Source organism: Bos indicus x Bos taurus, chromosome 18, assembly GCF_003369695.1.
Source record: "Bos indicus x Bos taurus breed Angus x Brahman F1 hybrid chromosome 18, Bos_hybrid_MaternalHap_v2.0, whole genome shotgun sequence".
NCBI classification, from domain to species: Eukaryota; Metazoa; Chordata; class Mammalia; order Artiodactyla; family Bovidae; genus Bos; species Bos indicus x Bos taurus.
The window spans coordinates 15393804-15534274 of NC_040093.1; the positions used below are offsets into that span (position 1 = coordinate 15393804).

Genomic DNA, 140471 nt, shown 5'->3' on the forward strand with positions numbered 1-140471 from the left:
TTGGAGATAGAAATATTTATGGATGAAATAATATGATGGATGACGTGGGTTTCAAAATCATTTGTCAAAGGAGAGAAAGTGGATACGGGTAGAAATACAGTGAAACTGACCACGACTTGATGTTCGCTGGAGCTGGATGGTAGAGACACAGCAGTTAAATGTGAGATTCTCTGCTTTTGTGTATGTCCCATGCCTGGGCTGTGCTCAGTCGCGTCTGACTCTTTGCGACCCCGTGGACTGTAGCCCGCCAGACTCTTCTGTCCATGGAATTTTCCAGGCAAGACTACTGGAGTGGGTTGGTGTATGTCCGAGACTTTCTGCAATAAAAAGTTATTCTTAGCTTAACCACTATCTCCACTGGGAAGCCTCTGTGACCCTTTCCCCAACATCCAGGGTTAGAGAGTAGCTCAGGGTCACCTGGAGGGCTTGTTAAATGTGGCTTGCTGTCTCCCAGCCATCCCCATCCCCCAGTTTCTGATTCAGTGCATCTGGGGTGGGGCCTGAGAACTTGCATCTCCCACAAGTTCCCAGGCGATGCTGCTGCCGCTACTCCAGGAACCCCACGTGGAGAGCAGTTGAGTTGAGTAACGGAATCACACACTGCGAATCAGAGGATCTCAGCACCCCAGCAGAGCTGGACCAGAAATGATAGATTTTACTGGACAGTGGTTCTTCCCCTTTTGTGAATCTAACACCTTTTTGAGAAGCTGAAAGCCAGGAACCTTTTCCCCCCAGAATATGTCTATACATACACACATATCTGGGCTTCCCTGGTAGCTTATCGATAAGGAATCCGCCTGCAATGCAGGAGCTACAGGAAACAAAGGTTTGATCTTTGAGTCGGGAAGATCCTTAAGAGGAGGAAATGGCAACCCGTTCTACTATTCTTGCCTGGAGAATCCCATGGACAGAGGAGCCTGGCAGACTACAGTCCAGGGGGTCACAGAAGAGTCAGACATGACTTAGCAACTAAACCACAACAACACACATCTGTGTGCATGGTTTAGAGAGCTCAGAACCCTCCCTGAGCCTGTCCATGGACTTCCTGATGTCTCCTCGGCCCTTAACAATAGCTTATTTGATCTAACGTTCCCTGCATCTTTGTACAGATGAAGGAACTGAGGCCTAACCAGACTGAGGAGGGACCAGGCTGAGCTCACAGGAATCTGTTTCCTGACTTCCTTCTTGAGGTCCTGTGGCTCTTGGAAAGGCCTTGTCTTGCCCTGGGAGAGCCTGTGGCATCGCCTCCTCACGCTCTGCTTGAGCTGACATGGTTGGGCTGGGCAAATGAAGTCAGAGACCTCTGGCCCTGAGCTCTACCACCTACAGCCTACATTTGAACAGACAACATCCCCCTTTCTCTAAGGCTCAGTTTATTCCTCCTTCAAATGGGAATAATAGAATAAGACCTGCCTTGGAACTTCCCTGGTGGTCCAATGGCTAAGACTCCACACACCCAATGCAGGGGGCCTGGGTTCGATCTCTGGTCAGGGAACTAAGATCTTCATATGGCAACCAAAGAATTCACCTGTTGCTGCAAAGACCTGGCACAGCCAAATACATATTAAAAAAAAAAAAAAAAAGACCTGCCTTGTAGGAAATTCTGTATTGATTTTTAAATAGGAAAATACATGTACATGGACCAAACCTAGAAAGGATATTCAAAGACTCTCCAGTTCTGACCCTTCAGTCCCCCTCCAAACAGACTTTTATTATATTCGTGCAGGCTTTTCTCTAGTTGCAGTGTGTGGGTTTCTCACTGCAGTGGCTTCTCTTGTTGCAGAGCACAGGCTCTAGAGTGCAGGGACTACAGTAGTTGCAGCACATGGGCTCTAGAGCACAGGCTCAATAGTTGTGGCACAAGGGTTTACTTACTCCACAGCACATGGGGTCTTCCCAGACAAGGGATCAAACCCCTGTCTCCTTCATTGCAAGGCAGATTCTTTACCACTGAGCCACCAGGGAAGCCCGAGGACTGACTTTTGCATCTGAGCCTGGGACAGAGATCATGAGTACATGGCAGTCGTCTTACCCACCACCACTCTCTGATGTGCTTCTGAAAAATGTAACATTGACCAGTTAATTTATACAGCCAACACTTGTATACACTTGTATACAGCCAACACACGGCAGGTGCTGGGGACTGTTATGGGCAGTGGGGACACCTTTAGGGACAAAATAGACAAAAAGTCCTGTCCTCAGAGGAAGACAGGAAATGAACAGATGAACAAATCAATCTCTAATAAAAGAGCAGGTGGCAGTAAGTTCTAAGAAGGAATATAAATCCAAGGAAGAGGAAAGAAAGAAATCGTTGTGATGATTTGTTTTTCCTAGTCTGATTTAAACTTTTTATTATGGAAACATTTAAATGTATAACCAAGATGGTAAAATGAACCCCCATACACTCTCATCTAGATCAACAGGCATTAAGATTTGCCCCCTTTCATTTGCAGACATTTTTATATTTCCTTGCAGAACTGAAATGCCGTTATTACGCTAAATGGAATTAACTATCCTTTTTTTTTTTTTTTCCGCTGTGCCTCATGGCATGTGAGATCGTTCCTGACCAGGGATCGAACCCATGCCCCCTACATTGGAAGCACAGGGTCTTTACCAATGGACTGCCCAGAAAGTCCCTAGGAATTAACAATTTTTTAGATTGGTGTTTTGGATAGAATCATCCAGGAAGGTCTCTGAGGCAATGACGTCATTTGTTTAACTGATATTTATTGAGCACCTACTGCATGCCAGGCAGTGTTGTAGGAGGGAAGACTCCCCAAAGTGAAGGATGTTTGAGCACATGTATAAATGGAGTGAAGAAAGAGAGCCAGAGAGGGTATCTGTGGGAATAGCAAGCCAGGCAGAAGGAACAGCACGTGCAAAGGTCCTGGACTGGGACTCAGGAACAGCAAGGATGCTAAAGTGGCCAGAGGACAGTGAGAGAGGGGGAGTGGGGAGGGAGTTGAGATCAGCTAGATCTGGTGGCTCCTTGAGCTTGTGGCGAGGACTTGGGCATTGGGCTTGTTCAGAGCAGAGGGGCAACATGATAGTCTCTAGTATGTGGCCCCAGAAGGTAGGGATTTGTCTGTTTCATTTGTACTGAGTCCGCAGTAGACCCCAGCCCAACACGCAGTAGTTGAGTAAACATTTGTTGGACACTTAGAACATATCAGTACACATGGACCTGCACTGTGCTGTTTATGTCGCAGTGTATAGATGTAGTGTGATCTGTGTAGCTGTCCCCTGTGGACAGTCATTTGGCTTCTTTAGGCTTGGTTTTTTTTTTTTTTGGCTGCACTGTGCAGCATGCAACGTGGAACTTCCTTGCCCAGGGATCGAATCCATGCACCCTACAGTGGAAGCTTGGAGTCTTTTTTTGTTTGCTTGTTTTTTGTTGTATTGAAGCTTGGAGTCTTAACTACTGGATGCCTCCTGGGAACTCCTCATTTGGTGCCTTACAGGTGTGTTTTGAGCGCTGCCTGAGATAACGCTTATGAGGATGCTCTTAGTGCAGTGCTGGACTAGAGGAAGTGCTTTATCAGTGTAAGCGATGATCACTACTATTACTGCTGTTACTACCACAGAGGGTGCAAGGGAGACCAAGTTGGATACCATGCTGGAGGGCAACCAGGGTGAAACACACACACTCCAGGGGAGGAGGGGCAGCCTTCTGCTCTCCTGACAGTGTTTTTCCCTCCCGCCTGCAGCTCCACAGAAAAGAACTGCTGTGTTCGTCAGCTCTACATTGACTTCCGGAAGGACCTGGGCTGGAAGTGGATTCATGAACCCAAGGGGTACCACGCCAATTTCTGCCTGGGGCCCTGCCCTTACATCTGGAGCCTGGATACACAGTACAGCAAGGTGCGTCTGGAGCCCGACACCCCCTGCTCCCCAGCTGGGGGGTGGGATGGGGGTAGCAGAAACCGAGTGAGGAGAGGGAGAAAGAGAAGTCAAATCAGATGAATTGGCAAGATGGTAGTCAGAAATACAGGGGAGAGGAAGGTTGGAGGGGAGGTGATAATGGGATGGGAGAAAAGCTCGAGGCAGGGTCTGCAAAGTTAGAGACTCAAGGGAGTGGGAGACAGAGATATGGGGAGACCTAGTGGTAAAGAACCCACCTCCCAGTGCAGGAGACATAAGAGACAGATGTGGGTTCAATCCCTGGGTCAGGAAGATCCCCTGGAGAAGGAAATGGCGGCCCACTCCAGTATTTTTGCCTGGGAAACCCCATGGACAGAGGAGTCTGGCAGGCTACAGTCCATGGGGTCACAGAGTCGGACACGGCTAAAATGACTTAATCCCAACTTGGGCGAGGGAAGAGGTGGGGAGATGGAAGGAGAAAGAAAAGGAGACAGAATGAGAGAGAAAAAGGTAGGAGGGTAGAGAATTTGGAAGATGGAAGGAGAAAGACAGTGAGATACAAGCCAAGAGTGGAACATGGGGAGAGGCAGAGAACCAGAAAGACACGGAATGAGATAAGAGAGAGGCAGATGGGGAGAGAGGCTGGCAGGGTGGCGGCATCCTCCCCACGACCCCCGACCCTGACCCCGCGCACCCGCCCCGCAGGTCCTGGCCCTGTACAACCAGCACAACCCGGGCGCTTCGGCGGCGCCGTGCTGCGTGCCTCAGGCGCTGGAGCCCCTGCCCATCGTGTACTACGTGGGCCGCAAGCCCAAGGTGGAGCAGTTGTCCAACATGATCGTGCGCTCCTGCAAGTGCAGCTGAGGCCCCGTCCCACCCCAACAGCCCCCGCCCCGTAGGCCCCGCCCACCCGGCAGGCCCGGCCCCGCCCCCGCCCGCCTCACCAGGACTGTATTTAAGGACACAGCACCACCCCCCCCCCCCCACTCCCATCAAGCCCACCTGGGGTCCATTAAAGGTGGCGAGAGGATTGGGTCTCTGTGTCGTTGGGCGCGTCACGGCGTTCTCCCTTCTGACTTCTCTTACCCCCCTCCCTCCCCTCCATCTGCCGCCTCCTGTCTTTGTCCACCATTCATTTGCCCCTCTTCACGCACAAACTTCCTTTGCGCTTGTTATGTTCCTTACTCCTAATGAACATTTAGATTTATTTATTGTTAGGTTTCTTGATTGAGCACCTTGGACCCTATTTTAAGTGTCTTATAGTAATTAACTTTTTAAACCACCATAACAAAGCTCTGAGATAAAGAGATTGATAATACCCACTTTAAGAAAACCGAAGCCCAGAGAGGTTAAGGAATTGTTCCTGCCCACCAACAACCTACTTTCTGGGGAGGAGACAGACATAGTAGCGTTGTGCAAAAATAGGAAAGCAGGATGGGCTAGAGATGGCTTTGGGGAGGAGGGAAGGCTTCTTGGAGGAGGTGGCATTTGGGACTTAAAGGAAGCCAAAATGGCAGTTTGGGGGAGGATGGGGGAGGGTGTTCTTGGTAGGACAAAAGCAAAGGCCTGGAAGTGAAGATGAACTTGGGGTGAGCTACACAGGAAAGAGGCCAGTGCGGTTAGAAGGGAGGGGCATAGGGAAGGGTGTTAAGATCTGAGTCAGAAAGCAACACTCACAGGCCAGAGAGTAATAAAAACAATTCTCCACGCTAGGTATGGAGCTTCTAGCTCAGGGCATTCTCCCCACAGCTCAAGAAAGCAGGGGTTGGCAAACTATCTCCGGAGGCAAATTCTGACGGGCTGCCTATTTCTGTAAATAGAGTTTTACTGGACCACAGCCATGGTCGTTCCCTACTGTACTGTCTGTGGCTGTTTTAGTGCTACAAGGGCACAGATGAGTAACAACTGTGCAAAGTCAAAAACCTTTACTATCTGACCCTTGATAGGAAAAGCCTGACAACTCCTGCTACAGGGACCCTTTGCTCCCCATTCCACAGATGGGAATACTGAGGCACAGAGAGGTTAAGTGACTTGTTAAGGTCACACAGCTAGCAAATGGCAAAGCTGGGATTCGAATCCAGGCAGCTGGAGTTGAGGGTTTATGCACACGACTTCTGCACTGGTCCCACCTTCCAGACCCCAATCAAGGAACCTGTGAGAACCTGTTCTCTGAGGGAGGCAGGCACCATGACAGGGTTTTGAACAGAAGAGGGATGTGATTTGACCTGCTCAGAGGTTTCCTTCTGGCTGATGGGTGAGAGCAGACTGAAGGGGGATGAGGGTGAGTGCAGGGAGACTGATTGTCCAGGAGAGAAATGACAGCACCTTGAGCTGGGGTGGGTTTCCCTTTGCTCTGTTTGTTCCCATCTGCTGGGGTCTTGCTGGTGAACTCTCCCCTGCTTCCTCTTTCTCTGGCCTCTGTTTCCCCTCTTCCTCCCTGGTTTCAGTTCCTGTCTCTCCCTTGCCCGTCTCCTTAACCTGTTTGGCTCAGTGACCCCCCCTGGGGGAGGATGGTGTGAGTGCTGAGCTTCCTTTGTTGGGGGCGGGGGCGGGGGCGGGGGACAGCGGCTCTAGGTCAGGATGTATGAGTCCCAGCATCTGCCTCCTCCAGCCCAGACCAGCGGTAGACATGTGGTCACTCCTCTTGCCCCAGGTCTGGGAGCCATAAAGGGCCGGGCGTGAGATGGGGGACCAGAGGAGGTCTCTGTTCAAGGAAGTGTCACCATTGTTAGCAGCCTCTGGTGTGGAGGTGCCGGCAAGGACGCGAGGATAGAAGAGTAGTCACTGCAGCCCCACGAGGATGTAGCATATGTATGCACACATTCACATTCACACAGAGGTTCAGATACGGGTAAAGGTCCCACAGCGTCCCAGTCGCCTGAGGGCCACAATGGACACGCACACAAACACCTGCGGGACCCACGAGGCATTGGCTGGGAGACCTGGTGCCAGTGTGACACACTGCCCCATTCCATGCACACAGTCCAGGCTTGGAGTTCCGCTGGGACACACCGTAAGCAGAGACTTCAACGGGGACACGGCAAGACGCAGTGACCCAAGTTTTTCCTGTGGGGTCCTGGTCACAACCACCGCACAGCAGACAGAGAGGAAGAGGAGTGTCACGCACACACTCCTCGCAGCATCCGAGCAGGTCAGGAAATGAAACGAGACTCCGGTTGCGACCCACCAGCAGTTACACAAACATCCTCCAAGGGGTCACCGTCACCCACAGGCACAGCGTGCACGCACACGGCCTGACACGTCACGGCCCCACCCAGGCGCGTCCCACACACGGAGACCTGACACGTCAGGACCGCGCAGACTGCCGGCCGGGCGGGCGGTCGCGCCGCTGCTCGGCCTGACAGCTGCCGCTCCACACGCTCAGCCCGGGGAGTCCCCCCACGGCCCTCCGATGGCGGCCGCCCCGTCATACCCAGACGCGCTGTCACACCCCGGGGCCCAGACGGAGAGTCCCCCACACCCAGACACACCCCCGGGGCCGCGGCCCTCACACGCCCGGCTCGCGCCTGGGCCCGGGACAAGTCCCGGCCGCGCACCGGGCCGCGCGCTCCCGCGGCCTCCGAGCCCCGGCCCCGCCCCCGGGCCACACCCCGCCCACCTGCCCGGGCGCCGGGGGCAGGGAAAGCCGCGGGCTCAGCACCTTCCGGGCCGCGGGGGCGGCCCCCGGGCGGCCGCTCCCGCACCGGGCCCCCGCGGGGAGGCCGGGCTCTGTCAGGACCTCGCAGGACCGGCCCCCAGCCAGCCGCAGAGGCGAACCCGGGGGTTCGGGGGGGCCCGCCGCTCCCCTCCCCCGCCTCCGCGGGCAGCCGGGGCGGGGAGGGAAGTCGTGGGGGGAGCCTGGGTTCCGGCTGGAGCCCCAGCTTCCCGTCCGGCCCCCACGGGGCAGGAAGCAGGGCCGAGGGAGGCCAGCCCAGGCCTTCCTGCCCCCTCCCCCAGACGTGCCTGGGACCTGGGACGGGGTCAGCGAGAGAGGGAGAAAGGGAGGGGGGCGGTGAGGCAGAGGGAAAGCAAATCCCCTTCTGCCTCGATCTCTGGACATCCAGTGTGTTGGTGTCTTTCGTGTTTTTAATGTGAATTTGTGTGTGTGTGTGTGACTGTGCTGCATTCGTGGCGTTTGCACCTGCTTTGTGTTTCTGCTGTACAAGCCGGTGTGCACTCTGGTTTCTGTGTCCTGACACCATGTGACTCGGTTTGTGTGTGTAAATTTGTTGTGTCCCTGGGGTGTGTTATTTCTCTGGATTCTTTTCTCAACACCCTTGCTCTTCTCTAGGTGTAAATTTATACATTCTTAGCTTAAGTTTGAGTAGAAGTGTGTTTATGGTCTGTGAGAAAAGTGTGTTTCCAGGAGGTATAGTGTGTGTGTGGTGTTTCCTACTCAGGCTGTTTTCAGTATGTGTGTGTAACAGTTCCCAGTGTGTCTGTGGGCCAGCGGCTTCTGGGTTACATTGTTTCGTGATCAGTGTGTGTTGCTGGTATTCTGAGCATGTTTGTGTCTGTGGGGTGTGTCTGCCACATGCTTGCTGTCCTCGCGGTGTGTGTGCGTGTCCGTCTCCGGGACCGGTGTTCTCAGCCTCTGTGGTGTCTGTGAGCAGGTGGTGTCTGCATTGTGTCCCCACATGTGGGCTGATGACTTCAGTGTGTGAGCAGCTGCGTGGGTCTCTCTCTATTTTGTGCTGTCGCTTTGGAGTTTTCAGTGGAGTGTGTGCTCACGTTCACGGGCAGCTGCCTGTGCGGGGCTGCATTTGTGCTCTGGTGTCTCCAGGGCAGGGGGGCATCCTGTGTCCCCAGTGAAGCCGCTGGCGTCCCAAGCGACACGCCTGGCGGCCTCCGTGCCGAGTGGAGGCTGGCTGTGTCTGCGGCCGCGTCCCCTTGCAGGCTGGTGCCACGTTGGCTCGGGGCTGGCTGTGGCGGGCAGGGCAGGGCAGGGGCTGTGGTGGGCACTGGACCCACGCCCAGACCTCGGTATAAATATCTTGAGTTGCCGGCGGCTGTGTTTACTCGGCCCCAGCCCGGGGGCGGTAGCAGCCCGGCAGGTCCTTGGGGGCGGGGGGTGACCAGGCCACAGCAGAGTCACTTCCTTCTGGCCAGACAGGCCACAGCCTCGCTGCCCCTTCCCGCCCCCTTTCTGGGTGGGGGCGAGGTGGTGACCCCTCATCCTGGGCTCCCAGGGGCCACCAGTGAAGCCCTGACCCGCACATTCCCGTTGGGCTTCCCAGGATCTGGGAGAGAGACCAACAGTGGGGACGAGGGGGGTGAGCCAGGAGACAGCAGAGGGGTAGGAAAAAATGAGGGTGAAGCCAAGGGGAGCAGCTGGGGCGGGGAGCTGCGACAGAAAGGTATGGGGAAGCAGAGACAGAGGGAGGGAAAAACAAGGAGAGAAAGGTGGAGGGCAAAGCGGCGGAAAGAGAAGGGGTTGAGAGAGGGGAGATGAAAAGTGGCAGGGAGATGCTGACAGAGCTGCAGAGACAGCCCCCCAGAGAGAAGACGGAGCAAGGGGAGGAGCAGAGGAAGGAGGGGACAGTGAGGAGAGGGGCTGGGACAGGTTTGGCTCTGGCGGGACACACAGAGGTGTCAGATGTGTGTGTGTGAGGGGAGCTGGCTGCCAGCAGAGCCCGAACGGGAGGACAGACCAGAGACACGGGGGTGGGGGCCGGATGCCCTCAGAGGGGCTGTCCCCTCCCTGACTCAGCCTTTCCGCCCACCCCAACCCCAGGAGCGGGAGCAGAGGGGTAGGCGCCTCTCTGGGCACCTCCGTGTCTCAGCGGCTCTGACGGGGGTGTGTCTCCGGGCTCCACCTCTGTCTCTCGGGTACAGACGCTCCTGCTCCGCCATCTGACTAACCCTAATTCTGACTCAAAATGCTGTCTCTCATCACTTAAAAAATTATGTAACAAATTTATGTATGGCACAGTATATCACAAATTTAATGATCAAATGAAAAACGCACAGGTCATCCAGGGCTGATATTTGTGGTATGAAAGACCCCTCACAACTCGAGGGCATGAACACAAGCACCTGAGACAAACATCCCCTCCTCTTCATCTTTGCAAGCTGTGGGTCTGGCTGACAGAAGGGCCTTGCGCCTCCTCCGAGATGCAATGTCAGTGCTGAGAGTATGTACTGCACAGGATCTCTGTGATGGTTCAGTGATTCAGGTACTGACTAAACACTAGAAGATTCCACGCGTCTGTGGAGAGGAAGGGCAGTGCCTAGCATAGCAGGAGGGCCCCAAAGGTGTTATCCACTGTTAACGGCGTCAGCAGCTGACTCTCCTTCAGTCAGTACCCCTGAGAAATGGGTGTGTCCGTCCATGCCACATGGCCCTGAGAGTGGACAGGCAGGCCAGGCACGGTGGTCTTGGCCTTGAATATGTGACATCTCCTTTCTGGGCCACCCATGGCCCACACATGAAATGGGACGGAGCCCCTGCTTCCTGGGGCTGTCTGGAGGTTCAGTGCAGCATCAGGCACCTGGCTAGGGCCTGGCACAGGACCGAACTGCTCAGGAACTGGAAGCTTTCTTATTCAATAATCTATCTGAACCATACCGAGCACCCCCCCAACTCCAGCCTCCATCCAGCTTTCAATTTCTGTGTCTGGCTCTAATTCCAGTTGACCCAGAGGGCAGAGCCAAGCCCTGGGGGTTAAGTGCTGTGGCCCCAGGAGTCCTTGGGATCTCCCTTCACCCTGGGCCGCATGCTGGAGGCAGTTTTGAGAGGGCTTTCAGGCCAGGCCATGGCCTGGCTCACAGGAGGGGTCCCCACACCCCTCTTCTCCAACGCATGGCCTGTGTCCTCCCCCCGTTAGCAGCCAGCCTCTTCTGTGTATGTCTGCTGGGGGAGCATGAGCTGAGTGCGGGGCCATGGGAAGGCAGGACGCCTGGGTTCCCACAGGCCGGCTGCTGAGTCACCAGGCGGCCATCTGGCTCCCATTAGCCCAGGGCGGCAGGGGGCTCCGCGGGGCCGGCTCTGTGGCTGGCTGGGGGCAGGGAGGCTGGGGCCGACTGTGTGTGTATGTGGGATGACTCAGGACCCATGATAACAGCCTGTGCGTATTCGGGGAGTGTAAACAGGAGAGGGAGAGGGAAGTGGAGGAAGTGAAGGAAGGAAGGAAGGAAGGGAAAATTGTGGCTGGGAGAGGGATGCTGGGAGGGGAGAGTCCCCCCTACCCAACCTGGCAGGCCCGTGGTCCCACGTTGCTCCTGCCCACCATTCCCAAACCTGAGCCCTGAGGGAGAGGTGAGGGCAGGAGGCCACTCCCAGGGTCTCCCCGCTGTCCACAGCGAGGCTGGGTTACTCAGCAGCCAGGACGGGGGATGCTGACGGCCTGGGGAGGGGGCAGGGATCCTGAAACCCAGAGATAAAGGCAGAGAGGGACAGAACCAGCACAAAGGCTAAAAGAGATGGGAATGTGTGGCCATGGATCCCGAGAGCTGAATCGACAGGAGACAGTAGGTAACAGGCAAGGAGGTGCACCTGTGAGCCTGAGACCCCATTGCAGAGTGCAGGAGAGTCAGGGCAGGGTTGGCGGGGGCAGAGTGGTGGAGCACTGCTCTGAGGTCAACCTGGCCAGTTCCAGCCACAGAGGGCCCCCTGGCCTAGGTCCAGGGGAGGATGTTCATCTCAGGCCGTTGTGGGGACAGGAGCCAAGGCACAGAAGGAGGGGAAGAAAGAGAAAGGCAGAAAGGAGAAATAGGGAGGTGGGGAGAGAGAGACAGAGACAGCAGGAGCTAGAAAGGCAGAGAGAAAGGGGGTGGGAGGATGCCCAGGCAAAGTTGGGGTGAGGGCATGGAGACCACCGCCAGGCTTGATGGTACTGGGCAACCGCCCTGCTTCTGCTTAGAGAAAGTCCCTGAGCTGGCCTGTCATCAGCGGCCTCATGCGGGCGGGAGGTGGCCGCAGCCATCAGTCCCCGTCCAGCTCTGGGCTGGGCGCGTCCTCGGGCTCCTCCTCGTCGAAGTACCTCTCCTCCTCGTCCCGGGCCACGATGTCCAGGTTGTCGAAGTCGGGGTTGTCATCCACGGTGCTGCAGGGGGAGGGGCTGTCAGGGATAGGCTCTGCCTGCACTCGGGCCTTCCCGATTCTCACCCGGTGGAGGAGCTGGGGCCCGGGGTGCCCCCCGAAATGAAAGGCCATGTGCTGGCAGCTCTAAGTTGGAGCTAACTTACAGTTGGGTTAGGCTGGGTCTCTGAGGGCTTCACACAAAAAGTAACACTTGCCAAAGAAAGATCTTACAAGACAACTTCTGGTTTCTCTTAAAAAGCTGGAAGATGTGGTGACACATGGGCCCACATTCCCCAGAGGCAGCGCTTCCCAACCAGGAAGATTCTGCCCCCCACCCCCACCTCAGGGAACATTCGTTGTAACTGGGGACATTTTGGTTGTTACAACTTGGAGAGGGGCTGCTGCTGGTGTTCAGGAGGTAGAGGCCAGGCAGGCTGTTCAATGCCCATTGCACAAAGGACAGTCTGCACAAAGGATTATCTGGACCAAAAGGTCCACAGTGCTGACAGGGAGAAACCTTGTCCTCAGGCGGCCAGGGGTCCAGCTGTGAGGAGGACCCTCCCAGGCCTGCTCACACTCTCCAGTGCAGGAAGCCTTATCTGGTCCAGCCCCCTCCCCTCTGATGAGACGCTTGCCTCCCTCCTCACCCCTCACCCACCCTGCTGGGAATGCTCTTCCCCCAGGTTTTCGCATTGCCTACTCATCCCCTGCTGCAGGTCTCTGCTCAAATGTCACCTGCTCAGCCTCTCCTGGCCACCTCATCACCCACCCCGCTGCTTTTTCTCCCTGGCTCCCTCACTAGATCGTTTTTTTGCCTTCCTCACTGGAGTGGGATGCCCTTGGACAGAGAACCCTTCCACTGGTTTTGTTTGCTGCTTGATCCCCAGAGTCTGGACACGGCTGCGCTGAGAACCTAGTGGTGAATGCAGGCCAGCAGCTCCCCCACCCCCCGAGATGGGACAGGCTTCGGCCCACACCACTCCCCATGCTGGGTCTGACTTCCTCATGGGGACCTGGCTTTATGATGGCAGTGGTGTCCTTACCGAGTGCCCAGGTACTCTACTCACTGCTTTGTGTGGAACCCTGAGAGTGATAAATGTCGAAGTGGATCAGCCAGAATTGCCTCTGGAGCTGGGGATCCCAGACTGGACCAGAGATGCTCTGGTACCAGGGGCTGGCGTGGCCAAGGCAATGAGGACTGCCAATCTACTGATGAGACCCGAGGGGCTGCTTGTTCACGTGTTGTGGGGGGTGGGCCCTCTGCTGCCACACCTGATGTTTCGGACCACAAGGCGAGGCTGCCACAGTTGACAAAAGCATCTATCTTTTCACTCTGATACTTCACTCGCCTGTGTCCTTTTCCTTGATGCAAAATCTCTTTTCACCCAGGTGGCCTGGGAATCTTATCCCTGGGGTTGTACTGGAGAAATGAACAAGCAGCACGGCACGGGCGCCCGGCACAGGCCCCTCCACACCAGGCATCACCCTGCCAGTGATGACTTCCTGCAGCATGAGGAGGTCTGCAGTCCTGGGGACACTTCGTATCAGGCCGCCATACCATCTACCTGGACAGGAATGTTTCGGTGGTCTATCAACGTGGAGCTGAATGTCAGCCTTGCTCAAATCCCTCTTTCGGGGGAAGGGACAGACGCTCAGAGATGGACAAAGCTACTCCAGGGTCACCCACTGACCTCTGATCACCCCTGAGCTGGGTGAACCCAGGGCCCCTGCCCTGTGGGGTGCCAGGCTGGGGGACCAGGGGCGAGGGCAGGGGAGCACCTGTAGTCAAAGTCCCCATCCTTGCCATCCAGGAAGCGCTGGTGCATGCGGCTGGTGAACTCTTCCCGCAGGATCAGCCTCTCCTCCGAGTCAGGGACCCAGGCCTCCGAGTCTTTGCCAGGTCTCTGGTCTGTAGGGGAGACGCCCAGGGTGGGGGTGTGTGAGGGGTGCACAGAGAGCTGCGTCCCTCATGCTGGGTGGCCCTGGGAACAGGGCAGTGACTGCGATGGCCCCGTCCCTACCTTCCCAGGGCATACATCAAACCCATGACAACTCGGTGTTTCGGAGGCCGCAGAACAGGGTGGACCTGACACCTGAAGGAGGGCGGTCAAGGGAGGGCCCTCCAGGCGGAGGGAACAGCATGAGCAAAGGCCTGGAGGTGAGGGATGTCCTTCAAGGAGGGGGACAGGGATGCTGGAGAGGACGGAAGGGCTGGGGTGCTCAGGGCAGCAGGGGAGGATGTGCTGTCTGTTCCTGCAGGCGCTGCCGCCAAGGAGCCAAGGCACACAGGCTGGGGCTGGGTGTGCCGACGCTGGGGCCCCCTGGCCTCTGGCCTCACCTTCCTCATCTTCATCTTCCTCCTCGTCCTCCTCCTCCAGGCAGGCCTCCTCCTCCTCCTGCTGCTGGAGCAGCCGCTGCTGCAGCTCCCGCTCCTGGTAGGACTGGAGCAGCAGGTCAGAGAGCGGGCAGGTGGGCGTGCCAGGGGGGCCAGGCTTGGGTGGCCGGTGGGCCGGGGTGCGGGCGCTGAGCTCCTCCTGGGTCAGGTACTGCCCAATGTACTGCTCATACAGGAGTGGGGCGCGGAAGCGCATCTGCTCATCGCTGAAGTACTCGCCCCCTGCACGGAGGAGACAGGGTGGGCGGGGGTCAGGGTCGGCGGGTGAGGCAAGGGGCTGGGTAGGGGTGAGCATCTGGGCAGACCTGTGTCTACCCAGGCGTGGAACCATGCTGACCGGAAGCTGTAGACACACAAGTGTGTGACTGTCCAATTCAGGAATGCAGTAAAACATGCACAGATGTCTGAGGTCGTGACCATGAGAACTCACGAACGTGTGTGAGCACGTGAACGTGACCAGGCCTGTATCTACGTGTGGACTCACGTGTCCCAAGTTTGTCGGGTGCAGTCAGGTTGCTGGACATTCTGGACCGAGGCCCTGCTGGCCTAGGGCCCCTGTGCAGCTGTACTGGCAAGAATTTGCACCCCATGTGTGCGTGCACACATCAGCACACTCCTTGGGCCCCTGTGTCTCAGAGCTGGTGAGCAGGGCATTGTGAGCAGGATGCACAGGGGAGCCAGTGTGTAGATCATGCATGCCTGTCTGCTGAGCGTCCTTCTGGCTGTTGCCTGGACACGCCTGCCCTGCTGGACACGTTAAGAATACATCTGCATGGAGTGGGCGTGCGTGTGCACTGGATCAGGTCTCGCAGGGTACCTGCCCAGGCATGGGCATCCCTGTTGGTCTTCCAAACCCCACACCTCACCCCTCAGGTGGGCCGGGTTTCCCTGCCCCTCAGTCTCAGGGCCTTTGCACCTCCCCTGGCTGTCTGCCCCTGTAGAGGCGGCTCTGTCCCTTAGATAACGGTTCAGCCTGCTCAGCTCCGCCCTCAAGAGCCCTGTCTTGGGCTCTGTCTTGTCCCCCCTCTTACCCCTATGTCTCTGTTTCCGGTGTTTCCCACCACAGTCAGTTTCTCTCTCTCCTTATCTCTCACCAGCACACACTCTCTCTCTGGGTCTCGGTTTCTCCCTCCCCTCCTCTGCCCCTGTCTGCCCCAGTCTCTCTCTCTCTCTCCCGCTTCTTCAGTTTCTACCGTCTCACCCCACTTGCTTCATTCACTCACTCTCCCTCAGCTCTTCATCCCTGCTCCTCATCTGTCACTGTGTCCCTCCCCAGTTCCCCTTCTCTATTGCCTGTGCCTTCTCTCTGACTAGAATCTTAACTCACCCTCTCCTTCATTTGCTCTCATCTTTTAACATCTTTTAGTTCTGGTGTCTTCGGTCACAAAGCTGCTTGTAATTACATCATGGTCAAAAAGGTACCAATGTTACACAAACATTTTTTAAAAATTTAAAAATTAAAGAAAAGAGAAAAAGGTACTGATATTTTCTTTCCTGTTTTGTTTAAAAGATTTTTTGAGGTGGACCATTTTTAAAGTCTTAATTGAATCTTGTGACAATACTGCTTCTGTTTTGTATTTCGGGTTATTGGTCCTGAGGCATGTGGGATCTTAGCTGCCTGACCAGGGGATGAACCCGTACCCCCTGGACTGGAAGGCGAAGTCTTAACCACTGGACACCAGGGAAGTCCCACTGATGTTTTTCTCCATGCTTTTCACATGTGTGTGTGTTTCAAGAGGCCTTTCCTGAACATATTCCTCTAGGTTTCTGGCAATGCCTCTTTGTACAGTACGAGGTAGGGACCTAGTTTTCGTGAGGGATGACCGGTTATCACAGTGCTGGACACTGTGTCCTTGACCCACTGGTCTGAAATGGCACTTCTGTCATCTGCAAGATTCCAGCCCTTCTCACTGCCTGTGCCATTCTCTCCCCGAGTCCCTGCTTGTCTCTCCCTATCGCGCCCTGTCACTTCACATTTCTGTCTCCGTCTCGCCAGGATCTCCGTCTGTTTCTGCTCTCGCACCCTTGTTTCTACTTCCTCTGCCGCAGACCCCTCCCCCTCAGCCCGTGTGCCCCCACACCTTGGATGAGCTCACGCAGGGCAGCGTAGCGGCGGTTACGCAGGCGGGTGCGCAGCGTGCGGGGTCGGGTTGTGCCTTGCCGGGCCACCTCGGCACAGTAGAAGTCTGCGCGGTGGTCACCGCGCAAGTGTCCAAAGCAGGGCAGATGCTCCTCCCGGAGGCCCGTGCGGAAGCGCTCCAGGAACACCAACGGCTTCTCGTGGTACAGCTGGCCCAGGATGGCCACCTTTTCCGGCTCCGTCAGGTCGGGCTCACCCTGCTGCTGGCTGCACACGGGCAGGCGGCTGGCAGCCACCGCGTGCAGCATGGCACTCACCGCCGGGTCCTCCACCTCAGGGGGGTCAGCATCTAAGGCCCTTGGCGTTCCCTCTGCTGCTTCCGCCTTGTCCTGGGGTCTGGGCAGGACCGGCGTCCAGCTCAGCTCCCCCCAATGCCCAGGACTGGGCTCTGTGTGGCCTGTGGGGAGAGGGGAGATCAGTCACTCCAGGGATGGGAGAGGGGATAGAGAGTGGGTGGCAGGGAATGAGTGCTCACTCACTCACTTGTTTCACATTTAGTGAGCACCTGCTATATTCTTGGCACTGTTCTAGACCTAGAGAGACCACCCGAAGCAAGAGATTGACAGTTCAGTGGGGAAAGCAGACAAATGGAAACATAATTAGTAAAAATAAGAGGGTTAGGTGGTTCCAAGAGCTGTGCAGGAAAATTAAGAGGGAAGGAGGAGGGTATGGGGATCAGGCTGCAGTTTTAAGTGGACAGTCAGTGAAGGTCTTGCCAAAAAAGTGACATTTCAGTAGAAACCTGAGGTCATCAGGGACTGAGCCATGAGATTTCTGTGGGAAGTGGCAGAGGAAAGAGCCAGTGCAAAGGCCCCGAGAGAGAAGTTTGCCTGGTGTGTTTCCTTAGTCCTTGACCACTTCATTCACTGATTCACTCAATTTTGCCTTTTCCCTTGTTCATGAAATCATCAATACATTCACTAACTCGTTCACTCATTCATTCATCCTTCTCTCCTAGTCACACACATCCATCTAACCACTTTTCAGCAATTGTAAATCTATGCTGGGCCCCGAGCTGGGCAATGCTGAGGATCCACTGAGGGATCCAAATCAGCTCCCAGGGAGCACCTGATCTGATGGGAGAAGACAGACAAGGTCAAAGCCAGTACAGGCACTGGAAACAGAAAAGCTGAGGGCTGGGCAAGCCTTGGTGAGAGCTGTTTCTCAAAAGTGGCGGGAACTGGAGCAAGGCTACTGCAAGCAGGAAATAAGTGAAGAGGGGAAGTAGAGACAACTCCTTTAGGTAGCTTGACTTGGATGGGGAAGAGAAAGAGGGTGGTGATTATTAGGTGCAATGGGCTTCAGGGAGTGTTTTAATCACTGAGGCAAGAGAAGACTGGGCTGGACCATGTAAGGGGCTGTGGAAGAGAGGACAGATTAAAAAGATGCTTGAGAGGCTGACTAGGACAAGTCATGGGATTGAAGGGCTGGAAGGTGAGGAAGGCATTCAGTTAAGGTCCAGGCCTCTGGCCAGTAAACTGGTCAAACTGTCCCTGACACACAGGCATGGATGAGGAGCACGTTTGGGGGAAGATGTTGAGACCAATTTGGGACATGGATGGTATGACAGGCCCAGGAGACACCCAAGGGAAGGCATTTATGAGACTGCTGGTACCGGAGGCTGGAGACTTCTCAGGAGAGAAGTGTTGCTCTGGGGACAGTTACAGAAGTCATCAGAGACAAGGAAAGCAGTGGAGCTGAAGGAAATAAGTCACGGGGAGGGTACAGGAGATTGTGTGAGGGATGAAAAGAGAGGAGGGACTAAGAAAGAGCCCTGACTGGATGGGAAGGAGGCTGTGAGAGGCTAAAAATGGCCCCCCAATATAGCCACATCTTAATTCCTGGAACCCATGAATGTTAACCTTACATGGCCAAAAAAACCCCACAAAACTCAGAAAGTCTTTGCAGATGTGATTAAGGTATGGACCTTGAAACAGGGGGATTCTCTTGGATTATCCTGGTGGGCCCTAAATGCCATTACAAGTGTCCTGTCAAAGGGGGATTTGATGTACCCAGAGAAGAAGGCAAGGTGAAGACAGCAGCAGAGATTGGAGTGATGTGGGAACAAACCAAGGAATGCAAGCAGCCACCAGAAGCTAGGAGAGGTGAGGAATGTGTTCTCCCTTAGAGCCTCCTCGGCCCTGCTGACACTTTGATGTCAACTCAGTGATACTGATTTCAGACTCCTGGCCTCCAGAACCGTGAGAGAAGAAATTTCTGTTGTTTTAAGCCACCCAGTTTGTGGTCATTTGCTACAGCAGCCATGGGAAACTAACGCTGGCTGAGCAGAAGGAGCCTGAGAGATAGGAAGGAAATCAGAAAGAATGGTGTCACAGAAACCAAAGAAAAACATTCAGTAAAGACAGAGGGGTCAATGGCATCAAATTCTGCAAGTAGTTTAAAAAAGAAAAAAAACCTGAACTTGGCCATGTGGTTTAACTACAGAGTAGGGCTTCCTTGGTGGTACAATGGTTGAGAATCCACCTTGCAATGCAAGGGACACTGGTTTGATCCCTGGTCCGGGAAGATCCCACATGCCTTGGAGCAAATAAACCGGTAGGTCAGGACTACTGAGCCTGTGCTCTGCAACAAGAGAAGCCACCACAGTGAGAAGCCCACGCATCGCAACAAAGAGTAGCCCCTGGCTCTCTACAACTAGAGAAAGCCTGCATGCAGCAACAAAGAGCCACCCCAGCCATAAATAATTAATACATAAATCTTTCTTAAAAAGTAAAAACAAAAACAAACTACACTGGGAGGTCACTGGGGACCCTAATCAGTGCAGTTTCTGAAGGTAAAAGCCAGACAGCAGTGGGTGGGAAGAGGAGGCAAATGTAAATGACTCTTTGGAGAAGATTAAATGGTATCTGGAAGGCAGCATGCAATCAAGGGATAGCTTTTTAGGTTAAAACTTTTTTATTATTATTATGGAATATTTCAAACATACACAGAAGTAGTACAATGACACCCCCCCTCCCCCCAATATACCCATTATCCAGCTTCAACAATGGCCAATTCTTGGCCTGTGATGTTTCAACCAACCTCCTAACCGCACCTCACCCCACATACCCTGAAGCACTAGGACAGAATTTGGATGAGCAAAACAAAAGCATTTTAGGTACTGATGGGAGAGGCATCAGGAGAAATAAAGAGACTGAAAAACAAAAGAGAGCACAGAAATGGATTAACGACCCTGAGTAAGCACATGGGACTGTGGACTTTCGGGGAAAGGGAATTAGAGTGAAATGCGGGGAGGCATTAGCAAATAAGAGTTTGCGTGGGAGGGGAGGAGTCAAGGGAAGGAGATAACATGAGAAAGCAAGGTTGGCTGAAATAATGGGAGAGTTAGCCCGAGACAGGAACAGGTTTGCTAGTCTGAGTCAGCCTGGTAAGGAAACCGGTTATCCCGGGCCACGGAAAGAGCTGGAAGAGATTAATTTCGGGTGAGGCGATGGGATAAAAGAGGTCAGCCTGAAGCGGCCAGGTAAGGCCGAACACAGGTGCCCTCTTTTATAGAGTCCCTTCTTCACCTTCAAGGGGAAACATTTCACAGTGACACTGCAGCCCCACCCTCCTGCCGCCTCCGCGCTGCCAGGACCTCACCTTCACCAGGTTCCCTCGCCGCGGTCGCTACGGCCTCCATCCCGATTGTCTACGACTTTTTACCCGCCGTGGCGAGCTCCTAACACCAATTCCGGACGCAGGTCCTTAGGGGCAACTTCCGGCTGAGTACGTTCCTGGGACCGGGTGCTCCACGGCATTAGGAACCAAAGTTCCGGGACGAAGGCGGCCCTATCTATGCGCACGCGTGCTGCTGTCCGGCCCCGCCCACTCGAGCCGGGCAGGAAAAGGGAGTCAGGGCCGGATAGGCTCTTCCGGGCCACCCCCGCCAACCTGAACCGCTTCGAAATTGTGGGGTATCAGGAGGGAAGCACTGTTCAACCTGTGCGCTACTGACCCCAGAGACCAGCATGCTTAATTTGGGAATGGATGAATCACCACCCTTCATAACCTCTGAGTGCTTGGGCTCTGGTTTAGACCTATCCTCTTCACTACCTCAAACAATATTTGCTAAGTCTTGTAGCATGCCTGTCATCACACCCAGTCCCTGGTTAGCATGATTGGTGGTGAGATCAGAGACTGAACGTCCCACTCTGTTTCCAGGACCTGAAGAATCTGCAAGTGTGGAGAGAAAACCTTGGTTTTGATTTGCCCTAGGTGATAGGTAAGGGCTGGCATTCACGTGCTACCAGTAACCAAATGGGCAGGGCTGATGGACCCACAGGTTTAGCCAAGGGAGCTGTCTGTCCCAGCCTGGAGGGCCCAGGGAAGGTTTCTTTCTGGGAGTAAAGGATACCCTGAGACCTGAAAGATGAGCAGGAATTAAGGTAAGAGGGAGGAAGAGAAGGGTCTTATGTAGGAAGGGGGCAAGGCAAAGCCCTGGAAGGGAAGGCGGGTATCCATGGTTCTGTTTGCTTCAAGGACTTCAGTATGGTCAAGGAGTGAAGTGAAAAGTAAAGTCGCTCAGTCATGTCCAACTCTTTGTGACCCCATGGACTGAGGAGCCTACATGGAATTTTCCAGGCAAGAGTGCTGGAGTGGGTTGCTATTTCCTTCTCCAGGGAATCTTCCCAACCCAGGGATTGAACCTGGGTCTCCCGCATTGCAGGCAGACGCTTTACCATCTGAGCCACCAGGAGTAGGAAAGTTCTAACTTGGCCCTGACCAGACTGCAAGGATCAGAGAATCTCATGAATCTATGCAAAGTTCCAAATACACATGCATTTCCAAGGCAGAATTTCATGGCATTTAGAGCCTAAAAGGGATTTGTGACTCTCCCTGAACACCCTAGTGATCTGAAGTTTGAAAGGGGAGTGGCAAAAGATAAAGCTAGTGAGGTCACCAGGCCCAAGCATGTGCGCCACATAAGCTGAATTAAGTAGCTTGAGCTCCTTTATCCTGTGGAGAGCTAAAAGAGGGTGAGGGCATCAGGGTAAGGGACTGGAGGACAGCGAGATCTGTGAGGAGGCTGATGCAGTAACCCTGATATTATGGCTGAAAGTGAGAGGGTAACAGGCAGGAAGGCCAGGGGTCTCCAAATAGAGGAAATAGCCTGCAAGTGTTAGACATTTTTATCTCTCTTAAGCGGCAGGAGGAAACAAACTAGCAATATTTTTTCCTTCTCTATACAAATTTAAAGGGAGGTTTCTCTTAAAATACTGTGTTGCCATAATGACACCCGTTTCGCCTGAAGTTAGCTATTCTCGAGCCTAGAGATAACCAATGCCTTTTTCTTATGGAAATATGTCTTAAGCTATGCTAATGTACTATGCCTTTACCCCAAACTCTGTCTCCAAGTCGGTTCCGCCTCTTGGCCCAGAACCTACTTGACAAACCAGTATGGATATTGTTCCCCTAATCTATGAAAATGAAACTATTTGTATGGTGGTCTGCCCTTCTTCAAGATTCAAGTTAATCATTTTATGGCCCAGGATAAACCATTTGGTGCCAAGATTATCCCAAAATGCATCTTATGGGTGAGGGGCCTGGTGCCATTCTGAATTTTAAGACATTCCTTTCTTTCATTAACAGACTGCTAGTGACTATATAACATCCAGCCAAAGACTAGCAGGGGGGTACTCTTTCTGCCCCCTTCTGATGCCTATATCAGAAGCTTTCTCTATCTCCTTTATACTTCAATAAAACTTTATTACACAAAAGCTCTGAGCGATCAAGCCTCGTCTCTGGCCCCGGATTGAATTCTTCTCCTCCGGGGGCCAAGAATCCTGGTGTATTCGCGTGATTCAACAACCTTTCAAAAGCAGGAGGAACTTCCTATTTGCACTCCCGGGATAAGGGATCTGGAGCAAAGTGGCTGAGTTGCTGCTTGGAATAGATGGGAACTGACCACACTTAGATGTTGCCAAGGCCAGCAGAGGGCACTATTGCCCAACACATGGACCTGCAGCAGGGGGACTTACCAGCCTAGAGGGCTTGCGGCCCTCTCAGCAGGGACGCCACTCTAGGATCACTTGTAGCCCAGTTAGGCATCAACCTTGGCTCCATCTCATGTCAGATGCCTCACATTTGCCTCAAAGGTAGTCAACCTTCCTCCTCCCTTTTTTGTAGCCCATGTCCCCTTCAGAAGGCTCTGAGATAGTTCTGTGATAGAGGAGGTGGGGCTGAACTGGCTCCTCCTGTGTCCCAGCCTTGTCCCTCACAAGGGGCCAGAAGCACAGCATGCCCAGAGGGAATGAAGAAATGACTCAAGTTGCCAGAGAAGGAGGACAGGCTGTGGGGATGCAATCTTTTATCCCAGGTCATTCCCACTTAAAAAAAATGTTCCCCTTCTTCAGGAAGCCCTCACCACACCCTGCACCCATCCCACGCTCTCACAGCTGATCTTGATGCTGTCACCATTCCACGAGAGGTCTGTGTCACTTCTGGACTAGGAGCCCCTTGAGGGCAGGGTCCAAGACCACCTTGGTCATGCTGTGTCCTTAACACTGTCCAGAGTGGGTGGATAAGAACAAAGCAAAAACTGACACTTACTAGCTGGATACATTAGTTCCTGGAACCCCACTAGCCTGGATCCAGGAGCAGTCAGGAACCATCTTAAGTCTAGCACCCAGACCAGACCTAATGTAGATGGGCAGTCACACCCAGGGGTGACCCCAACAGTCCAGCCCTCGTTTCCAAACACCGGCCCTACCTTGCTCTCTGCTGAGGGACCTGTTACATCCTATTCACAAATTCTGGGAGAGAATGGGGGCTGTGGGTGGACTGAAAGGGGCAGAAACCAGAGAACCACTTTAAAAGTGAACTAGTGGATTTTAAACTGAGGGCCCCAGGTTTAAGGGGGCACACCCAGCACCAAAAATGGGGAAAGGCACACAAATCCCACCAGTCCATCCTAAAGGAGATCAGTCCTGGGTGTTCACTGGAAGGACTGATGTTGAAGCTGAAACTCCCAATACTTTGGCCACCTGATGCGAAGAGCTGACTCATTTGAAAAGACCCTGATGCTGGGAAAGATTGAGGGCCGGAGAAGGGGACAACACAGGATGAGATGGTTGGATGGCATCACCCACACAGTAGATGTGGGTTTGGGTGGACTCTGGAGTTGGTGATGGACAGGGAGGCCTGGCGTGCTGCGGCTCATGGGGTCGCAGAGAGTCAGATACGACTGAGCGACTGAACTGAACATAAATCCCACAGTAAGTATTTAATGAATGAGTAAATAATGTCCCCTTGTAAAGGCCCCCACCCCAAGTCAAGGCCAACTGCAGTAACACTTCAGTGTTGAAACCCTGCTTCCTTCCTGCTAGGAGGTGCCATGTCATTTATTGAAAACAAAACAAAAACAAAACAGGGCAAACACATTTCTTAATAAGTGCAGTTTGTTAAAAGTTCTGTTAAAACATATGGGTCAAGGGGAAGTAAAAATAATCAGAGGATCACTGTAGGAAAAACCTTTAGGTCTGGCACTGGGAGACCTCTGGAGAGGAGCAGTGGGAGAAACTTCATGTTCTGAAGGGTAGGAGTCCCCCAACTCCCTTCTTCCCTCTCACCCGCTTAATCCCACCAGAAACTACCAAGACGCCCGGAATAAAAGGTTTCAAGTTCAATAGTCACACTCTCTCCAAATACAAAAAGCAGGTACAATTCAACTCAACACAGAAGCTTGTGTGCAAAGTTACGGGAAACTGAGACATTGTATAAAAAGTTAGGTTAAAGATGATTCTGTGGTTTTGTTTTGTTTGTGTTTTGAGGGTGTGGTTCTTCCTCTGTCACCTGAACTCAGCAAAGAAATGGTTATCCTGATGAAATATCAACAGCCGACCCACAGTAAAAACGGACAAGTTCTAAAAATTAAAAAAAAAAAAAGCATAATTACCAAAAAAATATGTCACTGCTTCCTCCCTCTGCATTTTGCTTTTTAAAACTTGTGTTTTTTTAAGTTTTTGATTTTTTTTTTTTTTTAAATCCTGAAAAGTAGACAGTAAAACAGCTCCTGGAAGAATTTACAACCAACTGCATGAGAGTCTGGGAAGCTGAGGGGCTAGAGCAGGGCTGGGAGGAGAGGACAGGAAGGGGCCCTCCCCTCAGCCCTGTAGCCTCACTGTAGGACCAAGGCAAGGGATGGGGGTCTTTAGTCAAAAAGGAGGAAGGGAGGAAGGGAGGAAGAGGAGGGTAGGGGGGCGAACAGAAAATAAAAGGTCATTGTTGCCTGTTTGAATCCAGAGGAAATGCCTGGCCCTGTGTGGGGGAAGAGCCCCTCAGAGGGGAGGCAGCCCTGGGAGGACCCATCCCCCAGCACCACGGGACCCGGTAGGGATGGATGAGGAGGGCTGAGGTGGGCGCTGGTGGAGGAAGCCGGCAGGGGCCTCCAGGACACATGGCTACTGTGTGCTTGTGCCCCCCTGTGTGTTCCCGGAGTAGCTCCCGTAGTCATAGTTCCCGTAGTATGGCGGCCACTGGCCCTGGTTCTGATAGTACTGGTTCCACTGCTGGGCGTACTGGGGAGAGAGAAACCAAGAACACGACATGTTCACCCAGACCCACATCTGGCTCCTCCCCGATCACCCCCCACCATGGTACAGTGACGTTAGTCAACAATAGGTCTCTTGACAGAGAAACCAAGGTACCTTGGGAGGACAAGTGAATGACCTGATGTAGCATGGGTGGGCAGTTAGAGACTGAAGCCCAGGTCTCCTGGCTTGCCAACCTACTGCCCTTTCAAGTATAGCTAGATGTGTCTTTGTTACACCACAATCAAAATACTCAAAAATAGGTACGGTGGCCTAGCACCAACCAATCAGAATGGACACTGGCCATGGTGCTGAAGCAGGGTTTGCGGCCCCTTTGCTTGCTGCGCTGGGGAGAGGAACTAGAATGGCAGCTCCTACGCTTAGCAGCCAGTGTGGCAGTGGTCACCAAATGGAATGGCTATACTAGATGGACACCAAAAGACTGCCCATCTTTTTAGGGATAAGCAGGGACATGAGTCTGGAAATACACATCCACGTGGGGCCCCATTCTACCTTCCCTGCTTCTGGGACTTACCTGTTGATACTGGTTATAGCTGGGCTGAGGGTAGGTCTGTGCCGCTGGGGGCGGTGGTGGGGTGTAAGGGGCTGGATTGTAGCCGCCATAGCTCCCATAGTTGTAGGCAGGTGGTGGCGGAGGTGGAGGTGGCGGGGCTGTGTAGCCCTGGCTGTACCCTCCCTGGTTGTAGGGAGGTGGCTGGCTGTAACTCGGCTGGAAAGTGGAAGGGAAAAGAAAACCAGGTCTCTGTGAAACAGCCAGCTCAGCTGGGATGGAGGAAGGGCCTTTGTAAGCAGTGGGCCCACAAAGGCATGTCCCCTTTGGGGAGGCTGTTCGAGGGCTAAGAAGGGGGTGGGTCAGCTCTGTGACCTGGCAGGACAGGGAAGGATGCAGAGCTCTATCCTGGACTCTAATCCCAGGCCTGAGACTCTCGGGAGCAAGGCACACAGCATCTCTTGAAAACCTAGGCGTTTCCCCACCCCCTGCCCCTGTAAAATGAGAATTACAACACGACTACCCCTTTGGACTGCCTTGTGTATTCAGTAAGCTTATGTGCACACTCCATTGAACACAATAAATGGTGGTATTTGTTACAGGAAGACCAGCTAAGGAAAACAGCAGTGGCAATTCCTAAGTGCTCCCCATGTCCAGGTATCCTTAACTCATCTGACCCCCGATCAACTCTCTGAAGTAGGGTCCATTGGCTTTGTTTTATAGAGAAAGAAGGGGAGGCCAGGGAGGTGAAAATCAACAGGGCCCAAGTCACACGGGCAAAAAGTCGTGACTTGCCTCCAGGTCCGCCTATTTCCAGAGCCTCACCTGCAAAGCTGTAACGTTATCTTTCCCTCACAGCAAACCTTGGAAGTGAGTTCTACTAACAACTCTAGGTCTTTATGAGGAAAACAAGGTTCTGAGAGGTAAAGCTGTTTGTCCAAGGTCACAAAACCAGAAGGTTGTGAGGGTGGGGCTTGAATTTGCATCTACCCAACTCCTGTTCTAGGAAATATTCTGGTTAGACTGGGACTAGACCATACACCTGTATCCCCTGGCCGCTGCCTCCAGGCGTGGCGAGTGGAAGGTGCACAGTAAATGGGGACTGCTGGTTACAGGGCCCGTGCACACCAGAGCCGAGAACTGGCTCTCTGAGAACTTGAACTGAGCTGGAGCTGCTTAGCAGTGAAGCTCTCAGGGCAGAGGTCAAGTCCTCACCAACTTCAGGGTCTGTCTCCACATCCTAAAGACAAAGGGTCACCCCTTCTAGCCTGGGCAAGAGGTAACGACAATGCAGTGCTCTCTTGGGAATTCAGTGAGGCCAATGACAATACAGCCAAGAGAAATGCACTTGCTCGTGACAACACAGTCGGCCCCAAGGGTGACAGAACAGGCAGGTTCCCAATTTACTCTGAGTCTGGAAAGATCTGGGAATATCTAGGGTCTGTTCCAGCTGAAAGCACTGGCAACAAAGGAAGAAAGGGCAGGGCTGGAGCTAAGAGTGAGGACCCATGGCCCCACCTCCTCTCACCTGTATACACACACACGCACGTGCATGCGTTCATCCTCTCACCTGTACCACACACACGCTCCTCCTCTCACCTGTGGAGGGCTGTAGCTGCTGACAGGAGGGGTGCTGGTATTGGCGCTTGAACCGGGGATGTTGCTGTTCTTGTTGTAGCCGCTGGCCCCTGGGGGGTTCCTAGCAGGGCTGTAGGTGGGTGGCGGTGGAGGCTGCTGTGGTGGCGGCTGTGGTGGCGGTGGCTGCTGTGGCGGAGGCTGTTGCTGGGGGGCCCGGTTGTAGCTGCCTCGGTTGTTGGAGTTGTTGTTGTCCCGGTTGTTGTTACCCCAGCGGTTCTGGTTGTAGCCACCACCTCCACTGCGGTTGAAACCTGCATTGGAGAAGCAAGTAAGAGGCCCCACTGTTTTGACTGGTTGAGACCCTCAGGCGTCGGGCTGTCTTGGGGACTGCTGTGGCTCCAGCATGACCATGCACAGAGCAGGTCCAGTGAACAAGTCAAGCACCCGCTCTGGCCTTCCCCAGAGCCCTGGGAGCACCCAGTCATCAAGGCCTGCTGACAAGTTTGTCCTGCCCATTGGACTGTGGGCCCGGAACCAGGGCCATCTTGGTTTCTACTGTGTCTCCAACATCCAAGTGCTTGGCCAAATGAGCCAGCCTCTCCCCGAGTCTTTGGCCCGGAACCCTTTCCCCAGCCCCCTCCTGGTGGCTTCAGAACCTTAGCTTAGGCATTAGCACTTCTGGGGGCCTTTCCTGAGCCCTGCTCCTTTGCAGGCTGAATCACTGGAGCTCACTGTACCCCTGGGGTTTCCCATTCAGCCCAGCATCCTTCTGGACTGTCACCAAAGGGTGACAGTGTCTGGGTCATGGCTCTGTCCCCTAAACCATCCAACACAAGACTGAAACACAACAGGGCATGCTTATTAAAATCATGACCATACACTTCAGACATAGCATAACTTAGTGACTAAGAACTTGGGTTTTCGATCCATCACTTGATACCAACCATGGATTCACCTGGGTGAATTGAGCAAATTAATCTCTCCAAGCCTGTTTCTCCATTTGTTTTAGAAGCAAAAACAGTCCTAATATTTGCCTTGTGCCAGGTCCTGAGGTGGGACCCAGGATTGGCCCTTCTTCTCAAAAAGCTCATAGTCAGATGAGGGGTGGGAAAGACTCACAAAAATAATAGCAATGTGACACACAAATGGGCAAGGCCTTCAGGGGTAATGTTGGTGGGGGGTGGGGTGGGGAGGGAAGAGATGACAATGGGAGTTTCTCTGAGGCCCCAGACTTTGATTTATCTCAGTTCTCTACCAGGGCTCAGCCAACAGCTGGTGCCAAGGAAATGTCATCTGCTGACTGAGGAAGCAGTCAACCCTGACCCCGGAACCACAGGCAGGAGAGTTCAGTGTGAGATGTCTCACCTCCTCGGTAGTTGCCTCCTCCACCGCTGCCTCCTCCTCGATTTTGGAAGCCTCCTCGGTTGCCCCCTGGGGGACCTCGGTTGTCATAGCGCTGGAAACCACCGCCACCCCCGCGGCCCCGGAAGCCACCCCCGCCTCGGTTGTCAAAGCGCTTTTCAGGCGGCGGTCCAGCCCTGCGGCCCTCCTCGTTGTACTGCCTCACCAGCTTGTCTGCTTCCTCTCGCTGCAGCTCAATGAACAGCACCTCGTCCAGGAAGTCCCCAACATCGGGCAACGTGAAGTTGGCTAGGAGGAAGGGAGGGTGCCAGAGGGAGAGGAAAGGCGGTCAGCACCTTCCAAGGGTTAGTCTCCTTCACCCCAGGACACTGGTCTGCCAGAAGGGAGGAGGAATAGGGGACCGCAGTGTGAGCAACAGAGGAGACAGAGTCCCAAGCTCTGCCTCCCTGACAACAATCAGGGGCTAACAATGACCCTCTTCTCCTTTTTCTGAAAAGGTGACTAAACTCCACCAAACCACTGTTTGATATCCCAGGAACAAGCCAGTCAAGGGGAATCACCATCCTTGTTTATTATGGAGAAGCCTCACTGAGGCTTGCTCAGCCAGCCCACCCAGTGGGTGCCAGAGGCAGAAGACCATGCAGGTCTCCAGCATCTGTTCGCACACACCCTCTCCCACATCCTGCCTCAGCCCCACCTAATCTGAAAAGCCTGCCCCCACAGGAATATGGGCGGCTCTTTCAGTCACAGCTGTACTACACAGGCAAGGGACAAAGCAGAAGCAAAGAAAGAACAAATTCAAAAAAAGAATACTCAAGGAGCTGGGGCGGGAAAAACGGGATAAGACACTTTTCCCCTTAAGGGCCTTGCTGCGATGTCCCCCTGGGAACCGCTTCTCTCCTACCTTTCATTTCTAAGACCGCGTGATCTGGGACATCCTTCCCTTCTTCGTCAGTTCGCTTTATTGTTCGGTCTTTCAGGTCCTCATCAGTGGGACAAATTACAATAGCTTTGCGCTGGAAGCCTTCAAATGGTCTCATTTTTCGTCTCTGGGCTGACCCATAAACATTTGTCTAGGGGTAGGTATCAGAAAAGGCAAAAGGTGGCACATTACAAGTTGGTTTTTCCTCTGCAGGGTATTATGTGGCCAGGGAGTGAGAAAAGGATACCAGTTCTCCTAAGCAGATAAACTCAGGAAACTGCTCCTTCTTCACTTCTAAGATTCTTGAATCTACCCTCAGAAAATGAAGTGACTTGGGAAAGTGGCTGCTGACAGTCAGAGGACAGGAGATTCCTAATTTCTGGGCTTTGCTTTTTAATCCTATTTGTCCTTGGTATTGTACATTACAGCTCTATTGGCCCCTATTCAAAAGTAGCATATGCTTACTGTAAAAAAATTCAGAGTACAAGGTGTAAAGTGTAGAGTAAGAAGCCTTTTATCCACCTACTGCTGCTATTCCTACTTCCCAGAGATAACCTGTATTGAATTTCTTATGTATTTTTATAAGTATCTGTGATTCTTAAAACCAATGGAATCAAAAAACACACACTCTTCGGAAGCCTTTTTTTCACTCAACATTTATCTTTTTCTGTGCTGTTGCTCTCCCTTTTTTTGGCCATGCTGTGCAGCTTGCATGATCTTAGTTCTCCAACCAGGGATTGAACCCCTGCCCTAGGAAGCAAAAGCGCCAAGTCCTAACCACTGACTGCCAGGGAATTCCCTGGTGTTCTCCTTTATTATTTGTAGAACAGATGCCATAATTAACCAGCCCCTTTGACAGCTGTGTAGATCATTTTCATCAACACTGTTTCTTTTATCCCCTTAGTCCTGCTCTGAAACACCAGCTGCACCCACAGGCTTCTAAATTAGGGTGCTTGGCAAGCCAATAGCTTGAGCTGTTCGCAAGTGCAGTTTTGCTAGTAACTTTCTCTTTGCTTCTTCTAGGTGACGGTCAGGTGCATCCTGGGCTGGTGCTGGCAGAGAGTGATACTCTAGGACACACCTGATTGAGAGCACAACAGCTTCCATTCACTGCATACCTCCCACATGCTGGGCCCTTTGGGGCTGGGGCCCACATCTATCAGACCCCAGCGGTCCAAGGACTCAGCCTATGTACCTGAATCACTTGGACACTACTGAAAAAGACAACAACTGGAACCCCCCTATAGGGGTCTTCCTGAACCCCCGTCTCTGGAAGTGGGGCCCAGACACACATACGGGTGTCCTTTTCACATCCTGACACACAACAGAACTGGAGTGATAAGGAATACTGCATTTAAACAACTTTCAGTGGCCCTGAAAGGTAATCAGGGGAGAAGCCACAGAGGGGAACAAATCTGTCAAGAGGCCTGCATGCACAGACAAACAGACAAAGATGCAGCCTAGCGGAGTGGAAAAAGCCCGGCATCGAGTTCCAGTGTGGCTACTACTGACCACGGCCAGTCTGTGTTGTTGCTTCATCCATGAAATGCGGGAGAAAAGCCTCTCTCCTGGACTTGGTGAAGACTGACCGGAAAAAAAGACCACAAAGCAACTGACCATGTGTGAGGGATCCCTGGAGTAGGGGCTCCGTTGTGGCCTCCAGGATGGAAGCTGCCCAGACAGAGGCCAGTGGTGCAGGGCAGAGGCTTGGCACACCCCAGATCTAAGGTGACCTGGTCAAGTCACACCACAGGGCCCTGAGTGAGTGACTTCCTCTCAGAGCCTCAGTCCATCTACTAAGTCTCAAATCCTGAAAGGGGGAAATAAGAGGAAAATCATATGATCACTACTAAGACTGAAGGAGCTCAGGAAAGTAAAGCCCTTGCGTAATCCAGGGTCTGGCTCACAGCCGACACTCAACAATGGAGGTCATGGTTGGTGTGATGGCTGATGGTTAGTGGCCATCACTGGGTGGGCTACACTGGCTCTTCTCACAACCCGGACCAGGCGAAAGTCAAGCTACGGTGATTTCCCATCAGAAGGACAGGAACGGTGAGTCAGGGTAGAAATCTAGGCTCTGGGGAAGAGGCTCGAGGTTGAAATCACAGCTGTGCCCTCTATTTGTGAGGATGTAGACAAGCCACCTAATTAGTCTGAGTCTCAAATTTCTGCATCTGAAAGATGGAGATCCTATCACCCTCCCCCTGGCTCTGGTGGGAATTTGCAGATGTGGAAATGTTTGGCAGGGAAAGCAGTCTGAAATTGGGGCCAGCAGGACTGATGCTGTCCTGGGAGAGGCTTCCCAATAGGGAGCATCAAGGAAAGTTAAGTTTGAGGAGAAGATGAAACACGAGAGAGTCTATTCCAAAAACACGAGGAACAGAAGCTGGGATGTGGGTTAGCCAGAGGCCAGGGACCGCAGTGCACACCTGTTGGGAGATCTGGTCGGTGGGTGTAGCTGTTCTCTAAACCAACCCGACCCTGTGGCTCTGACACACACAGCATTTAGAGGGTCTTCCTTGTTCCCCAGGGAAAATGTCTCAACCTTCATTGGGGTGGAAGTGAAGGCATACACATGCAGTCATCTGTGCCCTGAGCCGCATAAATGGTGTAAAAAGCACACTGGTTACAAAGGAAAAGTCAAGTCCTTCTCCTCGCTGCTCTTCCTAGGCTCCATTCCTAAAAGCGAATCAGGTGGCGTCTGGTCATAGGAAGATAGAATTTGACTTCCAGCTAAATAATGAAGCTTCCTCCTGGCACACAACCCAGATGGGCAGGTGCCAGGGGTGAGTGTGGCCCCAGACATTCTGTGGACAACTGATGGACAGTGGACAACTGATTCCACTGTTTGCTTGCCCATAATAAATGATCAGTGATCCTATTCTGATTCCTCTGAACCTCAAGGACGTGGATAAATGCCTCTTGGAGGTTTTCTATGAAGCAGACCCGCCCTGTCCATGCCCTGATGAGGAGACAGAGAAGAGAAGCATTGCTGTCCATAGGGGCCAGTCCCCACAGCTTGTTGATGGGAGGTACTGGGAAGAGCAGACGGGACTCCTCAACAACTGGCCTCTGTCCTGGAAAGTGGCTAGACAGCGAGGGATGGCTCCTCAGACACTTCAGAGCTGAGGTGCTGAGAACCCTTGTGGTGACAGTTTGAAGACTGTATCTCCCTCCCCTCACTCCTTGGCTTGGGGAAAGGAAGAAGAGCATCTAAGCCACACCAGCAAAAATGCAAATACTTGGCTTTCCTAGAGGGAAGGGAGTTAGCTGTTGGTGGCTGTTGCCACAGCAAACACAGTGAGGTCAGAGCCCCCGGGCTGGCCCAGCACTGCTGTGGTCACTGGGGGCTGCTGGTGGCTGTTGCTAGGAGACCAACACAACAGCTAGGTCAGCTTTTCCAGCTGTGTGGGCTCCTGCTGCCTCATTCCTGCTTCTCTCAGTCCCACCCTGCTTGAAGATGCTGACTTGAAGGAGGTCTGGGGCTGTCTGTGTTCCCTGCCTCCTGGCTACTCCCCTTCCTCTGTGATGTGGGCCAAAGGACAGGGGTTGGGTTTCTCCGAGCAGCTGCCTGGGTAGTTGTGGTGTGTGGCAGTCTGGGGCAGGAAGGAGGGGACACAGCAGGCTGCTTACAGCCTGAAATCTCTAAGAGACACTGTCTCCTGTCAACTGTCCCCCTTCCATAACTCAACAAGGTCAGGCTGGCAGCAGGAGAAACATGTGTGAATCCCACAGAAGCAAGCTTAAAGCTGTTGACCGGAGTTCACTCTGGGCCCGGCGTGAGGTAAACCCAGTAGAATGAACCACATGTGCAGACACAGAACTGGCGAGAGTGTCAACAATGGAATGGGCTGAGGTTCTGGGGTTGGAGAGGATAGAAGAAACACCTTCTTCTCCAATGCCTGTCCACAAGAGGTAGTTTACTCTGGGTCCCCACAGTAGCCCTGGATCTCTGTTTCAGGAAAAGGCATGGCACCTGCCCATGGGGATGCCCAGCAGGAGTACAACCACCTCGAGCTGAGGCAAGGTTAATGATGCTGTCATACCGTAGACTCTGGTCATTTGCCTGGCCTGGCTCTGGGCTGCTGGATTCCTAAGAGAACTCCTAGCCTCAGACCTCAACTCTGGGAGTGGCCTGGGCCCTCACTTATGGCCCTGAGGGGCCTTCTGAGAAGCCTCCAGGAGGGCAGGTCTGCTGCCTCACTGAGGCCAGCTCCTGCTCTGCATCTGGTAGGCCAGGGACAGGCCAGGCGGTCTCCCATTCCAGAGGATTCCCACTGGCAACAGAGGACCTAAAAGAGCCACTTGAAGCAATGTGGCCTACTGCTGCTTTTTCTCCTCAGCTGTTCCACAGCTCTGACACCCACAGGATCTGAAGAGGACACTCAGGTCACCACGGAACCGAGGCAAAAGACACCCCCACCTCGAAACCTGGCCTTTCCTGGCTTCTGCAGGCACACTCCCCTCTCAAGAAGGGGCATTTCTGGGGTCAGACTAGGTAACAGGAAACCCAGAAAAGCCAAACGTGGGGAGGTCAGACCACTCAGGGAAAACCAGAGAAGGAAAAAGACAGTGCTGGGCTGAGATCCAGGGGCTGCACGGACTCTTCCTGCAGTCCCAATTCTGGCTCTGGGAACCCCATCTAACTGAGGAGTCAGCTGCACATCGACCTACCCTTCACTGCTCAGGCTGGTGGGGGAGGAAATGGCAGGGTCTGGCCTGGGGCCCGCTCTGAATCTTCTACACACACATCTACCCATACAGGCTTTTCTGGTACACCCTTTTTGATGTTTAAGCCAAAACAGGTCAAACCACTGGCTTCAGACCTCTTTCCAGGCCTCAGTAACCTCTGGTTTGGGGCCCCAAGTCAATCCTCCAATCTGTGGTTAGCCAGAGAACCCTCCTCCCCACCCCGCCCCACCTTCAGAGTTTGCGTTCTGTTGCCTTGCTGTTGGCCTGGAGCACTTGGCCTGACATGTTCCTTCACCAGGCCAGCAGCCCTGGAGACCACAATGGCACCTGGAAAAGCCCTGGACCCTGTCCTGAGAGAGTCGACACAAGCTGAGAGGGCCAACAGTGAGTCTTTACAGTGCTCAGCAGTTCTGTGCCTGGCTAAGGGGCTGGGGGCCTGACCTTTAGAGAAAGCCCGTTTTGCAATGTTGGACGGAGATGTTAAGACAATTTACCCTAGGATTATAAATTCTCCACCAGGCCCTATATGTGAAATGGGTTTCACAGCTGATTTAACTAGCAAACTGAGAAAAAGGGAGGCAGGGAATACTTGTGGTATCCAAAAAAATAATTCTCAAGGTATGGACTACAATTCCAAAATGCCCTGACAAGAAATGAGGCAAGGTGAGGCCAGGGTTAATTTAAACAAAGTCTTCAAAGGGGAAGAAGACTGGCTGTACACATTATTGATGAGGCTGAACTGGGGCAGCAACGCTGAGTGGCTCTTGGACTACCCTGTGCCCAACCACCCCTCCCCCATAAATGCAGTCTAAACATCAGCCCAATTAGTTGTTTTATCAAAATTTAGTATTATAGGATCATATCTGTCTTCACAAATGTCAGTCTTTAGGGCTTAATCCCAGGGTTGTAGCATCGGTCACTAGACAAAAGTACACCTTTCCAGGGAACTCCTTGGTGGTCTAGTGGTTGAGACTCCACATTTCCACTGTGTGTGTGTGTGTGGGGGGGGGGGGGTGTGGGGGGTGTGTGTGTATGTGTGTGTGTGTGGGGTGTGTGTGTATGTGTTCCCCTGCTTGGGGAACTAAGACACCCCCGCCTCCTGCTGCACAGTGTGGCCAAAAAAGAACTAAAGAAAATAAAAAACACCCACCTTACAAAAAAATTAAAAGTACGCCTTTTCCATGTCCACCTCCCAGAAAAGCAGAGCCCGGTGTAAATCCTGTACCCCTCCACAACAGAAGAGTGGCAGCAGCCCTGCAGTCTGGCCGACTTTCAGTTTCCTAGCGTAACTGTTTCATCAGCAAACCAGATTTCCACTCTCAGTATCTAACTGGCAACTGTTTATCTGTCATGAAGAACCATCACCAACTAGTAGTCTTTTATTTTTGTCTTCAGTTCTGTGTATTCCTTTCAAAGGTTGATATTAAGGAATCAATTTTTCAAGTCTGAACACTAGATTACCAGTGTATTATAAAAGGATATAATGCAGGAACAACCTGATGGAACAGACGCAAAGGGCAGGCTATGTGGAACTTGCCACCCTCCCCAAATCTCCACTATTCACCAACCCAGCAGCTCTGGCTTGTTTTCTGTAAGATGCTCTCTCCTATGCAAAAGTACCTTGATCCCTTGGAGTTTCGAACCACCTTTCTTTTCTTTCTAAAAGGTTGTGAGTTAGTTGGATGAATAATGGATCCATCTATCTATCGCTGCTCCACATGGCTTGTGAGATCTTAGTTCCTTTACCAGGAATTGAACCCAGGGGCCTCCTACAGTGGGAATGTGGAGTCCTAATCACTGGACCACCAGGAATTCTTTTCACCCACTCTTTGATCAGTCAATCACTAAAGCCAGCTCCAACCTCAGCAGGAGCCCTTTAAACTCATGAGAACCAAGCACCCAGGGCCACACTCATGGAAGGCACTCTAGATGAGGCTGCCAGCTCAGCAGTGCTACTTAGTTTATGTATTTGCACACTTATACAAAACCTGCTACTTGAGACAGCCTTCAGGACAAAGGTCAAGGATGATGCCTCGCGTAGTACTAACAAGGAACTTTAATCGTTTGGGCCGGTCATACTTTTAATGTGAAGAACCCTGCTCTTCACTGAAATGCAGGTAGAAAATACATGACATACACATGTACCTGACACTCATAAAAGCATACTGAGAGACGCTGGGACAGATCCACTCTGTAGATTAACAACAATCTCCAGCTACCACATGCCAGTCTCCATGTTAGGTGTGTGGGCACCATTTTGAGCTCTGTTTTCCAGATCAGGAGACTCAACAGTCAAAGGATAAAGGCCGCTGCCCACAGGCATGCAGCTAGTGAGTGGCAGAGCTGGATTCAAGCCCAGGACTGTTTGGCTCAGAAATCTAAGCCTTTCCATTTCACACAACTGCTCTCACCTGACGTTCTTTTGGGCTGCTGCGGGCTTGAGCCAGGTCTGAATTGCTGTCCCCCTACGCCCCAGCAGACTGGACTCAGAAAGTTGTGTTAAGAGTCTGGGACTGTGCCACCATGTATAGCTGACCTCTGACCAATACTGTAGGCCAAGAGCATTATGGGGGAAAAAAAAGAACCAGAGGACTTCCCAGGTACCCAAAAGGCCCATTCCCTCTCCTGGGGGTTGATGGTCACCAGGAAGTACCTGATCTAGGATATAGTTGCGCTTCTTGCGGGCAGCAATCTGGATGAGACGGTTGAGGCACTGAGTGGCCTGCTGGATCAGGACGTCCCAGCGGCCGGCGTAGTTTCGCTGACGGCGTAGGCCCATTACCTGTGGGCAGGGAGTGGTAAGGGGCGGCTGGGGGTCCTGTTTGCTAGGCAGCAGGCGGGGGGTGGGGTGGATAAAGAGGGGCTGCGCTTACCCGCATCTTATCCATGATGGCATTGGTACCCAGGATGTTGTACTTCTTGGAGGGGTTGGAGGCTGCATGTTTGATGGCCCACGTGGTTTTGCCAGCAGCGGGCAGGCCCACCATCATTAGAATCTACGAGAACAGGACCAAGAGGGGCGCTGTGAACAGTATGTACCATGGCAGCCTGGCATCACCCCTCGCTGGGGACTGTGAGGGTGACTCTAAACCTCACAGCCACCTCTGGGAAATGGAAACAGTAACAGTGTCTATGCTATGCTATGCTATGCTAAGTCACTTCAGTCGTGTCCGACTCTGTGTGACCCCATAGACGGCAGCCTACCAGGCTCCCCTGTCCCTGGGATTCTCTAGGCAAGAACACTGGAGTGGGTTGCCATTTTCTTCTGCAATGCATGAAAGTGAAAAGTGAAAGTGAAGTTGCTCAGTCGTGTCCGACTCTTAGCGACCCCATGGACTACAGCCTACCAGGCTCCTCCGTCCATGGGATTTTCCAGGCAAGAGTACTGGAGTGGGGTGCCATTGCCTTCTCCAGTAACAGTGTCTACTTCACAGTATTGCTGTTGGGAGTGAAAGACATGAGGGTTGTGAGACTTTCAGCAGAGGGCCTGCTGTTATCATGAATATTAACATTTCTGTTTAGGCAGGATTCAGGGGTGTCTGACAGGAAAAGGCCCATGGAATAGGCACAAGGAGTGGTACAACATTCCTGGAGTCTAAGATGCGGACAGACTGTATGTGCAAGGACAAGACCTAATACAGAAAAAAGCATTTACGATAAACTTCAAAACTCTTAAAAGGAAACATTTGTAGATGGTGTAATTACGGGAAACTCTCCTTTATACTTCTTAATTTTCTAAAATAAACGCAAAAATCACATACACCAGAAAAAAAAATTATTTGAGAATTAAGACCAGGAGTATGGCTTTTGCAGCCAAATCAGCTCCAAGCCCAGGTGCCATTTTTGTTCTCAGACAGGCTTGGGCAGGAGTGTGGAGCCACAAAACCTCCTCCAAGAACCTGCTCACCAGAAAGTGCCCTTCACACCCCTTTTCTGCTAGGCCTCCTTTCTCAAGATTCTGACCTCACTCAAGGAACAGTGTGGCAACTTCTGGGATCTTTCTGGTATTTAGTTATAATAGTCCAGCCCTCTTTGGCCTAAGCCACGCCCACACCCCTCACTCTCCCCGAATCTAGGACGCTCCTCCACACTCAGCTGCAAGCAGGCCTCCTGTCTAGGCAGCAGCGTGGCTCTGCAGAGGTGGCCACCCAGGCAGGCTTCCAGGTTCCTCACCTCACACTCTGCCTTGCTCTTTGGTCCGACGGTGCCCCGGATGCGCTCACTCAGGGGAAGGTGCTGGATGAAGGTGAAGCCTGGGAGGACGGAACAGTAAGGCTCTGCCCGCTGCCCAAAGTTGAACTCCACCGCACAGTTCTTCACCAGGACGTGAGGGTAGAGGGCCTGACCCCCTAAGGCTTCCTTCTGGATTCGGAAGGCAATGCCCATCCACTTCCCATTTTTGGTGAAGGAAAGTTCCACGTCATTTCCACATTCAAAGTCCTAGGGGAAAAAAGCCAAAGAAAGGTAAGTTCCAATGCTCCAATGCATAAGGTACCAGGAACCATGAGTCAGGGAGCAGATGTAAGGGGTGGAAACAGCTTGCGCCCCAGATTCAAGTGCAGCCCTCCTCAACATATAAATGTGTCCGCCAGCCCCAAGGAATGGCTCAGACCATATGCAGCCCAAGGCCCTCTTTGGCCATAACCCAGAAGTGAATGTGAAGTGTGTAACGTTAGGAAGTTCTAAGTATTTGAATCTTGTGCCTAGCCTGAGATGGACTGGAAGCTGTCCTGTCCATTCTCAACTCCCACAAGATAATGGATGGAAAGAAATTCACAGCAGGGCCTGTTAAGTCAAGCCTGGCTCCACAAGTGCATCCATTTATATGTTCAACACGTGCTCCCTGAGTTCCCGCTCTTCTTGATGCACATTCTAGTCATCTGAGCCTGACAAGCGTTCAGAGCCTAGTGGGGAACCAGACAAGGACATTATCCTAATTCAGTGAGAACACCCATGCAGGATCAAGATTCTCTGAGGAGGAACCTGTAAGCCAAGTCCTGAACAATAAATGGGAATGAGCCAAGTTTGGGGTGAGAGAAGATAAGTCCTAAAGAGAAGTTCTTACGTACAAATCTGGCAGTGAGAGGACACAGGGTCAGACTGGCTGAAACATAAAGAACTGGGAGGTGGTGACTTCAGGTACAGCCGGACAGCTGGAAGGGACCATATTCATTAATTCAACAATTCACTGAGTCCTGAGTGATCAGCTGAGGTTTAGTGTCAAGATCCTGTTTTGGAAGGCAGACGGCTTTAGTTCTACCATTTACTACATCTTCAGTTTCCTTTTCAAAAAAGTTTCCACAATACAGCAGAATTGTGCTAAGGACTAAACAGGTTAATGTATTTCCTACAGTGAGAGCACGAGTGGGTGGTCTCACTCCCAGATGCCAGACACTGCTCTAGACTGGAGCGTGGGGGCGGGGAAGTTTAGATTCCTGCTGATGGCAGCAGAGTAGAGCCCCTGACTTGTTCCTAAGAGCAGAGTTGCCTGGTCAAAACTGTGTTTCACAAAGATCACTCAGCTGCAGAGCAAAGGTTAATAACTAACCTTTGGGGTCATAAGCAGATGGCAGCAAAGGCTGAGTGGTATTCCTTCCCCTCCTGCATGCAGAGACCACCTTGGGACTTGCCTTTGAGCAGCTGTGAAAGCCCCCTTCCCCCAAGGAGCCTCCTCGCCACCCTCCTCAGTGGTCACAGGGCATAGTTCTACATGGTCCTGTGTGTCTGTAAGCGCCCATACAGGTAAAGATCACGCAGGGCAGACACACAGACTTCTGCTGGACTAAATCCTGCCTCAATCCCTGCAGGATGGTCCCTCCCGTATCTTCTCACCTGAGCAAGAATCGCCCAGGTCACTTTTGCTCTGTTGTGAAAATGAACATGGCAGGGGCTAACCTTTCTTATGTCCACCAGCTTCACTACAGGAACTTACCTCCCTGTACGGAAACCAGCAACCTCAACTGACAAATCCAGCACAACAGGGCCAACAGTCAAGGAGGCAAGCGTAATTGTGTCACCTCTGCTAAAATGTCCCTGGGTGCCACTCTAGGGCCTAAGGACCCAAAGTCCTAGCCTGGTGCTGTTCAAAGTGTGTGTTTTCACAGCCTCGCCTCTCACACCTCTCTGTGCTGTCCCCAAGGCGCCGAATATTTTACTCCTTACGGTTTGCTGAAGTGAGCTATCCTGTCCTCTCTACCTGGAAGGTCATCTGGCCCTGCTTTGTGAGTGCTGAGAACTCAAGCTCTGACACCAGTGTCCTCCCCACTAGTTCCCCTTCAGGTCACTAATCTTTCACACCCCTTCTTAACCCTTCCCTCTGAATCTTTTAAAGTGATGCCATCACTTCATGGCAAATAGATGGGGAAACAGTGGAAACAGTGTCAGACTTTATTTTTGGGGGCTCCAAAATCACTGAAGATGGTGACTGCAGCCGTGAAATTAAAAGACGCTTGCTCCTTGGAAGGAAAGTTATGACCAACCTAGACAGCATATTCAAAAGCAGAGACATTACTTTGCCAACAAAGGTCCATCTAGTCAAGGCTATGGTTTTTCCAGTAGTCATGTACAGATGTGAGAGCTGGACTATAAAGAAAGCTGAGGGCTGAAGAACTGATGCAAAATTTTGAACTGTGGTGTTGGAGAAGACTCTTGAGAGTCCCTTGGACTGCAACTGGAGACCCAACCAGTCCATTCTAAAGGAAATCAGTCCTGAATATTCATTCGAAGGACTGATGCTGAAGCTGAAATTCCAATACTTTGGCCACCTGATGTGAAGAACTGACTCATTTGAGTAAACTCCGGGAGTTGGCGACGGACAGGGAGGCCTGGTGTGCTGCAACCCATGGGGTCGCAGAGTTGGACGTGACTGAGCAACTAAACTGAACTGATCCTTTAAACAAAGGAAACTGAACACAGATTAAAAAACAGAAGTAAAGATGAACTGGTTGAAGCAAGAGTCAAGGCCCAAAGTTTCCAAGTGCTACACACTCAGAATGTCACGCCCGAATAAGAGAGCTTGGGGAACACACTCACATGCTGATGACACATTAAACTGCTACAACCTCTCTGGAGTTGGAGTACAGTCTCGACAGTAGCTATCAAAAATTAAAACTATACCTCTGACTCAGAATTTATGCTTTCAGTAGTATATATTCTACAACTGTATGCCCACAAGAACGCTGGTGTTCACTCCAGCACCACTAAATGTGCTCCAGTGGGGAAGTGGGAGACTAAATCACACAGGACGTCCATGAATGGGAACATGAAAAGCCCTCCAAGATACTCTGGTCAGTGGGAAATGATAAGCTATCACTGTAGCATCAACTGTTCCAAGAAATAACTTTTAGGTCCACCAGGGGAAACTGACACCTACATTAGAATACTAGGAAGCCACTAAGTAAAATGATGAGAAATTAACCAAGTGTCTATTAAGACAGAACTGATTATATAAACATGGTAGATCAACACAATAACTGCAGACTATATAAAAGAACAAAGAAGTCCTCTAGGTAATGATATTAAAAAAACCTCTAAGATATATAGTTAAACAAAGACAGATACAGAATAACATGTGTAATATGCTACCTTTTGTGTAGAAAAGAAAAATAACCACCACCTTTCCTGTATTCTGATAAAGAAATGTTGAGTACCAGCGGCCTCATGTGTAGGGGAGGGCATATGTGAACCATGGGTGGAGGGGAAGGGTCTGAAGAAGACTTTATACTGTATACCTTTCTGTATGTCTGGATATTTTTGAAATCCATAAAAATTTATTAACTATCCAACAGTGTTTTAAATTGAGCTAGATTTATACTTTCTGTGCAGACAAAGGAAAGATAGCTGAGATTTACTGTTAAATTGAAAAAAATGCGAGGTTTGGAACAGTGTGCAGAATATAAACATGGTTAATTTTTATTCAAGAAAACATGTGTGTATGAGTGTGTGAAGTCGCTCAGTCATGTCCGACTCTTTGTGACCCCGTGGACTGTAGCCCATCAGGCTCCTGTAGCCCGTCAGGCTCCTCTGTCCATGGGATTCTCTAGGCAAGAATACTGGAGTGGGTTGCCATTTCCTTCTCCAGGGGATCTTCCCAACTCAGGGATCGAACCCGGGTCTTGTGCATTGCAGGCAGACGCTTTATCCTCTGAGCCACTAGGGAAGCAAGAAAACATGCTTTTTATTAAAAAGATAATGAGGTCATGACTGACAAAAGAAGACTGAGAAATTGTTTTAGACTAAAAAGACATGACAAGAAAATGCAATCAGTGATCCTGGACTGGATCCTGAACTACAAACCAAACTTCTCTAAAGGATATTGTTGGGACAGCTGACAAAACTTAACCATGGACTGTGGAGTAGATAATAGCATTAAATCAACATTAAATTTGATTACTGTGGTTAAGAGAATAGCTTTATTCTTAAGAAATGCATACTAAAATATTAAGGAATAAAGACAAAGTAGGCATCTTACTCTCAAATAGGTCAGATAAAAATCATATACGTACACATACATATATTTGAGAAAAATGGTAAAGCAAACATTAGAATCTGGACAAGGTTCTATGAGAATTCTATGGCTTTTCTTTAAATTGGAAATTCTTTCAAAGAGGGGAAAAAAAAAAAGACAGAAAGAAAGAAAAAAGAATACCATGTATATAAATATGAGGGAGAGAAGGAAGAAGGGAGCGGGAAGAAGGCCAAGAGGAAGCATCCACCTGGTTAACCACTTTCCCTGGGGCTTCATGGCATATTTTTACAAACATTTAACTTCCAATGATCATAGTGTTAAAGAGTATTTCCTGAGCATTCATTCTCTGCCAGACACTGCTATAAGTGCTTCTAATGGTCTACCTTAATGACACCACATGAAATTCTGAGGTAGGTGTGAGAATTCTCACTGAGAGGAAACTGAAACACAGGGAGGGCAGGCTGTCCAGGGCTGTGAGTTGAAAAGCAGGGTCTGTGCCTAGGAATTCTGGCCCCAGAACCATCAGTCACACTCTATACCTCTGTGAGTGCTGGTTACTGCTCTTGGGAACTAAAGTTCAGCAGCAGTTCAGGTTTCTTCTACCTTGTTCTGTTTTGCAGCCACCCCAAGAAGGCAATGGCACCCCACTCCAGTACTCTTGCCTGGAAAATCCCATGGATGAAGGAGCCTGGTAGGCTGCAGTCCATGGGGTCACTAAGAGTTGGACACGACTGAGCGACTTCACTTTCATTTGTCACTTTCATGCACTGGAGAAGGAAATGGCAATCCACTCCAGTGTTCTTGCCTGGAGAATCCCAGGGACGGGGGAGCCTGGTGAGCTGCCATCTATGGGGTCGCAGAGTTGGACACGACTGAAGCGACTTAGCAGCAGCGGCAGCATCCTCCTCCTAAAAGGCAATGCACTACTGGAAGCCTGGCTAAACCAATGAGGTGAAGGAAAGGAGAAGTTCTGGGATGAGATGATGCTAAAGTGGGGGCAAGAGCCAACACCACTGCGCTTGAGAACAGATAGGCTATTTCATGGGCTTCCCAGGCGGTGCTGGTGATGAAGAATCCGACTGTCAATGCAGGAGACACAAGAGACAAGGGTTTGATCCCTGGATCAGGAAGATCCACTGGAGAAGGAAATGGCAATCTGCTCCAGTATGCTTGGAGAAAATTCCATGGATAGAGGAGCCTGGCAGGCTACAGTCCACGGGCTTGAAAAGATTGGGACACAATTGAGCACTTGCGCATGCAGACTATTCCACAGCAAAGGGAGGTAATTCCTTAGTTTGCTTAGGAAATGTTACTCTGGTATCTAGAAGTTGTGCACGTCTAACATCCCCAAACATCTTCAGGATGCCATCCAAAAACTTTGCACAAAAGACCAGAGGGGGAAGAATGGCAGAATTTTGCACAAAATGACCACAAACATTTCAGTGTGTCAAAGAGAAACAGAGGTATGGTGAGAGCGGCTGGACAAAGGGCAGACGATGGACAGAGATATTCTGAAAGAGATGTTGCAGGTTGACCTCACAGGACCAACATTTGGTTCTGCTAACTCCCATGGGCTGCCAGCACTCACCGCAAAGCAGCCAATTACATCATTCTCTGCAAACTTGTCTCCATAGTTTTCAAAGCGGCTATTGGTGGACTTCTTCCCAGTGCCTCCGTAGCCATAGGAGAAAGGCTCTTCGCCTGAGGGAAGAAACAGGCAAAGGCAGGTTAGACCTGTGATGGTCACAATGGCCTTTATGGCTGTTACAAAGTTTTAAATTAAAACAAATTAAAGAAACATTTTCTTTGCCTGTTTTACTAATCAGGTGCTTTTGGGGGAAGAGGTAAGAAAGCTTCCATTGAAAGGAAGCCCTTCATCATGCAGAGTTTCTGAGGGTTTGATGGCTTTAGGTGTTAAGTCCGAGAGTTGGAACTGACCTGAACTGCTTTGAACAGGAAGGGAGAACTGGGGAAAAAAGGGAGGAGGAAAGAGAGAAGCTGGGATGGAGAAAGGCTGTACACTAAGGCACATTTCTTCCTTGTGACATTCAACATTCAGTTAAGTCTCCTAACAGTGTCTGTTTTTGGTGTCAATGAGTTTTGGTCAGAAATCAGTAAAGGGGTTTTGCTTCTGCAGACCACGAGGTCTAACCCATAGGAAAGGTACAGATTTCCTCAGGCTACACAACTGGGTTCTGAAGCAAGATCACTGAGACCCCAAGGGCCCTGGCTGACATCTGAGTTACAGAGATATCAGGCCAGAAACCTAAGTTCTGCCAGTAAAGCAGGTGCCAACAAGCATGAACTCCAGGCCCAGCTCTAGCCTGAATCAGCTGTGTAACCTGGACATCTGCTTGACTGTTCTGGGCTTTGCATCTTTATCTGTATCAACTGTTCTCCATTTACATCTCAAAACTGAAACAAAGATAAAAGGAGATGACATATGAATCTTAAATAAAACTGCTAATACACATCAAAATGAAAACTGTACACTACTTTTAACCTACCATTTCTGCTTTTAAGGCTCAGACTAATTACATACAAGGAGAGCTCAAGTGTTTTACTGTAAAAATTTATAATCAACGTAAATGACCCACAAAACATTTATAAATAGGTAATACAATTATAAAATGAAAAATTATGCAGTGGTCAAAAAATCTATACTTATTTACAAAATATAACCACCAACATCAAGTGGGAAAAAGCAGTCAGGCTACAGAAAAGTTCTATAACGTATCCCATTCGAGATACACAAAGGACAAAGACATTGTCTCGAAGAATGCAGATGAAAATGTTGGCACTAGTCATTATCCCATAGGTTTAGAAGGATTTTCATTTCCCCTTCTCTGTAACGGCCTGAATTTTCACATGGAGCAGACATTATTTTCACAATCAGAATGTTTACATGATCAAGAAAGAAAGTCTCACCATCGGTCACTGAAACCAGTCACCTGGGGCCAGAAGGTCATTAGAGCCTCGGGAATCTGTGAAAATTCAAAACCTCTCAAGACAGCCCCTCCCTGCCTCTTTCCACCAGCCAGCCCTGGCCCCACTGGTCTTTTTCTCTTTTACTCTGGGTTAGGCTCTGGACAGAAGATTCCAGACAGAACTCAATGAAACTTGAGGACCTTATTACTTTCACCACGGTTTGAGAACAGGAGACAACCGGTCATTTTTTTTTTTTTTTTTTTAAAGGGAACAGTTTTCTGAAGAGAACTTTGGACCCTGTTCTTAAAGATGAAAGATAAATTTTTTGTAGAAAAGTTGCTATATGACTGTGGTCCTTCCAGTTGAATCCTGTAAGTCTGAAGCTAGGCAGCCCCACAAACCTAATCCCTGTGTCTATTCCACCCCAGGGCAATTCTGTTCTGGGTCCAATGCGGGAGAGAGAAGCTGAGGAAGCCTGAGAATCCAGGGATCAAGGCACCTGCACTACTCTCTGGATTGCTTGGCTGACCTCCCTTACCTAGCTGAGTGCTGCAAGAGTCCAGGGACCAACCAATGCGGACCACGTGTGGGTCGGGCTCTGTAGACGGAAGGTGCTTCACAGAGATTTCTTCATTGATCTGGGACAGAGAAAAAGAAGGCTCAGAATTGATTCTCTGGAGGCTGACAGTTTAGGAGGCAATACAGGTGGGAAATGCAGAGATGTTAAAAAAACAGGAATGGCTTCTGTGGCTGGGGAACACGTATCTGAGCTGTCTCAAGGGCCAGCTATACCGAAACCAGGGCCTCCAGAGGGCTCAGGAGAGTTCAGGGCCACAGAGATGGGAATTTTAAAAATAGTTATTTTTTAGCTGTAATACTTGGACTGCAAGGAGATCCAACCAGTCCATTCTGAAGGAGATCAGCCCTGGGATTTCTTTGGAAGGAATGATGCTAAAGCTGAAACTCCAATACTTTGGCCACCTGAATGGAAGAGTTGACTCATTGGATAAGACTCTGATGCTGGGAGGGATTGGGGGCAGGAGGAGAAGGGGATGACAGAGGATGAGATAGCTGGATGGCATCACTGACTCAATGGACTTCAGTCTGAGTGAACTCCGAGAGTTGGTGATGGACAGGGAGGCCTGGCGTGCTGCGATTCATGGGGTTGCAAAGAGTCGGACACGACTGAGAGACTGAACTGACTGACAAGGCAAACAGGGACTCTCACAACATTTGGTGTGAACCCACAAATTGATGTAATGTCTTTAGAGGGCAATTTAACAGTCTTATTATTAAAAGCAAATGCACATGCTCTATAACCAACCAATTCAACTTTCAGTCTATCCTAGGGACATATACACACACAAAAAATGCAGTGTGGTGGTCTTTATGTTGAAAAGGAAGGAAGAGAGGGGAAGAGGAAGGAAGAAAAAACCACCTGCAAAATACCAGTCACATTAAGGCACATCCATGCCACAGAATGATACAGCGGTTAAAATGAATGAAGCAGGACTAATACACTGGTACGGAAAAACATTCAAGATACATAGTATTAAGTAACAGGAGCAAAAAAAATAAAAGGCACCTTCTGACTTAACTTTTAATTAGCAGTTAACTATCTAATAACCAATATTTATCTTATTAGTTTGTGGCTTTTAGAAAGTTACTCTAGTAATTGACTTTTGGACACACGATTTTCACATTTTAACATCTCCAGAGTCAGTATATGTCTTACAGCTGACGTCTGAAAGCACTATGTTAGTGTAACTGGCGGTTTCTCTATGCACACAAAACAACGTGCGACTGAGAATCAAGTGTCTTAGTCAAATACGATAACCCTTGGTCTTAGTTTCCACCTCTGAAAAATGGGGGACAACAGTACATATTTTATGATGAGACTGTAAAGATTAATGGATATGCATGGAAAGAACTTGGCACTGTACCTAGCACATGCAAGGTATTCTATAGATATTAGCTATCATAAATAAGTTTGGATACACAAAGGATACACAAGAAACTGTTAACACATAAAGTATCTCTAGAGGGTAGGATGGGGCTGGGAGGATGTGAGTATAACTCTGGTTTTTACTCTTCTGTGCTCTCTGCCCTTTTACTAAACATGACCAGATATTATTTTCATAAATACACTTTGACATGGAACTGTGGAGAGATAATAGTAGAGGATATCCGGATAGCAGAACCCTACTTTGCCCTACTCTCACCTGGCCTCCCTTTAACTGGCCAGGGCCAATTCTTTCCAGTTCACTGTTTTTCCAAATAACTCCTCTCCCTAGCTCTACAAACATGTCACCCTCGCATGGCTGGCTATACAGCACCTAGGTCAAACCCCATCAAGGAAAAAATCCGCTTAATGAAGGAACATATGGTCGCCTTGCTTTCCCCATATAATATTTAGCAATGACAGTTCTCTTGAATTAATTTTACTTTTTTCTTTGGCCTGAACATAAAATTCATGTTCAATCAAATTTCTTTTGCAATCATGGCTCTGATCAAGGATGGACCTGCTTTCTGTCCCCATCCCTCTGCTGCTCCCACTTACCTTCATCTCAAAGCACACACGGCCCCTTCTGACCCCGTAGCTGGCACGGGCTCCTGACCACAGGTATGCAAAGCCTTCAATCGTGAGCGGGTAGCCACTACTCCGGTCTCGGGCCACCTTGAAGTGGAGGTCGCAGTTGTCTGTGGAGGAAACAGCCTGTAGTTGGCTGATGTTTTAATGGTCCCCAGAGGGACAGGCCGGAGAAGGCAATGGCACCTTACTCGAGTACTCTTGCCTGGAGAATCCCAGGGATGGGGGGAGCCTGGTGGGCTGCCATCTATGGGGTCGTACAGAGTTGGACACAACTGAAGTGACTTAGCAGCAGCAGCAGCAGAGGGACAGGCAGAGGTAAGTTTCCTAAGAGTGTTAACCAAAACTACACAAGCTGACACGGTGTGGGGACAGGTTCACGAGAAGCCAGCCATACCACCTAACCATTCTCTCTTTTAGCACAAAGGCCCTGCAATACGGCTAACTGGACTGCACAGGATGAAAGCTGCCACGCCGCAGAGGAACTAGGGTTCTTCACCTGGCCAGGGTCCAAGGATGGCTGTCACGGGGGCTCCTGCAAGTAATACACACATGCCTCTCTAATGGGGCTAGTGGTAAAGAACCCTCCTGCCAGTGCAGGAGACATAAGAGAGGTGGGTTTGATCTCTGGGTCTGGAAGATCCCCTGGGGGAGGGCACAGCAATCCACTCCAGTATTCTAGCCTGGAGAATCCCATGGACAGAGGAGCCTGGTGGGCTACAGTCCATAGGGTCACAAAAAGTTGGGACACAACTGAAGTGACAGCATGCACACTTGCTAGGGAGAGGGTCAATATCCTTTCAAGTGATTCTAGAATTTAAAAGGTTAGAGTCTCAAATGATTTTAGAATTTAGAAAAGATTACCTCCCAACACCATAAACTTCAACCACCTCCCATGCTAACTCTATCAGTGTGGGATATCAGTCAGGCTCCTGCTGCCAAGAGCGGCACCAACAGCTGACCCTGATCCACACCCGCCACCCAGGACCACGGTCAGGTGCGCCACAGGCTCCCAGCTCCTTGCGTGGGCCCAGGACTCTGCTGCTCAGACTCTCCCCACTCTGCCAGGAGCCCGCATGTCTCCGGGAAAGTCTTTCCTGTATGTCTCGTCCAGTAGGCTCTCTCCTTTCTCTAAAGGCTGAGTGCCATGGTCTGTACATTTGGTATTTAATCAGATGCTGCTTCATGAACCACTGCCACACAATACTTAAAAAATTAACACTCCGTTTCACTCTGAATCCTTAAGATCCTGTGATAAAAGGGACTGTATACGAGATATCTTTACCTCTTTTAAAGCATGTAGCCATTGGTTTATAAACACGAGCTATGTAAACAAGTACACGAATGAACTGCTGTTAATTTTCTGCTCTGTTGAAAAGTGCAGTCCTCAGACTTGACTGGGCTTCTGGGTGTGTTCAAAAATTCATATTCATAGGCCCTACCACTTAAGAGTTTATCTGAGGAGGCCTGAGGAGGGACAGGACCTCTACATTCGTTCCCCCAAGTATTTAGATGCACGGTCAAGGGGGAAGTCACTTATCTAGAGGAAACAAAACCGAACTGGGGGACAGAGAGCAGGGCAGGCCAGGTTAATGCCTGAGGAGACAAGGCAGCATTGGTTTCACCAGGAACGTGAGCAGCAAATGGAAACTGGGGAAATGGCCGTCAAAGAGTTAAGTTTCCCCAGCAGCACTCAGGTTCCCTTCTTGATTAGATGACAACTTTACAGGGTGTTCAGGGTTTTTCAACTTGCTCTCTGATGAATGTCACTGAAAGTCCCCTGAGGTATAAGAGCAGGATTCTTCCTCTCTGAAGAGAAGCTTGGAGAAGTAGAATGACTTGACCGAATCTCACAGATAGAGCTGTTGTCTCCAAACCAACACCCTGACTCCAGGGCTCTGCTAGTTCTCATGTCTGAACTAACTGCTCTGGACGGTGCCGGGTGGGGATTTTGTGAAGGTAAAGGCAGTTTCCTTACACCGACTGAAGACAGTATCAAACAGGCACTCCAAAGACTCACATGTGTCAATGGCCACAAGGGTGTCATCAAAGTCATCTTCATCCTCTTCAGCCGGAGGCTGAGGAGATCGCCCCCTGTGTCATAAAGAGGTATCAGTCACAGGAGAACAGAAGAACAAGGGAAGAAGGGACCTCAAGTTTCTGCTGGAATTTACAAGTGGCCTCCAAGCTGCTTCCTGGATTTCAAGTTCCTCCCACAGAGGTTAGCAAAAGAACTCTGGAACCCTACATCCTTGCAATGAGAGCAATGACTATTAACTACCAGGGCGGGGTCAAAGACTGGAAAGGGTGTGCTCTGCTGAAGAGGGCCATGAGAATCATTTAGAGAACTTTTTGAAAAATACCACTCTCTCACACCCTCAGATTCTGATCCACCCCTCTACATGCTGAGCACTGCCTTCACACTGAACTCTGCTACTGATGGGAGGTTACAGTAGCCCAGAGAGTACTGGGCCAGGAAGGGCAATCTGTAAGAATTTGGATAAACCTGTTATTATAATCTGTCCTTATTCCAGGCTTCCTAAAACTCCACATCTGAAAGGATTTGAAATGACCCATTTTTGTCTTCTCTTTTAAAAGTGTCCTAAATTATGAACGAAATTTATTCCAACCAAAATACTAAAAGGGACTATGTGAAAATACTGGTGGTTTCCAACATATGGGAATAAGGTAGAAGTGTGGAGTCTAATGCGTAGGGTCCTCCTTGGGACAGTCTGGATGACCTTAGTCTACCATATGCTCAGGTCAGGTCATATGCAGGGCAGTGGGGCAAAGGACTAAAAAGGCAGGCTGGCATCTCACATGCGAATGGCAACGTGTCTGAACTTCACCCTTCAAGTAATGGGAAGGGAGAAAGTGAGGGAAGGATCAGAAGTTAAGCAAAGTTGAATCTGTAGTGGGTATAGGAAGAACTGGGGGAGAGTGAGAGGGCAGGAGACCTCAGCTCTGCCCTCTTGGCTAGTAAAAAGACCCCGGTGGGCACTGGGTTACAGACATTGAGACCTATTGGAAAAAGGATGACCACTGCCTCACAGACCCACCTCCTATCCTCTCGGTGCTCAAAGTACCCCCGTCCCCGGTTTTCTTCATAAGGCCTCTTGCGACTCTGGAATTGCTGTCTGTCTGGTTTGTGTTGAGATGCTTCGGGTGGGAGGAAGCTGGTGGGTGCTTCTTGCTTCATCTCTGTCTTCACTTCTACAGTCAGGACAAATCCAGATGGTTAAGACACTCAGAAACTCTTCAGTTATCACTTTTCTGGTCCCCTCTACTTCAGGAGATAATGGCAGGATCCTGACTATGGTGATGAAGGTCTGGGCACAGGCTCTTGCTAGGTTCAGTGGAAGCCTGCTGAGGGAACTGAAAAGGCTGTACTGGAGGACAGGGCTAGAATAAAGCGAGGCTGGGGATGACCATCCAGGCCCAGTAGCATCAGCAGTTGATAGGGTGAGAGATGTCAGTCAGATAATTCTCAGGCTTCGTGCGGAGGAGAGGGGACTTCAGCACTAAACAAGGAGAAGCTCTCTAAGGCCCTACTCAAAGGCGAATGACTGCCTGGGCTACCTTGCCAAAGGCAAAGTAAAGTTGGGAAAATTGGGAGCTACCATCGCATGCACCAAGTAGGAAAGAGCCCTAAAAGCCTTCTACCATTTCACAATTCTGCATTCTATAATTTCTTCTCCCAGAGAATCTCTTCACTTCAATTCTTACAGAGCTTCTTCAGTCTAGCAATGGAGGGGAAAGTCAGTTCAGCAGTGCTGTGGTCCCCCACCTAACTCCATGGGCTTTAATCACTATTACAAAGCCCAGAAGCGCTCCAGAAGGGCGGGTCTGCATGTAAGCCAGCCCACAGGTGGGATGGCCTTATTAAATCACCCCACAAACAGGAAGTCAGGATGGGATAACACGCTGTGGACCACAGGAATGCCCCAGGCTCAGGCAGATTCCAAGAATCCGTGCCTGCTGAGAGCAAACTGTGGGTTCAGACTCACCTCATCTATGGATGCTGTGGGTCACTCACATCACATCTACACACTTCAGCATTCAACTCAACACCACCTTGGAGCACTCCCTGGCTCTGGCACACAGACAAAATCTCAGAGAAGGCTCCTCGTTCACTAGGGCAGAGATGGTGCTCACTCACACGGACAGAGCTTCCTTGGTTCCCATCACAGCACTGGGCTCAAGGGAGGCCCTGATAAATGTCTGCACAGAAAACAGTCTCCTTGGGCCAAATGATCCCACAAGTCTCACAGAGCCTGACACAAATCTACAGTTTGTAACCTACATTCATTAAAATCCTGAGCCACTCTCAAGAAATGTCTGGGGATTTTACTTTGTGGGTGAACCAGAATGGAATCAGACAGAACCAACTAGACTGACTACAAAAAGGCACTGGGACCACAGCACAGTGAAAGGAGCACAAGACTGGGAGTCAGTCCTGGCTCTGTCGTTACTCAACAGTAGGACCCCACTTCCCAAATACTAGGTAAGGAATGCTGCGTATCAACCAAGAGCAGTGGCCCAGAAGCCAATTTAATTTCCGGGATCCAACCCTAGCCCTCAACCTCCCTCATCTGTAAAATGGGGAGAGATCTACATTATAATTGTGCTTTCCAAGCTTGTACTGTAGAAAACTTTGTTCTACAAAGACACATTTACATATTTGGGAAATGCTGGGTTTAAACAATGTGACAGAGTTTTTCCCAATCCAGGACTTCTGAGCATTTTTAATGAGCACAGTGACTCCCCCAGAGGTGGCAAGGTATATGCCGCATTTTTCAGATGCATTTGGCCAAGGTACTCTTCTCTGAGAAGTCCTTAGCAGTATCTCCTGGAAAAATATTTTTCAGAACATGGCAAATACTAGACTAGATTTCGAAGGTCCCTTCTAGCTTCAACATTCTAAGATTCTAAGTAGGACTCAGATATTGGCCTCCAGGTCTAAGCTCTCCAAGATGTTGTTACTAACATCTGATGACAGATACCTTGAAGACTCCCCTATCCTAATACTTGCGAGTGAGAGAGACTAAATTCTTCCCTTCAAAAAGATCTTGCCAGAGTGACCAAGCCCAAAGATTGCCTAAAAGGAAGATACAAAGTTTCTGGGAAGACAGGCAGTAGGCAGAAGGTAAAGGCCACCCGCACATAGATTACACCTCCTTCAAAAGAGATGTATCACATGCGCTTTCCTACCTGGGCGATAGGCCTGCTGCTGCTGGTCGATTTCCAGTGGTCTCCTCTCGTAGCCTGACTCGTTCTCTTGCTTGATGACCTGCGTCTCATAGAATTGGTTCTGCATGGTAATATTGTCCATGACATCTTAAAACAAAAAATGGCCAGTTAGAAGGGCATTTCTTGGGACTAGAGGTAGCTTTTAAATACAAAACGATGCCATCCCCATTGTGGACAATCAGTCTTCCAGAGGCTAAAAGATGTGCAAACACCTTCAGATGGAAACCCACCTGGGCAGTCAGGGGCCCCAGCTGCCTAAGGACAGGCCCTCTTGCCCCTCAGAAGTTAGTGATCTATCTGTGACTAGGTTCTACAGAATCCTAACACATAAAACCAAATGAAGCAGAAATGCTCTGTTTGGAGCAAGGAGATGGGAAAGTTGAAGAAGGGGTCCAACTTGACCTCCCCTCTAAGTCCCCACTGGGGTGGGGGGCAACTCCATGAACACAGTTTAAAAATTACCAGCCCAGCTGTTCCCTGACAGAGTATAAAGCTTAGGGAGTTGCCTTTAGGGTACAACCTTAAAAATTGTTCAGAGCACAAACCAGTCCTCTGTCCAACCCAATTCACTATTCCCACTTGCATAGCCAACTCTCCTTATGAATTTCTTCCGCCCTGCAATAGCTGTAAAGGTAAGGGATAACCATCTCAGTTGAAGGGGAAATGGGGGAGGAAGGAAAGGAACTGTTAAGAAAACAGGAGTTATGATAATAGTGGCCTTCAGGCTCATTAGGGATAAGCCCTAAAATACTTGGAGTTAGGCAGGAAGTGTTTCAGGAAGGTGTTTTTGTGGGTCCAGGAGGAACTCAACTGAAGGGTGGCAAGAATAATAATATCAGGGAATTTCCTGTGGTTATGATTTAGTGCTTTCACTGCTGGGGCCAGGGTTTAATCCCTGGTTGGGGAACTAAGATTCCACAAGTTGTGCAGTGTGGCCAAAAAAGAAAGAAAAAAACAATATCAACTATTCATGGAGTGGAGTACATACTATACACCACATGCTAGGATGTAACTAAGAACAAGTTTCAGCTTAGTCAGACAGACACACATTAAACAAATCTGAAAGTACAAAAATTGTACTGTGTTAAGGGCTCTGAAGAAGTACCAGGGGCTGAGATCAGGGACCCAGAAAGTAACAGATAAGCCTGGACTCAAAGGATACATAGTAGTGAAGATAACCCAGTGATGAGAATGGAGAAAACACTCCTGGGGTTTGGGCGACACATGATAAAGTTCAGAGATGGGACTAAAACCTGAAACTCCTTCAAGGAGAATCCTGTAGCCAAACCCAGAGAGAACATTGGAAACCTAGGTTGAGTAGCAAGCAGGTTCTCCACCCCAGGGGCAGGCTCTGCAAGATGCCTCCAGGGCCCTACTAGTGGCTGTGCCAGGACCAGTGAGGCGGAACCATGGGGAAGGAAAGACTATTCTGCTGCTTGCTAACTGACTGGATCCTTTCTCAGAGGACAAATGTATCTGGGCACAAACCAGGTGCGGCCCAAAGGGAGGAAAGTCACACAGATCACGTGGTTCGCTACAGGTCTGTTTACCAGGGCTGAAGGAAGGGTTGCGGGGGGCATAAAAGGGGCTCAAAGGATTTTGCTGTAATGGGTAGGAGAGAAAGGAAGACACAGAATAACTCCTTAATTAGAACACAGGGGCCCCTTTCATACCATCGCGTTCAACACACAACATCGTGTGTTGTTCTTGCCACAAAAGCCTCATATCTTTCTTTCCGAGAATCTCTCCTGCGCTCACAGAGGAAGCCTCGCCCAGAGAAGCTTATGATTCTGGGGCCCTTCTCTGTTCTCTAAAACATTTACCTCCTAATAACAGGCAGGCCCAGTGCTAAGCCCCTTACACATGTAATCTCATTCATCCCCAAGCAGGGAGGGGGGCACTATTATTATATCCCAATTTTACACACAAGGAAGCCAGAGCTCAGAGGTGAAGTGACTTGCCCAAGACAAAAATCTGAGTCTAGAGCCTGTGCCGTAAAGCATATCACTTTTCTTTGGAGACATTTCCAGCCACTGGCATTCCTGCCAGGGTCTTGCCTGCCCTAGGCAGGTACAGGGCCACTCCTCCTTCCTTGACAGGTCTCTGCAATGGGAAGTACTCCTCCCAGCATCTGAGTCCTAGACAACCACCCTCCACCTCAAATCTACCCTCAGATTGCCCTGCTCTAGGAAAACACGTAAATACCCTGTGCCAACCCCAAATCTAGTCTCTTCCCTGATCCTATTGCTTTCCTCATTTCTTTACTCCCACAGCGCAGGGTGCCCTCTTTTTCAGGTAAATAATACAATCTCTGGATGCCAGAGTTCTTTCTACTTACTCTTCAACTTTTCCGATCACCATGTCCTGTCCTGCTAGAAAGCCACCAGCTTTTAACTTGATTTACTTCCTTGCATACCAGGGTCTCTTCCCTTTAGAAAGTCACAGATCTACTCCATCCCCTCTCCTTCAGAGTGTCTGATGCAGAGGTTCTCAACCACTCCTTGAGGCCTCTCCAATCCCTAGGCGCACACACACACAAAAACCCTGCTTCTGAGGACCGAGGAGCCCTCTCATGGAGATGCTCAGCCCCAGAAACACTTCCCCCCCTTCACCCTGAGGCCCCCTGCCAAGTCAACAAGTATTCTTTCACCCTCCACATCATACACACTCTTCCCTTCCCTACATTTGACACACCAGCTACACTCTTTTCTTGTGCATGATCCTCTACCCCTAATCCCTCAACTTCAAACTCCACCAACCTGTTATCTACCCCACCCACTCTCAGCTACTCTTTTTCTCCATCCTGTTAATCTAAGACCATTCAGCAGGAGCCACTGCGTTATCTGTCCCCAGTGCCTTCCTAGCTCCAGACCTCCAGGTACTTCACCCAGTGAAGTAGCCTTCTCTCCCCCACCAGCTGCTGGACATCGATGTTCCATATACCTTCTCTAGAAGTCAGCCAAAAGGGCTCCAGATGGCCAGCATCAAATGCCCAGGTTGCCCATGCCTCAAGACTGGCCTTTCAGCCCTGGATCTGAGACCCTCCCCCAGGCCGTCCTCACACTGAGGTACATGTACACATGTACACATGGTGGTCTCTCGCATCCCCTAAAAGCTCCCCAGTCAATCACTAGAACGCACAGTCCGTCAGACCCTCCCTGGCCAGATACCGGAACTCCATCTTACCAACCCATCCCAATAACAAACATGAGAATTCCCCGGTACCCCATCCAGCAGCAAACTCCAGGATCCTCCATCCTCAAAACGGCCCCAGCCCTGAAAACACGGCTCCCAAGCCTACCCAGCTCCAAATCTTAAGATCACCATCTTTAAGATCTCAGTCTCCTAAAAGAGATCCCCTTGTTCTTCCGACTGTCTTCGGTTCCAAAAACCACGGTTTCCGGTTTCTGAGCCGCAGGCTCGGGAATCCTCTACACCCCCACCCCGGACCTGCCTCATCTCCGAAACCGAGAGCCCCCACTCCAGTATCTTCCCTGTGCCGAATGCCAGGATCCACCCTCCGGTCGTCCCGCGGGCCTTGTCCCCCGATCCTTTTCAGCGGCGGGGAGCGGTATCCCCCGATCCTCAGACCGTCTCCCCGACCTCAGGCGCCGGACTCCCGCGTCCCACAGCCCTTCCTCGGCCCGGAGTCCGGGCTCCCCGGCCCCCGCCCCGCGCACTCTCACAATGTCCGTCCGGCCCCGAGTAGCCGCCGGGCTCCGGGTGCGGCTGCAGCCCGGGCGGCGGTGGCTGCGCGGTCCCCTCCAGCTCGGAGCCCCCCTCGGTCTCGACCTCCTCGTTGTTGTGCCCGGGTCGCCCCGGTTCGTCGTCGGCCTCGAGCTCCCGCTCGTCGTCGGGCTCCTCGGCCTCCAGCGCCGCCTGCAGCCGCTCAGCAAGCTCGGCCTTGAGGCCGCGAGTGTCCAGGCCGCGGCGCTGCAGCTCCTCGCGAAGTTCGTTCACCTTCAGACGGCGCACATCCATGGCCCGGGCCCCCGGGGCGGCCCCCGAGCCCGGCCCGGCCTCCCAGGGCTCTGTCCCCCTTAAACCTTTCCTGTCAGCAGGCGAAGGGGGAAAGGGGGGGGCCCCCACTCCAATGGCGGCGGCGGCTCAAAATGGCCGCCGCCGCCGCCTCCCCCCTCCTCCGTGGCCTGGCCCGATGCAACACGGTTGCCAATTGGCCACCTCATAGGAGCAACGGGCGCGGGCCCAAGGGCTCAACCAATCAGAAGGGGTCTTTCAAAAGAACAGCAATGAAAGGGCTTAGGAGCTGCCGGGGAGGAAGCGTTGGCCTACGTCGATGCCGGGACCGAAACGGGAGGGCGGGAAAAGGAGGGAGGAGGGGCGCGCGGTGATTGGGTAGTGCCCGCGCGCCCGCTCCCGTAGGGTCAAATGAGGGAAAGAGAGTAAAGATTTGGGCCAATCAGTGATGGGGTCTCAGAATGAGCGCCGCACGGCCTTCCCTGCGCGGTCCTTTCATCAAACTAGTGTCTCTGTAACACATATCTTGATTGGTCTAAATCTCCCGCCCCTAGAGGAGTCCAAGCGGGTAAAACCACCAGAACCAATCAAATGGAGAGTCGGCAGACCCACCCCCCCCACCCCCCCTCCTTTCACGATTGCCTTTAAGAAACCGGAAAGAGATGAATTCACTAAGGACCTGCCCCTTGCCGTTAGGGCGGTTTCAAAACAATCTGTCCACCAATCTCAGTTACTGACTTATCTCACTAAAGCTAGTATAGTTGCATCGTTTTAGGAAAACCTAAACAGATTGGCCATTCTGGTTACGGACGGCCTTACAAATTTCGCTGTAGAGGAAGTATATGAAATCGAGATTAAGTAGATAAATTATTCTTAATCTGGAAGAAACTCAGTTGCCTGTAAGAAAAGCAACCCTTTGACTTCAGAGTCCTGAAGGTTTGAAAATAAAAGCTAGACTAACAGCGGGAGAAAAGTTAGAATGGGGAATCGCACCTCTTCTCTTTGATAGTACATTTCATCGAGCGCCTCCTTCCACGATCGTAGCTGAGCTGTCTTTATGGTTGGTATCTTACGTGAATGGACGCTCTGCACGCGATCATAGAGCCTTTCCCTCTGGAAAGACCTCAAGTTCAGGGGTCTGTACCCAAATCCTCTATAAATTACTGTTCGGTAGATCCGCCTGTTTGGCGTCAATATGATAAACTCAAACACACAGGTCCGTAGTTAAGGCTCTGTTAAACGTCACAGTTTTACAATGTCTAACCCTGTCGCCTAACTCAAAAGACACAAAACTTCTGGAAGGTACACTATCGAGATACGCAATGCAAATGCCCGCTGCCCACGGAGCCATATCTAAAACCCACGAAAGCCATACACAACCTCTACTTAGACAAAGGCGCACACACAACATAGATAAACAAATGGCGTGTGTAGGATCAGATGCATCCATTCAGGGGATAGTACACCAAACTGCGATGTAGGTGTGCCCATTAAGGTTGGCACAGCAGGCAGCATCAAATGATATAGACACAGGACAGTTACACTACAAGCTTACACCACGGCAACCTAGACACACAGCACCCACTCAGAAGCGGGACAGACACTCACGTGGGCCCGTAGGTTCCAGTCCAGACACCCCGCCCCTCGCCCACGTCCGACTTCCTCTCTCCTCCCAGCTTCCCATAATGATTTGTTCTAAAAAAGTTTGTGGCCCGGATTGAACTGTTTTTCATTCTCAGGACCTACCACTGGGGGGCGTCCGGGCGCTGCCAAGGGTTCCTCCGTCTGCTGCTAGACACACCCAGGAACTTAGCCTGCGATTCGTGAAAAACACCGTGGTCTTGTCTTGGCAGGAATACCTTTGTGGGCCCGTGGTTATCGGAGGTACTCTGTGCTTGTGTTTTCTATGTGACTCTGAACATTTGGGTCTGTGAGTCCCCTTTAAGTACTCTGTCTCTGTGTGTGTGTGCTCAGTCATGTCCAACTCTTTGCCACCCCATGGACTGTAGCCTCCCACGCTCCTTCTGTACATGGCATTCTTCAGGCAAGAATACTGGACTGGGTTGCATTTCCTTATCCAAGAGATCTTTCCGACCCAGGGATCGAACTCGCATCTCTTGCTCCTCCTGCATTGGCAGGCAATTCTTTACCAGTGTGCCATCTGGGAAGCCCCCTCAGTTCAGTGCTCAATCGTGCCCGACTCTTTGCGACCCCATGAATCGCAGCACTCCAGGCCTCCCTGTGTCCATCACCAACTCCCGGAGTTCACTCAGACTCACGTCCATCGAGTTGGTGATGCCATCCAGCCATCTCATCCTCTATTCTCCCCTTCTCCTCCTGCCCCCAATCCCTCCCAGCATCAGAGTCTTTTCCAATGAGTCAACTCTTCACATGAGGTGGCCAAACTACTGGAGTTTTCAGCTTTAGCATCATTCCTTCCAAAGAAATCCCAGGGCTGATCTCCTTCAGAATGGACTGGTTGGATCTCCTTGCAGTCCAAGGGACTCTCAAGAGTCTTCTCCAACACCACAGTTCAAAAGCATCAATTCTTCAGCGCTCAGCTTTCTTCACAGTCCAACTTTCACATCCATACATGACCACAGGAAAAACCATAGGTACTCTATATGTCTGAGTATTTGTGTCTGTATCTGTTTTACTCTAGTTACTCAAGTTTCTTCTTATTCTTGGTTGACCACCTGCCAGTGCATATTTGTAAACATGTTTGTGTAATTTTGTGTTTCTCTGTCTGAATTTGTGTCTCTGTATTTGTGACCAAGAGTGCTTGAGTTTGTCCGTTAATTAAGGAGTCTGTTACTTTGGAAAATAGAGAGGATCTCTGTGTGACCTTGTGAATATCTTTGTGCTTATTTTCGTCGAGTCTGGCAAGTCCGCTTTTCTTTGTTTGCCTGTCCTTTTGTCTTTGTATCTGTTCACATCTACCCTCTTTAGTGAGGGGAGTACTCCAAGACCCCCACCAAACCCTCCTTTTTACAGAAGCTGAGTTGCCTGGGAAAAGGGCCATATGACAGCCAAGCGGAGACAAGAGGAGACAGAAGCATGGTTACAAAGTTTTATGTGATCTGAGCCCCACTGGAGGTGCCAGGGTTCACACTCTGTTCAGGAGGCATAAAGGACTGGCTCAGGGGGGCAATATGGCCCCCAAAAGAGGGATATTGTCCTCTGGGGAAAGGAGGCGTCTTTATTGCATTGCACAGGTTTGAGGGGGCACGCCCCCACATGAAAGGAAGAGGAAGCAGAGGTGGCTAAGAAGGGAAGGGTCACACAGGATAAAACTATAAGGTTAGAACCTCAGAATTTTACTTTGGAATTCTAGACCTTTAGAATCTTATAACATGTGAATCTTGGAACCCAGAATCGTAAAACTTAGAACCATGAATTCCTAGACCCTTAACTAAAATCCTGGAAAGAGAAGATGCAGCATAGAACTTAAAGGTGTCCGAAATTAAAAATGATTAGAACTTTGGCATCCAGTTTGTCACCACTAACCGTGGAATATCTATACCATAGATGCTGAGGATCCAGAATCTTGGACCAATAGGATCTAGAATGCCTTGGAACACAGAACAGAACAACATTAGAATCTTAGAGTTTAATAATCTAGAATCTTGAAGCATATGATCTGGAATCTTAGACACAGAGACTCTAGGTTCTTAGACTAAGCCTTAGAACATCACATCTTAGAACATTAGACCTTAGAACCTCCATCTTTAGACTATTAGAACTTTTGAATTGCAGATGCTAGCATTTTAGATCTTTAGGATCCACAGTCTCATAACAAGGGTTTCAAGGATCATAAAGCCTTAGACTCTGTCACTGACCATCATTAGAATCTTAGAACTTGAGAAGATCAAATCTTGTGGCTTATGATCTGGAGTCTTAAAACCAGAAAAGTTATACTCTAAGAGGCCCAGAACTTCAAATTTTAGAACATAAGGCCTTAGAACCTCCATGTCTAGAACTGTAGGATTTTTAGAATTGTAGGATCTAGTATCTTACACCCTCAGGACTTAAAACCCTAGAAAAATAAAAATCTAAAATCACAGAGCCTTAGATTCTAGAAATAGAATCTTAGAGCTTTGTAACCTAAAATTTCATGGGCTTTATGAAGAATCTCAGAACCAGAAAAATCTAGAGCCACAGCATCTCAGAGCCTTAGAATGTAGGCCTTAGAACTTCCATGTCTAGAACCTTAGCACTTTAGAATTAGAGACTGGAATTCAAAGTCTTTAGACTCAAAGATTCAGCTCTGAAACTTAGACCCTGTGAATCTAGACTCTTTAAACCTTAGAATCTAGAATCTTGGAATGTTAAACCTGGGAGGGCCCTCAGGGATTTCAGTCTAATCCCTTTCTTTTACGCATGGGGACACTAAGGTATGGAAAAGGGAGAGGATCTGTCTGGGATGGAAGTGGAACAGGTAGGAAGAGAGGGCTATGGTTGGGGGTAGGGTCTGGAGTGGGAAAGTAGGGGGCCGTCCCCCAGTGGCAGTGCCTAGCTTGGGTCCTGAGAGGAAGTCCCAGGTGGAGGGTGGTCTCAGGCGCCGTCCTCCTGCCCCGGGGGTGCTGGGGAGCTCCTTTCAGCAGGCAGGATGGGGCCAGGGGCTGTAGAAGGGCAGAGGACATAGCGGCCGGCAGGATGGACTTCAGCGGCGGTGAGGCAGCTGCAGGAATCCTTAGGGTCAGGCTGAGCTGGGGGGTCCGCTCCTCCAGCAGCTCCAAGTGGTTCAGAATGACCTCCACCCTCATCCATGTTGACATAGAGGATTTCGTCTGGCTCCTGAGCAGGGGGCAGGGCCTTCAGCGTATTCTCCAGGTCTTCCCGCAGCTCTGCAAAACTCGGCCGGTCCCGGGGGTTTAGCTCCCAGCACCGGGACATCAGGGCGTACCTAGGGCAGCAGAATGAGGGGTGGGACACTCAGCAGGGGCTCAGACAGGGAGCCTCCTGGGAGCTTGGGGGCATTTTAGGACACTCGGGACTGAGGGCATTTCATGGGAGTGGAGGGAACTGTAGCAGTTTCGAGGGGGGCACCTGTGGGGATTTGGGAATTAGCAAGAGTTTCTAAGGGGAGTCCTGGAACAGACACTCAGGAGCTGGAAGATGTCTTGGGAAATCTTTCGAGGTGTGGGGTAATGTTATGGTGAGGTTTTGTTAGAGCAAAGCTTCCCAATATGGCTTCTCAGGACAGACTCTAGCATCAAAGCCTTGCAAGCTGTGTTGGTTTAAAATACGAACTCAGGACTTCCCTGGTGATCCAGTGGTTAAGAATCTGCCTGCCAATGGAGGAGACACAAGTTCTGTCTCTAGCCCAGGAAGATTCCACATGCCACGGGGCAACTAAGCCCACATACCACAACCACTGAAGCCCACATGACCTAGAGCCCGTGCTATGCAGCTGCAACTAGAGAATAGCGCCTGCTCTCTGCAACTAGAGGAAGCGCTCACACAGCAGTGGAGACCCAGTGCAGCCAAAAAAAAATTTTATATATACATATATATATATATATATATATACACACACTCAAATTCTTTGACATTCCTCCCTTCAAAAGATAGAGCACTGCATTCTGACTTGGTACCAATGATAGTGTGTGTGAGACTTTTTTTTCTTTTTTTTGCCATACCACGTGGCATAGGAAACTATTGAACACATGCCTCCTGGAAGTGCAGAGTCATAACCCCCAGACTCTTAGGGAAGTTCCATGGTGTATGTGACTTCTGAGACTAGGTTGAAAAGGTATTGTGGATTCCTCCTTGTTCTTTTTGTTGGGATGCTCATCTGGGGGAAGCCAGCTGCCATGTCATGAGGACACTCAAGCAGCACTGTGGAGGGTTCCATGTGGCAAGGAACTAAGGCCTCCTGCAACAGCTATGTGAGTGAGCCAGCTTCCAGTCCCAACCTTCAGATGACTGTAGCCCCCCTGATATCTTAACTGTAACCTCACTGAAACCCTGATTCAGAATCAGCCTGCCAAGCTGTTCCCAAACCCCTGACATTCAGAAACCATGTGAAGTAATAAAAGGCTTGTTGTTTTAAGCTACTGGATTTTGGGGATATAGATAACTAAAACACCAGCTATGCAGCCTTTGGCAAATGATCTTCCCTTGATGTGGGTCTCTGGTACATCATTTACCCAGGGGAATACTAATGGTACCTTGAGTGCCTGCGTGCTCAGTTGCTCAGCCGGGTCTGACTCTTAAACCTGATGCACTGTGGCTGGCCAGTCTCCTCTGTCCATGGAATTTTCCAGGCAAGAATACTGGAGTGGGTTGGTATTTCCTTCTCAAGGGGATCTTCCCGACCCAAGGATCGAACCCGTGTCTCCCGCACTGGCAGGAGTGGTATTGTTTACCACTGTGCTAACTGGGAAGCCCTACTAATGGTGGCAACCCACGTCAAATGCCTGTAGTAAGGACCAAATGACTTCATTTCATGCAAAGCACCTGAAACCATGCCTTCTAGTAAGTTCTATGGAAATTTTCACTCTTCTTACTCCCCTCAGCTCTTGGAACACCCAAGGAGGACTTGGGGAGTCTGAAGCCCCAGGCTGTCTTCTCTTTAAACATCTTCTCATTTTGAACATCTTCTCTTTATCCCCCAAGTTCTCTTCTCTATGTATTTCATGGGATGGCAAAGTATGATAAGCACCACGCTAAAGGATTCTGAGAACATCTAAGGGGAGCCCTGAGAGTTTGGAGAAGTTCATTATAAGGGTTTGGAAGAGGGTTGTGGGTGTTGAAGAGCACATGGGGGAAGCGTGGGTGCTCAGGAGTCTGGATGGAATTAGAATTCTTTGGGAATGGGAACTGCAGCCCACAGATACCTGGCAGGAGACTGATCCAGCCTAAATTTGGCACAGAGCAAAGGAAGAAAGGGCACCTTTTGTTCATTCATACCTCTCGGGCTTCTCATGTGGCATGAGTGGTAAAGAACCCGCCTGCCAACACAAGATATAGTAAGAGATGTGGGCTTGATCTCTGGGTGGGTTGGAAAGATCCCCTGGAGGAAGACGTGGCAACCTACTCATGCCTGGAGAATCCCATGGACAGAGGGGCCTGGCGGGCTACAGTCCATGGGGTCACCAAGCATCGGACACGACTGAAGCAACTTAGCACACCTCTCGAGCTAATAGTGGTTCTGAGGAGCATGGGTGAGGGGCAGATAGGTTCCTCAACAATCTGAGGGATTCGGTGCAGGTTTTTCTTTTTTGGGGGGGCCGTGCCAGGTGGCACATGGGATCCTAGTTCCCAGACCATGGGATCAAACCTGCGCCTCCTGCAGGGGGGAAGCTTGGAGTCCCAACTACTGGACCACCAGGGAAGTCCCTGTGCAGGTTTTAGAAGGTCTTGGATATGTCAGGGCCATGTGGGGTGCTCAGAGTTTGGTGATGGAATCCCATGACGTAGGGGAGGGGAATCCTGAGGGTCCTCACAGTCCGTCCAGACAGTCCACGGGCTGCTTCAGGCGGTTTCCCTGGCGCAGGTAGTCATAAATCTCACTGTTCTCCACTCCTGGATATGGGGTTTGCCCTCGCGTGGCAATCTCCCACATCGTCACCCCAAAGGACCACTGTCAGGGGACAGAAGGGAGAAAATTAGAGGGTCTCTCCTGCACAAAGACGCCCTCACCCAACACACAGATACACACACACTTACATGTACACAGATGTCTTTGTGGGTGCATCAGAGCTAGTCACAGAAACACTCTGGTGCACGTACACACTTACAGAGGCAATTTGTGTGCACACCTAGACCTGCTCACCCATGCACACACTTACACACTCCATGGACACGTGGTCTAGGGTCACCCTCCACACCCTAGCTATACACGTGTATACACTTGCCACTGCCTCTCCCAACCTAAGCTGTCTGCACAGTCCATGTAGCAACCTGTCACCATGCACACATAGCCATGTGCACACCCACCCCCAGCATGTCCACACCACCGTTCACAGACGCCCACCACACACGGTCCATGTGGACAGGCCCCTGCTCAGGGAAGCCCTCGTGTCCCCAGGAGTCTGGGTTGGTGTGGGATGATCGGGCCACGCCCTCCCCCTACTCCTGCCGGGGTACACGTACTACATCGCTCTTGCTGGTATAGACACGGTCCGCCAGGCTCTCGATGGCAATCCACTTGACCGGCATCTTGGCGATGCGTCCCTGACGGTAGTAGTCCCCGTTGTAGATCTTCTTGGAGAGCCCAAAGTCAGCCACACACACCGACATGTTCTCATTCAGCCTGCCCAGATTGGGGGAGAGGAATGGGGTCACAGCATTGCCCCCTCCACCAGGAAGCCTGCCCTCACTCTCAGACATGTCTCTGTCTCCTGCCCTGGCTGTCCTGCTTCGGGGTGAGGATCGGTCAGCCCCCAAACCTGGGAGGGAACTATGTTACTTCTTATACCCTCTGTGAAAGGTGGGTCTGAAAAGGGCTGCTAGGGGGCCTTCCCAGCTCTGGCTTTTTGCCAGATTCTAAGGTCCTTCCCAGGCTCCTTGGGTTGGATTCTCTGATATTTAAAAAAAAATTTAAATAGTTATTTGACTTCACTGGGCCTTAGTTGCTGCACTCAAGATCTTCACTGCGGCATGCGGGATCTAGTTCCCTGACCAGGGATCAAACCCAGTGCCCCTGCATTGGGAGAATGGAATCTTAGCTACTGCACCACCAGGGGAGTCCGTTTAAAAAAATTTTTTGACGTATACTATATGTATACAAAAACATGCACAAATCTTAAGTGGAGAGCTCACTGGATTTTCACAAACACACCTATGTAACTAGAACCAAGATTAAGAAAGAGGATATCATGCGGCAGCTGTGCAATGGAATACCACACGGCAAAGAACAAGAACTACAGATACGTCCGAGAACATGGACTGATCTCAAAAACTTCACGCTGAGCAAGAGATGCCAGACACAGAGGAGTCAAAATTGCAATTCCATTTACATGACGTTTAAGAACAGGTGACAGAAGTACAGAATAGTTGTTATCCCTTGAGGGCAGCGGCTGGGAAGGGCAGGAGAGAGCCTGTGAAGGGCCAAGAAATGTTCTTTATCTTGATTTAGTGGTGGTTTGTTTCCATGGGTCTGTGTGCACGCTCAGTTGTGTCCAACTCTTTGCAACCCCATGGACTGTAGCCTACCAGGCTCCTCTGTCTATGGGGTTTCCCAGGCAAGAATCCTGGGTTGCTATTTCCTCCTCCAGGGGATCTTCCCAACCTGGGGATTGAACCTGAGTCTCCTGCATCGGCAGGTAGATTCTTGACCACTGGGTCACCTGGGAAGCCCTTCCATGTGTCTATAAATATGCAAACATTCATTGAACTGCAGGCATAAAATGCGTATATTTTAGTATATGTAGAATATACATCAATTTTTTTTAACAAGAAAGAAAGATTACCAGACCTTCCTTCCTAGGGTATAATTACCCCTTGTAGGGTGACTGAGATCTTCACTTCTAACAGTGTGGATTACTTGTGTTTGTTTTTGCGCTTTATATACATATAAAATTTGAATATGGACTGGATAGGAGACTGTGTTACGGAATTATTGTTAATCTTCTTAGGTCTGAAAACAGAATTGTGATTGTTTAGGCTTAAGTCCTTATTCTAGGAGACACCTCTTGAAGATTTAGGGGTGGAATGTCACCATCTTGGCAACTTACTTTCAAATGGTTGAGAGGAGAGAGAGACAGAAAAGAGAGGAGAAACGTGGCAAAATCTCAACAAGGAGGAGATATGGGTGTTCATGGCACAATGTTTTCAACTTTTCTGTAGATTTGGAATTTTTTCAAAATAAAAATTGGGAGTGGGGTATTCCCTGGTCCAGTCATTAAGACTCTGCACTTCTGCTTCAGGGGGCACTGGTGCAATCCCTGGTTGGGGAACTAATATCCTGCATGCTGTGTAGCGGGGCAGGAAAAAAAAGAAAATTATACAGTTTTGCTGAAATAAGCTGGATAATACCTAAATAAATTGGAAAGCTATGCCATAATCATGGATTAGAAGACCCCAAAATGTATAAAAGGCAGTTCTCCTCAAACTGACATGTGCATTCCATGGAAGGTAATCAAAACCATTTGTGAACATTTGCACATCTTATTGAAGATTCTCTGATTCTCCAACTCCAACTTCTTTTTAAATATTTTTAAGAATGTTTATTCTTTGGCGGTGCTGGGTCTCAGTTGTGGCATGCAGGATCTTTGAGTTGGGGCATGTGAACTCTTAGGGGGTCAAGCCCAGGCCCCTTGCATTGGGAGTGTGAAGTCCTAGCCACTGGACCACCAGGAAAGTCCTCTCCAGCTCCAATTTATGAGTCCAACATTGTAATGAGACTAATATTCTAAGCTTATGTGTCACACACACACACACAGCCCTTAGACCAGGTTCTGGGCTATTTTTTGCTTGTCCCTTGGAAAGGAAATCAACCCTGAATATTCATTGGGAGGACTGATGCTAAAGCTGAAACGCCAATACTTTGGTCACCTGAGGCGAAGAGCTGACTCATTGGAAAAGACTCTGATGCTGGGAAAGACTGAAAGCAAGAGAAGGAGGCGACAGAGGATGAGATGGTTGGATGGTATCACCGACTCAAAGGACATGAGTTTTTTTTTTTTTTTTTTTTTTTTTAGGACATGAGTTCGAACAAACTCTGGGAGATAGTGAAGGACAGGGAAGCCTGGCATGCTGCAGTCCACGGAGTTTCAAAGAGTGGGACATGACTGAGTGAGCAACTGAGCAGCAACAACTTAGCAGGGGGCGTGGTCTCTTTATCCAGTGTGGCCACTGCCCAAGTGTAGCCCCAGGCAAGACACTCAGCTTGGAGGGGGACAAAGATGAAGCTTAAATGTCACCACCCTCTTGGGTTTCCTCTGCCCTTTTGCTCACATCCTTCTACCTACTGAGCCTGCCCCCTCTCCTGTTCTCTGTACATTCCAGCACATGCGGGATCTCGGTTCAGAAAGCTGGCCCCAACCTCCCTGCTCATCTCTCTCTTCCACTCCTGAGCTCTGACTTGCTTGAGTGGTGTATGTGTGTGTGTGTGTGTGGCACCTTCTTCCATCCTGGGAAGGAGGGTGGGGGTGGGTCCCTGAAGAAGGGGGATTCCTGGAAGGCTGGGCACTCACATGCAATTCCTAGCAGCCAGGTCCCGGTGTATGAATCTCTTGGTACTCAGATACTCCATGCCACTGGCAATATCTGCCATGAACTTCACCAGCATCTGGGTGGGCAGGAACTGGGCGGGGGTGGGCAGGACACGATGGGGTAGAGATCAGCGGAGTCCCAGAAATCCATCCCTCTGCCCTACTAGCTCTGCCCTGTGATGCTTTCCCATGCCTCTGAGACTCAAACTCCACCCCTTTCCATATCAGCCCTTTGTCACCCCCTCCTATCTTCCTCTCCTGTCTTGATCTCCCATTGTGCTTGCCCTTGACATACGCTCCAGCAGGGAACCCCCCTTTCTGGTCTTTCAACAAGCCATGCTTCTTTCCACCTCTGAGCCTTTGCACATTCTGTGCCCTCTGCTGGGACCACTTCCTCCCAGATCGCCCACTTCCCACCAGTTAGCTCCTCTTTGGATCTCCTCCATAAGACCTTCCCTGTTCACTCAAACGAACTGCCTGGCCTCCCTGTCACTCATCCTGCTCTATTTCCTTCCTGGCACTTAAAAATTATCATGCTTATTCATTTGTTAACTTGTTTATTGCCTGGTCCCCCACCTCTGGCAGACAGCTCCTCCACGAAAACAAGCTCTTGGTCTCCATCACCTTCCTAGTGGCTGAGCAGCGCTAGGTACCTAATGCGTGCGTGTGTACTTAGTCGCTCAGTCATGTCTGACTCTTTGCGACCCCATAGACTGTAGCCCACCAGGCTCCTCTGGCCATAGATTGCACAGGGAAGAATACTGGAGTGGGTTGCCATTTTCTTCTCCAGGCAATCTTCCCAACCCAGGGATGGAACCCACGTCTCCTGCACTGGCAGGCGGATTCTTTACCACTGAACCACCTGGGAAGCCCTTCCATGGGTCTATACACAAGAAAACATTCACTGAACTGCGTGCAACAAATGTGCATATTTTAGTGTACGCAGAATAGACATCAATTTTTTCAAATAAGAAAGAAAGATTACCAGGTACCTAGTAGGTGCTCATTTAACACTTGTGGTCCAGATAATAAAATGCCCTCACCACTGGCTGGTCCCCGAGCCGGGAATAGAGAAGGAAACTGTGTAGGTCTCCGTGTTTCATGAAGGGTAAGATGACCACGGGCGCCGGGAAGCCTTCTCGTTCAGAACCCTGGAAACAAACGCCTGAGTCCCGCCCCCCCCAGGCAGTCTCGTCACTGGAGGTGGGCAGAAGGGGACGCCACCCCACTCCCACCTCTGTTTCTCCCCCCTCCCTCTCAGATCTGGCCTCCAAACTGTTGGGGAGCGGGGGGTGGTGGTGGCAGGGACCATGCGTCAGAGAAGCCATGTCCAGCACTGGTTCCCAGGGATGTTTCTCCAGCCCTCCTGGGGACCTCAGCTATTTCTGGGAAAGGTCAGAGGTCACATTCCGAGCTGAGGGAGAGAGGAAGGGGGGAGCCTGCTCATTCTGGGAGGGGGGCGCGGAGGAAGCCTGGGGGTTTGATCTTCCCAGTGCCTGAGGGAGGGTTCTTCCCTCTGGTGCAGCCTGCATGGGGCCGCCAAATCTGCCCCTCCCTCACCAATGAGCCTCATGACGTTGGGGTGGTCGAATTCCTTCATGCAGACGGCTTCACTCAGGAAATCCTCCAGCTCCGACCTTGTGCAGATGGCAACTGGGAGGAGAGAGGAAGGTGGAGGAGGCGGAGGGAGGACTCTTTTCCTCCTCCTCCTTATTACCATCATCATCTTCTCCTTCTTCATCAAGCGTGACTAGTAAGTACCAGGGGCTGTACTCAGCGCTTCGCGTATTAACCCATTTAACCCTCTGAGGAGCTTCTATTTCCCCATTTTAAAGATGGAGAAGGGAGCTACAGAAGGATGAGCTGGTTGAATGGCATCACTGTCTCGACATGAGCTTGAGCAAACTCAAGATAATGAAGGACAGCGAAGCCTGGTGTGCTGCAGTTCATGAGGTCACAAAGAGTCTGACACAATTTAGTGACTGAACAACAAGAAGGATGGAAAGACAAGGCACAGAATGTTTAAGAAACGTGCCACAGCTTGCAAGAGGAACAGGCAGAGTTCAAACCCAGGCAGGCTGGCTCAGGGGTCCATGTGTGGGCTCTGTGCTAGGCTGCTTCCTAGCACACTCCCAGCAGCCCTAGGATGTAGACGGTTGTCCCTGTTTTACAACTCAGGACACTGGCTCAGAGAGGCAAAGTGACTTGCCCAGCGTCACACAGCTGGGATTCAAACCCAGGTCAGGAACATAACCCAGTATTCAGAAGGCAGTCAATAATGAATGAATGAATGAGTGATGACTCCATAACCCAAGATTTTTAGCCCTTGTGATTCTGAAACGATCATTCCTCCCTCCAGCATGACCCTCTAAGCTTCATCCCTATGTGGAAAAGCTTGACCCTGGCCTTTCTGTGCTGTGTGAGCTCAGACTGGACTGGCTCTCACCCTCTCTGCTGATGTAGATAACATGGTTTTAGTCCACATTAACTGTGTGTACTGTGTGCCAAGCCCAGCATTAAGTGCTTTGACATATAATACCCTAGGAGGTAGGAACACTATGATACTTTTTTCCGGGTGAGGAATGGTAGGCTCAGAGAGGGGTAGTCACTTACTTGAGATCATAGTGAAAGTGTTAGTCGCTCAGTCATGTCTGACTCTTTGCCACCCCATGGACTGTAGTCCACCACGCTCCTCTGTCCATGGGATTCTCCAGGCAAGAATACTGGAGTGGGTTGCCATTCCCTGCTCCAGGGGATCTTCTCAACCCAGGGATTGAACCTGGGTCTCCTGTATTGCAGGCGGATTCTTTATCATCTGAGCCACCAGCTAGTAAGTGATGAAGCCAGGTGTGCCTCATTCTGGACCATCTCATGCTCTGCTATGTATCACATGGGGCTGGCCCCTGAAAACTACATTGCCCAGGCTCCCTTTCCTGCTGTTTCCTGTTGGAACCCGCCAACGGGAAGCACTGATGGGAGACTGGCAGGTGGGTGAGAGGAGGAGAGAAATCAGGGCGTTTCACCCTCTCTCTTTCCGCTTCCAGTATTGCCTTGGTGGTGGCTGTGTCTCCTTTGTGTTTCAAGCTCCCACAAGGTAGCCCCTAACTCTGTGATGCCTCAATCCCATCAGCGGGCCCTGGCTGTGAGCTCTGGTAACTCCGCGTCCTCTCTCTGCCCCTTCCGGCCACTTGCTGCTGCTAATCTCTAGGTTGTCTTAAGTGCACCCTGCTGTTCCTTCAGTTTTCCCTGCACCTTTGTAGTAATCTCCCCGCATTGAGTTCCTTCTGTTGAAGGACCTGGCAGGAACTTAATTTCTTGTCTGGAAACACTGAAGTTCTAGGGTTGGGCTAAATTGCTGTCACCTTTCCTGTTCTTCTACCTCCTTAGGGGCACAGGGGAGGGGCCAGAGGTTAAGGGATGGGGATCCCACATGGGTGCACACGTATGTACATACTCACTCTTCATGGTCTTCACAGCCACCTTGAGGACGGAGTCGTCCTGGTTGAGCTGGCCTTCCATCACAGCTCCGAACTCTCCTGTGGGGGACCAGAGAGAGACTTTGACATGCGTGGGGGGCACCACCCCCCCAGTTGACTTCAGGGGGGACGCTGTAGGAACTGCATTTCCTGTGGTTGGGTAGGGGTGGGGAGATGAAGGACTGCATGGCTCAGGGAGATGTGTGTGTGTGTGTGTGTGTGTGTGTGTGTGTGTGTGAGGTGGGGAGCACTCACCCTCTCCCAGGGTCTTCCCCAGAGCCACCTTATGCCGGTCCACCATCACATCCCGCAGTTTCTCCTTCAGCTCTTCGCTGATGCCGAGGCTGTTCACTGCATGGGGGGTGGGAGCAGAGCTGACATCCAGGCAGCGCCTCCAATAAGGATACAGGCGTGCCTCATTTTACCGCACTTTGCAGATATTGTGTTTTTTATGCACTGAAGGTCTGTGGCAATCTTGTATCAAGCAAATCTATCGCTACCATTTTTCCAATTTGCTTTGTGTCTCTTGTGTTATATTTTGGTAATTCTTGCAATATTTCAAACCTTTTCATTATTATTGTATTTGTTATGATGATGTGTGATCTTTGATGTTAGTGCTATAAGTCCCTGAAGGCTCAGATGGTGGTTGGCATTTTTTAAAGCAATAAAGCAATTTAAGATTAAGGTATGTAGGGACTTGCCCCAGTAGTTCAGTGCTTAAACCTCCAAATTCCCACTGCAAGGGGCAAGGGTTTGATCCCTGGCTGAGGAACTAAGATCCCACTTGCCATGATGTGGCCAAATTTAAAAAATAAATAGATAGAATTAAGGTATCTAAATTGTTTTTAAAGATATAATGCTGTTGCATACTTAGTACACTACAGTGCAGTGTAAACACAACTTTTTTGTTTTTGTTTTTATGTTTCTGTTTGTTTATTTTGGCCCCACTGCATGGCATGTAGGATCTTAAGTGGGACCTGGGCCCCTGCAGAGGAAGCATGGAGTCTTAACCACTGGACTGCCAGGGAAGTCCTACACATAACTTTTATATGCACCGAGAAACCCCAAAATGCACGTGACTCACTTTATTGCATTATACACTTTATTGTGTTGGTCTGGAATCAAATGTGCAGTGTCTCCCAGGTATGCCTGTGTATTGTTTATCATTGTTTAGTCACTAAAGTCGTGTCCAACTCTTTGCAATCCCAAGGACTGTAGCCTGCCAGACTCCTCTGTCCATGGGATTCTCCAGGCAAGAATACTGGAGTGGGTTGTCATTTCCTTCTCCAGGGGATCTTCCTGACCCAGGGATCCAACCCACATCTCCTGCATTGGCAGGCGGGTTCTTTACCATGAGCCTCCAGGGAAGCCCCATGCCTGTATACCCATTGTTAAAATACTGAAATAACTCTGCATTCATTCAGGATTAGCTACTGCCCTGAGCACTCCCAACTCCCAGTTTTCCTTTAGACCCCCCAGATCTTCCCCCAGAGCAGTAACTAAAGGGTTAGAGCCTGGCACGTAATCTTGCAGTAGTGGCACCTTGATTGGTTAACACCCTGCCATACCAGTTGTTCAAAATTTTTCTTAACTTTTCATTAAAGTATATCCTGCAAAAATCATAAGTGAGCAGCTCAATGGATTTTCATGAACCAAACACAACAGTGTGTGTCTAACACCCATGTCAAGAATAGACTATGACCTGTCCTTTCGGGGGTGGCCACTTTCCTGACTTTTCTTAACACAGATTAGTCTTTCCTGTTTGGGGATGTTATAAACATGGAATCACATACTATGTTCTCTTTAGTGTCCGGCTTCTTTCACTTAACACGACATCTCTGAAATAATTGTAATGCAGTTGTTGTGTGTTGTTGTTGTTTAGTTGCTAAGTGCTGTCCAACTCTTTGCGACCCCTGGACTGTCGGCTGCCAGGCTCCTCCATCCAAGGGATTTCCCAGGCAAGAATACTAGAGTGGGTTGCCATTTCCTCCTCCAGGGGATCTTTCTGACCCAGGGATGGAACCCATGTCTCCTGCATTGGTGGGTGGGTTCTTTACCACTGAGCCACCAGGGAAGCCCAGCTGCTGTGTGTAGTTGGGTTTATTCATTTTCACTGCTGCATAGCAATTGTTCTCCAACTGATTGGCCCCAGGACCCTTTTACATTCTTAAAATTATTGAGACTTGAAAAAAGCTTTCTTTTACATAGGTTGTCTACACAGCAATATTTACTGTGTTCACAATGAAAACTGATATGATTTCCTTTTTTCATTTTTGGCCACACCACCAAGGATCTTATTAATGATTCCCCAACCAGGAATTGAACCCGAGCCCCCTGCAGTGGAATCTCAGGGTCTTCACCACTGGATCACCAGGGAAGTTCCCCAGACAAATTTTCAAAACACAAGAATATACAAGCACATCAGTCAACAGAAGGATGACATCATCACATATTTGGAAGCCTTTGGAAAACTCTGCGGAGCACTTGCAAGAGAAGGAGGGTGTGAAAGGGCAAATGACGTCTTGGTATTATTTTGAAAATAGTTTTGACCTCATGGACTCCCTGCAAAGGTCTTGGGGACCCCCAGGGACTTGGATCACACTTGGGGAACTGCTGCTGCATGTTATTCCCATTAAATTGCTGTGACCTCCTCACTTCCTCTTCCTTCTCCTTTGCAATAAATGTCTTTCCCAGCCCCTTCGGGTATCTCCCTGGGGCCCCCAGCAGTCTTCTCCCTGGGTGCTAACTCTAGAAGAGCCCTAACTCTGTCCCCCCCTTTTTTTTTCTGGATCTGTTTTCCCAACTGGAGAGAAGAAGAAATTTGACTAGGTGGCTCCTGAAGTCCCTTCTTAGCTGGGACCCTTCATAAATGCTATAATCCTCTAACACAGGGTCTATTATAGTGCTAAGATTCTATGATTTTTAAGATCCTAAGAGTCTATCAAGTGTTAGTTGCTCAATCATGTCTGACTCTTTGCAAGCCTATGGCCTGTAACCCTCCAGGCTCCTCTGCCCATGGGATTATCCCAGCAAGAATACTGGAGTGGGTTGCCATTCCTTCTCCAGGGGATCTTCCTGACCCAGGGACTGAACCCGGGTCTCCTGCATTGCAGGTAGCTTCTTTACCATCTGAGCCACGAGGGGAGCCTTAGAGTCTATAGCACTGGATTATAATTTTTTAGGCCAATTATAAATTGCGTATCCTCTCGCACATCCTCTACTTCCAAGAGGCAGTTCAGAAGATGAACTTGAGAGTGGAACCGCCTGGGTGTGAACCCCAGCTCTCCAGCTTACAAACTGTGGGCTCCAGTAAGTTACTTAGCCACCTTGTGCCACAGCCTCCTCACTGGTAGTGGGGAGGATAATGTGCCTACCTCACCGGGTTGTCATGGGGATTAAATTAAGTGACATGTGTTGAAGCTTAGAACAGTACCTGTGGGACTTCCCTGGTGGCCCAGTGGTTAAGAATTCACCTTCCACTTCAGGGGACACAGGTTTGATCCCTGCTTCAGGAAGATCTCACATGCCTCAGGGCAGCTAAGGCCATGCGCTGCCACTACTGAAGCCTGTGCTCCCTAGAGCCTGTGCTCTGCAACAAGAGGAGCCACTGCAACAAGAAGCCCTCAGATCACAACTGGAGAGTGGCCCACACTCACCGCAACTAGAGAAAGCCCATGAGCAGCAATGAAGACCCAGTATAGCCAATAAATACACACTTAATTTTTAAAAAGGAACAGCAGTAGTCACAGAGGAAGTGCTAGGGTTGGCTGTTATCCTCAGCATTGTAAGCACCTCATCATGGGCATTTTCTTCATTGCCATCATCATCATGTTTATCGTCTTCATCATCATCATTATGTGGTTCTAAGAGCCTATGACTCAGAGTTTGGCCTTTCTAAAATTTACTGTGTCTAAGATTCAATTATTCTAAAGTTGTGTGTGGTCCCACAGTCCTGCTGTTCTTAGGGTCTGTGGTGCTAATATTCCAAGGCCTTCAGAAACTTTTGGTTCACGCATCTGCAGAAGCCCAGCAGGCCCAACACTCGATACTTCTTATCCCAAACCCAGGCAGGAGGCATGGGGCTCACTTACAGGTGGCTTCAGTGGTCCTCCGACTGTAGGACTTGCGAACACGGTACCTGACCACCAGCTCACCCCTCTCCACGGTTGGTTCAAACACCTCTCTAGGGGGGAACAGAGAGGAGGTGAGGGCAGGGCAGAGTGACGTGGAACCCCCTCCACTTCCACCAGCAGTGGAAGCAAGCGCCATCCCAACCCCCAGACCTGCCAGCCCTCTCCTCCAATGTCTGCTGAGAGCCTCTTGGGCTGCTGCCTTCTGCCTTCTATTCACTCCCCAGATGCTTGTCCTCATTCTGATTCTTGGTACTCTGTCCTCCTGTGCCAGCCTCCTCACGGTCTCCCCACCTCCAGCCTCTCTACCCCAGTCCAGGTCAGCCTCCCGACCCGCGTGGTCCCAACTTACCCATAACGGGTCTCCTTCTTCCGCCGGTGGAAGAGGAACAGGGCCAGGATGAGGACACAGGCGGCGGCCACCACTGCTCCCAGCAGTACATACCACCAGGGCCACGAGAAGGCGGGGGCTGGGGGTTCACTCACTGTCAGGGGGTACGCAGGACAGGTCATGGTGGAGGTCTTGGTTCCTTGGGTCCCCAGGGGGGTGGTGTTGAAGGGAGGCAGGTGTAGGTTCATTGGGTGATGGACAGGGCTGGACGGGGCATGCGATGGACATGAAAGGAGTGGACGTTGGAGGAGGAGTGTGAGGGGATGTCCCTGGTGGTCCAGTGGTTAAGAATCCACCTTGCAATGCAGGGGATTTGGGTCTGATCCCTGATCAGGGAACTAAGGGGCTTTTCTGGTAGCTCAGTGGTAAAAAGAGTCCGCCTGCAATGCAGGAGGTGCAGGAGACGTGGGTTGGATCTCTGGGGTCAGGAAGATTCCCTGGAGGAGGGCATGGCAACCCACTCCAGTATTCTTGCCGGAAGAATCCCATGGACAGAGGAGTCTGGTGGGCTATGGTCCATAGGGTCACAAAGAGTTGGACATGACTGACACAAGTGAGCACACACACGGGCATAGGAAACTAAGATCCCACATGCCTAGGAGCAACTAAGCCCGCGTGCCACAACTACTGAGCCTAGGTGCTCTGGAGCCCATGTGTTGTAACTACAGAGTCCACGAGCCACAAGGAAAGATCCTGCATGATGCAACTAAGACCTGACGCAGCCAAATAAATAAATTTTTTTTAAAAGAGGAGTGTGAAACTCCTAGGATGAGTGTGGTGAGTGCAAAGTGGGATGGATACTTGGGGAGTGTGCAATGAGTGTGGAAGGAGTGTGGGATGGGAGTGAGAGAATGTGCGGGATGGGCTGTGAGAATGGAAGGAGGGCTGGAGGAGCATGGGAGGGCTGTAAGTAAATCTCAAGTGGGATACCTGTGTGTGATGTGTGTGATGATTATGCAAGGAGGGGGCACTTGGGTGTGGAAAACAGTTGAGCAGGGAGAGAATGTGTGTACTGTGTACAAAGCATGTACGATGGATATGCAAGGAGTTGGAGGCTCCAGGGACCAATGGCCAAGGGACATTTTTGAGGAGTGTATGATGACTATGAAAGCGTGGTGTTTTTTTTTTGGCCACTCCTTGCAGCTTGTGAAATTTTAGTTTAGGGGTCGAACCTACGCCCTCAGCAGTGAAAGCACTGACTCCTCACCACTGGACTGCCAGGGAATTCCCTGGAAGAGCTTTCATAAAGCAAGGGATGAGAGTGAAATAAATGTGCAAAGGGGCATGGTGTGCAAAGGAGTGTGTAAACAGTGCCAGATGAGTATTTGAGGAATTGGGAGTATGTGAGGATTCAAGGAGTATTCAAGAAGTTTTAGATACAAGGTAGGGGCAGTGATTTGTAAGGATGTAACTTTGGTGTGAGAGGAGTGTGCAATGAGTGTGCAAAGGACGTGGGAGGGGAAGATGAGCATGAGATGAATGAAAAGGATATGCAAAAAGGTGGGAGTGAGTGTGTAAGGAGTGGAGGATGAGTGTGTGAGTGTACCAAGAGTCTGGTGTGGTATGTGCAGAAAGTGGGCATGGGTTAGGATTAGCTCGAGGTGAGGGAATACTGTGTAAGGAGTGTCTAGTGAGTGTGCAAGGAGAGTTGCAGAATGTGAGATCGTGTGTATTGAAAGTCTTTCAGTGCCTGCAATGTGGGATGCATGGTGAGTGTGCAAAAAGTATCAGTTTGTGAATGAGAAGTGTGAGTGTGCATTGGGTTTGGGAAGCCCGTGAGAAGAATGAGGGGTTATAATGAGATGAATGTGAAAGGAGGGTGGGGTTAGTGTGGAAAGGTATGCAAAGAAGTGCAAGAAAACATGTAAGGAATATTTAAGGACAGTGGGTTGAGTTACAAGAGGTGGGGTGTAATAGTGCCAGGAGGGTACAATGGGTATAGGAGGAATATTTGGAGAAATATTTGAGGAAGATGAATATGAGGGGGATAACTCATCTCTCTGTCCCTCTACCTGTCTATTCATCTACCCACCCACCTATTTATCCGTTCATCCATCACCCACCCATTCATTCATCCATCCACCATCCACCCATTCATTAATCTGTCTACCACCCACCCATTCATTCATCTGTCCACCACTCGGCCATGCATTCATTCATTGGTCCATCTACACATCCATTCATTCATTCATCCACCACCCACCCATTCATTCACTCATCCACCATCCACCCATTCATTCATCCGTCCACCACCCACCCACTCATTCATCTGTCCACCACTCAGCCACGCATTCATTCATTGGTCCATCTACACATCCATTCATTCATCAGTCCATCCATCCACCTATCCATCCACCATTCACCAAGTACCCACAATGCTCTGGGCCACTCCAGGCACTTCCATCAAGGACCACACAAAACTAAGAAGCAGAGGGTTAGAGTGATGAGTTTGAGGAACACGAAAGGGATGTGCAAAGAGAACGTGCAGTGATGGGGCCCTCGGTGGGCCTTGGGGGAAGGGAGAGCAGGAGAGGGGGTGTGAAAGCCCTTACCCAGCTGGTGGATTGGCTGTCCTTGTCCTGCGAGGAGAAAGGACGGAGGGAGGACATGCTCAGAGAGACTGGTAAGACACGGGAGAGAGGAAGTGGGGCTCTCAGGAGGGTTGCAGGTAGGAATGGAGCCTAGACTGGGGTAACGCCAAAAGGTACAAGGAGCAAGTCACGGGCATCTGGGATAGACGTGGCCCCTGTGGGTAGGCTGAGGGAGGCTGAGCACGGCTTTGCAGCTACCTGGGCGCCAGGGCTCCAGGGGCACAGGGAGGCTCCAGGGTCCGTCCCCAGCGGCGGTGTAGGCTGCCACGTACACCGTCAGGTTGGGCACAGACCCCTCCCCTCGCAGCTCCAGGGTCACCTCTCGCTTTAGCCCTACGTCCATCAGCACCTAGGATGTGCAAATAAGGCATCAGAGTAGAGCTCCAGCCCCAGCACTTAAGCCCTCACCCTAAGCCTCAACTCCCCATCTTTCTCAAAGCCCACTCCTCATCTCCAGCCCCTCACCCCCTACCTCTTCCTATCCTTCATCTCTCATCCCCCATCCTGTCCTCTCCTTTCCGTTCTCTATCCCTACACTCATTAAAATATCAGCTTCACCGGGTCCAGGACTTTGTCTTCTTCACTGCCATATACATCCTCAGGTCCTAGCTCAAGGAGGTGTGGAACACAGTACTGTTGTTGAAAGGACCGAATTCTCATCTTTGCCCCCTCATCCCTCCATCCCCTTCTAATTCCTCACTCTTTCTCCCATCTGTCTCTCCATCCCAGGGTGCTGTTTGCTCAGATAGTACCTTCATATTAATTAGAAAGAGACACCCCTTCCTCAATGTGCTATGCAACTATCTGCTGTAAAACTGCCCTAGTAAATATGTCTACTGAAATGTTTTGTACATGATTCACAAATTGTTGTTGTTCAGTTGCTCAGTTGTGCCCAACTCTTTGCGATCCCATGGACTGTGGCACACCAGGCTTCCATATCCTTCACTATCTCCTGTAGCTTGCTCAAACTCATGTCCATTGAGTCGGTGATGCCGTCCAACCATCTCATCCTCTGTTGTCCCCTTCTCCTCCTCCCTTTCATCTTTCCCAGCATCAGGGTCTTTTCTAATGAGTCGGCTCTTTGCATCAGGTGCCCAAAGTCTTGGAACTTCAGCTTCAGCATCAGTCCTTCCAGTGAATATTCAGGGTTGATTTCCTTTTGGATTGACTGGTTTGATCTCCTTGCAGTCCAAAGAACTCTCAAGAGTCTTCTCCAACACCACAGTTCACAGATTCATAAATAGCCATCTCCTAACTCTCTCCTGGAGGCTTCCCAGGTAACTCAATGGTAAAGAATCACCTGCCAATGCAGGAGACGCAGGTTTGATCCCTGGGTTGGGAAGATCCCCTTGAGAAGGAAATGACAACCCACTCCAGTATTCTTGTCTGGAGAATCCCATGGACAGGGCACCTGGCAGGTCCTTGGCTACCGTCCAGGGGTCGCAAAGAGTCAGACATGACTGAGCGACTGAGCATGCACACACGCAGCCCTCTCATGGTCCCCTTTAACTGCCCCAGAACGTGCTCTGCTAGCATGGGTGATCACATTCTACGCAACCTGCTCAACTGTCCTTGTCTGCCTTGTCATCTTCTCCTCCCCAGTCCTCTCCTCTACAGCCACTCCGCCCCAGCTCAGCCAGCAGCACCCACCTCGGGCGTATCCTGACCTCGATAGGCCAGTCGGTACCCTAACAGGGTGCCCTGCAGCGGCGCCCTTGGCTCCTGCCAACGCACAAGGGCTTGACTCCCATTCCGCATGGCGCTAACATTCTCAGGAGGGCCCAGGGGCACTGGAGGACAGGGAAAAGGGGAAGCTGGCATCCCCACCTCTTCCTGACCCCCTCCCCTCTTCCCAAGGAGTAGGGGCAGGGTGCAAAGGACAAGCACGCGGGCAAGTGGCGCAGGTCTCCCATGAGCAGGAGCACAGAGATGAGGTCCGGGAGAGATGCCAGTTGGGGATGGGACAGGAGGGAGATTGAAGCCACGTGGGGTATACAGGTGAGAGGAGATGCTGGGGGTCATGCTGATGTATGCAAGGGTCAGCGGGGCAGTGAACGATGTCTCCCCGCCACCAGCCCCTTCTTACCTCCTTCCGGTGTCTCCACAGGTAGCCAGTGGGTCCAGGGTGAGGGGCCCTGGCTACTGACACAGGCCACCCGGAGGTGGTAAGGGGTGTGAGGATGGAGGCTGCCCAGCCGTAGTTGATGAGGAGGAACGGATGCTTGTAAGGTGAGGGGCTCCTCTGGGGGGTCTGGCTCTCCCAGCCAGGCGCCCACCCTGTCATCTGACAGCACAGCCTGTTGAAGAGGGAGGGGGTGTTGAGGACAGGGTGGCCACACTCAAGGCGATCACACAGCTCTCAATGGTAGTGATCCTGGTGTGATGACACAACTTTGCAAGGATGTGTGTGTGTGTGTGACGATTCCATGTTCATGCAACATGGGCACCTGGGTTTGCAAAGCGAGGCCACCCAGCTCTACAACGTGGCTCTGCCATCAGTTGCAAAAGCCACTTCTAACAAGACTTTCTCTCTCTGAGCCTCAGTTTCTTCATCTGGAAAATGGGGACTTAGAGGAGCAAATGCTTTCCAGGGCTGCTTAAAGGTTCAATGTAAGGGACTTCCTGGCAGTCCAGTGGTTAGGACTTTATGCTTCTACTGCAGGCACAGGTTTGATCCCTGGTCAGGGAGCTAAGATCCCGAATGCCATGTGGCATGGCCATACAAAAAAATTAAGTGTAGGACAGCTGGACGGTGCATGGCAGGTGGTCAGCATCAATAATAATGACATTCAACCACAGGTAAAAGCAATGTCCCACAATAGAAGTCAGAGGAAGGAATTCCATGGTGGTCCAGTGGTTAGGACTCCGTGCTTTCACTGCTAAGGGCCCAGGTTCAATCCCTGGTTGGGGAACTAGGATCCCGCAAGCCTCCCATAGCTAAAAAATAAATCAGAAGAGTAGGCATCTCTGGGGAGCAGGGAACCTTCAACAGCTGGGAAGTGTCTGTATCTTGATTCAGAGGGTGGTCACATTGGTTAAACAATCTAGGTGTACACCAAAGATTATGAACATTATATATTTTAATTTAAAAAAATAGAAAAGGACTTCCAAAGTGCTCCAGTGGCTAAGACTCTGTGCTCCCAATGCAGGGGGCCCAGGTTCGATCCCTGGTCAGGGAACTAGATCCCACATGCTGCAACTAAGACCCAATGTAGCCAGAGAAATAATTTTCTTTTTTTAAAGCAAAGTCTTTTACAAACCTAAACTCATTTGACCCTCACTTTAGCTGTGCATTGTAAGTATGTACTGTCTTTATGTTCATTAAACAGATGAAGGCACTGAGGCTTGGAGAGACAGAATCACTGATCCGAGGACACTAGCTTGTCATTGATGAAGCTGGGACCTGAACCCATCCTATCTTCAAAACCTTTGCCCTACTGACAATAAGAATATCCTTTTAAGAACATCAGTAATGGTAATAATACTCTTCTGTCCAGAGATGCAATGCATCTTAGTGCTGAAGAGCACAGATACTGGATCTGGGATTCAAATCCAGCCTCTCCTACTCCCTAGTCCTGTGCCTCAGTTTCTTCATCTGAAAAATGGGATAACAACAGTGTTTCCCTTCTTCACAGGATTAACTGAAGTGATACCCTGTAAGCATGTAGAAAAGTGTCTGTGCAGGGCTTCTCTGGTGGTCCAGTGGTTAAGAATCCACCTTGTGATGAAGGGGACATGGATTCGATCTTAGGTCTGGGAATATCCCACACGCCACGGGGATGTGCGCCACAACTATTGCGCCGGCACTGTGCAGCCCCCGAGTGGTGACTACTGAAACCCCCGTGCCCTAGAGCGCATGCTCCACAGCAAGAGAAGCCACCACGACGAGAAGCCCGCACACTGCAACTCGAGTGCAGCCCCCGAGTAAGCCTGTGCACAGCAACAAGGACCCAGCACAGCCAAAAATAAAGAAATATTTTAAAAAGCAAAAAGAAACAAAAAAAGAGTGTCTGTGCAGACTGAGCGTTTGTCATTGTTATTTTGTGTGTGAGAGATTGTCTGGCCACCAGTGTCAAACCCAGCACATCCTGCAGAGCGGCAAAGGCTTCTCCACCCACTTGGTCCCCAGGACTGGCAAGATCAGGATGGGAGGGACCACAGCTGGGGAGAACGTCCGTACAGCCCTTCCCCACAGAACCACAAACTCGTCACACCCCCACAATCCACAGCCACACAGCTCAGGGGTGCTACCTTCACCCTGGGGAGCAGCCAGGCAATATAACCACGACACACACTGTGCTGGGAAAGAGTTACTGCTCACAACCAGACTCCATCGGGTCCAAATCTTCGCTTGGATATTATTTGCTGTCTGATTTTTTTTTTATTTTGGCCATGCCATGTGGTGGCTTACGGGATCTTAGTTCCCCGACTAGGGATCAAACCCTTGCCGCCTGCAGTGGAAGTGTAAAGTCTTAACCACTGAACCACCAGGGAAGTCCCTGCTATGTGATTTAGAGTGAGTGTTTTTACCTCCCTGAGTCTCAGTTCCTATCTCTGGAAAATGGGCCTCCGAGAGTCTCTACCTGTCAAGGTGAGAAGTTTACTGATATAATGCCCATGAACTGGCTTGCCTATCCTGTCAACAGCTAACTTATTTTGAGTGTCAGCTGTGTCCCAAACACCCTGCTAAGCACATTAGTCCGGAATGAGCACCCATGGGGTTCAATTCCTTTTTTTATTCCCATTTTACAGACGCGGAAACAGAGGCCCAGAGAGATCCAGCAGCTTGCCCAAGGTCATACAGTCCCTGAGTGGGGAAACCACAGCAAGGCCTGGGGAGGAGATAGCAGGAGTGGGGGAGGTGGTCTCCTTGCCTGCTCTCTGACCCACACTGACTGTCCAGAAGGGGAACCTCGGCCGGGACAAAGGGGACATGGGCGCAGACTGTCAGCCTCCCCTTGCCCACCCCCACTTCTCTTTTCCCTTGCACGGCTGTGACCCTCCAACTTGAACCCTGAGCTCATGCACAGCAGGAAGTGAGACCTGGAGAGGGAAGAGGGCACACTTCTGCTTTTCTTGGGGGACATTGGATGGATGTGGGTTGGGGGTACAGCTGGTGTCTGACCTGGCATTTGAGGTCTTCCCAAATCAGCCCAGCTTCTGGGATTGAAACAGTTTTAGCCTTTTTAGCCACTGGGGAAGGCAGGTCACTTCCCTTCTCTGGGTCTCAATTTCTTATCTTGAAAATGGGAAGATGAATAATCATTACTTTCTGGGGTTAAAATATCAAGTGAATGTGAGGTTGTCCCCAGGGCCAGGGTCTTATAAGAAAGGTAGCTCCTGTTTAATCAAGCCCCACTGGCTCTAAATGGCCTTTCAGAAGTGCCCTTTGGGTTTGGCAAGACAAGGGTTTGGATCCCACCTCTGCCACTTCCTGGCTTTGTCCTTGGGCAAGTTGCTTAACTACTCTGAAACTTAGTTTCTTTTTGAATTTTTTGGCCGCACCATATGGCATGCGGGATCTTAGTTCCCTGACCAGGGATTAAATCCATCCCCCATGTGGTGGAAGAGCAAGTCTTAACCACTGGGCCACCAAGGAAGTCCCTGAGCCTTAGTTTCTTCATCTGGAAAATGAGTGTATCCATAGACTCTACTTTACAAAACACTCAAACAAGTATGTGTTAAGCTGCAACACAAGGCCCAGCACATAGTGGCTGTGTTATTGTTTTTGTTCTTTAGTTGCGTCTGACTCTTTGTGACCCCCTGGACTGTAGCCCACCAGGCTCCTCTGTCCATGGGATTTCCCAGGCAAGAATACCAGAGTGGGTTGCCATTTCCTTCTCCAGGGGATCTTCCTGGCCCAGGGATCGAACCTGTGTCTCCTGCGTTGGCAGGCCGATTCTTCACCACTGAGCCACCAGGGAAACCTAAGCACATAGTGGACATGCAATAAAAATTGGTCATTGGGAATTTCCTGGTGGCCTAATAGTTAGGATCCTGGGCTTTCATTGCTGTGGCCCAGGTTCAGTCCCTGGTCAGGGAACTGAGATCCCAAAAGCCATGTGGCATGACTGGAAAAAAAAAAAAAAAAAAAGCTGGTCACTATTCAATATTGTCATCTCCCATCATGAGCATTGTCTCATCCTCACTTAAACTCTCAAATCTCAGACAACTTCAGGCCAGAACCAGATCGCGTATTTAGAGATGTGTGCTGGTTTGTTTTTCTTATTCTAGAGCAGGAGCAGCTTCAGTGCAGAAGGCTGGGTCCAGCTCACCTCAATTATCAGGTATTCTTCCAGTAAACGTTTCCTACTCAGTGTCTGGCCCTGCACTGGGCAGTAATGGGAACCCAGAGATCTCCCTGGTGGTCCACTGGTTAAGACTCCACGCTTCCACTGCAGGAAGGGGAACTAAGTTTCCATCCCAGGTCAGGGAACTAAGCTCCCACATGCTGTGTGGCAGCCAAAAAATAAACATAGTAATAATTTTTAAACATAAATAAATAATGGGGATGCAGTGGTGGTTGAGCCAGCTCAGCCCTGCCCCTCCCAGAGCTCACAGTCCAGTTGAGAGATAGACTCACCCCCAGAGAGTGACAAGCCAGAGTGGTCAGGGATGGGATGGGAGAAGCCCAAGGGCTGTGAGCACCCAGTGGTGAAAGATGGCCCTGGTCCCTGCTGTTTCAGGGTTTCTATTCTGGCTAGAATCAATTTCACCAACATTTAAAAAATGAAAACGGCCAATAGCTTTTTGTTTGTATTTTGCCACGTTGCTCTACTTGCAGGATCTTAGTTCCCCAACCAGGGATTGAACCCGTTCCCCCCAGCAGCAAAAGCATGAAGTCCTAACCACTGGATGGCTAGGGAATTTCCAAAAGCAGCCAATAGTTTATTGCATGCTTTCCAAGTTCCAGATACTATTTTAAGTTTGTTAAATGCAGTCACTCACTGAATTCCTACAGCCAGTCTACCAGGTTGGGACTACCGTTATGCCCATTTTACAGATGAGAGAACTGAGACCCAGGGACGTTGAGTCACCCGCCCAAGCTCATGCAGCCAGCAGCTTGTTGGAGCTAGGATTTAAACCCAGGACATCTGGCTTATCCCAAGGTTCTACTGCCTCTCAAATGAATGGCTGGGAAAGGCTGGTATCCCAGGGAGAAGATGAGGGCTTATGGCTCTGGGTGGAAGGAGGGCTGAGATGGAGGCAAGGAAAGGCTGCGGTCTCACCTACCTGCAGAATGCAGTGGGTGAGGGGGTAGATGCCACTCAGGCCTGGGGTCCAAGCCACCTCCAGTTCCGTCGGCTGGGTGGAAACCAAGTGGAGGTCGTGGGGCCGCTGGGGGAGCACTGTGGACAGATGAGGGGAGGGACTGATTCTGTGCCCGAAGCTCCTTGCCCAGCCCTCTACCCCAGCTCTGACCTCTGACCCCAAGCCCATACCCTCTAACACCCAGCTCCTCAGCTCCCTCTCCTGTCACCTGTGATGGTGGCCGTGCGGGATGTGGTGATCCCCTTGGCATTGTGGGCTTCACAGGAGAAAGACGCAGTCTTGTTCAGGCCTGGGGAGTCATGTGAGGGGGGGCCCGGTCAGAGAGGGGAAGGAGGGGGTTGGGGCCCGGCTGAGCATGCCCCACCACACTCCATCCCCAGGATCAGTCCAGCCCCCAGTGGTGTCTGCTTGAAGGGAGTGTCAAAAAGAGAGGTGATGTATGGGGAATGCAGACCTCCACCCCCAAAGACAGGCCAGCTAACACCACCCTGACACAGACCTAACCCCCACCAAGATAGACACATGTACATGTACACACACACAGACACACACTCACACACAGACACCACAAACATATGGCCCAACATACAGTTATACACACAAATGTACACACTTACATACAGAAACACATATACTCATACCTAGACACAGGCAAACACACAAACATATACACACAAGCACAGACACAATCACACTGAGCCACAAGACACCTGTAGAGTCGTACACACCTATTAACACACACTTAAGAAGCAGGCCTTCATGGGGTTGTGTAAACATAGGCATGTTTGTTCATTTACAAGCTTGGTTGCGACCAACCTCTCTCCCCCAAACTCAGTTGCTCTAGCCCCACCGGCCTCCTGGTGTTTCTAGAAGGTACCAAGCATATTTCCACCTCGGGAAGTTTGTACTTCCATTCCCTCTGCTTAGAAAAGCATTCCCACAGACATCCACCCTCCTTCACACTCCTTACTCAGACCTCACCTTCCAGCCACTCTGTCCCTCCCCAAGCACCTTGTCAAAAATTGACATTCCCTCGTGGCTCAGCTGGTAAGTAACCTGCCTGCTATGCGGAGACCTGGATTCGATCCCTGGGTTGGGAAGATCCCCTGGAGAAGGAAAAGGCTACTCATTCCAATATTCTGGCCTGGGGAATCCCATGGACTGTATAGTCCATGGGGTCGCAAAGAGTCAGACACGACTGAGTGACTTTGACCTCCACAGCCAGCCTCCTCCCTGCTTTACTTTCTCTCTTTGGTTCTCCTCATCACAGTATCCTTCACATGGTCCTGTGTCTCCTGTTCGCTGAGTGTTGACCCAGAGGGTCAGGGGTTTCAGCCCTGCTGTATTCCCACCCCGTCCCTGCCCCCCGGGCCCAATATGGCCTGGTACACAGTAGGTGCTCCATAAATGTTTGTTGAATGAGTGGCTGGATTGGTGTGGATACATTTGTGTACTTATGAGCATTTCAGGGTGTGTGCGTAGCAATGTGAGCATGTGTAAATCCATGGGTGAGTTCGTGGAGGAGTCTTGAGTAGCTGTTTCTGAGTGTCTGAAAGCGGGATTGCCTTCCCTTCCCCAGTGTGGTGGTGGTGGCAGCACATGCAGACACACATACACACATACACACACACACAAAGGCACATACAAGTACACAGGCAAACACAAGAGACACAGACACACGAACACTGAGAGACACAACACAGAGCTATACAACGTCCACAGATTCACACACACACACACAAAGGCATATAGAAGTACACAATCAAACACAACAGACGCAGACACACAAACACACACAACACGCAGAGCTATAGAAAGTCCAAATTCACACTCACAAAGGCACATACAAGTACACAGGCAAACACAAGAGACGCAGACACACACAGAGATGCACAACACACAGAGCTATACAATGCCCACAGATTCACACACACACGCACACACACAGAGTCTGGGTGACAGGATGTAAGGAGGACCAAGTCTTAAATCTGTGTGTGCTGCAGGTCTGTATCCATCTGTGTTTGCGTGTGAGTGTCTGCTGGCCTCGCGGCGGCTCCCGCCTTCGCTCTGCGCTGCGCTTGTTCCCACCACCATCAGGAGCTACTTGCAGACACAAAGTTTCCTTTTCTCAGGCGGCAGAGGGAGTGGACGCAGGCAGCGGCGGCGAGGCCGGAAGGGGGTGGGCAGGGAAGCTCCAGGGCTCCGCTGCCCGGGCCGCGGTTCCCAGCCAAGGTCAGGTGCCCGCAGCCCCCGCGGGCCCAGCCGAGGGACAGGACGGCCCCGGGCGGCCTGCCCGGGGAGGTGGGGAGGGAGTTCGGGAAGCCTAGGTGCCCTCCAGGCACCTGGCACGTGGGGGCCCCCGCCAGGGTCACGGCGCTAGAGCCCGCGCGGCCCGCCGCCCGTAAAGGAGCCCGCGGGCGGGAGGGGTCTGGAGCCCGGTCCCGTTCCGACCGCAGCATTCCTGCCCCCGCGTGAGTCACCCCAGCGGGCCCCCCCGCACTTCCGGCCGGCCGAGATCCCCCTAGCCAGGCCCCAGCGGCCCGCACCTTGAGGGAGGGAGGGAGCCGGGGCGAAGGGGCCTGGGACCCCCTCCCTCCCGGCGGGTTCTCGGGCCAGATGTGCTTTCCAGATGTGCCGGCCCTCCCCCACCCCGGAGCGCAGTTCGCTTTTTCCGAGGGAACGGGAGGGATGGAAGCAGAGAGGGGCCGCGCCCTGAGTCAGATCCAGGGACAGACGCACACAAACGGACGGAATTCCTAACACGGCACCACCGCGAATTCCTGCATACACGCACAGTGAATCACGCTTAACATACAGGGGCAGTTGCTGGTCCTCAAACAGAAAACAGCAACACTGGTCAACTGCCGCAGAGGCTACTGTCACAAACCAGCAGTGACACAAAAACATACTCGTTGACTTATATGTAGACACAGGGGGCTGACATTGACACATAGACACACACATGCCCACACACAAGCATAAGCAGACAATCAAACAAGCCCGCACGGACAGCAGACACCTGTGTGCGTTTAGTCTCAGTCCTCTCCAACTCTGCGACCCCGTGAACTCTATGTAGCTCTCCAGGCTCCTCTGTCCCCGGAATTCTCCAGGCAAGAATACAGGAGTGGGTTGTCATTCCCATCTCCAGAGGATCTTCCCACTCGGGGACTGAACCTGGCTCTCCCTCGTTGTGCTGTGCTTAGTCACTCAGTCGTGTCCGACTCTTTGCGACCCCATGGACTGTAGTCTGCCAGGCTCCTCTGTCCATGGGGATTCTCCAGCCAAGAATACTGGAGTGGGTTGCCATGTCCTTCTCCAGGAGATCTTCCCAACCCAGGGATGGAACCCAGGTCTCCTGCATCGCAGGCAGATTATTTACCGTCTGAGCCACCAAGAAGCCCTACAAACACTCAGTAACACAATATACACCTAGGCTGAAGCTGACAAACACACCAGCCTCCCTGCAGATTGAGATACATCCACCAACCGACAAATGCACACCGAGGCTGAAGTGGACAAACATACACAACAGGGCGCAGGTCAGGCTGATGTGGGTGCGCTCGCACACAAACACAGCCACGCCTTGCAAACACAGCCGGACACACTCAACTCACTTCGGACACATTCATCAAGATGCAGAGTGATACAGAAACACACACTTGCATCGACACACAGGGCTGCTGCAGACACACAAGCGTGGAGATGCTACCAAGCGCATGTAGGTGACGCAGACACATATATACACGGGCTGGTGAGGACCTCAAGTTCATCCACCAAGAGGTAGTCAGGGCTGGGACTGACACACCAGAAAAAATAGAAGCTGAAGGGTATTGTTATTACCTGCTGTGAATCCCACACAGACACACACACTTCTATAGGGATCCATGGGACAAAGCTGTACACCAACATTCTCACCCTGCGACATACATACAGATATCACAGAGATATTCATACACAGACAGCCACAGTGGAAATGAGGAAACACGCCAAGTTGTCCAATGACCCATCCTGACTCCACAAAGAAACAAAATCCCCACCAAGACACACTCACACCTAGAGGAACACACCTGTAAGCTGACATGGTCACCTCTATACAGTGAGGTGTGCAAAACAGCCTTCAGACACACGGTGGCTGTGGTCCATCACTTTGCCATCTCTCCTCACACACACATACACTATTCCACCCTCACACAGTGAGTCACAGCTATGAACGCACAAAGAGGGATGGATACCAGGCCAACACTGAGATTCTTAGTCACACACACTTACACTGACAACCCCTGAGAAACTTATAGAAGTATGCCATAAAGACCCAAACATGGGCTTCCCTGGTGGGGCAGTGGATGGGAATCCCCCTGCCAATAAAGGGGACGTGGGTTCCATCCCTGGTCCGGAAGGTCCCACATGCCACGGGGTAACTGAGCCTGTGGACCACAACTACTGAGCCCTCGAGCTCTGGAGTCCCACGCTCCGCAACAAGAGAAGCCACCGCAATGAGAAGCCCGTGCACCGCAACGAAGAGTAGCCCCTGCTTGCCGCGACTAAAGAAAGCCAAAGCAATGAAGACCCAGCACAGGCAAAAAAAAAAAAAAAAAAGAGAGAGAGACCCATACAGTGGGACAGATGGCTAAACTGACAAAACATACCTAGTAGTGCTTGCACACACACACACTCACACACACATCCGAGACATTCTCTGCAGCTGGCCCTCACTAAGGCACACCCTCATCCACAGAGGTTGATGCTGACAGAAGCACTGAGACACAGATCCAGAGGGCCAGGGAAACACCCAGACTCTCCCACCACGCCCTCCACACGGGGACACACACACAGACCCTGCCTGGCAGCTCCCATGCTGATAAGCACACAGATCCTCTCACACCTTCGCCCTCCCTTTCTCCCTCTTCCTGGGATGGGCTCGGGGATCCATCCCCCCTGCCCCCCTCCCCGTCCGGGGTCCTGCCAGGCTGACTCAGGCCTGGAGTGAGCCCTGGGCCTGAGTCACTCCTCTGGAGGCCAGCATGCTCACCGCTGCTTCCTCGCACACTCAGGGCCCCCGGAATGCTGGAATGTGAGCCTCTCCTTCCACCCTAAGAGACCCTCCATCCGGAGCACCCTCCCAGTGCCAGCAGATGAAGGTAGCAGGTTGGGGCTGCTGGAAGCGAATGGCTTCCAAAGTCCAGCCACCTCCCTCTGACTGACTCAGCCTCCCCCATCTGGGTTCCTCTGTCTCTCTTTCCTCAGTGAGGGGAACTCCCTGTGCCTAGGGTCCCCTAACTCTGCCTGACCACTGCGTGACCCCCCAAGCTAGGTTCTGCCCCATCTGTGAGGTGTGGAAAGAGATGGTCACCCTGAGACTGGGAGGGTGTCATCTGTCACTCAGCCCTGCCCCGTCTCTCTCCTTCTTGGGTTACATCTGCAAGGAGGAGGAGAAGAGGAGGACCCAGTTGATTCCGGTGCCCTGCTTGGGGTCAGGGGCTGACAAAGGGGCATCGGGCCCACACACACTTGGCCATGGAACAGCTCAGAGGAAACCCAGGACAAAGGACGCTATTCAGAGAGGCTGGCGTGAATGGAGGGAGAAAGCAGAGACGACAGAGAGACAGGGAGACAGACACAGAGAGAGATGGAGAACAGAGAGACGGAAAGAGAGCACAGAGAGAGAAATGAGATCGATGGGGACAGAAATGCAGAGACAGAGATACTCAGAGACAAAGAGGAAAAACTAGAGAGGGACTCAAAGACAGGGAGAGACAGACAAGGACAGAAGGATGAGGAGAGCCTCAGTGGAGGCATGAAGGGCCCCTGCTTCCATCCCGCCTGGCCCTCTGTCCTGAGCTGATCACATCCCTGGACTCACCTGGAACACGGAGTGTGTGCTGGGGGCTGTGGTCCATGGCTGAAGCCAGGGAGACAGCATCCTGGAGCCAGAGGAGGTCCACGGGCTCTGGGGGTCCCTGCGCCCGGCAGCTCAGGTTGAAGGGAGTGTTGGCAACCACAGTCCTGTCCTCAGGCTCCTCCAGGAAGTAAGGCAGGCCTGGGGGAGCAGTGGTAAAGGCTGGGGTCCCTCTGATCCCCCTAGGGGTCTGACTCGCTGCGAGGATGATGTAGGCTGCTGGGTCTTTGACGCCTATGTCTGAGCCCTCAGGATACCTCTACTTCCAGAACACAAGGTCCCATATATCCAACTTCTCTCAATGTCTGACCCACTTCGTGTTTCTTTTCCAGAATGTCGCTAAGTCGTATCTGACTCTTTTGCAATCCCATGGACTGTAGCCTGCCAGGCTCCTCTGTCCACCAGATTTCCCAGGCAAGAATACTGGAATGGGATGCCATTTCCTTCCTTCTCCAGGAGATCTCTCTGTCATCTCTCCCGACCCAGGGAGTGAACCCCCATCTCCTGCCTTGCAGGCAGACTATTTGACCACTGAGCCACCTCATTCCACTTTATCTATGAGGAAAGTGAGCCATCCCCTCAATCCCCAGCAATGGGGGATAGGGTTAAGTCTCCCGGGGTGGGGGAGAGTGGTAAGTTGCCTTGGATCTCTTATCTGACAACCCCCAAGATAGCTTTTCCCCCCAAAACACATAATCTGCCCCTCCAGGCTTGCCCCCAATAATTTATAGACTCCTTGCCTGACCCTCCCAAGATCTCTGACCTTCCTAGGCCTCATGTTCCTAGGCCTAGGACACCCTGAATCCACCAGCACCCTCTGACCCCTCCCTCAGGACTCTTGCCCTCCCAGGACCTCCGAGCCCAGGGCTCACCTTCCAGCCCCACGTAGCCAGGCTGAGACACAAAGGTCTTTTCTCCCAGGACCACGGTGCACTGGTACCATCCCGCATCTGAGAGCTGCAGAGACGAGATTCTGACAGGGCAAGAAGAGGGACAGAGAGATTCAGGGTCAGAGCTGGACCTGGCGGGGGGTGGGGGGTCCTCAGAATTGAAAGCGGGGAAGGGGGTCTGGCCCGGAAACTTGTAAGAGCTAGGAAGTGGGTGCTATTATTAACTCATTTTACAGAAGAGGAAAGCGAAAGCCGGGGTGAGTTACGTCACATGGTCAGAGCCACGCAGCTCGCGAGTGGCCACACTGCCATCCAGCCCAGGTGGGGCTCCTGCGAGTGAGTGCCCACTTGGCCTCACGTGGTGGAGGTGTGGGGACAGGAGGGACATGGGTCACGGCTGGTCGGAGGGGGAGGCTGGGCACCTGAGTTGGCTGACCACTTTCCAGTCATCCTGCCCGTCTTCGCCCAGGGGCACCTGGGTCTGGGTGCTGTCTGCCAGCTCTAGGACCTGTCCATCCCGAAGCCAGGTCACCTCAGGGGGCTCCCCCTGAACCTGGAGCTCACACCGAAGGGTGCCCATGAGTCCTCGGGCACCGGTGATGTTCCCCGGACTCCCCACAAAGGGGGACACTTCAGTCTGTGGGCCTGCAGGGAGATGGAAGAACATTAGCTTGGGAACCCCTGCTTCCCTGGACTCCTCGGTTCCATCCCTGCCGGCCTGCCTACGGCTGCCAGGACCCCGCCAGGCCCTTAGGCCCACATAGTTGTTGAGTGACCTCAGCTGGGGGGGCGGAGGGTGGAGGCTTCGTGAGGAGGATGGGAGCCTTCCCAGGGGACTGGGGTCCGGCCTCCATCCCGTTGGGAAGTAGGCCCAGCATCTGGCAGCCTCCCACGCCCTGACTGCCCGGCTGGCCTGCCCCTGCTTAGGGTCTCTAGAGACTTCACAGACTGGGCTGGTGGATGGTGGGGAAGAAAAGGAGATGGGAGGGAGCTAGGGGAGAGAGAGAGAAATGGGGAAGGAGAGACAGAGAGCGGAACCGGAGAAAGTCAGGCAGATGGAGAGGAACAGAGACTCAAGAGAGACCGAGGATGAGAGACGGAGAGACCCATCTAGAGGGGAAAAAGTTGGGGGAGAGACACACAGAGGGAGACAGAAAGACGCAGACAGAGACGTAGATAAGAGACACTTAGAGCACAGGGTGAGGGAAAGACAGAGAAACGGAGACCCACAGAGATGGCGGGCGAAGGCAGAGCCCCCGGCCCGGAGGTGGGGCACACGGACAAGTAGCACTGGGGTGAGGAGAAGTGGGGGTGACAGTGATGGGAGTTTTCCCCCGGGGCTCCGGAGCCCCCGCACCCTGCTGCCTGACTTCGGGGTCCCTTACCCTCCGCTCAGCCCCTCTCTGCGAGGCCCCCAGGTCAAGCCCAGCCCCTAGCCCTCCGCGTCTCCTGTCTGTCTGTCCCATTGTTCTGTGTCCATCTCTTCCCCATCTCTGGGGCTCCCAGTTTCTGTTTCTTGTCCTTTTGTTCCTCTCTCAAGGGTCCCCTTTTTTTTCTTTCCCGGCCTCTCTTGATTTGTCTCTGTGTCCCCCTTGTCCCCCCTCTCTGTTGTCCCAAGGAAACTCCCCGAGCCGGCTCAGGACTCAGCGCCGCCCCCCCTCAAACACCTGCCATCCGTCCCCCTTCTCCCCCCCAGCCCCTCCACGAGAGGTCCCTCCCCACAGGCCCCCCATCTTCACTCACCCTTGGGAGCCACGCGCCCCCAGCAGCACAACGCCCAGCACCAAGCCAACAGGACCTTGCCCATCCTCGGGGCACCAGGCAGTCAGTGCCAAACTTTCCTCAGAAGTTGCTGGGCACCCTGCGAGGGAGGGGGCAGGGCCGGGCTGTCCCCGACCCTCCCCCCAGCTCCCAGCTCCCCCCGCCCTGATTTGGCACTGCCCGCCTGGCACAGCGTGGTGGTTGGGGGGTGTCCCTCGCGGGCTCGGCTCAGCGGGCTGCCTTCCCAGCTCCTCTGCCTCCTTCTCTCCCTCCCAGACTTCGGGCAACACTTTCTCCGCCCCTGGCTCCCCGTCGCTTCTGCCTCCGCCCACCGGCTTGGAGCCCAAGAGGCCACCTGGACTTCGAGGGGTTAACGCAGAGAGACGAGGACCCGTTCGGTCTTAAAGGGGCCCTGGAGGGAAGCTGAGGAGGGGGCAGGGGCCCCTGGCGGCTGCGCCCCTGCTCTGGGGCCAGCGGGGCAGGGAAGCTGAGCGTCTCTGTACCCCGGCTCTGGGCGCTGTCCCTCTGGGCTCTCTCTCCGTGCTCGTCTGGTAAACATTCCTCCAGAACTCCACTCCCCTCTGTGACGCCCCCCTCCCCTGCCTCCACCCCCAGCCCAGCCCAGCCAGGCACTCCCCCTTTGCACTCGCAGCTCCTCAGACCAGGACACACACACACACACAAACTCAGATGTCATCCACACACACAGACACACACGAGAGGCTGGGACAGGAGGAGACACGCAGGGACACGCCGCCGGCCCACACTCAGACAAGCCGGGTCAGGAGCGCCTCCATTCCTGGAAAAAAGTCTCAGAAACCAGAAAGGGGAGGACACCGCTGTGTGGGCATCCCCGGGGTGCACTGATGCGGGGGCAGGGTGGGGGGAACATCATACCCCCTCGTACCAAATAAAGACCAACGTGGGCACAGAAACAGGATGCCAGTGGATGGGCACTCACAGGGGTGGGGGTGGGGGTAGCCTGAAGACCTGGATGGGACTCCTGCCTCTGCCACTAACCCCATGACCTTACAAGGGACTGGCCTCCCTAAGCCTCAGTTTTTCCATCTGTAAGCTGGGAATAAGGACAGAACCTACTTGGCAGGCTACGGGGACAGGGCACGCGTAGTTCCGTCGCACGTGGTAACGACAGCTGACTAGGTGTCCTTGGTTTTTCTGCATCTCACGGGTCTGTCTCTGGGCGCTTGCGTTGCTGTCTCCCTCTGGTGGTTTGCGTATCCTGATCCTGCAGATCCGGTGCAGGTGTGCTGGTTTCTCCGGCTTATCCATTTCCCTTCCCCATGTGTTTTGCACATGGGGTGTGTGTATGTGTGTGTGTGTGTGTGTGGTCTCTCTGAGCCTGAGTGTTTGTGCAAGACAGGCTGAACTCCCAACTCTCTGCTCTTGGCCGTTCTGCTTCTGTACTGGTATCCCCACAGCTCTTCACAAATGCCTTTCAGCCTCTCCAGGCCTTGCCCATCGGCCCCCTTTCCTCAATCCTTTCCCACCAGGACCTTGCCTTGGCCTCCTCCCAGGCCTCCTTCAACCCATCTCCCATTTGTAACCAGAGGGATGTTTCTGAAACTCAAATCTGACCCCATTCCCTCCCTGCTTAACCCTGGCCCCTCACTGCCCTCGAGATGAGCCCTGGGCTCCTCAACTTGGCACTCAGGGCTGAGGCTTAGCACTCTCTTTGAGCTGTCTTACATTTCAGACCTCAGCATCTATCCTGCCTCCCGAGCCTGACCCTCAGGGTCTTCTCAAATACCTCCTACCTTCAGTAAGTTTCCAGCTGCCATGGAGGATTAGACTCAGCTAACAAACCTCTCTCCTGCCTGGCCCTGCTCTCTTCTCCATGACCTCAGCCTGGTCCAGCCCTGTCTTCTCCGACCTGGACTCCTGCTCTGGCCTCTTCCCTGGTCTTCTGGCCTCTACTCACCTCCCTCTAACCAGTCAAGAGCAAGAAGAATGTCTTTTGGGATTTCCCTGGCGGTTCAGTGGCTAAGACTCTGAGCTCCCACTGCAGAGGGCCCGGATTCCATCCCTGCCCAGGGAACTAGATCCCACATGCCACAACTGAAGATCCTGCAGGCCACAACTAAGACTCGGCGCAGCCAAATAAATAGATAGTGAAAAAAACAAAAAAAGAGAAAAAGACTGTCTCTCAATCCCAAATCAAACCCATTTCCTCCTTTGTCCCAAATCTTCCATGATAAACCCCCAAACTGCTTGCTGCGTGCCCCCTGATGTCCACCCCTTGGCTCCTTTCTCTTGCTCACAGGTCTCCGGGCCTCCTCCTGTAGCCCTTTGTCCCCAGCTCCTACAAACCCCTCAGCCCCATCTCAATTGCCCCATTTCCATGGCATCACTTCCTGGTACTTCCCAGTCAACTCTAGGTCCCCGTGTTATTCACTCCCAGCACTTTGTCCTTTTCTTTGTTTGTTTTTTTCTAAATATATTTATTTATTTAATATTTTTCTTTTTTTTTTTAATACATTTATCTGCTTGTTTGTTTGGTTGCACCAGGTCTTTATGTGGTATCTTTAGTTGTGGCATGAGAACTCTCAGCTGTGGCGTGTGGGATCTAGTTCCCTGAGCAGGGATCAAACCTGGGCCCCCTGCATTGGGAGAGCAGAGTCTTAGCCACTGGACCACGAGGGAAGTCCCTGTCCTTTTCTTTGGTGACGCTGCATGAGTTTTCATGATATATTTATTGGTGCAGCTGTGTGTCTTGTGTCTTCCTTCTCCTGTTGGTCTGTGGGCTCTAAGAGAGCAGGCATTGGGTATCTCTTGGTCATCACTCTGTCCCCACCACCCTGTAAAAGTCTTTCATAAAGGGGTCAATTAATTATTGTGGCATTGTGGAGGGGGGATGCAAATATTTGCAATGATCTGCCCACTTGTTTGAATATGTTGGGGGACCATACGCACCTAATGGACCTGCTGTGTGCACGGCCAAGTCGAATCTGTGTTCGTTCTCTCAAGAACTGTTTGCTTGGGACTTCCCTGGTAGTCCTGAGTGGTTAAGAATCTGCCTTTCAATGCGGGGGATATGGGTTTGATCCCTGGTAGAGAAACTAAGGTTCCCACGTGCCATGGGGCAACTAAGCCTGAGTGCTACAACTACTGAGCCTACCAGAGAAACATTTATCAGGATGCATCATGGGCAGTGAAGACAAATACATCAAGGGAAGGGATTTCAAGGGGGTGGAGAGTGCTGTTTTAGGGAAGGTGGTCAGGGAAGGCCTCTCTGAGGTTACGATCAAGGTCTGAAGTAAATTAGCAAGTGAGTGAGTCATGTAAGGAAGGGCATTCTAGGCAGAGGGAACAGCCAGTGCACAGGCCTGGAGGCCGGCTTGTGGAGAACTCCAAGGAGGAGACCCGTGTGGCCTGAATGGATGGGGGTCATGGAGGAGGTAAGGTCAGAGAGGGTGTCAGCCTGGCAAGGAAGACTATGGGCTTTTATTCTAAATATGATAGAATGCACTAGGGGGCTATTTTTCCTACCCAGCTTTATCAATGTATAATGGACAGATATATAAAGGACTTCTGTGTAGCTCAAGTGGTAAAGAATCTGCCTGCAATGCAGGAGACCGGGGTTCACTCCCTGGGTCGAAAAGATCCTCTGGAGAAGGGAATGGCAATCCACTCCAGTATTCTTGCCTGGAGAATTCCATGGACAGAGAAGCCTGGCGGGCTACAGTTCGTGCGGTCGCAAAGAGTCGGATACGACTAAGTGACTAACACACACAATGGACAAAAGTGTATGAAATATTTAAGGGGTACGGCATGATTCACTACATGTATATATCGTGGAGTGGTTACCACAATATATTTCGTTAACCCATCCATTGCCTCCCATAGTTACCATTTTTTTGGTGTGGATGGTGAGGATATTTATGATCTACTTTCTTCATAAATTTCAAGTACACTCTACAGGGGCTTCCTTGGTGGTCCAGTGGTTAGGAATCTGCCTTGCAATGTAAGGGACACGGGTTCGATCCCTGGTCCTGGAAGATTCCACATGCGTTGGAGCTAGTTGCCTTTGCACCACAGCTACTGAGCCCATGGGCCCTAGAGTCCGTGCTCTGCAACAAAAGAAGCCACAACAGTGAGAAGCCAGAGCACCGCAACTAGAGAATAGCTCCCAATATATGCAACTAGAGAAAGCCCATGTGCAGCAACAAAAACCCAGCACAGCCAATCAATCAATAAATATGCAAGACAGTATTAGCTATGTTCCCCAGGTTGTACATTACATCCCAGAGTTTATTCATTTTGTAAATGGAACTCTGTACCCTTTGACCAGAATCTCCCCATTTCTCACCCAGTCCCTGGCAACCACCATTCTTTTACTTTTTCATTTAATTAATTAATTATAGGTGGTGGTTTAGTCGCCAAATTGTTCCAACTCTCATGACCCCACGGACTGTAGCCCACCAGGCTTCTCTGTTCATAGGATTTTCCAGGCAAGAATCCTGGAGCGGGTTGCTATTTCCTTCACCAGGGGATCTTCCTGACCCAGGGATCAAACCTGGGTCTTCTGCACTGCAGGCAGATTCTTTACCGATTGAGCTACCAGGGAAGCCCCTGTTAATTATTAATTGAGAGATAATTGATATACATTACATTAGTTTCTGATGTACACAGACATTCAGTATTTGTATATATTGTGAAATGATCCCCATTGTGTCTAGTTTAACTTCCATCACTACACAGTGACAGTTTTTTGTTGTTGTTGTTGTTAAGAGAATGTTTAGGATCTACTTTCAGGGGTCTTTCCTGGGAGTCCAGTGGTTAAGACTCTGCTTCCACCGCAGGGGGACCAGGTTCAATTCCTGGTCAGGGAACTAAGATCCCGCATGCTGAATTGCACAGCAGAAAAAAAAAAAAAAAGAAATCTCTTTTTGGGACTTCCCTGGTGGTTCAGTGGCTAGGACCCCATGCTGCCAATTGTGGGGGGAGGGGGCGGGTGGGGGCGGGGGTTTCAATCCCTGGTTGAGGAACTAGATCCCATATGCTGTATCTAAAGATCCCACATGCCCCAATTTAAATAAATAAATAATTTTAAAATAATCTATTCTCTTAGCAACCTTCATATGTATAATACAGTATTATTAACCATGATTACCAGGCACCTATTACATTATATCCCTCTCTGTTTTGTGATTTTTCAGTTTTTTTAAGATTCCCCATATAAGTGATCATATCACAGTTTGTCTGACTTAATTTCACTCAGATAATGTCTACAAGGTCCATCCATGTTTGTCAGAAATAGCAGGATTTCCGTCTTTCTTATGGCTGAACAATATTCTGCTACTTATCTATGTCACTTTCCCTTTCCTTTTCTTTTTTTTTGTCTGCATCACAGTGTGTGACACTTCCTTGACTAGGGATTGAACCTTTGCCTTCTGCAGTGGAAGCGCAGAGTCTTAACCACTGGACCACAACGGATGTTCCTATGTCACATTTTCTTTATCCACTCATCTGCTGACACAGACTTGTTTCTGTGTCTTGGCTATGGTGAATAATGCTACCATGGACACAGGGGTGCAGATATCTCTTGAGACACTGATTTTGTTTCCTTTGGATATATATCAAGAAGTGGGATGGCTAGATCCTATATAACAATTTTATTTTTAAGTGTTTGAGGAGCCTCCAAGCTGTTTTCCATAGTGGCTGCACTAACTTACATTCCCAAAAACAGCACACAAGTGTTTGATTAGGGGAGTGACCTGATTTGATTTGGTTTCCAAAGATCTCCGGCTTCCCTGGTGGCTCAGTGGTAAAGAATCCGCTTACCAGTGCAGGGGACACAGATGCGATCCCTGGTCTGGGAAGATCCCACATGTTGCAGAGCAACTCAGCCTGTGGGCACCACAACTATTGAGCCTGTGTTCTAGAGCCCAGGAACCACAATAAGAGAAGCCACTTCGAGAGGCCCATGCACAGCAACTGGAAAGTAGCCCTTGCAGGAATGAAGACCCAGGACAGCTGTAAATAAATAAATATGGCTTTACTGAGACCAGTAAGTGAAAGGTTGATGGGAAACTTTCTAACAAGGGCATCAAGACCTGGACACACTACATGGGACAATTTATTATTGATGCTGGCAAGGGACCCAGCACTCCCTAGCGAGGACCTCTTGCCAGAATAAGCCCACATCTGATCTAACTCCCAGTTTACAGGGAATTCCTGGCAATGGAAAGACATTTTCTTGAGTAGCACCCCCAAGAAGCCATCAGCCAAATGCGGGATGTGACCCAGTTTCTTCAAGAAATTAGTGGCATTACCAGAAGAGAAAAAGGGGGAGAGATAAATTAACAATCTGGGATTAAAATATATACCTGGCTATATATAAAATAGATAACAAGCATCTATCATATAGCACAGGGAACTATACTCAATACATTATAATAACCTATAATAGAAGGGAATATAAAAAAGAATTATATAATTATGTAGATGTATAATTGAATCACTGTGCTGTTGTGCTGTACATCTGAAATTAATACAACACTGTAAATCAACTATATTTCAATAAAAATTAAAAAAAATAAGTAGCATTCAAAAGACTGGGGAATGATTACAGCTTAGAAGATTTCCCTGGTGGAGCAGTGGTAAAGAATCCACCTGCCAATGCAGGAGACATCCCCTGGAGAAGGAAATGGTAACCCACTCCAGTATTCTTGCCTGGGAAATCCCATGGACAGAGGAGCCTGGTGGACTACTGTCCATGGGGTTGCAGAGTCAGACAGGACTGAGAGACGGAGTACAGCATCCAAATGAAGGCACTGCGGGGTGAGCCTGTGAGCGCTGATTTGAGAAAATACGACCACAAAGTACATTTCTGGAACCTTCGGGGAAAGACGAACACTAACACTGCAGAAGAGCTAACTGTGATAGGTGTGAAAATGTGGATCATGGTTGTGACTTTTTAAAAAATCATTTTGTTTATTTTTGACTGTGGTGGGTCTTTGTTGCTGTGCAGACTTTTCTCTAGTTTCAGGGAGCAGAGGCTATACTCTCGAGTTGCAGGCCACGGGCTTCTGACTGCAGCGGCCTCTCTTGTGGAGCACAGGCTCTGGGGCACTCAGGCTTCAGGAGCTGTGGCTCCCGAGCTCTAGAGCACAGGCTCAGTAGTTGTGGGGCACAGCTCAGCTCCGTTGTGGCATGTGGGATCCTCCTGGATCAGGGATCCAACCCGTGCTTCTGGCTTTGGCAGGTGGATTCTTTACCACTGGGCCACCAGGGAAACCCCAGAGTTGTGACTTCTAAAAAGTGGATTTTAGTGAATTCCCTGGCGGTCGAGTTGTTAGGACTCCAAGCTTTCAGTGCTGAGGGCATGGGTTCAGCTGGGGAACTAAGATCCCGAGAGACACATGGCCAAAAAAAAAAAAGGATAGATTTTAAAGGGGGAGTTGTTTTAATAAGTTAGGAGCCTTTGTTGGGGATAATGAAAGTTTTGTGTATAGATAGTGTGATGGCTATACATTGTGAAGGTATTTAATACACTTACAAGTGGTGAAAATGATAAATGGATATATTTTACCCACTGCCCACCCAAAAAAAGTGAAGACCACACTAATTGTAAATACTTTTACTTTGGGGTCTGACAATTATTGTTAAGCCATTCTGAGTTTATGTTCTTCTTTGCTTGCTACTGCAATCATTCTAATATGTCAACTTTCATATTAATGCAGTACAAGGTCCATCCTTCCATAAATAAATGAGTTTGCTGGTATTTCTGGTTCCAAATTTTCCTGAATGTGAACTAGCAAAGGAAAGCTAATTGTTGCCTTAATCAATTAATTAGGTGGCACCTTACGGCATGTGGGAACTTAGTCCCCTGAGTAGAGACCAAACCTATGTCCCTTGCATTGGGAGCACGGAGTCTTAGTCACCAGACCACCAAAGACATCCCCGCTGCCTTAATTTAAATAAAAAGAGCAAACCTCAAACCTCATTCATTCCTTTTCGTATCCTACTGACATAAAAAGTGAGTAAGTATCCAGTCAATAAGTCATGTCCAACTCTTGTGACTCCATGGACTGTGGCCCACCAGGCTCTTCTCTCCAGGACATGAAAAGTAGCAATAATAATAAATCGAAGAACGTAACATATATTTTACGTTACGTTATTTATGCCTGTGAAGTTCCAGAATTTTTCACATCCCTTCCTTTAAATTAAGTACATATTTTATTGTTTTTGTTTTTAATTATTTCTTTGGCCATGCCATGCAGCATGTGAGATCTTAGCTCCCTGGCCAGGGATCAAACTTGTGCCCCCTACTTTGGGAGCATGTTAAATTGTGTGTCTTTTAGATGCTCAACCCTCAGTGAAGGCATCATTAACTAGAAAGTGGCAAAGTTAAGATGTGACCCCAGTCTCGTCTTTCTATTTTCTATCATATCACTATTCTGTGCTACCTCCGTAGAACTTAAGCCAAAAAATAAAGTGATGACATCATGGAAAATTAAAAAAAAAACTTTAGCCAACAATCTATGCATCGCTGAAGCTTTCAGAGGCCTATATCTGCAATCTTTTGTTTGTTTTGGCTGTGCTGAATGGCATGTGGAATCTTAGTATCCTGACCAGGGACCGAACCTGTTCCCCCCACCTCACCCCAAGCAGTGGAAGGGTGGAGTCCTAACCACTAGACTGCCAGGGAAGTCTTTGCAATTTGTCTTAAAATGCTTTAAAAAAAAAAAAAGAGTTGGATGGGCAGGTGGATAGAAAAATGTACTGATGAAGCAGGGCAACCAAGGTGGGAGAATGTAGGTAGTGTCCCACGGATGTTCCCGAATAATCCCTTCAACTTTGCTGCATGTTTGAAAACTGTCATAATAAAATGTTGCAGGAGAGGGGGGACTTCCCTGGTGGGCCCAGTGGTTAAGAATTTGACTTGTAATACAGGGCACTCAGGTTCGACCCCTGGTCAGGGAAATAAGATCTTACATGCCACGCGGCAACTAAGCCCACAACGGGGCAGCTAGGCTCAACTACTGGGCCTGTGAGCCACAACTAGCGAGAAGCCCGCATGCTGCAATGAAGAGCTGGCGTGCCGAAGTTAAGACCCAACACAGCCATAAATATATAAATAAATGAATATTTTAAAAGAAAAAAAATCGTCAGGTCCAACATAATGACTTTATAAAAGAAAATAAGAAATGGAAAAAAAACGTTGGCAGGGGGAATGTCTTTTCCAATTAGGATGTGTATTCAATCATTTTCTGAGATTGGCTTTAAAATCATCGTAAGAGAAATAAAATTAGCAGAAAGTTGAGGCCGGGTCATGGGCCCACTGTCCTATTCTCTCTACTACTGTATATTTGAAAACTTCCTTACTAGATAGTTGACAAATAAAAAGATGCTTCTGGCTCCCTTGTGAAGAGAAGGGAGGGAAGGGGTGGCAGGAGAGGCCAGACTGAAGGGTAGGGTTTGTGTTTCAGCATCTGCTTTCAGTTTGGGAGGGTGCCCAGGGTGCTGGGCGGTCACCTTCGGGCTGTCCCAAACTGAGGTCCCCCCACCGCCCCAAGCCCCCGCCCCCCAGTCCTGCCCCTCCCCCCGCCAGCCTCACCGGAAGTGAGGCCTAGGACAGCTCCCCTCCCCCCCACCTCCACATCTGCTACTGATGTCAACAGCCAGGGTAGGCGGGGGCCATGTTTTTCAGTTCCCGCCTAGCCTCGAGGGAGGGGTGGACCCCCGTCCCCACCCCTTACTCACAATAATGGACACTGTCACACTCAGACTAGGCCCAGCCCCGGGGCCAGAAACAAACTTTTATTGCAAAACGGGGACCTTCCAAGTGGCAAGGACGTCAGACCTGGCCTCTTCCCTGACACGGGGAACTGGAATCTGGCTCCTTCCATGGGGTCTAGCTGGGACTGTGACGCAGAGTCAGGGCGGTGGGTCAGTGTGTGTGCTGGTGGGGGCGGGGAGGCGAGCAGGGGAGGCTAGCTAGGCCTTCCCTGGAGGCGCAGTGGCAAAGAATGTGCCTGCCCATGCAGGAGACATAAGAGACATGGGTTCAATCCCTGATATAAGCTGGCGTGTGTGTGTGTGTGTGTGTGTGTGCGCGCGCGCGCTACCCTGGCCTGGGGGTCCACGTGTGTCCAACTTTACCTGGTCTCCAGGCTTGTGTGCACAACTGCACACTGGGTTGTGTCTGTATTTGGGGGCTTCTTAGGATCAGGGTACCTGCAAAGGGGATGCCCTTGGCTGAAGGTGCAGAGGAGGCTGCAACTGCAGCCCCCGAGGCTGTGTTGTGTCTTAGCAGGGAGATATCCAGCAGTCAGGCTCGTGTCACACACACGTGGGCTGGCTGTGTCCTTCGAGGGTTGGGGGCCTGTGGATGGCGACGGTCTTATGCCTAGATAGCGGTAGGGTCACCAAGGGACATACCTCTCTGAGGACATGTGTGTGGTGATATGACCCAGCCTGGGGTCTCTGCTCCAGGCTCCCAGAGACGGTGGCACCGGTAAATTTGATGTGCTCAGAGGGCATGAGGGCCACAAACACTGTGGCCATTTCCGTGAGTTGTAAAGGCAGCAGCTGAATGCCCACGTGTGGGCTGAGTCCAGGGTGGTTGTGCTGTGTGTTGAGTCGGTGGGTTATCTGGGTATGTGGTCGTGATTTCAGATGGGCTGAATTTCTGTCTTTAGAAAGCAGTGTGGTGCAGTTGCCTTATGGTTCTTGTGGGTGTGTCTGGGTGCTGATGACCCTGCGGATGTGGAGGCTGAACATACGTGTGTGAATATACACCTACACGGGTGTGAATGAGGCTGCCTGTTGTGTAGACATTTGGCTCTGGAGACACAGCCGTGTCCATGCCCACCGTCGAGGCTGCCACCCTCCCAAGGCTCCCTCTGTTATCCGGTCCACACAGCAGGTAGGGGTGGGGTGGAGGTCAGCGGGGCCGGAATTGCAGCTGGAAGGCTTGGGGGATGTTGAAAAGGCCACTGATGGCCGGCTGGAGGCTCAGGGCGCCCAGCGGGCACGGGCCCTCCAGTGAGAAGGCCTGCAGGATGGCGGTGAACAGGAGGAAGAGTTCGGTCCGAGCCAGGCCCTCCCCGAGGCAGACACGCTTACCTGGAGGGAAGAGAGAGGTGGCGCTGGGCCAGCCGCTCTCCCTGCCAGGCACAGGGGGACCGGTGAGTGGGCAGGGGTGGCCCCAAAAGATACCTAAGGAGAAGGGCAGGAACGCCTCGTGCTTCTTGAACTTCCCATCCGCGTCCAGGAATCGGCCTGGGTTGAACTCCTTGGGCTCTTCGAAGACGGCGGGGTCATGCAGGATGGAGCCAAGAAGGGGGAAGACCTCTGTGCCCTGTGGTGGTGATAGTCGCTCAGCCATGTCCGACTCTTTGCGACCCCATAGACTGTAGCCCACCAGGCTCCTCCATCCATGGCGTTCTCCAGGCAAGAATACTGGAGTGGGTTGCCGTTTCCTACTCCAAGGGAATCTTCCTGACCCAGGGATTTCCCGCACTGCAGGCAGATTCTTTACCATCTGAGCCACCAGGGGAGGTCATAACAAAGCTACGAATATCCAGACTCCCCTGGTGGCCCAGTGGCTAAGAATCTGCCTTCCAACGCAGGGGACATTTGTTGGGGAACGAAGATCCTGCATGCCGAGGGGCAACTAGAGAAGCCTATACGCCGTAACGAAGACCCAGTACAGCGCCCCCCAACCCCGCCCTCCCTCCAAAATTCTGGCCCCTAAGCTCTTGGAAAACAGTGGGGACATAAAAAAATATAAAAAACACCCCAAACTACAAATATCTCTCACCCCCCAGGTTTTCAGTTCCTGAGGGCAGAACACAGCAGTCTGGAGTCTGGGGAAACTGACTCACAAAACATAGCAGCATCATGTTTACTGAGTACTTTTATGGATCAGGCATCTTATTAAGTATTACATATATTACCTCGTATATACTATATACACATATTATACTTACTCACAAAGATACACAAACTCACTAAATCTTTTTAACAAGTCTGCAGGTATGTGTGAGTGCTCAGGCGTATCTGACTCTTTGCGACCCCATGGACTATAGCCCGCCAGGCTCCTCTGTCCATGGGATTTTCCCGGCAAGAGTACTGGAGTGGGTTGCCATTTCCTTCTTCATTTAACAAGTCCAGAGAACAGTTATTAATATGATCCCTATTTTAAAGATGGGGGACTTCCCTGGCAGTCCAATGGTTAGGACTCTGTGCTTCAACTGCAGGGGACATAGGTTTGATCCTTGGTCAGGGAGCTATTAATAGTTGCAAGTTGCGCAACCAAAAAAAAAAAAAGATGGGAAAACAAAGGCTCAGAGATCTTAAGCAACTTGCTTGAGGCAAACATCTGGACATGGCTTTGGCAGAGTTTATTATTTTTACATTTGTTATTATACCTTGAGGGTACACTGTGATTAAGCTGTGGCTATCCTAAGCCACTTAGCTCAGAGTCCAGCTTTCTGCCACTATGGTTTTCTGAAGGTGAAAGGTGGGTGAGTGAGGGCTGTCCACGAAGGCATCCCCCTGCTCGGATTTGGGGAGACGGGCAGCCCCTTCAGCTGAGATCAGAGTCCCCGTGTTCCCAAGACTATGGTGGAGGGTGAACGAAGGTTGGGAATCTGAGGAGAGGGTGAGGGACCTCCTTTATTAAGGATACTGGCTACTGGGGCTCTGAATTGGGAAGGTTGAGTGAGCACTGAGGAGAAGGTCATACTGTCGCTGTTCAGAAAAGAGATTAAAAAAAAGAAGAGAAAGACAGATAGCAATGGTTAAAGCATAGGCTCTGGGCTTAAATCCTACCCTATTGCTCACAGGCTGGGTGAGCTTGGCAAATCTAACCTCTCAGGGCTCAGTTTCCGCATCTGTAAAGTGGGCATGATAAAGCTATAGTGTTGCTCCGAAGGTTAAATAAGGTAATACGTGCAAAGCGTTTAGAATAATATCTGGCACAGAGCAGGTCCTCGATCACTGATGCCTGTAACTGCTGTTGCCATTATCGTAGTTATTGTAGTTGCAATGGTCGTTGCTTTGGTAATAGTTGCTGCTGTGGGGTACGTAGGAGCCCCACTTCCTGCACATCTCATTTGGTGTTTTGGGGTTTTTCTTTTTGGCCACGCCACATGGCATGTGGGACCTTACTTCCCCTACCAGGGATTGAACCTGTGCCCCCTGCATTGGAAGTTTGGGGGTCTTAACCACTGAACCACTGGGGAAGTCTCTCATTTGGTGTTTCACAAGTGTCATGTCACAGATTCCTTACAATTTCAAATTGATAATATTATTGTTTCCGATTTAGCAGAGAAGTAGATGGAGGGCGAAGTGATTTGCTCCATGTCTCAGCTAGAAAACAGCAGGACTGGATTCTAACTGCTTTGAGTTGGATTCTACAACGAACTCAAGGAGCAGCTTGCCAGAAAGGCACTTGCGGTTTCCAGGGAGATGTCGCCCCCTGGTGGCGCTAGCTGTGAGTTGTTCTGAAATGAAGGGGCAGGAACTAAGTGTGTAGGTGTGGAGGGAAGGAGAGCCTGATTGCCTTTGCAGCGAGGAGGGGAATGGGGAGGGTGGAGGCGAGAGGCCTCCGTTGGCCCTCAGTTCTCAACTTGCTTCCCTGCCTGTCACCTTATCTGCTTGTCTCAGCCACAACTGGAAGGAGGCAGAATAGCGGGGCACAGAGAAGCCTGGTGGGCTGCAGTTTGTGGGGTCGCAAAGAGTCAGACTCCACTTAGCGACTGAACAACAAAGAATTAGGATCCATTGGACACATGGGCAAACAGGCTCAGAGAGGGCGTCAAAATGCAAGAGAAGATGTACACAGAAGGCAACAGAGGTGCAGAGACAAGGACAGAAAAAGAGAGGAAGATGTCATCCAGAGAGGAGAGACAGAGAGGAGGAAGACGAAGACACAGAAAACCAGACCAAGATCCAGAAACAAAGACAGCGAGCGGCTCGGACCCAAGGCTCAGGGGAGAGATAGCCGCTGCGTCTGGCTGATGGGAAAACCTACCTGTGGCAGGGTGTACCCCCGGAAGCGGGTGGTCTTGGTGAGGGCTCGGGGTATTCCCATGGGTACCAGCGCCAGCAGCCGCTGCGCCTCATGCAGAACTGCATCCGTGTAGGGGAGGCGGGCTCGGTCCCCCAGGCTTGGCCTCTGGCCGGCCCCCAGCTCTCGCATCAGCTCCTCCTGCACACGCTCTGCACGCAAGAAGAGGAAAATTGGAGGTCAAAGGCTGGGCCGGGTCCTGTGATCTCCCCTTGGACATCTCACCTTCTTCTTCTTCTTAAAACTTTTATTTATTTATTTAGCTGTGCTGCCCAAATCTTAGTTTCCTGACCAGGGATCGGACCCAAGCCCTTGGCAGTGAAAGCGTGGCCTCCTAACTGCTGGACCACCAGGGAACTCCCATCTTCTTGATCAGTTATGGTTAGGGGTGAGGCTGGCGGGCAGGGAGGGAGAGTCCTCTGGCCCTCCACAGCCCAGACATCCCGTGTGCTGGGCATTACGTCTCTTTTCTTCCAATTCCCACAGCAATCCTGTGGTGGTGGGGGAGCCATTACATAGCCCCATTTCCCAGATAAGGACACTGAGGCCTGGTGAGCTGAAATCGCAGCTGACCACCAAGGCCACCAGGTCCCAGCTTCCCTGTCATCCCATCCCACTCGCTCGATGGCATTTGATGGAGTGGCCTCCCCCTGAAATGCTGCAGTGCCTTGGGGCACATTCCTTGCCCTCCCTCACTAACACAGCTTCAGGTCTTGCCTGTGCTCTGATAACCCCAGTTTGTTTTTTATCTTCAGTTCTGACCCGGGTTGGATGCCTCCCCCTGGTGGTCCCAGGCTCCTCACACTCAAACTGTCTCCAAATGGGGCTTCCCCAGTAGCTCGGAGGTAAAGAACCTGCCTGCCAACGTAGGAGGCTCAAGTTCGACCCCTGTGCTGGAAAGATCCCCTGGAAGAAGAATGGCATCCTGCCCCAGTATTCTTCCCTGGGAAATTCCATGGACAGAGGAGCCTGGCGGGCTACAGTCTGCAAAGAGTTGGGCACGACTGAGCAATTGAGCACGCACGCACGGCCTCAGCGTCTCCCCTGAAATAGCTCCTCATCCCTCTGCCCCCATCTCAGGGTGGCCTCACGGCTCCCCCATCCCCTGGCCAGAGCCCTGGGCCTGTCCCTGGACACCTCCCTCCCTTGTCATCCTCTACCACCTGCCTACCAGGCCCCCTCTTCCCTCTTCACAGCCTGGCACAGCCCTGTTCTCTCCCACCCAGGTCCCTGCCCTGGCTCCACCCTGACCTCCTGGCATCCTCTTTCATACTCTACAACCTACTTCTTCATGACAGACCAAAACATTTTTCTAAAATGCTAATTTGACCTTGCCCTCCCCTGCTCAACAGCCCTCCATGGCTCCCCACTGCTCAGGGTTAGGCGTACAATGTACTACCAAGGCAGCAAGGCCGGAGACATCTCTTGCCTCCTTTCTCATTTCACTGTGCCTCGGGCTGCAGCGGCAGTCCCCAAACTTCCCGCTCCTCAGACACCCTGGATGTCCGGGCTCATTCTTGGCTCCATGCTCTGGCTCAGACTGCCCACTCTCCTGAACATTCTTCTTCTCGAGCCCTCCCTCCTGTTCCCGGGGCCTGGCTGGTGGAGAAGGCTCCTACCTTGGACCTGAGGGTATTTCAGCAGGAGCAGCAGGGTGTAGCGGATCGTGGTGCTGACCGTCACTGTCCCGGCAAACAGCAGATACACGACCGTCATCAGCAGGTTCTTGGCGGTGAATTCTGTGTTTGGGTCTTGCTTCTCCTAGGAGAAACCAAGCAGAGGGACTCAGACAACACGGGATGCAGGCAGAAGAGACCCAGCACAGCCACGTGTAGGGCATAAGGCCGCAAGTGAAAAGCTTTGTCAGGGAGTTTAAATAAAATGTATGGGAAAGTCGGGTCTTGACATTACTTCTGTTGGCTTGAAATGGTTTAAAAATGAAAGAGTGGCTATGATTAAAAAAACCCAAACAGAAAATGACAAGTGTTGATGAGGATGTGGAGAAACCAGAACCCCTATCACCAAGGGGACATATGAAAGGGTGCAGCAGGGACTTCCCTAGTGGCCCCGTGGTTAAGAACCTGACTGCCAACTCAGTGAACATGGGTCCGGGAAGATCCCACATGCTGCAGAGCAACTAAGCCTGTGCACCACAACTACTGAGCCCACACTCCTAAAGCCCATGCTCTGCAACGAGAGAAGCCACCGCAGTGAGAAGCCCGTGTTCCACAAAGAAAAGTAGCCCCTGCTCACCGCAACTAGAGAAAGCTCAAGCGCAGCAATGAAGACCCAGTGCAGCCAAAAAAAAAAAAAAAAAGCAGGGTGCAGCTATTATGGTAAATGGTATAGACTGCTGTACCTCCAAAGCTACAAACAGGATTACCATGTGATCTAGCAATTCCATTTCTGGGGATTTATTCAAAAGAGTAGAAAGCAAGAAATAAATAGAAAGCAGGATCTCGAAGGACATTTGCACACCCCATGTTCATCACAGCATTATTCACATTAGCCGAAAGGTGGAAGTAATCCAAGTGTCCACCGATGGATGAATGGATAAAGAAAATGTGCTATATTTATACAATTCAGCCTTAATAAGGAGGGAAATCTTGTCACGAGGTACAGCGATAATGAATCCTGAGGACATTACGCTAAGTGAGATAAGCCACAAAAAGACAAATGCTGGTGGCTCAGATGGTGAAGCATCCGCCTGCTGTGGGAGACCTGGGTCCGATCCCCGGGTCAGGAAGCTCCCCTGGAGAAGGGAATGGCTACCCACTCCCGTATTTTTGTCTGGAGAACTGCATGGACAGAGGAGCCCTACAGGCTATAATCCATAGGATCACAAAGATTCGGACACAATTTAGCTACTAACACACACACATGAGGTGCCTAGAGTAGTCAAATTCATAGAGAAAAAATGTAGAAGGGGATGGCTGGGGGCTGGAGGAGGGAAGAAGGGGGAGCTATCATTTAATGAGTACAGAATTTCAGTTTTGCTGGCTGAAAAGAGTTTTGGCGATGGGTGGTGATGACGTAATATCTAACACTACTAAACTGTATACTTCATTTTTTTTTTTTTTTTGATCATGCCACACAGTTTGTGGGCTCCTAGTTCCCTGACCAGGAATCGAACCTAGGCAGCAAAAGCATGGAGTCCCAACAACTGGACCACCAGAGAACTTCCAAAATTTTTACATTTTAGTTTTTTACAGAAGTCTGGTTGACTTATGATGTTTCCAGTCTACAGCAGAGTTATACAGATTGTATACAGAATGTATACAGATTGTATACAGAATGTATATAATCATACTATATATATTCTTTTTCAAACTCTTCCATTATAGGTTATTACAAGACATTAAATATACTTCCCTGTACTATACAGTTTATCTATCTGTTTATCTATTTTATATACAGTAATATCTGTTCATCTCAAATATAATTAAATCTTTTTAATTCAAAAAATGAAAGGAAATGGGAATTCCCTGGCAGTTCAGTGGTTAGGGCTCCATACTTTCATTGCCGAGGGCCTGGGTTCAATTCCCAGTCGGGGAACTAAGATCCCACAAACCGAGTGGCATGGCAAAAAAAAAAAAAAGTAGGGCCACAGAGTTAAGAAAAAAATTCCTCTCTCTCCATGAACAGGGTGGCTGCATGTATTCAAAGACTGTGGCCCTGAATATCTCTCCTAATTGCAAAGTGTATACAATTAAAAACTAGTTATTTCCACAGGGGTCATCGTACTGCGAATTTTCTCATATGCTGGTTGTTCTCAATTAATAAAGAAGACTTTCTTAGTGTAATTTTCTATTGCAAGGTTTCGTAAGTAAACCATTGTAATTGATAGGAACTGTCCTGTGTGGGTGTGGGGAAGTGACGGTCAGGGTTGACAGCAGCAGGTCAAGGGGCTTGAGGCCTGGGCAGGGAGCTGAGGTTGGAGGTAGAAGATGCAAGGGACTCAGACCCGCATTCACAGAGGGACGTGCAGAGAGAAAGAGGGAGGGTGACAGAGAGTCCCAGCTGCACCACCCGGATGGGGGCCGGCCAGGAGGCCCCCCAACCCTAACCTTCCCCACCTTTGCCATCTTCAGCAGGAAGGCGTCCACGAGATCGCGCACAGGGCCTGAGGTGCCCAGGCTCCCCTTGTGCTGCCACACCTGCTGGGCGGCGAAGGCGGCCACGGTGCCCAAGTGGCGGAGGAGCTGCGTGTGGGGGCCCGGGAGGCGCTGTAGGAACCGGGAGAACATCTCGTAGGTCTGTGGGGAGAACAACAGCTGTTTCCATGGGGGCCCTGCACCAGGGTGGAGGGGCAGGCGGACAGGGCACTCTGGGGTTACCTGGAAGAGGCGGGCAGGAGCCTTTGGGGAAGGTGGCCAGAGAGGGGTCCCAGCCACTTACCTGGCCCCACGGGGAGCTGACCCCCACGGCGATGCCGCCAGCCGCCCGGACCACAGCCTGGAACTCCTCATTGTCGTAGGGGAGGCGGAGGTCGAAGACTAGGGAGCAGATGATGTTGCAGGTGGCCTGGGCCAGCAGCAGGGAGGGGTCAAACGGCCGTCCTGGGGAGGGGGGGACAGCGGGGAGGCTGTGATGGAGACAGGCAGAGCAGAACTGACTTGGGCAGAGCTGGTCCACAAAGATGGAATAGGGGCTCAACAGCACCGGAAAGACACAGGCACAGAGGGAGACAGAGACAGCAGATTGAGATAGAGAGAGATAGGGAGACAGAGTCAGTGAAAGAGAGATACTGAGAGAGACAGACTGGGAAAGAGAGCTGGACATGGGGTATTCCCTGGGGGTCCAGTGGCGAAGATTCTGCACTCTCACTGCAGGGGTGATCAGAGAACTAGATCCCACATGCCGCTTGGCTTGGCCAGGGGGAAAAAGAGAGAGAGAGTGAGAGATAGACTTACAGGAGAGAATAACAGAAAAATAGAGAAAGGTGGCCCAGTGGTAAAGATTCCACCTTCCAGGGCGGGAGATGAAGGAGATGCAGGTTTAATCCCTGGGTCGGGAAGATCTATTAGAGGAGGATGTGGCAACCTGCTCCAGTATTCTTGCCTGGAGAATCCCATGGATGGAGGAGCTTGGCGGGCTATAGTCCACAGGGTCACAAAGAGTCTGACATGACTGAGCACACACAGAGAAAAAGAAGAGGCAGAAAGAGTGACATGGCAGTGCCAGGGACGCGGGCCCTGAGGGAGACAGCAGGGCGGATGAAAGGTGGAGGAAGACAGAGGCAGAGTAAACAGAGCTCCCAGCCTGGCCCTCAGGGAAGAAGTTCCTGCCACAGTTGGCGCCCTGCTGACCTTTTGTCCCCTGCAGCGCCTCCACCAGACAGCGGGCCTCCGCCTGGATCAGCTCCTCGCCTTCTCGCTTCCCCATGCCTAGGTCCCGCAGGGCCAGTGTGGTGAACTTCCTCAGCTGCCTCCATCGCTCCCCGTTGGAGAAGAACACCCCTGCACAGACGGCTAGGCTCAAGGAGGGACTGGCCCTCCCCCTGATCCCCAGGACTCCTCCCTTCCTCCCAGGGAGGTGCCCTGTCCTGAGTCCATATGAGCCTAGTCCAGGGAGGAGGAATCAGGAGGTGCTCCGTCAGTGCCAAACCTTGCATCAGAGGCTGACCTCCTGGGGAGTCATTAACGGGGATTATCCAGACTCCGGATAATTCACCAAGGTGAATGAAGATGTCTTCCTTTCTTCTCTCTATCCATCTTTTTATTCCTCTATTCACCCACCCATCCATTTATCCTTCCTTCCTCTTCCTCTTTCTCCCTCCCTCCCACCCTTCTATCTATCTATCTTAACATTTATGCAGGTCTTCTCAGCTGGCCCAAGCGGTAAAGAACCTGTCTGCCAATCCAGGACATATAAGAGAGGCGGGTTCGATCCCTGGGTTGGGAAGATCCCTTGGAGAAGGAAATGGCAATCCACTCTAGTATTATTTGCTGGAGAATCCCATGGACAGAGGACAGAGGAGCCTGGCGGGCTACAGTCTATAGGGTTCCAAAGAGTCGGACATGACTGAAGTGACTTAGCATGCATGCATGGGCATTGGGTCCAGGGAAGGAGGAGGAAGGAATTGCACTGTTTTCGTCTTTATCCAAGAGACTTGCTCTGGACAGACCCTTCTCTGTTCTGAGCTGTTTCCACTTGTAGAATGCCAGCCTACAGTGGCCTCCTGGATGCCTCCTTCTGGATGTCCCCTGCCCATCCATCCCTCCACTGGGCCCCACATTGGCCTCAGCATCTCTCCTTGGCTCAGCCACCGAGCATCCCATTCCCTGCCCAGAGTCCTGCATTCCTTTCCCGACCACCTCCCCTCCCCACTCCACGACCCCAGCCCTGGTCCTGCCCAAGCCCCTCTCTGGACTCCCACACAGGAACCAGAGGACCTTTCTAACTCTGACTCTGTTCTTTTCCAGGAAAACCCAAAGTCTGGCTTGACTCAGGCTCTGCATGATCAGGCTCCGCAGATGTCTCCAGCTTTGTTCCTCATACACCCACACTGGCCTTTTCTCACTTCCTCAAAGGTGTCAGCATGTCCCCTCTGCCTCTGCCCCTGCTGTTTCCTCTGCCTGGACCACTCACCTCTTCCTCCTCACTGAACTAACTCCACTCAGCCTTGAGGTCTCAGCTTAAATGTCACCTGCTCTAGGAAGCCTTCCCTGATTCCTTCCATTCTCCCCTCAACTCCCTCTGCTCCTGTGGCCAGTAAAGGTCCACTCTGTTCTGCTTTCAGGACTGTGCATGCATACTCAGTCATGTTTGACTCTTTGCAACCCCATGGACTGTAGCCCTTCAGGCTCCTCTGTCCATGAAATTTTCCAGACAAGAATACTGGCTTGTCATTTCCTCCGCCAGGGGATCTTCCCAACCCAGGAATCGAACCTGAGTCTCTGGCGTCTCCTGTATTGGCAGGGGGGTTCTTTACCACTAGCACCACCTGGCTTTAGAAATCTAGTCTCTCCCTCCATTGTCTTCTCACACAGCTCATCACTTCCACAGTAAAACATGTCATTACATTTGTTACTGCTGTGTTCCCAGTACCCAGCCAGGTGTAATGAAAAGTTGTCAGTCGATGAATGCATGCTCATCTCACCTTCGTGCTTTTGTAGGTGCTGGTCTCTCTGCCTGAAACACTGTTCCCCTAACCCTGAGTCTCAGCTCAGACTCCCCATCTTTCAGGAAGACCTCCTGGACAGGCTGGGCCAGGTGCCTCCTCCGATTCCACCAGTCCCAGGGCTTCCTGCAGGCCAGCCCTGATCTTTCTGGACTGTCACTATCTAGTGACAAGTCTGTCTCCTCCTGACCTGTGCGCTCTGGGAAAGCAGGGCCGAGGCTGTTTATTCACTGCTATGTTCCCTGGAGCACCCAGCACTGGCCTCCTGCTTTCAATCTTAACACAGAGACTCGTTTGTACATTTTGAGAGTTTGCCCACTAATTCCCAGTGTCTCAAACGCTCTCCCTTTTCCTCCCAACCCTGCGGCTTCCCCTGGAGCAGCAATAACTCTACTACAACCAGATAACTGAGTGCTGACTTTGAGCAACCTTCAGTAATAGGTAATAGGCACTGTTATCATTCCATTTTACAAATGAGGAAACAGGCCCAGAGACCCTGAACCACACACAGAAGGCCACAGGCCAATAAATGGTGGCAGGCTCTGAGTGAAGGGACCCAGCAGCCTCCAGCTCCCCTTGTGACTCACCGTGGCTATCAAAGGTCCCGTCCAGCGTTGCCACCGTCCCCCGCCCGCTGAACTCCTCGGCCTGACCTCCCAGGGCCTCCTGCACAGCCTCATGCCCAACCAGGACCACCACGCGCCGCCAGGGTCCCAGGTACACGGTGAACACTGGTCCGTACTTCTTACTCAGCTGGGAGCAGGGAGCGAGGAGCGTGAGTGATGCGGGGCAGGCTGCTGCCTCTCAAAGTCTGTCTCCATCGCGACCCCTTGTCTCTGGATGAACCACCTAAGAGGAACCCCTTCTGCTTCTGCCTCACCCCAAATGGAAACAGTGCCTTTGGGAGATTCAGTTCTTGTTTTGTACCAGGCTCCCAGCCCCCTGCCCCCGAAAGCTCTGCATCCCCAAACTCCATCACCCAACACACTCTCTGGTCCCCATCCCCTTACCCTGCAGAGCCCTAACTTCTGATGCCAGGATGACCCAAGACCCACCATTACTCCCACAACTCAGACATATAGCGGCAAAAATGGGCATGGATGATAACGGTGGGCTTCCTTAATCCCCACTCCCCCCAAAAAACTGACTAAATACTAAACTTTGAGTCACTGCTAAATACTCAAATTCTGGGAGCAGATATCACCAAGCACCAGCACTATCTCTTTTCAAACAAGACCTTTACCGGCCTTGCCTTGTACGGAGGACCCCAGAATGGGGAACCTCTGGCCTTTCCTCTCTTCCCCCCGACCCTGAAAAGGTTGGGGCCACCCCAGCCTTCTTTCTCTCCCCCACTTTCTCCTTCCCAGGAGCTTCCAGTTCCCTCCTAGCTGAGTTCCACGTATTCTCCCACCGCCCCCCCCCGCCCCCCCCCCCTCCGCCCCCCCGCCCCCGACCAGCCTCCAGCCCGTATCCCCATCAGTCTGGGCAGACAGATTCCTGGAATCCTCCAGCCTCCAACTCCCCCGCGTGAGGGGCGGGGGGGGGGGGGGTGGTGGTGGTGGGGTGGGGTGGGGTGGCACACCTTCTTTTCACTCTCTGCTCCCTCCTCAGGAGACTCACCTGTATCTCCCCGATACCTCTCCCAGTGGGACAAGCCACCACGGTCTCTTCTGCTTGAGGTCTCTTGTCTCAGCTCCGGTTCCCTGCACCCCGCTCCAACCTTCCTAGGATTCTCCCAGTCTCTCTAACCCGGGACCCCTGCTACTCTGGATCCTGCTTCCGACCCCTCACACTCTCTCCAGGATTCTCTGCCTCTCCTGGTGCCATCCCCACCTTAGCCTCCTTTCTCACCATCACTCCCTCAACTATCTCAGCCCGGGACCCTTACTCCCACCCCATCCCGGGGCATCCGTAGCCCCTTCGCCTGCATCTTCTAGGATACTCAAGGGCCTCTCTGCGTGGTCTCCCGGTTTGGGGTCCCCTCGCGTCTCTTGGCCCTGGCACCCCTCCCACCCGCTCTCCTCTAGCCGGGACGTCGCGCGGCCGCTCACCCGCAGGAGCCCCAGGTAGAGCGCCCCGGGCCGGAGCTGCAGGAGGTTGCCCAGCAGCGGCAGCGGCGTGGGCCCCGGGGGCAGGTGGCCTCGGTCCCAGGTCGCAGGCAGCACCAGCGTCACCACCAGGAGGAGAAGCAGCAGCAGCAGAGCCCAGGTGCCCGCCGCCTCCATCTCTGCAGGTCTGCGGCTTCTCCGGTTCTCAGACGCCCCACGTGGCCCGGCTCGTCTGGGGCGGGGGCGGGGCGGCTCCCTCCCTCCCCGCCGGAATCCTGCCGAGGGAGGCGGGGCCGGAGCCTCTCCCGTTGCATGCGGGCGGGATTCTCTCCCCGCCGTCGGATTTCTTTCTCCCAGACGACCACCGCCGCCTGGTGTCGGGGACACACTCCCCAACGGTTCTAGGTCCCCCAGGTTCGAGGGGGCGGAGACCGCTCCCCGCTCCCCAGGTAGGGCGTGGACCCACGGGAGGAACCTGCAAGCCGGAGACTTTGGCCGCCTCCCGGAGGCCACACCCTAGTGCCTGGCGGCGACCCTGCCCTACCTCCTTCCTCACTGCTATCTGCGTGTGTGTGCTCGTGTGCGGGCTTGTGTGGTGATTCTGAGCCGGTTTCCTCCAGCATCTTACATCTTCACCATGAACTAGGAGGAGGGGACGGGACATTTAACAATATATAAAATACATAACCAACAAGGACCTACTGTATAGCACAGGGAACTATGCTCAGTGTCTTTTAATAACCTGTAATGGATGGCATCACCGACTCGATGGACGTGAGTTTGAGTGAACTCCGGGAGTTGGTGATGGACAGGGAGGCCTGGCGTGCTGCAATTCATGGGGTCGCAAAGAGTCGGACACGACTGAGTGACTGAACTGAACTGAACTGAATGGAAAGGAATCTGAAAAAGGAAAAAAATATATATATACACATGTACATATATATTTGGGCTTCCCTGACTAATTGTTACTGCGGTCTAATTGTAAATAAGACTTTGCCGGTGCAGCCATGAGTAATAGAGAGAACCTTGCCCTCTCAGAGCACCTGCTGCTGCTACTGCTAAGTTGCTTCAGTCCTGTCCGACTCTGTGCGACCCCATAGAGGGCAGCCCACCAGGCTCCGTCGTCCCTGGGATTCTCCAGGCAAGAATACTGGAGTGGGTTGCCATTTCCTTCTCCAGTGCATGAAAAGAGAAAAGTGAAAGTGAAGTCGCTCAGTCGTGTCCGACTCTTAGGGAAGTGACCCCATGGACTGCAGCCTACCAGGCTCCTCCGTCCATGGGATTTTCCAGGCAAGAGTACTGGAGTGGGGTGCCATTGCCTTCTCCAGTATATTTATATATATGTGTATAAATATATACACATATATATAAAATACATAACCAACAGGGACCTACTGTATATCACCTGGAACTATACTCAATATCTTGTAATAAACTATAATGGAGAAGAATCTGAAAAGGAAATATATATATACATGTGTACCTATATATATATTATGTATTTATATATACATATGTAATGTATATATAAATATGTATGTGTATATATAGACACATGTATATGTACATATATTAATTATACACATATATATGTATGTAAATGGGCATGTGTAACGGAATCACTGCTGTACACCTGAAATTAACACGACATTGTAAATCAACCGTACTTCAATAAAAATTAATTAGTTAACAGAACGAACAAAAAAAAATAAAGAATCTAGGTTCAGAGAGCCTTAGGCCACACAGCTAACAAAAGGGCTCAACTAGAATTTGAACTCAGGCCAGTCTGAATGATTGACTAAACTATTCATTCACTTCACAGTATAGCACAGTGGTTAGAACCATGATGTCTAAAGCCAGACTACTTGAGTTCACAGCCTAACTTCTCCGTGACTCTGTTAACTCATCTGTAAAATGGGGATCTGTTTTAGAATTAAATAGGTTAAGTGTGGGAATTCCCTGGTGGTCCAGTGGTGAGGACTCTGGGCTCTCACTCCCAAGGGCCCCTGTTCAATCCCTGTTCCGGGAAATACGATCTCACAAATAAGAGGCCAAACATAAAAGAAAATAAAAAGATAGGGATGTGTGTGAAAAAGGGAAAGTGAAGTCTCTCAGTTGTGTCCAACTCTTTGTGACCCCATGGACTGTAGCCTGCAAGGCTCCTCTGTCCATGGGATTTTCCAGGCAAGAATACTGGAGTGAGTTACCATTTCCTTCTCCAGGGGATCCTCCAGGGGACCCAGGGATGGAAGCCGGGTGTCCCGCACTCTTTACTGTCTGAGCCACCACGTATGTGTGTACATAGCTTAAAACAGGGCCAGGTGCATATATAGCAAATATTAAACAAATGCAAAGCTAATATTCTTCTGACTAATTGTTACTGCGGTCTAATTGTAAATAAGACTTTGCCGGTGCAGCCATGAGTAACAGAGAGAACCGTGCCCTCTCAGAGCACCTGCTGCTGCTACTGCTAAGTCGCTTCAGTCGTGTCCGACTCTGTGCGACCCCATAGACTCAGAGCACCTACCCCTGTGTAAATAAACTTGCAAATCAAGACAATTTAAGGAATCTCAGAGGCCAGCCGAGGGAATGGGGTCCTCCAGGCAGAAGACAGTTATAGTATCAGATCCATGATGTACTCCAGCATCTGGGGCAGTCCCTGGCATAGAGTAGATGCTCAATAAATGTCTGTGTCATCACAGATTGAATGTAGGGGATGAGGATGTTGAGGTTGACAGGGACATCACGGAAAAGATTTTGTGTTTTATTTCTAATGAAAGGGGAAGCAGTGGAAGGGTGTCTAGCAGGAAGTTACTCTGTTTGCTTTGCATTTTCATTTAGCGTTTTATTAGGGAAACTTTAAAACATACAGTAGACACCAGTATATTCACCACCTAGCTTCCACTGATAACATTTTAACTATCCTTGCTTTGTTATGTATCTATTCATCTTGTCTCATCAATTCATCTTTTTTTTTTTATGCATTTCAAAGACAGTGGCAGACACCAGTATCCTTCACTCCTAAACACATCCGCATGCATATCATAACTAGCATGCATCTGGCATGCTAGAGTTAATATTGGTTTACAGGTCATTCCTTGCCACTTCCCAGGTAAATCTACACACAATGAAATGCACAAATTTCCACACATGAGTACATCCTCCATGTGGCCCCAAAATCCTATGGGGATACAGAGAGTTACCATCATCCCAGAAACCACCATGCCTCTTCCCATCACCCCTTCAAACATTCATTTTCTCTTTGCATTTTTTTCTTATCTCTTAAAAAAGATTTATGTATTTATTTTACTTTTTGGCTGTGGAGAGTTTTTGTTGCTTTTTGAGAGCTCTCTCTAGTTGTGGTGTGTGGGCTTCTTATGGCAGTGGCTTCTTTTACTGCAGAGCAAGGGCTCCAGGGTGCACGGGACTCAGTAGTTGCAGACCGAGGCTTTGGTATTTGAGGCTCGTGGGCTCTAGGGTGCTGGCTCTGTAGTTTGGCACACGGGCTTAGTTGCTCTGCGGCGAGTGGGCTCTTCCCTGATCAGAGATCAAATCGGTGTCCCTTGCATTGCAAGGCCACTCGAAGTGAAAAGTGCAGAGTAGTAACCACCAGGGAATTCCCCTCTTTTTGCATTTCAAAAGATCTTTCTGTCTGCCTTTAGAAGAAGGGACTGTTGGGGAGGGGGAGCAGGGGAAGAAAAAGCTGGGAGCCCTGTGCAATCAAGGTCCAGGCAAGTGATGCTAATGGCAGGGAGCAGAGTGGCTACCAATGAGAAAAGAAAGAAATGGATTTACTTTGAATGTATTAATACTTGGAGGTAGAGTCAGAAGGGTTTCCTGACAAATTTGGCTTGAAGGCGAAGGAAATTAGGTTGTTTCTGTCATGTACTAACAATTCTGGAGAGTAAGGAGAGACTTTTTATTCCAAAAGACTGTTGCAGTAGAGGGGACAGAGTCTATTGCAAAGACAGTGAGCAACCCCAGAATGTGATAACCCAGAAAAATGTATTTTCTAGCAAGACCAATGCTTTCCCTAATCTCGGTTTGTTTTTGTCCTCAGCAAATGGAAACATGACACTTTCCTTTTACAGAGGTAAGGAAGGAGATGGGGACAAATAGAGGTGGAAAACTGGAGAAGCAAGTTTTACTGGAGGGAGGGGAAATCAGGAATTCTCTTTTGGTCCCAAGAAGTATGAGATGGCTGTTAGCTATCCCAGGAGAAGAGCCAAGTGGACAGGCAGGTTAGATGTTGGACTTGGGACCTCCCAGGACCCTCTGGAACAGGGCAAAGGAGAAGCTTAAGGACTCGCACCTGCTTCATGGTAACGAAGGGTAGGCCAGCCTCTTCTAATCTCTCTCTGGTTTCAGAAGACATCTTTGGGTGTCAGAGGCTAGAATCGAGACTGTAGAGAACATTTTGGCCTTTTTTTTTTTGCTGCACCTTGCCATGTGGAACTTTCCCAGAACCAGGGATCGAACCCACAGTGGAAGTGTGGGTTCTTAACAATTGGACCACCAGGGAAGTCCTAGCCATGTTTTAAGAGAAAGGGCTCTGGCTTAGAATAGAAATTTCAAGATTGCAGAGGTCTAGGAGTCTAACCACGTTTTAAGATGAACTTGGTAAGTTCACAAGAGTCTAAAGATTTCAAGACAAATTCCTATAGGTAAGTTCACAAGATTCTAAAGATTTCAGGATTTCAAGACTTTCCACCACCATGGTAGTTAAATTCAAGTCCCTCGTGGTGGCCAATGGGGCCCTTTTGGGGGATTTGTCCACTGGCTGCTGTTTGACATCATCTGGGCCCACTTTGTTCTATTCTCAGAATGGTCCACTCATCCTGAGCATTGGCCTTCTTTCAGTGTTTTAAATAGCAAGCTGGCCTCAGGGTCTTTGCATTAACTCTCTGCCTGAAATGCTTGGCCTAGAGATTGAGACTGGCTCATCTTCTGTTCTCAGCTTAAATGCCAGTCCCCTCTGGAAGAGACTGTCATAGATGACACAAGCAGAATTCCCTTCGTCCTCAACCCCAGACCTTCCTGTAATTTATAAAATAAGGTACTTAATAAATATGAAATTAATTAATATTTTCTAAGCCTCTACAATGGGCTTTCCTGGTGGCTCAGATGGTAAAGAATCCGCTAGGAGTAGGGGAGACCGGGGTTTGATCTCTAGGTCGGAAGATCCCCTGGAGGAGGGCATGGCAACCCACTCCAGTATTCTTGCCTGGAGAATCTGCATGGACAGAGGAGCCTGGTGGGCTACAGTCCATGGGGTCACAAAGAGTCAGACACGACTGAGCGATTAAGCACCTACAATAATAATGCCTGGCATAGAGGCAGTTTTAAATGTGTTTATTAAATATATACAAAATTGTCTTCACAGCCTTTTATCACTACCTGGAAGCATCTTTTGTTTCAAAAAAATACTATTTATTTATTTGGCTGTACCAGGTCTCCAGACCACCTGACTTGTCTCTTGAGAAATCTGTATGCAGGTCAGGAAGCAACAGTTAGAACTGGACATGGAACAACAGACTGGTTCCAAATAGGAAAAGGAGTATGTCAAGGCTGTATATTGTCACCCTGCTGTATATTGTCACCCTTATTTAACTTATATGCAGAGTACATCATGAGAAACACTGGGCTGGAAGAAGCACAAACTTGAATCAAGATTGCTGGGAGAAATATCAATAACCTCAGATATGCAGATGACACCACCCTTATGGCAGAAAGTGAAGAAGTAAACAGCCTCTTGATGAAAGTCAAAGAGGAGAATGAAAAAGTTGGCTTAAAACTCAACATTCAGAAAACTGAGATCATGGCATGGGATCTCAGTGCAGCTCCAGAGTGTGAAGTCTTAGCCACTGGACCACCAGGGAAGTCTCCTGAAGTATCTTATATATTGATTCACATTTTCATTCTGCCTTCCCCCTCCAGAATATTCTCTCCATGAAGGCAGGAACTTCTCTCTGGTTCACTGATGTGTTCCCAGTGTCTGGCACAGAGTAGGTACTCAATAATTATTTTGTTGAATGAGTGATTTGAATGAGAGATTTGCTAGTCTCTCAAATTCATCTAAAGAGCAATGAAGGTTTCCAAAATCTCAGTCTACAGAGCAAAGATTCCGAGATTCCCAGGGTAGATTCTTCAATAACTGGGTCATCTGTGGTAGATCCTATTTCTCTTCCCCTGGACCAGGAGATGCTCACATATCTTATTCAGTGACTGACTGCTGACCCTGTGCTCCCCCATATCAGCTACTTCCCATCAGACACCCTCTGGGTTGGGTAGGGCCCTGGGTGACTTAATTTTGTATTTTTATTTTTTGGCAGTGCTGTGGGAATCTCGGCTTGCAGGATCTTAGTTCCTTTACCAGGGATCAAACCCAGGAGCCCTGGGCAGTGAAAGCATCAAGGTGTAATCACTGGACCACCAGGGAATTTCTCACTGGGTGACTTTAAATTTAGTCTACTATGATGGATTTTAAGAGACTGCTCTGGGGGTTGTCAACCCCAGGGTTCCAGCGGGCTGTGTGGTGGGTGTGTTCCAAAAGTTGCTGGGGCTTTATTTTGCTTGGATCCTCCAAGCCTTACAGTTCTAGAACCTGATTTGCTATCTGGCGGTGAGCCATGGCCCATCTGCTCTCTGGCTTATTCCTTGCTCCAAATATTCTTTCCCCGGCTCTGCTTAGTTTCTTTGCCTTCCCTTCTGCAAAGCTACCCCACCCAGCATCCAGAACTGGGCAAAGGGGAAGTTTAAGATGAGTCTTGCTTCCTTCCTACTATACTGGGCCTAGGGTTTCCCTGGATTCTAAGAGCATCCTTGGCTGTGAGTAACATGAGGAAAGGAAGCAAAGTGAAGTCGCTCACTCGTGTCCGACTCTTTGCGACCCCATGGACTGTAGCCTACCAGGCTCCTTCGTCCATGGGATTTTCCAGGCAAGAGTACTGGAGTGGGTTGCCATTTCCTTCTCCAGGAGATCTTCCCAACCCAGGGATCGAACCCGGATCTCCCGCATTGCGGCAGATGCTTTACTGTCTGAGCCACCAGGGAAGCCCGAGTAACGTGAGGAACTTGACTATGCCGCAGTTCACAGGCGGCAATATTCTTTGGCTTTCTACTGCTGTCTCCAGTCCCATCCCTCATCCATCCACTCATTTACTCTCTCATCCACCACTTCATCCCATGCTCTTGAAACCAAGTCCCCCTAAAACCACATTCACCTGCTGAGTTTATGATTAACTATTCAAAACTGTATTCCGTTTGTTGTCTGGCTCCTGTTCCTGTCAAGATTGAGGAGTATCGAAGAAAGGGGGGATTGAAACTGAGCAGGACACTGTGGGGCCTCCCTGGGTATAAAAACCCTTCTATGTCCCCCATTTCTTGTTTGTAGAAAAAAGCTTTAGTCTCTTAGGCCTTCTTGGCGTTCCAAAGAACAGACTTCAGCAGTTACTAATTAGGGAAGTGAGGGGATGCAGAGACAAAGGAGGAGCAGTTGAGCAGGGAAAGTAATGATGTCTTAAACAAAGGTTTGTTGATTCTGTCCATAAAACAGAGTCCTGGTTCCTCCTCAACTGATACGTACAACGATCTGTGCATATCTTTGAGTTTCTGCAGACGCTAAGAACCCCCAACCCCTGCTCCATGGGTGGAGGATGGTGACTACATGGACCACAAGCAAGTAGACACTAGACTGCCTGGAACCAGAAGGTTGATGATTAAGATTCCAGAAACATCACCCTGTCACCTGACCACCAACCAATCAGAGGAAAGTCCATACACTGCAACCCTCACCGCAAATGTTGCCTTTAAAAGTCCTCCCCTGAAAGCCATCCAGGAGTCTGGGTCTTTTGAGCATGAGCTGCCCATTTCCTTGATTGGATCCCTGCAATTGGCTCCCTGATGTACTTTTTCTTCAAACAACCTGGTATCAGTAGATTGGTTTTGCTTCATGGTAGGTAAGTGGACCCAGGTTGGCTTCAGTAACACTCTTATCCCATCCTCTCTTTTCCTGAGACCCTCGATGTATCATACCCTGTAGTGGGGTGGGTGGCGGGGTGGAATAAAAGTAAGGCACTGCCCCATACATTCAGGAAGGCAGCCAAGGGCTGAGATAAAGAAAATTGTAGGTCTTTCCTGCCATGGCTCTTGCTCCCTTCCCTCTATCTACAACTGCATCTGATTATTATCTGGTTCCATGCTTTGTTTTTGTTTTTCTCTAACTTTCACATAAGGTTACCATCCCTCCTCCTCAGAGCCTTTTTCAAAATTTTTGTTTATTTGCTTGTACTGGGTCTTCATTGCTATGTGAGGGTTTCTGTTTGTTGTGGTGCATGGATTTCTTACCGCAGTGGCTTCTCTTGCTAAAAAGCATGGGCTCTAGGCATATGGGCTTCAATAGTTGCAACACACCGGCTCAGTAGTTGTCACGCACAGACTCAATTGCTCCAAGGCATGTGGAATCCTTCTGTACCAGGGATCAAATCCATGTCCCTGTACTGGCAGATGGACTGCCATCCACTGTACCACCAGGGAAGTCCCCCTTTTCTGTTTTAGAAATAATTATTTCAAATACAGAGATGGGAGAGTTTTTTTTTTTTAAAGCAATTTATTTTATTATTTTCTGGCTGTGCCATAGGCATTTGGGATCTTCGGTACCTGACCAGGGATTGAACCTGGGCCTCCTGCAGTGAAGGTATGGAGCCCTAACCACTGGACCACCAGGGAATTCCCAAGACAGGACAGGTTTTGAAGAACTGTCATGATTCAGTGCATCTACACACTTTATTATATGTTACCATTTTTACCATGTATTTATTTAGGGAAAGAAAAAAAACTCTGACTCAGTGTGGGGGGGTGGTCTCCTGTATCCTCTCCTGTACCACCAGGGAAGTCCCCTTTTTTCTGTTTTAGAAATAATTTTTTCAAATACAGAGATGGGAGAGTTTTTTTGTTTTCTTTTCTTTTTTTTAAAGCAATTTATTTTATATCCCAGATGTCATATTTCTCCCGCCCCAGGGAAACCACTCTCTTACAGTTACTAGTCTGACATAACTTTTCATTCTTTTATTACATATGTGTGCATCCAACAGAAGATTTGGGAATCTTTTGCAGGTTTAAGAACTGGATACACAGGACAGCACATACCACACAAATATCTTTCTGCAACTGGTCTCTTTTTCTTCCATTTTTGGGGTCACTCATATCCAGTCAAGGCAGCTTTGATGCATTTGTTTCAACTCCAGGCAGGCAGTTCATGGAACTGCTTTGACAGTTTCTCTTACATAAAGCACTGAATCTTTCTCTTGGTTAAGAATTTCCTCATTTCAAGTGCCTGAGTCACGGGGGTCTGGTTCCTTCTGCTGCAACATTTGGTTTCAATCTCTCCTCTCCTATCTTTCCTTTGGATCCAAACTAATCTCCTCTAAGCTCCTGGCATCCAGGCCTCCAGGCTCCCACCTACCTTCCATTCGAAGCCAGAGAGGGTCTTTATTTATTTTATTTTTAAAAAAATTATGATTTTTTGATCTTGCCGCATCACACATGGGATCTTCTCTGACCAGTGATCGAACCTGCACCCCCCTGCCGTGGAAACACAGAGTCTTAACCACTGGAAAGCCAGGGAAGTCCCAGAGAGTCTTTAAATTACCCATCTTTGATGATTTATCTGATGCTGGTTGTGTTCGAAGCCCAGAGTTGGACAGGGTCCAGGGCAGGGGCAGGGTTCATCTTCCCCACCCAGCAACAACCGACCAGGAAGACACAGACATAAGTGGGATGAAAGTGTACAGTCTCAGCAGCTGGCTTTGGAATTCTCTGAAGGAAATGGCAACCCACTCCAGTATTCTTGCCTGGAGAATCCCACGGACAGAGGAGCCCTGCGGGCTGCAGTTCATGAGATCACAAGAGTCAAACACGATTTAGCGCTTTCTTTCTTAGGCTTGGCTGATGAAATTATGTGGTTTGGCCAGTTGGTCGAGTTGGGGTGGGGTTGGGGGGTGGGAGTAGGGAGTGGGAGGGGCGGGCTAGGATGGTATGGAGTGGTTTTGCATTCAAAAGGAACAGGAAGAGTCCGAGTAGATGGGCTGGAGGCTGGAGTGTGAGCTTTGAAGGGCTGGAACCTCCAGTTTGGAAACTTTTGAGAACAGAAATACCTGAATTCAAGTCTCTGTTTTGCCACTGCCACAGCTTTCTGTGTGATTCTAGCAAGGTATTTTAACCTTGCGGTTTTCCCCATCTGTAAATGGGGCTCATAATTATACCTACCTGCCAGGGATTTGGGGCTTCCCTGGTGGCTCGGCTGGTAAAGAATCTGCCCGCAATGTGGGAGACCTGGGTTTGATCCCTGGGTTGGAAAGATCCCCTGGAGAAGGGAACAGCTACCCATTCCAGTATTCTGTCCTGGAGAATTCCATGGACTCTATAGAGATGGCAAAGAGTCTGCCAGGACTGGGCAACTTTCAGTTTCAGTTTCTTTCACTGGTGGCTCAGCAGTTGGATCCCCGGGTGGGGAAGATCCCCTGGAGAAGGAAATGGCAACCCACTGCAATATTCTTGCCTGAAAAATTCCATGGATAGAGGAGTCTGGAGGGCTACAGTCCATGGGGTCACAAAAGGGTCGGATGTGACTTAGTGACTAAACAAGCAAGAAAATAGTAAACCCAGACCCTTTACTCCCCACCCCAGCCTGGGTTAAGGAATCTCCTTTGGGCTCCTCCTAGAAAAGGCATGAATCTTATTATCACTCCTTAATGCCTTAAGAGAGGTGTCATCGACATCGGATGAAGAAACTGGGGCAGAAGAAAGTCAAGGTGACCTGCTCAAGGTCACGTAGGTATCTGCTGTTTGGGGCTGTTCTTTCCCTATTCCTCCATCCCTACTCCAGAACCTGCCTGGTACAGACTAGTTGTCCTGGACTATGATGAAATAAAGGAGTGAGCCCCCGCTGATGCCCGATAGGGAGGGTACGACCGCGCACTGCGACACTAGCTAGGGACTCTCAAGAGTCTTCTCCAACACCACAGTTCAAAAGCACTAATCCTTTGGTGCTCAGCTTTCTTTATGGTCCAACTCTCACATCCATACATGACCACTGGAAAAACTAGCAGTTTTTGGCTGCTAAATGGCAGGTATTCCTCTCCTTCCTGCATGCCCTTAGGGCTTGCTGGCTCCTATTGGAGGGCTGAAATCCCTGATGACTGTGACATCCTTGTTTGCTGATACAGTACTGATATGGTAGGAGATACTCCATTTCTCACTATAAAAGAATAAAAAAGAAAAAAATCTGATAGATTAAAGAAAAATAGGATGAGGATAATGACAGAGTTTAAAAAAAAAAAATGAAGTGAGTCTCAGGGGTTTAAAATAAAAGTGTCCACTAAGTTGCTTCTGTCTGGCAGCTCTAGGGGAGAATCTGTCCCCTGCCTCTTCCAGAACCTAGAGGCTGCCCATGGTCCTTGGCTCATGGCTGCATCAGGTAATATCTGTTTCTGTTATTGCAATCTCCGTCTCTGACTCTGACCCTTCTGTCACCCCTTATAAGGACCACTGTGATTACAATGGGCCACCAGAAGAATCCAGAATAATCTACCCATCTCAAGATCCTTAATTTAATCACACCTGCAAAGTCTTTTTTAGCAGGTAAGGGGAGCACATTTTGAGTATGAGGGCAGGGGCATCTTTTGGGGAAAGTGAAAGTTGCTCAGTCATGTCCAACTTTGCAACCCCATGGACTGTAGCCCACCAGGCTTCTCTGTCTGTGGAATTCTCCAGGCAAGAATACTGCAGTGGGTTGCCATTTCCTCCTCCAGGGGATTTTCCCAAGCCAGGGATCTAACCCAGGTCTCTTGCATTGCAGGCAAATTCTTTACCTTTTGAGCTACCCTGGGAAGCCCATCTTTGGGGGAGGGGGCTGTTATTCAGCGTCCTGCTCTGGGACAGAGCAGATCCAGAGACCTCAGTCTCTTAGAGAATTCCTTCAGGAATCAAATCATGGGATTCCTTTGGCTAGAACTTCCCTCTGCACTCACTCTCTTCCTCCCTTCAGTTCCTCTGTTGAGTTTATCACCGTTTCTTCTTAAATCAACATTGGGTTTTACATTATCAGGACTGTGTAATAGAGTTCACAGCTGGGCCATGTAATGACTTATAGCTACATGTTCTTTCTCCTGCAGGCGTTTTTCTTAATATTGATAACAGCTTTATCTTTTGTTTGTTTACTTTTCTAAGCACTGGCCAGTATTTGATCCCCAGATTTTGACATAACCAGGAAACTTTCACTGTGATCAAGCATATCAGTGAATCGTCATGAGACTAAAAACCTCATGGGTCACTTTGGAAGGATACTGAGGAATAAATTCATTTTGGGGGAAAGTTGATATATATAAAGGGAAGAATCAAGCATTTATTTTGCTTTTTAAAAATAAGACTGTACTTTGGGGGCTCCCCTCCTCTTAAGCTGAAGATCTTGATTCTTATTTATTTGCTTTATCTTCAGTGTATCATCTATATCTACTTATGCATCAGAATCATATGGCTGCATCATATTTCATACACGCTTGTACTATGATTCGTTTTAAGTTAATTTTGGGCGTGGTGTGAAATAAAACTAAGATCATGGCATCCAGTTCCGTCACTTCGTGGCAAATAGATGGGAAACAATGGAAACAGTGACAGACTTTATTTTCTTGGACTCCAAAATCACGGCGACTACAGCCATGAAATTAAAAGATGCCTGCTCCTTGGAAGAAAAGCTATGACCAACCCAGACAGCATATTAAAAAGCAGAGACATTACATTGCTGACAAAGGTCCGTCTACTCAAAGCTATGGTTTTTCCAGTGGTCATGTATGGATGTGAGAGTTGGACTGTGAAGAAGGCTGAGCGCTGAAGAATTGATGCTTTTGAACTGTGGTGTTGGAGAGTCCTGTGGACTGCAAGGAGATCCAACCCGTCCATCCTGAAGGAAATCAGTCCTGAATATTCATTGGAAGGACTGACGCTGAAGCTGAATCTCCAATACTTTGGCCATCTGATGCAAAGAACTGACTCACTGGAAAAGACCCAGATGCTGGGAAAGAATGAAGGCAGGAGGAGAAGCGGATGACAGAGGACGAGATAGTAACTCAGTGGCATCAGCAACTCAATGGGTATGAGTTTGAGCAAATTCCAGGAAATAGTGAAGAACAGGGAAGCCTGGTGTGCTGCTGTCCATGGGGTCACAGAGTTGGACACGACTCAGCGACTGAACAATAACAACAAATGGCTTCCAGTCCCATCATGTCATGGCAAATTGAAGGGGGAAAAGTGGAAGCAGTTATATATTTCTTTTCTTTGTGACCCTATGGACTGTAGTCCCCCAGGCTCCTCCATCCATGGGATTCTCCAGGCAAGAATACTGGAGTGAGTTGCCATTCTCTTCTCCAGGGGATCTTCCTGACCAAGGAATTGAACTTGCATCTCCTGCACTGCAGGCAGATTCTGTACCATTGAGCCACCAGGGAAGAGGCTTGAATGGATAGTCTGTAGGAAAGCGAATTGTCAAAAAGATGTTTTCATCTCAGCTTGACAAAAATATGAAATATTCGACAAAAAATAAAGCTTGATGGGATTTTGATTGTGTTCAGAATTCTTTATTCTACAGATCAGTGGAGCACTGACACTTCAGCAATCTTGATTCATCTGATTCTTGAACATGACGATGTCTCATTGATTCAGTCTTACTCAGTTACCCTACTAATATTAGGTGGTTTTCAGTGTACAGGTCTTACACATATTTTATCAGATTTATGCCTTAGTCTCTCATGATTTAGATGTGATGGAAAATTATGTATATTTTGTTTAAATACATATGAAAAAGTACCCACAACAAATGAGTATCTGCCCAATGAATTGTTAAAAAGTGAAAACCCAGGTTAAGAGACAGAACGTAGCCTGCATCCCTGATGCCCCTCTACTGGCCCTCCCCATGACTCCTGCCTCTCTCTTCCCAAAGAAAAGCATTTTCCTGACGTTCATGGAGTTTTCGTGTGTTTAGCCTTTTACCTCCTAAGTAGGGCTACGTACCTGCCTGTTTTTGTGTAACTTTGCATAAATAAAACATTTAGTACATATAGTTTTGTATTTTCTTTGCTTAAAGTTATGTTTTTTTTTTCTTTTAACTTTTAAAAAAATATGATAACAAATTTACAGGAGACTTGGAAAATAGAGAACAAGGTTACATATGGTTCCACTATCAAAGCTATGTTTTTGAGATTCTTTCCTGTTGCTGTTGTTGTTAAAGAGAACACATTTTTAACTTAATTTAATTTTTAAAACTTTTTGGCCATGGATGGAGCTTGTGGGATCTTAGCTCCCCAACCAAGGATTGAACCCAGGCCCCGGGCAGTGAGAGTGAGGAGTCCTAACCACTGGACCGTCAGGGAATTCTCTCATCCTTTTTATTGTGTGAAACTGCAGTTCATTCATTTTTCTTGCTTTATAGGAATTGATTTTATGACTGTGGCAAGGTACCTGTTTTGGTCTTTTGCCTTTATTATTATTATTGCCTTCATTTTTATGTAGGTATACTTTACATACAGTAAAGTGCAAACAAAGCTTTTAAGTGGACAGCTTAATGAGACATGTTCATAACAGATAAAGAATTTTTTGGTACCCTGGACCTCTCTGTCCTGCCCTTTCTCAGTGATAGCCACGGAGTGGAACCACTGTTCTGACTTCATCTAGAGTACTTTTGCCTGTTTCAAAATTTCACCTAAATTCAAATTGTTTGTCCACTTTTAAATTGGGTTATACGTTCTCTCATTACTGAGTTTTGAGAGCTCTTAATAAATTCTGGATGAAAGTCCTTTTATTAGATTTAAACAACCCTTCACCTAAATGGAGCCACGTGTGATATGTAGTATGCATTCTTTTTCTAAATTTTAAAACTTTGGGGGCAATACAGTTTTAAATGTACAGAAAAGTTTCAAAAATAAATATAATTCAAATAACATCCATTTGGTGGCTCTTTATCCAGATTAGCATCGGGTTAACATTTTATTTCATTTCCAATATCATTTGACTCTCCTCTCTCTCTTTGTCTCATGTCTATCTAACATTTTCCTGAATCATTCAGGATACATGACTGCACACAACATGGCCTTTTACTCCTAAATATTTCAGTGTATATTTCCTAAGAACAGAGATGTTTTCTCATACAGCTGCAGTCTGGTTATCAAGTTTAGTGATGTTAAGTTAACACTGATACAATACTTTCATCTCTACTCTTTATATTCCAACTTTGTCAATTTGAGAATCAATTGACAACTTTGAAAAAGAAGTTGGGGAATCCCTGGTCCTCCCGGTGTGCTTTCACTGCCGAGGGCCTGAGTTCAATCTCTGATTGGGGAACTAAGATCCCAGAAGCCACAAGGCCAAAAAGAAAAATAAAAGTGGCTGAGGCTGAGTTGTGCTGTTGTCTGAGTGATCCACACTCCAGAGGCATCACAACAGCCAGTGGCAAAAGCCCTGAAACCAGACCCCTGGGGGTGATCCAGCAAAGTGGCCTTGATCAGATTCCTCCACAAAAAGATGGGGACACTTTTAGGAATACATAATCGGAAGTATTTACCAGTGAGAACGGATACAACGTCTGGACTTTGCTTCAAAGTAATTCTGATTTGGCGGGGTGTAGGAGGAGGGGATTGTTGAGAGTATGGATGAAACAAGATTGGCCATGAGTTGATCATTGTTGAACCAGGATGACGGATACATCATCACCAGTTTTTTTTTTTAAATATATCATTTTATTTATGTATTTTCGGCTGGGCTGGGTCCCCTTTGCTTCTCGGGTTTTTCCTTAGTTGTGGTGGGCGGGTGGCTACTCTCTGGCTGCAGTGCACAGGCTTCTCATTGCGGTGACTTCTCTTGTTGCGGAGCATGGGCCCTAGGGTGCAAGAGCTTCAGCAGCTGTGGCTCGTGGGCTCAGTGGTTGTGGCTCCTGGGCTCTAGAGCTCAGACTCACTAGCTGTGGTGCATGGGCTTAGTTGCTCAGTGGCATGTGGAATCTTCCCAGATCAGAGATCAAACTGTGTGTCCTGCATTCGCAGGCGGATTCCTTACCACTGAACCACCAAGGAAGTCCCATCATCCAGTTTTGGGTATGCCTGAATGCTCCATAGTAAGATTTTTTTTCCCAAAGAAAGAAGAATAAAATAAAAGTGGAGAAGGGTGGAAATTATTATTAATTAACCGCCTTGAAGGTCTGTTAGGAGGAGGTATTAAACAAGTTATTTAAACGGAATCTAAGTAAGCCATTTAGATCAGTGCCTAGCCCATTTTAAATGCTATATATTAACTATTTATGGCAGAAAGTGAAGAGGAACTAAAAAGCCTCTTGATGAAAGTGGAAGAGGAGAGTGAAAAAGTTGGCTTAAAGCTCAATATTCAGAAAACGAAGATCATGGCATCCGGTCCCATCACTTCATGGGAAATAGATGGGGAAACAGTGGAAACAGTGTCAGACTTTATTTTTGGGGGCTCCAAAATCACTGCAGATGGTGACTGCAGCCATGAAATTAAAAGACACTTGCTCCTTGGAAGGAAAGTTATGACCAACCTAGATAGCATATTCAAAAGCAGAGACATTACTTTGCCAACAAAGGTTCATCTAGTCAAGGCTATGGTTTTTCCAGTGGTCATGTATGGATGTGAGAGTTGGACTGTGAAGAAAGCTGAGCGCCAAAGAATTGATGCTTTTGAACTGTGGTGTTGGAGAAGACTCTTGAGAGTCCCTTGGACTGCAAGGAGATCCAACCAGTCCATTCTGAAGGAGATCAGTCCTGGGTGTTCATTGGAAGGACTGATGCTAAAGCTGAAACTCCAATATTTTGGCCACCTCATGCGAAGAGTTGACTCATTGGAAAAGACTCTGATGCTGGGAGGGATTAGGGGCAGGAGGAGAAGGGGACCACAAAGGATAAGATGGCTGGATGGCATCACCGACTCAATGGACGTGAGTCTGAGTAAACTCCGGGAGTTGGTGATGGACAGGGAGTCCTGGCGTGCTGCGATTCATGGGGTCGCAAAGAGTCGGACACGACTGAGCGACTGAACTGAACTGAACTGTCGATGTTGCTCAGCCGTGTTCCACTCTTTGCGATCCCATGGACTTCAGCACACCAGGCTGCCCAGTGCTTCCCCATCTCCCGGACCTTGCTCAGACTCATGTTCATTGAGTCAGTGATGCCATCCAACCATCTTACCCTCCGTCGTCCTCTGTAATAGCCCCTTTTTATCTTGTTCTCTCTTCCTCCAGAAGCAGTTCCCACAGAACACCACCAGGTGGCGATGTCTCACAGTTTCATAGGGAGTCAGGCGCAAGAGACGCTCAGCTCTGAGAATGACTTCCACTCTGTTGCTTCCTGGCTAAGATCTTGGACATTTACTATCTCTGCATTTTGTTTTATTTATTTCTAAAGTGGGGACAGTAATAGGCTGGTTCAGTGACAGTGATGTAAAGTGTCTGATGCATTGTCTGGTGCATACCTTTCCAGGCACCTCTTTCTGGGGCTGGATCTGGCCCTGGGCAGTGTTTCTCATCTCTCCTTAGGGGACTGTCCATCTGCCCAAGTGACTGGGAGAATCTGGAGAGGTTACAAACAAAGTGAGAGATTTCTCCCCTAGCCTTACCACATGCATTCCTTTCATTGTTGTTGTTGCTTGGCTTCACAGCATGTGGGATCTTAGTCCCCTGACCAGGGATCAAACCCAAGACCCCTGCATTGGAAGTGTGGAGTCTTAACCACTGAACTGTCAGAGAAGTTCCTGGCATGAATTGCTATTACAGATCAGCCCTCCAGCCACAAACAACACAGTCTTCCTATAAGACAGGAAGTTTTAGAAATCCACTCCCCCCTCCATTTTTTAATTTTTAAAAAACTTTTATTTATTTTAATTGGATGGCAAATATTCCCCTCCCCCAGATTTTTTGAGAGGCGATTTACATTTGAGTCTGTAAGAATCTGACCTGAGTTAGAATTACCATTCTATTACCTGTAACCTATGTTATCTCACCAGTCTGCCCCTCAATTTTCTCCTTTATAAAATGAATATCTATATGTAAAACATACTTCTCACAATAGTATCATGAAGATTCAATATGATGCTACACGGAATAAATAGCAGCGTTTGGGAATTCCCTGGTTTCCAATGTTTAGGACTTGGCACTTTCACTGCTGGGGCCTAGGTTCAATCCCTGGTCAGGAAACTAAAGATCCCATGAGCTTCACAGGATGGCCAAAATAAAATAAAATAAAAAGCAGCTTTTATTAAGATACTGAGATGATTAAGCTAACATTTTGAGAGCTTATTATGTGTAGGGCACATAGTAACACTGTGATTCCCATAGTGACATCATGAGACAGATATTAATATTAGCAATGATCCCTGTATTATAGGAGAAGGTACTGAGGCTCAGAGAGGTAAAGTTACTTGCTGAAGGTCACACAGCTGGTACCACAGCAACTTTGGGATTTAAACGCAGGCAGCTATGGCACCCCACTCCAGCACTCTTGCCTGGAAAATCCCATGGATGGAGGGGCCTGGTGGGCTGCAGTCCATAGGGTCGCTAAGAGTCAGACACGACTGAACGACTTCACTTTCACTTTTTCACTTTCATGCATTGGAGAAGGAAATGGCAACCCACTCCGGTGTTCTTGCCTGGAGAATCCCAGGGGCAGGAGAGCCTGGTGGGCTGACGTCTATGGGGTCACACAGAGTCGGACACGACTGAAGTGACTTAGCAGCAGCAGTAGCAGCTTGTCTCCAGAATCTAAACCACTAACTATTATGCTAGTCTAGCCACCCTCCTCCTCTTAAACCACCTTGCATGCCCAGAAGTCAAGTTTCTTCTGGACCTGAGGTCTTTGAACAGCCAGAGCACCTCCATCCTGGCCACCTCCTGGATAGGAAGGGGTGATTCAAGAAGTACAAAACCCTCCCTTTGACCATGAACACCTCCACCTTAATTGTCCATCAAGGTCAGTGGGAATCCTTGTTGAAACGCAGGTCGCTGGCCCACTCCCAGGGTTTCTGATCCAGTGGGTCCAGGGTCTGGCCTGAGAATCTGCATTTTTAACGGGTTTCAGGTGATGTTGATGCTAGTGATCTCAGCAACAAGACTGAAGGAAGCTGTGTCCCTGACTGACCACATGGAGGGGAGCCACCTGCCATCTTAGACAACATGCCTACTTCAGGAGGGTCATGAAACAGAATGAGAACCTTCTATTTTACTTAAACCATTGTATTTTAGGATCTTACAGTTATAGCAACTTGGCCTTTACATTAATATAGACCTTCTATGGGCCTTCTTATCTTATTTATTTATTTATTTTTGGTGGTGTTGGCTCTTTGGTGCTGCACACAGGCTCTCTCTAGTTTCAGCGAGTAGGGGCTACTCTTCGTTGCAGAGCACAGGAGCTGTGGTGCACAGGCTTAGCTGCTCTGCAGCATGTGGAATCTTCCCGGACCAGGGGTTGAACCCATGTCCCTTGCATTGGCAGGCAGATTCTTATCCACTGTACCACCAGGGGAGTCCTGGGCTTTCTTCTTGGAAATGTTCTGATGGATACCTTAGGTCCCATCTACAGTCAGTAACATGGCTGACATTTGTCTATAGATGACCAGCTCCGTTGACTCCATCAGGTGTCTAGCACTCTGATGACTGTTGCTGAGAGGCACACCCTCCAGGGTGGGGTCCAAACAGTGAATGGGTGTGTGGCTGTGCAGGCTGTTCCCTGCACACGGAGTGAGCAGCAAATGCAGCCTGCTTACACTTCACCTGCCAAGTCACACACCTTGAAGCAGAGCTGCATCCAACCACAGGAGGGCAGTTTTGTTTTGTTTTGTTTTTCCCAAGAAAGCATTGCTCGCCAAACTTTGCACTTTGAGGTATGGCTCTGCCCAGATGAGATCTTGCTTCCATCTAGAGGGAGAGCCTTTTTCTGATTAACACAAAGGCACCCCATTGGCCCTGAGCTTAGATTCAAGAACCAGGAGTTGTCAAGATTTCTGGTATTACCGACAAGCTCTGTGGAGTTCTGTAACTGAGTGAGGGCTAATATGCCCACAGCAGAGAAAGTCAACCTCTGATAGCAGGTGTTTGCAACAAAGTAAAGCTTTATTTGTGGGGCTTTCCTGGTGGCTCAGATGGTAAAAAAAAAAATCTCCCTGCAATGTGGGAGACTCAGGTTCGATCCCTGGGTAGGGAAAACCCCCTGGAGAAGGGAATGGCAACCCACTCCAGTATTCTTGTCTGGGAAATCCCATGGACAGAGGAGCCTAGTGGGCTACAGTCCATGGGGTCGCAAAGAGTCAGGCATGACTGAGAGACTTAACATGCATGCATTTGTAGGACAGCAAGCAAGGAACTGGGAGACAAACCTCAGATCCACTTGAACCTGGTCTTCAAGTTAAGGATATTTTAAAGAGGAAGATTGACAGAAAAGATTGAGCATCATCTTCTGATCTTTCTTAATCATAGTTCCAGGAATCAGGATGTCTTCAGTTAACAATTATTTGGCCAAGTAGCCCATGGCTTAGGGATCCCTGAGTTCATTTTGCCCTGGGGAAACCACCTGAGCTTATAGTATATCTTTAAGAGCAGTTTTAGTGCACTAATGATATGACAACAGCAATCTTAGTCATCTGATTGTGGTGAAGTAGTGTTGGAGAAGGCAATGGCACCCCACTCCAGTACTCTTGCCTGGAAAATCCCATGGATGGAGGAGCCTGGTGGGCTGCAGACCATGGGGTCGCTAAGAGTTGGACACAACTGAGCGACTTCACTTTCACTTCTCACTTTCATGCATTGGAGGAGGAAATGGCAACCCAGTCCAGTGTTCTTGCCTGGAGAATCCCAGGGACGGGGGAGCCTGGTGGGCTACCATCTCTGGGGTCACACAGAGTCAGACACGACTGAAGTGACTTAGCAGTAGCAGCAGCAGTGTTCAGTCAGGCAGACTCTGGGAGATGGGGAGGGACAGAGAGCCCTGGTGCGCTCCAGCCCATGGGGTCGCAAAGAGTCAGACACGACTTGGCAATGGAACAGCAACAACAGCACAGGATTGAGGTTAGAGGGGGTGAGGATGGGACTGAGGCTTGAGGAGACACGCAAGGGAAGAAAGTCTTGGAAAGAGGAATTAAATCATAAATGTGGTAAGGGAACTCAGTTTTAGGGGGACTTGGTTTCCTTCCCAAGAACTGAAGCACCCCCCAGGGGTCGAAGCAGGGTCTCGTGCATTGCAGCTAGAATCTTTATCAACTGAGCCAGCAAGGAAGCCCCAGTCTGTGGTCGATCGAGGCAATTTTAAGAGCCGTGAACAAGAAGAAATAAAGCAGCACAACCCCAGGAGGGAAATCTCTTCTACACTCCCTTCAGGCTAGACAAGGGAGACAAGGTGGAGAATTAACCCTCAGAGAAGAGGATTAGAGGCACCTATGTTGGTTACTGTGGATGGTGACTGCAGCCATCATTAAAAGACGCTTGCTCCTTGGAAGGAAAGCTATGACAAACCTAGACAGCGTATTAAAAACCAGAGACATCACTTTGCTGCCAAAGATCCGAACAGAGAACTACAGTTTTCCCCGTAGTCATGTATAGATGTGAGAGCTGGACCATTAAGAAGTCTGAGCACTGAAGAATTGATGCTTTTGAACTGTGGTGCTGGAGAAGACTCTTGAGAGTCTCTTGCGCTGCAAGGAGATAAACTAGTCAATCCTCTTAGTTGAGGCATGAGGATCCAGTTCCCTGACCTGGGATGGAACTGGGCTCCCTGAATGGGGAGCATGGAGTCTTAGCCACTGGACCACCAGGGAAGTCCCAGAGGTAAACATTTTTAAGCAACTTGACTGCCAAACTTAGTATTAATATACCCACATCCTCATGGAGGCTTCAAAACCACGCTGTGCAATGAGTACTTTTCTCATTTCATTTTATAGATAAGGAAACAGAGGCAGAGAGGCCAAGACATTTGTCCAAGGTCACACAGCTTTGGATTCAGGCCAGCGATTTCAAATCAACTCCCCCATGTATGGACCCCATATGATCTCTCTTTACAGCTGGAGAAACTGAGGTGCAATAAGGGGAAAGGGCTTGGTGAGAACCTTGGTCAGGCAGGGCTAGGTTCCTCTTCAGAAGTCAGAGAGAAGTACCTGGGGCCATTCTGGGCTTGACCTGAAGGACACACATGCCTTGGCAGGCAGAGTACACAGAGTGGGAGAGGCAGCAGAATAGTTCTAAAAGAATTCCTCAGGAGGTTAAGGGCCCATGCCTGCTTTGTTTATAGCTTTGTCAAGCAGGGCATGAAAGAGTTATGCACAGGAATGTCTGCAAACACAGGTCTCTTATTCAGACTTCCCACCTCCTCTTCCTCACTGCAGCCCTTTCTTTGGCTGCATTTTGCTGGGGAAACTTGCATGAGAC

The 140471-nt window shown here is 50.2% G+C and overlaps 5 protein-coding genes and 1 long non-coding RNA gene across 11 annotated transcripts in view; 2 read left to right on the plus strand and 4 right to left on the minus strand.

Moving 5' to 3' along the window:
• Nucleotides 1-4891, plus strand: part of TGFB1 (transforming growth factor beta 1) — a 14825-nt gene extending 9934 nt beyond the window's left edge. For both annotated transcript variants that reach the window (XM_027515739.1, XM_027515738.1), the window contains exons 6-7: nucleotides 3708-3861; nucleotides 4567-4891. In XM_027515739.1, coding sequence (XP_027371540.1) covers nucleotides 3708-3861; nucleotides 4567-4725 — 313 coding nt within the window. In that variant the 3' untranslated portion in view covers nucleotides 4726-4891. The remainder of the gene's footprint in view (nucleotides 1-3707; nucleotides 3862-4566) is intronic.
• Nucleotides 4892-9777: 4886 nt separating this feature from the next.
• On the minus strand, nucleotides 9778-20939 carry CCDC97 (coiled-coil domain containing 97). Of its 2 annotated transcripts, none has more exons than XM_027515740.1 (5): nucleotides 20023-20251; nucleotides 16361-16816; nucleotides 14223-14501; nucleotides 13664-13793; nucleotides 9778-11906 (listed from the first exon to the last, which is right to left on the minus strand). In XM_027515740.1, exons 1-5 carry the CDS (start codon nucleotides 20060-20062, stop codon nucleotides 11786-11788), a joined length of 1026 nt encoding a protein of 341 aa, XP_027371541.1. In that variant the 5' UTR covers nucleotides 20063-20251; the 3' UTR covers nucleotides 9778-11785. The 2 variants fall into 2 exon arrangements, with proteins under 2 accessions (XP_027371541.1, XP_027371542.1); XM_027515741.1 differs by lacking the exon at nucleotides 9778-11906 and adding an exon at nucleotides 12108-13449 and having other exon boundaries at nucleotides 20023-20939.
• A 2780-nt stretch (nucleotides 20940-23719) lies between these two features.
• On the minus strand, nucleotides 23720-58891 carry HNRNPUL1 (heterogeneous nuclear ribonucleoprotein U like 1). Of its 3 annotated transcripts, none has more exons than XM_027515745.1 (15): nucleotides 58837-58891; nucleotides 53212-53337; nucleotides 51060-51213; nucleotides 50021-50094; nucleotides 47971-48110; nucleotides 45949-46048; nucleotides 44071-44183; nucleotides 38189-38455; nucleotides 36889-37011; nucleotides 36669-36797; nucleotides 29306-29474; nucleotides 28405-28689; nucleotides 27061-27350; nucleotides 25486-25680; nucleotides 23720-24938 (listed from the first exon to the last, which is right to left on the minus strand). In XM_027515745.1, exons 2-15 carry the CDS (start codon nucleotides 53330-53332, stop codon nucleotides 24822-24824), a joined length of 2277 nt encoding a protein of 758 aa, XP_027371546.1. In that variant the 5' UTR covers nucleotides 53333-53337; nucleotides 58837-58891; the 3' UTR covers nucleotides 23720-24821. The 3 variants fall into 3 exon arrangements, with proteins under 3 accessions (XP_027371546.1, XP_027371545.1, XP_027371548.1); XM_027515744.1 differs by lacking the exon at nucleotides 58837-58891 and adding an exon at nucleotides 56937-57396; XM_027515747.1 differs by lacking the exon at nucleotides 58837-58891 and adding an exon at nucleotides 57043-57365 and having other exon boundaries at nucleotides 23745-24938.
• Nucleotides 58892-58962: 71 nt separating this feature from the next.
• Nucleotides 58963-71842, plus strand: LOC113876477. The gene is made up of 3 exons (XR_003506515.1): nucleotides 58963-59112; nucleotides 69916-70143; nucleotides 71190-71842. It is a non-coding gene; the product is annotated as an uncharacterized LOC113876477 (long non-coding RNA).
• Nucleotides 60408-95365, minus strand: AXL (AXL receptor tyrosine kinase). 2 transcript variants are annotated; one of them, XM_027515742.1, is made up of 20 exons: nucleotides 94780-95365; nucleotides 93459-93681; nucleotides 93019-93119; nucleotides 92111-92287; nucleotides 86459-86539; nucleotides 86212-86327; nucleotides 81065-81275; nucleotides 80629-80768; nucleotides 79177-79327; nucleotides 78940-78966; nucleotides 76349-76481; nucleotides 75958-76049; nucleotides 72122-72217; nucleotides 71849-71926; nucleotides 69951-70043; nucleotides 69434-69555; nucleotides 68373-68482; nucleotides 65329-65488; nucleotides 64680-64816; nucleotides 60408-62134 (listed from the first exon to the last, which is right to left on the minus strand). In XM_027515742.1, the coding sequence occupies exons 1-20, from the start codon at nucleotides 94841-94843 to the stop codon at nucleotides 61783-61785; spliced, it is 2664 nt and encodes an 887-aa protein (XP_027371543.1). In that variant the 5' UTR covers nucleotides 94844-95365; the 3' UTR covers nucleotides 60408-61782. The 2 variants fall into 2 exon arrangements, with proteins under 2 accessions (XP_027371543.1, XP_027371544.1); XM_027515743.1 differs by lacking the exon at nucleotides 78940-78966 and having other exon boundaries at nucleotides 94780-95347.
• A 9177-nt stretch (nucleotides 95366-104542) lies between these two features.
• On the minus strand, nucleotides 104543-118486 carry LOC113876478 (cytochrome P450 2S1). Its single transcript, XM_027515748.1, has 9 exons — nucleotides 118013-118486; nucleotides 116549-116714; nucleotides 114148-114297; nucleotides 113237-113397; nucleotides 112915-113094; nucleotides 110458-110599; nucleotides 108803-108990; nucleotides 105982-106123; nucleotides 104543-105888 (listed from the first exon to the last, which is right to left on the minus strand). Exons 1-9 carry the CDS (start codon nucleotides 118184-118186, stop codon nucleotides 105707-105709), a joined length of 1485 nt encoding a protein of 494 aa, XP_027371549.1. The 5' UTR covers nucleotides 118187-118486; the 3' UTR covers nucleotides 104543-105706.
• Nucleotides 118487-140471: the final 21985 nt, after the last annotated feature.

Bases quoted from the DNA above. Each gene is read 5' to 3' on its own strand.
- CCDC97 (XM_027515740.1), bottom strand. From the start codon at position 20,062: ATGGAGGCCGTAGCGACCGCGGCGAGGGAACCTGGTGAAG. The intron at 16,817-20,022 runs GTGAGGTCCTGG...CTCTCCCCACAG, and splicing joins GGCGAGGGAACCTGGTGAAG to GCCACACAGAGCCCAGTCCT. The intron at 13,794-14,222 runs GTGAGGCCAGAG...TCTCCCCTACAG, and splicing joins GGAAGATGAAGATGAGGAAG to ACCAGAGACCTGGCAAAGAC.
- HNRNPUL1 (XM_027515744.1), bottom strand. From the start codon at position 57,231: ATGGATGTGCGCCGTCTGAAGGTGAACGAACTTCGCGAGGAGCTGCAG. The intron at 44,184-45,948 runs GTAAGGGAGGTC...TTCTTCCCTCAG, and splicing joins CTCTTGCAGCACTCAGCTAG to GCGAAGAGCCTTTCTCCTAT. The intron at 37,012-38,188 runs GTGAGGAACCTG...CTGTTCTCGTAG, and splicing joins AGAGCAAGGCAGAGTGTGAG to ATTCTAATGATGGTGGGCCT.
- AXL (XM_027515742.1), bottom strand. From the start codon at position 94,843: ATGGGCAAGGTCCTGTTGGCTTGGTGCTGGGCGTTGTGCTGCTGGGGG. The intron at 79,328-80,628 runs GTGGGTGCTGCT...TGCACATCCTAG, and splicing joins GAGGTCAGGATACGCCCGAG to GTGCTGATGGACGTAGGGCT. The intron at 76,050-76,348 runs GTAAGTTGGGAC...GTTCCCCCCTAG, and splicing joins AAGAAGGAGACCCGTTATGG to AGAGGTGTTTGAACCAACCG.
- LOC113876478 (XM_027515748.1), bottom strand. From the start codon at position 118,186: ATGGAGGCGGCGGGCACCTGGGCTCTGCTGCTGCTGCTTCTCCTCCTG. The intron at 113,095-113,236 runs GTAAGTGGCTGG...TTCTCCCCACAG, and splicing joins TCAGCTCCCCGTGGGGCCAG to ACCTACGAGATGTTCTCCCG. The intron at 110,600-112,914 runs GTGGGGAAGGTT...GGTTTCTCCTAG, and splicing joins TCCTGCTGAAGATGGCAAAG to GAGAAGCAAGACCCAAACAC.